This window comes from Rhinoderma darwinii, chromosome 1 (assembly GCF_050947455.1).
Source record: "Rhinoderma darwinii isolate aRhiDar2 chromosome 1, aRhiDar2.hap1, whole genome shotgun sequence".
Taxonomy (NCBI): domain Eukaryota; kingdom Metazoa; phylum Chordata; class Amphibia; order Anura; family Rhinodermatidae; genus Rhinoderma; species Rhinoderma darwinii.
The window spans coordinates 307580050-307699602 of record NC_134687.1 but is presented as its reverse complement, the minus strand read 5'-3'; the positions used below and the strand labels follow the sequence as shown (position 1 = coordinate 307699602).

The window sequence follows — 119553 nt, the reverse complement described above, 5'->3', positions numbered from 1 at the left end:
GAGACAGTAACGCAGCATGCTGCAATATTGTTTCCGTTAAAACCAAGGACACCCCAACGAAAAGATTACAGAACCCACTAAATTGAAAGAGTTCCGTCGGCCGCCGGTGGTGTCCGTTGTACAACGTAACCGTTGCTTCCGGTATTCCCTTATTCTGCTCCTCTGACGAAGCAGGACAACAGAATGTAACATTGCAGATGTGAATAGGGCCTTATCTCTAAGAAACTACAGTTTTGATGCAGTTTTTGGGTCCGTTTTTTGAGACAAAGCCGGAAGTGGATCCAAAGTGAAGAAAAAGTATAAAGAAAGACTGATGCATCTTTTTTCTTTTGTGTACACTCGTGTGTTTGGCTCAAAAAAAACTGACCCCAAAACTGCCACAAAAACTGCATCAAAACTGTGTGTGTGATCCTGGTCTTAGGGTATGTTCACACTGGGCGGATTTTTCTGCAACAGATTTCATTGTGAAATATTGACAGCATATTACAGTAGCGGCAATGTGCATAAGATTTGAACAAATCTCAGTATAAAATCCGCTGAGAAAATGTGCATAAATTGACCTGCGGAGTGTTTTTTAATCTGCAGCATGTCAATGTATGTTGTGTAATGATTGTACGTTGGTTACGGTTTTTCCCCATGGTGTTCATTGGGGAGGTAAAAGCCGCAATAAATAGTAAAAGTTGCGATGTTTGCAGCGGAAAAGCTACCATTCCGCCGGAAAACTTGCAAAACTGAAGAGTTTATCGCCCAGATGTGTGTTGCTTTTCACTATTTCAGCATGTCCGTATCTATAAACGAACACAAATTCCTCAAACTGCCACACACTGCGCCCATGAATACAATAGCACCATACACTCTGTCACAATACAATTGTATCAGTGCGAAAAAAATGTAAATATATATATATATGAAATACATATATTAGAGGAAGTCAAGAAGCGCTACTCCATCCGGAGGTGGAAAGAAATTGAGTTAAGTATTTAAGGAGTATTTATTAAGGTAACGCATTTCAACGCCGGACTGGCGCCTTCATCAGACCTAATACCTTATTAGGGTACCTTAATAAATACTTATCTCAATTTCTTTCCACCTCCGGATGGAGTAGCGATTCTTGACTTCGTCTAATATATGTATTTCATATATATATATTTTCATTTTTTTTCGCACTGATCCATTGCCACGCGGTGGAACTTTTTTGGTCCCATTGGCTAGGAAGCAGCAGCAACTTTATCCATTGTATGCCTTTCAACAGCGTTGTGCCTGGACACTGCACAACTTTCCCAGGTGAGGATAATTCTTAAACCTGCATTTCTGTTCAGTATTGTTTTGGGATTCCGCACCATGAGGCGCTTCTTCCTTTGATTTATTTCAAAATACAATTGTGTCATGCATTGTGCCCCTGGAATAAAGCGCTATAGAACAAAATGCCACCTAGAACCAGTGCCACATGCTGTACCCACTGAAAATAAAGCACCACACATACACTGTGCCCCCCTGTAGATTGTAAGAAAGGTACAATGCACACCAAAAAGACGTTATCCAAAGATGGATTTTTAATATACGTAATTATGCCAGTTTAAGTGCGACATTTCGGTCATCTCTGACCTTCATCAGGCACTGTAATATTCTGGGTCCTGCGTAATGGCGCTTAATATATGGCGGCTTGCCGCATGTGGACTTGCATAATTACGAATATAAAAAATCCATCTTTGGATAACGACCTTTTGGTGTGCATTGTACCTTTCTTATACTACACGGGTTGGGCCCATACGCATGCACCCATACGAAACCTAGTGCGGCCTGAACACCTTCAAACCCCTGTAGATTGGGCCACACACAATGCCCCAAGTAAACAGTGCCACATACTGTGCGCATTGTTGATCGTGCCACACGCTGTGCCCCTTGTAGATGGTGACACACACTGTCCCCCTGTAAATAGTGCCACATAAACTGTCCCTGTAGATAGTTACACACACACACTGTGCCCTTGTAGATAGTGCCACACACACTGTGCCCCACATAGATAGTGCCACAAACACTATCCCCCTTGTAGATAGTGACACATAAACTCTGCCCCTGTAGATACTGCTATACACATTGTGCCCTGTGTAGACAGTGACACATACACTGTGCTCCCTGTAGATAGTGCCAAACACACTGCCCTCTGTAGATAGTGCCACACACACTGTGCCCCCTGTAGACCGTGCCACACACACCGAGCCCCCTGTTGTTGTTATTCAATATTACAATTGTTAATCCATGCCCAACTGCCGTCGAACGATAGGTGTTGTGTCAAATGATGCTCTAAAATGTACTCCCATTTTGCAATACAATAAAAGAAGGAGCCTGAGGGAATGTCCTTAAAGACTCCACATGAGACCAACAACTGTGTGTCTGTGTCTTGCTCTACGATTGCTGTCGTCCATTACAATTAGGAACACAGGGTGAACTGATTTGATAGCATTTGTCTATCACCTAACCTTTGGATTATGCTAACATTTTGGTGCCGAAACCCGGGAGACAATCCTTTAGAGTGCAGACAGCCAGTGGCCAGGGGGAGACAGCTGAGTAATAAAAAACGTGGTAAGTAAGAACCTTAGTTTCTTAGACTTTTACTCCGCCTGTGCTCGGCTCTGTTTAGTGTTGTCTGCGCTGGGGATCTGTCTCCTATAAAGTAGGTTCACCCTTGCTGGACCAGAGACCCGAGACCCGTGACTTCCAGTGGTTCCTCCGGACATTTCGCACAGTGTTTGAGGAGCCTGGACGAGTCTCCTCTGCAGCGGTTTCCTTGCTGAACCTACACCAAGGAGACATCTCTGTGGGCGAGTACGCCATCCACTTCCGCACCCTGGCGGGAGAACTGTTGTGGAACAATGAGGCCCTGGTGGCTACATTCTGGCATGGACTGTCTCCTAAAATTAAGGACGAACTTGCCGCTCGAGACCTGCCATCTACCCTGGTTGACCTCATCCTTCTGGCTGTCTGTATTGATAGACGGCTCCGAAAACGGCTCCAAGAGGTTCGTCGGGAGGGAACTCTTTCTCGTCCAGTCCCTACCTTGCAGCAACCCCTGCTGTCCTCAGATGCCGATCCTCCTAAGGAGTCTGTGAGGATGGACCAATGTAAGCTATCTACCCAGGAGAGACAACGCAGACGCACTTCGGGACTCTGTCTTTATTGCGGCCTCGGAGGCCATCTTGTGCATCTGTGTCCCCAAAAGCCCCAAAGCCTAGGGTTGGTAGGAGAGACAACCTTGGGCAAAGAAGGACTCCCGTCTAAATTGTCCATACCCGTGACCATAGTGTCCGGTAAGAAAACGCATCAGGTCTCTGCATATCTGGACTCTGGATCCGCTGCTAATTATCCACTACTCCTCTGGAGAGACCGTTGATGGTTGCATCAGTAAATGGACTACCTTTGCCAGACCCAGTTATAGCTGTGACCAAGCCGCTGAGGCTCCAAGTAGGGGCTCTCCACTCCGAACTTCTATCATTCTATGTCATGTCCAAGGCCGTTAACTCTGTGCTGCTGGGCCTGCCTTGGCTCCCACTACATGCCCCAGTCCTGGACTGGAAGTCTGGAGAGGTTCTCCAGTGGGGCCCAGGGTGTCATAGCCGATGCCTGGTGCAGATTCGTTTGGCTCAGCCTCCTCTACCTCGGTCATTGGCAGGATTGCCTGGTCATTATGCTGCATTTTCAAGCGTCTTCAGCAAAAGGGAGGCAGAGACACTGCCCCCACACCGGACGTATGACTGTCCAAATGCTGATTTCTGGTGCATCCCTTCCCCGTGGTAGGATCTATCCTTTCTCCTTGCCAGAGACTCTGTCCATGTCCGCCTGGGTTCTTCTTCATCAAAAAGAAGGATGGTTCCCTGCGTCCTTGTATTGACTACCAGGGTCTCAACCAAATCACGGTGAAAAATAAGTATCCGTTGCCACTGATCTCTGAACTGTTTGATCGTATACTTGGTGCCAAGATTTTTTCCAAGCTAGACTTGCGTGGGGCTTACAACCTAATCCGGATTCGCCGGGGTGATGAATGGAAGACTGCATTTAACACCCGTGACGGACACTATGAATATCTAGAAATACCCTTTCGCCTGTGTACTGCTCCCGCGCGCTTCCAGGAGTTCGTTAATGACATTTTCCGTGACCTCCTCTATGTTTGTGTTGTGGTCTATCTTGATGACATCTTGATTTTTTCTCCAGATCCTATGACGCATCAGAGACATGTCCGTCAAGTTTTGCTGTGCTTAAGGGAGAATCGTCTGTACGCCAAGTTGGAGAAGTGCGTGTTTAAAAAGGATGCTCTACCCTTCCTGGGCTGCATTATCTTGCATAGAGGTCTCAAGATGGATCCTGAATAGGTCAAGTCTGTCCTGGAATGGCCACGTCCTCAAGGCTTGAGGGCCATACAGCGCTATCTGGGATTCGCCAATTTTTATAGACCGTTTATTTCAAACTTCTCCTCAATGACATCTCCTATCTCTAACCTCACTAAGAAGGGCATGAACGCCAAGGTGTGGACTCCTGAGGCAGAGTCCGCATTCAATAGCCTTAAGAGCGCCTTCACGTCAGCCTCTATCCTCCATCATCCAGGTGTTTCCCTACAGTTCTCGTTGTAGGTGGACGCATCCTCTGTCGGTGCTGGTGCACTCCTGTTCCAGAGAGATTCCAAGGGCAAGTCCATGGTATGCGGATACTTCTCTAAGCTCTTCTTTTCCGCAGAAAGCAACTACTCGATTGGGGATCGGAAGTTACTGGCCATCAAATTGGCCCTGGCGGAGTGGAGACATCTACTAGAGGGCGCAGCTCATCCCATCCTGATTTTTACGGACCACAAGAACCTCACCTTTCTTCAGACGGCCCAACGGCTGAACCCTCGTCAGGCCAGGTGGTCACTGTTTTTTACTAGTTTCCAGTTTGAGCTCCATTATCGCCCAGCTGACAAGAATGTGAGGGCCAATGCCTTGTCCAGGTCTTTCGAGACAGAAGACACCATGGAGATTCCACAGAACATTATTGATCCATCTTGCATTGTCTCTGTCAATCCCCTGCAAGTTGGGAACATTCCTCCAGGGAGGACTTTTGTGCGCCTGGCTGACAGAGGGAGAATCCTCCACTGGGGACACTCCTATAGACTGGCAGGTCACGCGGGTACTCGTAAGACCCGGGATCTGATTGCCCGTCATTTCTGGTGGCCCGCGCTGCCCAAGGACATTATGGACTTTGTTTCTTCCTGCTCAGTGTGTGCAGCTAACAAGGTCGCTCACTCCAGACCTGTTAGCCTACTCCAGCCATTGCCTGTGCCCGATGCTCCCTGGCAGCATATAGCTATGGACTTTATTACTGACCTGCCTCTCTCTGCTGGATGCAGTGCTGTCTGGGTGGTGGTGGATCGATTTTCAAAAATGGCCCACTTCGTTCCTCTGACCGGTCTTCCTTCTGCTCCTCAACTGGCCAAGCATGGGATATAGGGTACAGGCAGCAGGAACGGGTAACACTGGGAACTGTAAAACACTGGGAGGCCATTTGCAAGACAAACTTTAGGTAGACAACAACGCTCAGGCAAGGATCAAGTGGGCAGAGCAAATTATTGACTAATGACAGCTGGACGCGTACTGGCCCTTTAAGGCCGTGCGCGCGCACTGCGGGAAACAGACCCGGAAGTGAGTGCCGGCATCTCCCTGGAGGGAAATATCGCCAAGAACACAGAAGTCCATGGCCGGGGCCGTCAGAGGGTAAGTCTGAATGACGGCCCTCGGCCATAGACATTACAAAAGGTCAGCGCGCGCACATATAAAGAATTAACTAACTATCACCAGATCACCCTGGACTATGAAAAGGGCCCTGCCCTTTCATTCCTTGACTGAGCGTTGTTTCCTATGTTAGTCTTGCAAATGGTTCCTTAGTCATATCCTGTTCCCAGTGTCCCAGTTCCCTGCTACCTGTATCCTGTATTCCCTGCTGTGTGTCACGATCTGTGGGTATGTGGACCCACTGGGCCATACCGCCATAGCGGGATAGCAGCTAGCCAAACAATGTACCAAGTCAATGTGTATATAGTCGAAGCACACGGGTAACTAGTGATTCAGACAGTAGCAACGGCTAGGCTCAGATGGTACCTTGGCAGCAGACACCAGGCGTGGTGTAACACAGCAGGCGTGACCGGTGGCACAACACGACTCTCAACTTTCTAAGGCACAGGAACAAAGGTAGCACGGGATACAGGCTACAGGTAGCAGGTACGGGAACACTGGGAACAGGATAACACTAAGGGACTATTTGCAAGACTAACACGGGTAAACAGAACGCTCAGGCAATGTAAGGGCAGAGCCCCTTTTATAGTCCAGGGTGATCATGAGCTAATTAGAGATTATTTTCATGTGCGCGCACTGGCCCTTTAAGGCCTGGCATCGAGAGCGCGCGTGCACTCTTCGGGACCAAGTGAAGAAAGACGGAAGTGAGTGCTAGCGTCTCCTAGGAAGGAGATGCCGGCCAGCACTCACAGAGTCATGGCCGCGGACGTCCAGGGGTGAGTAGGAACGACGGTCCGCGGCCATAGCCATTACAGTATGCACTCTTATGCACTTATGCCCCCTCTTCTTAGGACCAGAGCGAGAGAGAAACTTCATAATTAGGGTAGGGGCATTAAGGTGCTCTTCTGGCTCCCAGGACCTCTCCACTGGACCAAACCCCTTTCAAACCACCAAATTAAAAGTTCTTCCTACTTTTTTGATGTCCAGGATCTCCTTAACCTCGAACATGTCAGATGAACCGCTGGGAGCCACTGCGGGACCACGAGTCTTACTTTAGCGGTTCAGTATCACAGGCTTCAGGAGGGACACATGAAAGGAGTTGGGGATTCTGAGGGTAGGATGCAGCCGAAGTTTATAGGAGAAACTAAGCGCCATTACGCAGGTCCCAGGATATTACAGTGCCTGATGAAGGTCAGAGACAAACGTTGCACTTATACTGGCATAATTACTAATATTAAAAATCTATCTTTGGATAACGACTTCTGGTGTGCATTGTACCTTTTCTTATATTGGTTTATTTGTTGTATTATCGCAAGGGGTCTGAGGAACCTGGGAGCAAACTTGTAGGAAGGCACTTTTAGACGGATATTCCTAGAGGCCAGACTTTGGTACCCGGCAGATACTGAGGCGGCGCTCTTCTCCTAGTATCCGCCTCTCGTTTCATGCAATCGACTGCTTTCAGAATAGAGGACCGGGTTTTCTGCCAGACCTGTAGAAAGTCTCCAAAAGCAGAGTCAGCTGCGGGTACTTGGGATGTAGCCGGAACAGGAAGATTGGTGGATGTTGGCCATACACAATGTAGAATGGTGTAGAAGAAGTGGACTCGCTTGTGTGGATGTTGTATGAGACCTCGGCCCATGGAAGAAGCTGTACCCAGTCATCATGCTGCGTGGAGATGAAGTGGCGAAGATAATTCTCCATGATTTGGTTAATCCTCTCAATTTGGCCATTGGACTGGGGATGGTAGGCTGAAGAAAAGTCCAACTTCACGTCTAGAAGTTTACAGAGGGCTCTCCAGAATTTCGAGGTGAATTGAACCCCCGATCAGACATGATGTGAAGAGGCAAGCCATGTAAGTGGAAGATGTGTTGGATGAGGAGGTTAGCCAGTCGAGAAGCAGAAGGTGAGAAGCAGAAGGTAGGCCAATCAGTGGAATAACATGAGCCATCTTAGCGAACCGATCCACCACCATCCAGACCGTATTGCATCCTGCAGAGTAAGGGAGGTCTGTGACAAAGATACATTGATATATGCTGCCAGGGAGCATTGGGCACAGGCAGAGGTTGGAGCAGACCGGCAGGCTTGGAGTAAGCAACTTTGCTGGAAACACACACAGTGCAGGACGAGACAAAGTCCACGATATCTTTGGGCAGCGTGGGCCACCAGAAATGACGGGCAATCAGATCTCGGGTTTTACGAGCAACAGCGTGCCCAGCCAGTTTGGAGCTGTGCTCCCAGCGAAGGATTCTCCTGCTGTCTGCCAACCGCACAAAATTCCTCCCCGCAGGGATGTTTCTAACTTGCAGAGGATTATCAGAAACCATACAGGACAGATCAATGATACATTGCATAGACTTCACGGGGTCCTCTGTTTCGAATAACCTGGACAGGGCATCGGCCCTCACATTTTTGTCAGCAGGACGGTAGCGGAGCATAAACTGGAACCGGGTGAAGAACAGCTACCACCTGGCTTGACGGGGGTTCAGCCGTTGGGCCGACGAGATAAGTGAGGTTATTGTGGTCGGTATATATCAGGATGGGGAGAGGAGGCAGAGCTGATGGCGCTCACTGGTGCGTGTAGACTGGCTAAAGGTAAAATTGTAAATGTGTACACATATTTAAGGTATGTCTTTGGGATAGCCCACGATTATGGGCCTTTCTGACATAGTCCTCGGGCAAACCAATCACGAATGCAGACCAGTCTAAAATTCTATTAGGCTACCTAAACAGGTGGCTATCTTCAAGCTCCAAGCTGACACCAAGCAGTCCACCGCTGAAGCCAAATGTAACAGGAGAGCGAATAAGGCGGCCTAGGCTGCTGCCCTTCTGACTTACCAGGCTGTCTCTGTACAAACTGTGCAGATGCACGAAAAGTAGGTGGATTTGTGTAAAGGATCTGCCAGACACAGCTTCTGTGTCGACGCCCGTGGTTAATCAGTCTGCACCTGCTCCTAAGTCTGATAGAGTGACTCGATCTGCTACCACTCAGGCTGGTAGGCTCAGGAGTGGGAGAACCTATCACAGCCTGGCCAGACGGTTCTAGCTCCCGCCCTCGGTCTTTTTGTACCTTCATTTCCTGCTTGTCTCTGCCTGTGATTCTTTCCTGTTTCCTGGCTCTGCTGCTCCTGCTATTATTATTGACCTTGCTTCATTTTGACCCTGGCTTTACTGACTACGCTCCTGCTCTGCATTTGGTACCTCGTACACTCCTGATTTGACTTGGCTCGTTCACTACGCCTGTTGCTCACGGTGTTGCCGTGGGCAACTGCCCCATTTCCCTTAGCTTCTGTGTACCCTTGTCTGTCGTGCACATATTGAGCGTAGGGACCGTCGCCCAGTTGTACGCCGTCGCCTAGGACGGGCCGTGCAAGTAGGCAGGGACTGAGTGGCGGGTAGATTAGGGCTCACCTGTCTGTCTCCCTAACCCGTCATTACAATTTGTCTATCTTACGTATTTTACAGGAACAATCTCCCCAGACTAAAAAGTCAGGATGGAGAGAGACAGAAGCCAATCACAGGTGATGACGGTATATGGAGGAATGGTAAGAGAACCTGCCTGTCAAGAGCCTGGTATCCAATGATGACTCACTTAGCCCATGGACTGACCCTTCAGTCAAAGGAGGTGTAACGTCTATGGCTGCGGACCGTCGTCCTGACTTACCCTCTGACGGCCGCGGCCATGGATGAGTGAGTTCTCGGCGGCATCTCCCTCCTGAGAGACGCCGGCACTCACTTCCTGGTCCGGACACTGTCTCCTACAGGGCGCGCGCATCCGCGCGTGCACGGACTTAAAGGGCCAGTGCGCGCACAGTTGCAGAATATCTGCAATTAGCCCAGAATGCTGCTGGACTATAAAAGGGGCTCTGCTCTCTTGATCATTGCCTGAGCGTTGTTGTGTTACCTAAAGTTTGTCATTGCAAATGGTCTCCTAGTGTTTTCCAGTTCCCAGTGTTACCCGTTCCTGCTGCCTGTACCCTGTATCCCGTGCTACCGTGCCTCTGTGCTGTCAAGAGTTGGAGTCGTGTTGTGTCTACCGCTGCATTTATTGTGTCACACCCCGCCGGGTGTCTGTCTACTGTCGGAGCCTCATCTTAGCCTGAACCCACCGCTACTGTCTACATTGCCACAGGTACCCTTTCTGGACTATAGTACCCTTTCTGGACTTTTTGTACCTGTTTGGCCAGCTGCTATCCCGCTACGCGGTACGGCCCAGTGGGTCCACATCCCGCACCGTGACACGAGGTAATGTGTAATATAGTGTCTTCTAATTGGATTGCCCCAGGATTCAACAATGAACAACAATGTTTGTGCAAGGCTGCATGACATGTGCCTGCCATAACCTAGGTAAAACATCCAGTTGAAAATGTGGATAAGCACGGGTATGTCCTAGTGTTTATTTATCTTTTCTCAGGTTGGCCAGAAGCCTGGCCTGTGACATCAGCCAAAGCTAAACTCCTTAATGAAATGGTGTATAGGTATGTTGTACCTGAAGTTATTGAAAGTGACAAAGGTACACATTTATTTTACAGAATTACTTTTGGAGATCATGACAGCACTGGGAATCTCATAATAGGGGGAGGTAGAAAGGTTCAATGGAATATTGAAGCTAAAAATAAATTCAGAAGCCTTGGACTCAGTGTTTACTGTACTCAGTTAGAACTGCCTCTAAGGGTATGTGCACACGATGAGAAGCTTTTACGTCTGAAAAGACAGACTGTTTTCAGGAGAAAACAGCTGCCTCGTTTCAGCCGTAAAAGCTCCTCCTCGTATTATGCGAAGCGTCTGTGACGCTCGTAAATCTTGAGCTGCTCTTCATTCACTTCAATGAAGAACGGCTCAAATTACGTTGCATAGAAGTGCCCTGCACTTCTTTGCCGAGGCAGTCAATTTACGCGTCGTCGTTTGACAGCTGTCAAACGACGACGCGTAAATTACAGGTCGTCTGCACAGTACGTCGGCAAACCCATTCAAATGAATGGCCAGATGTTTGCCGACGTATTGTAGCCCTATTTTCATACGTAAAACGAGGCATAATACGCCTCGTTTACGTCTGAAAATAGGTCGTGTGAACCCAGCCTAACAGGAAAACAGGCCTCAGTCCTTATGAAGTGCTGTTTGGTACAGCCCCCAAAATAGGCCTATATTTTCTCCAGCAGGTGCAGACGTAACATGGAGATCTTACAGGTTCTGCCAATGCCTTGTAAAAGCAATTTGCTGTGATAAGTAGGTTTTCTCCTCCATACCAGACCCTGGTTCAATAGAGGGAACCCACAGTTTGCAACTAGGGACTGGGTAACTCTGAAAACACATACTAGAAAGTGTGCCCTGGAGCCAAAGTTTGATGGCTCGTACTAAAGGCTACTTCAGTCAAGCTGGAAGGAAAACCCACTTGGGTTCACACAAGCCACTGTAAGAAGGTCCTGAACCCTGACGCTCCACCATGTGAAGTCTCCCAGTCCTGTGTATTGCCGTTACCTGAATCACAACCTTAACCCCTTCCCGCTCCTTGACGTACTATTATGTCATGGCAGCTGTATCGTTTGCGCTCCATGACGTAATAGTACGTCTCGGGAGTAACGGCCGTTTCGGCCGTCCTCCCGACACATACAGGAGCTGTGACGCTGCTCTCTTGTTCAGCAGCTGTCACAGCTCCTACAGCGGGGACCGATCGCTGTGTCCCCGCTGATTAACCCCTTAAAAGCCGCGTTCTATAGAGATCGCTGCTTTTTAGGGGTTAAGCTGCCATCGCCGGCCTGCTACGCGATAGCGGCCGGCGATGGTGACTATGGCAACCGGACACCAAACAATGGCGTCCGGCTATGCCATAGACGGAAGCCTAGTGGGTCCTGACAACGTCAGGACCCACTATGCTTGCTGCCAGTGAGTAGCTGACAGTTCTAATACACTGCACTACGCATGTAGTGCAGTGTATTAGAATAGCGATCAGGGCCTCCTGCCCTCAAGTCCCCTAGTGGGACAAAGTAATAAAATTAAAAAAAGATGTGTAAAAATAAGAAAATAAAAGATTTAAAAGTAATAAAAGTAAAAATCCCCCCTTTTCCCTTATCAGTCCTTTATTATTAATAAAAATATATAAACAAACAAATAAACTATACATAATTGGTATCGCCGCGTCCGTAACGGCCTGAACTACAAAATTATTTATTTATTTATCCCGCACCGTGAACGCCGTAAAATAAAATAATAATAAACCGTTCCACAATCACAATTCTTTGGTCACTTCACCTCCGAAAAAATGGAATAAAAAGAGATCAAAATGTCGCATGTACCTAAAAATGGTACTGATCGAAACTACAGTTCGTTACGCAAAAAATAAGTCCTCGCACGGCTTTATTGATTGAAAAATAAAAACGTTCTGGCTCTTAGAATAAGGTAACACAAAAAGTGAATGATTGTTTACAAAACGTATTTTATTGTGCAAACGCCATAAGACATAAAAAAAAACTATAAACATCTGGTATCGCCGTAATCGTATCGCCACGCAGAATAAAGTGAATATGTATTTTATAGCGCACGGTGAACGCTGTAAAAAAAAAAGAACAAAAAAACAATAGTAGAATTGCTGTTTTTTAGTCACCACACCACCTAAAAATAGAATAAAAACTGATCAAAAAGCCGCATGCACCCCAAGAAAACTACAATGGATTCCTCAAGGGGTCTAGTTTCCAAATTGGGGTCACTTTTGGGGGGTTCCCAATGTTTTGGCACCACAAGACCTCTTCAAACCGGACATGGTGCCTAATAAAAAAGAGGCCTCAAAATCCACTGCGCCTTTGCTTCTGAGGCCGGTGTTTCAGTCCATTACCGCACTAGGGCCACATGTGGGATATTTCTAAAAACTGCAGAATCTGGGCAATACGTATTAATTTGCGTTTCACTGATAAATCCTTTTGTGTTATAAAAAAAATGGTATAAAGAGGATTTTCTGACAAAAAAAATATGTAAATTTCACCTCTACTTTGCGCTAAATTTTTGTGAAACACCTAAAGGGTTCATAAACTTTTTAAATGCTGTTGTGAATACTTTGAGGGGTCTAGTTTCTAAAATGGGGTATTTCATAGGGGTTTCTAATATATGGGTCCCTCAAAGCAACTTCAGAACTGAACTGGAACCTAAAAAAATTAATAAATGAGGCAATACTTCGCTTTTACATTATACTGATAATGAGCCGTGCCACTCCGAGATGACCCCAGTTTTGACCGTTTGTATAAACGGAGACCCCTATTAGACCGTTCCAGTGCCCGGTTTTCCCAAGCATACACCCCCGAGAAGTGTATTTCTATTGATGAGTCCCTGTTACATTTTAAAGGGAGGGTTCAATTCCGCGAGTACCCTCCGGGTAAGAGGGCAAGGTATGGCGTGAAGATATATAAGCTGTGAGAGTGCATCAGGGTATACCTACAGGTTTAGGATATATGAAGGAAAGGCCACCCTCAAACCAGACTGCATCCTGGACTACAATAGGTACATGGGAGGGATGGACTTGTAAGATCAAGCCCTGAAGCCCTACAGCGCCATGCGGTGTGGTATAAGAAGCTGGCCGTGCACATCATACAGATGGCTTTGTACAATGCGTACGTGCTACGTCGATGTGCAGGCCAGACGGGAACTTTCCTGGAATTTCAAGAGGTGATTATCAAGAACCTAATCTTTAGGGACCAAGAAGGGGGGGCACCCAGTACTTCTGGAAGCGAGGCCACACGCATCGTACCAGGGCAACACTTTCCAGGAGAAGTTCCCCAAACTGGCAAGAAGGGAAAAAGTCAAAAGAGGTGCAAAGTCTGCTATAAGAGGGCGATAATGGATGACACAATATATCAATGTGACACGTGTCCCGAATAACCAGAGCTCTGTATGAAAGAGTGTTTTAAAATGTATCATACATCCCTTGGTTTATAATTTACCCCAATTTTACTTACCCTGATGCACTCCACACAGCTTATCCCCCCTCGTCTTTCCCCTCTGAGCCCTGCTGTGTGTCCAGGCAGCTGATAACAGCCACATGTAGGGTATTGCCATACCCGGGAGAACCCACATTACAGTTTATGGGGTGTAGGTCTCCGGTCAAAATGCTCACTACACCTCTAGATGAATGCCTATAGGGTGTAGTTTTTAAAACGGGGTCACTTCTTGCAGGTTTCAACTGTACTGGTACCTCAGGGGCTTCTGCATACATGACTTCACACTAGAAAATCCCCAGTAGGCCAAATGGTGGTCCTTTCCTTCTGAGCCCTCCCATGGGCCCAAACGGCAGTTTATCACAACAAATGGGGTATTGCGGCACTCAGAACAAATTGCGCAACAGAATGGGGTATTTTGTTTCTTGTGAAAATAAGAAATTTTCAGCCAAAACTACATATTATTTGAAAAAAATAATTTTGTTTTCATTCCCAGCCCAATTCAAATAAGTTCTGTGAAAAAACTATGGGGTCAAAATGGTCACAACACCCATAAATGAATTCCTTGAGGGGTGTAGTTTCCAAAATGGGGTCATTTGTGGTTGGTTTCTATTGCTTTGATACCTCTGGGGCTCTGCAAATGCGACATGGCACCCGAAAACCAATCCAGCAAAATCTGGACTCCAAAGAACACACAGCGCTCCTTTCCTTCTGAGCCCTCCCATGGGCCAAATTGGCAGTTTATCACCACAAATGGGGTATTGCCGCACTCAGGACAAATTGGGCAACAAAATGGAGTATTTTATTTCTTGTGAAAATAAGAATTTTTGAGCTAAAATTACATATTATTAGAAAAAATATATTTTTTTTAAATTCCCAGCCCAATTCAAATAAGTTCTGTGAAGAAACTATGGAGTCTAAATGGTCACATTACCCATAAATTAATTCCTTGAGGGGTGTAGTTTCCAAAATGGGGTCACTTCTGGTGGGTTTCCATTGCTTTGATACCTCTGAGGCTCTGCAAATGCGACATGGCACCCGAAAACCAAACCAGCAAAATCTGTACTCCAAAGAACACACAGCACTCCTTCCCTTCTGAGGCCTCCCATGGGCCCAAACGGCAGTTTATTGCCACAAATGGGGTATTGATGCACTCAGGAGAAATTGGGCAACAAAATTGAGTATTTTGTTCCCTGTGAAAATAAGACATTTTGGTAAAAAATTACATCTTATTGGCATTTTTTTAATGTCACAGCCCAATTGAAATAGGTGCTGTGAAAAAACTGTGTGGTCAAAATGCTAACAACAACCATAAATGAATTCCTTGAGGGGTGTAGTTTCCAAAATGGGGTCACTTTTGGTGGGTTTCCATTGCTTTGATACCTCTGAGGCTCTGCAAATGCGACATGGCACCCGAAAACCAATCCAACAAAATCTGGACTCCAACAAACATATAGCGCTCCTTTCTTTCTGAGCCCTCCCATGGGCCCAAACGGCAGTTTATCACCACAAATGGGGTATTGCCACACTAAGGACAAATTGGGCAACAAAATGGGGTATTTTGTTCCCTGTGAAAATAAGAAATTTTGATCACAAATGACATTTTATTGGAAAAAATGACATTTTTTTCATTTCACAGCCCAATTCAAATACGTGCTGTGAAAAAACTGTGCGGTCAAAATGGTAACAACAACCCTAAATGAATTCCTTGAGGGGTGTAGTTTCCAAAATGGGGTCACTATTGGGGGATTCCTACAGTTTTGGCACCTCAACACCTCTTCAAACCTGGCATGCTGCCTAAAATATATTCTAATAAAAAAGAGGACTCAAAATGCACTAGGTGCTTCTTTGCTTCTAGGGCTTGTGTTTTAGTCCACGAGCGCAGTAGGGCCACATGTGGGACATTTCTAAAAACTGCAGAATCTGGAGAATACATATTTAGTAGTGTTTCTCTGGTAAAAACTTCTGTGTTACAGAAAAAAAAATTAATACAATTGAAATTCTGCAAGAAAAATTAAATTTGCAAATTTCACCTCCACTTTGCTTTAATTCTTGTGAAATGTCTGAAGGGTTAAAAAACTTTCTAAATGCTGTTTTGAATACTTTGAGGGGTCTAGTTTTTAAAATGGGGTGTTTTATCAGGGTTTCTAATACATAGGCCCCACAAAGCCACTTCAGAACTCAAGAGGTACCTTAAAAAAAAGGCTTTTGAAATTTTCTTAAAAATATGAGAAATTGCTGTTTATGTTCTAAGCCTTGTAACGTCCAAGAAAAATAAAAGAATGTTCAAAAAACGATGCCAATCTAAAGTAGACATATGGGAAATGTGAACTAGTAACTATTTTGGGTGGTATAACCGTCTGTTTTACAAGCAGATGCATTTCAATTCTGAAAAATGCAATTTTTTCAAAATTTTCTCTAAATTTTGCAATTTTTCATCAATAAACACTGAATATATCGACCAAATTTTACCACGAACATGAAGCCCAATGTGTCACGAGAAAACAATCTCAGAATCGCTTGGGTAGGTTTAAGCATTCCGACGTTATTACCACATAAAGTGAAATATGTCAGATTTGAAAAATGGGCTCTGAGCCTTAAGGCCAAAACTAGGCTGCGTCCTTAAGGGGTTAAAGAGACTCTGTCAACACATTATAAGTGCCCTATCTCCTACATAAGGAGATGGGTGCTGTAATGTAGGTGACAGAAGTGCTTTTTATTTCGAAAAACTATTACAGCGTAATCTCGCTGTAACCTGTCATTTACAGCGTGATCTCGCGAGATTACGCTTGCTCTGCTGTAAGTACCACAGAAACGTTAGCGAAGTGCCGGGATTCTGACTAGACATCCCGTCCTGGCTGGAAGGAATGTCTATTCACTGTCTAAACGCTTCAGTAACGTAAATGTGTTAGTATAAGACAGCAGATACTGATCTAGCAGGATCCCTATGTGCTGACCAAATGAATGGAGAGAAGTGTATGACGCTGATTGGTCACTGATTCCATATATGGACAGTGACGTCAAGGGCTTCCCCCGGCTCAGTGCTTAAAGTAGCGCTGTTCCCTGGGAGGCCTTTTGGCCAGCATCAGTTTTAACGGCCGTCACAAGGATTGATTCCTGAAAAATGGCCTTAAAAACTGATCCAGATCTATGGGGCCGTCGGGCCGTGAAAACGGCCAACAATAGGACATGTCCTATTTTTTGACAGCCAGTATTCACGGGCTGTTAAAAAAAATGGCCTTGTGAATATTGCCACAGAACAACATTGTTCTGAAAACGGCCATGTGACGGCCGTTAAAAAAAACAAAAAAAACAGCCATCATGCGGCCATTTTTCCCTGTCGTGTAAATGGAGCATAAAGTCTGTAGCGGCAGATTTTGTAGCAGAGATTTTTTGCAACTGAAAATCAATTCTATTCATCTAATCCATGTGCTTGCTGCAGAAATAACCCCATGCGGATGAATGGAACTGATTTTCAGTCGCAGAAAATTCCGGCAACAAAATCTGTCGCGTGTGACACCGATCTTGTTTTCTCAGTGCATATTTTCTGCAGATTTTGCATGTATTTTTAAAGCCAAAACCAGGCCAGGAATCAAAATCTGCAGCGAATCTGCACTGTGTGACCAAGGCGTAACAGTCATTTGACTATACGTCTGGTAAATAGCATTTGCAACTTTGCACAGACAAAAAATGTGAGATGCAAAAGGTAGAAAGGAGAAAATAAGAAAACAACATTTTTATAATGCTTGATAAGTAGGTAACCGGCCAATCATATCTCAAGAAAGATGACAATTCTGACATTATGCAGATTGGCCATTTGCACATAAGAAAGTAGCTATAAAACTATAATGTTATTTTTCCCGCACAATGAACACTGCAAAAAAATAAAAATAAAAAACAATGCCAGAATCACTATTATTTAGTCACCACCCCTCACAAAATATAGAATCCTATCCATAGTTTATAGGGTCGTAGTGCTATAGATATGCTATGCTGTCTCCTATACACACATTTTTTTTTGGGCGGACACATATGTATTGGGGCTATTTCCCTGACATTTTAAGCCCTGAGCGTATGTTCACACAGCAGCGTCTGTTACGGCTGAAATTACGGTGCTGTTTTCAAGAGAAAACAGCACCGTAATTTCAGCCGTAATGGCATGTGCAGGCGTCTTTCGCTGCGTCCATTACGGACGTAATTGGAGCTGTTTTTCCATGGAGTCAATGAATAACGGCTCCAATTACGCCCCAAGAAGTGACAGGTCACTTCTTTGATGTGGGCGTCTATTTACGCGCCGTCATTTGACAGCGGCGCGTAAATATACGCCTCGTGTGAACAGACAAACGTCCGCCCATTGCTTTCAATGGGCAGATGTTTGTCAACGCTTTCATGCCGCATTTTTCGGACGTAATTCGGGGCAAAAACGCCCGAATTACGTCCGTAATTAGTGTGTGTGAACATACCCTAACGCAGCTCAAAAACTGAAGTGTAGAAGTATATTTGCTTGTCCATACGTAATGGAATTGCTGTAGATATTTTCGTGAAAGTAATTTGTGAAAAGCTCATGTCTTGTTTGGTAACTGCACATTATTAACTTACTTCATTTTTAAATATTTTTTTACACTACAGCAAAACAGTGACAAATATGGTGTTCTGCTGTTTTAAAGAATAACAACAAGTTCTAATGTAATAGCGCAAGCACGGTTTTCTACAGAAGCAGTTCAAGGAATTTATATGTTCTTTTTTAATTTACTTAATTTCGGAAAACCACAGCGCTGGAAGTTAGGTAAAAAGTGGTAAGGGTTATCCATGGCAACCAATCAGCTTACTTCTTTCATTTTATAACCTGCACTGTAAAAATAAAAAGCCACAATCTGATTCGTTGCTATGAGCAACTTCTATAACTTTTGACTACCATAGTCTTTAATAGAAGGCCCTCAATGGTTTAATAAAAAACAGTACTATGTTCCTGTGAAATACATTCGCTAAATATATATATATATATATATATATATATATATATATAAAGCACAACAACAACAACAACAAAACCAAAACTTTAATTTCTTTTTCGAGCAACCAATTATGCACAAAACCAATATTTTAACAAATAAATAAATCTTCCCGCAAAGACTACAATTCCCGGCGTACCCTGCTCCGGAAAGAGTTCTGCTTGTTGAAAGGTTATGTGCTATTGTGGGAGGAGCCGGCATTGGCAAGAGAGAGCGAGCAAGATGGAGAGCAGGAAGTCTGCAGGTATGCTGAGCTTGGAAAGGCATATATAAACGTAATACGAGGGCGACGCACTTGTGTCTGCGGCTCTTGCTCATGATGAGTGGCTGTGTAACGTCTCAGGGCCGCTGGTTCCCGCGTTTACAATTCGCCACATACACCATAGGGGCGTTATTGTAGGGTCTGCTGAGGTGACTTTGTGTATGTGGCTATTCCCTATAGATAGTATGTATATACTATCACGTTACACGCTTGTATTCCTGCTGAGTGTTGGTAGTAATTATCCCTCTAACATTCATAGCCTCTTGCAAGCGTTGGCTTTGATTATTGTCCATGAAAGGGCTTAAAGGGGGTGACCAGTGTAGACCCCTCCTTTCACACTGTAGCTGATCCAGAGAGGAGCTGCTGCTGGGACCCCTGTTACTGCTTGGCACCATTAGGTGAACTCTTCTTATGGTTGACAGTTGCTCCTCAGCATCCAACTTCTATGAAAGGATGGTGGCTCATGTGAGTGGCTGCTAAAGCCACCAGCAATGAGCTATTATAGTTGGTCAGGTGATGTTGCAGAAACCATATAATAGTCCGCCTCGCGGCTTCCAATTATAATATAGCCATGACTGCTATGCCAGATCCGTTTTTTTTTCGAACTGATACTGACAGACCCATTTAGGCCTTGTTGACATCGCGTTTGTGATGTTTAGCGTGTACGCCAGAAAGGCTCCCGATGTATGTCCATAGGGTTCCATTAGCCCAACAGAGGCCAGAAGTGTGGCCTTTCAGCTTGTTTCGGGAAAGGTATAATCAACATACATTTTTTTTTTTGCAGTATGGAATAGCGTAGTAGGCAACTAGATCTCTGAATTTTTTTATTCTGTGTTTTTTTTTTTTTTTCAACATGGGAGCCTATGGGTTCGCTTTTCTTGACGTATACACTAAGACCCCGCTCCGATCCGCTGTTCCGGCTGCCTGTGAGCCTATGCAAGGGTTGGTGCTGGAAGCAGAAGGCTCCGGTCACTGTATAGCGGCTGAATTGGGTTACCTCAGCCCTGCTCTTATTCACTTGAATAGGAACAGAGCTCCAGCATGGCTTCTATACAGTGACCGGAGCCTTCTGCTTCCGGCACCGACTCCTGCAAAGCTCCTGGCTGCCTGTGAGTGCCAGAGCAGCAGATCGGTGCGGGGTCCAGGTGTTGGATCCCCACCAAGTATATACTGATGACCTATCCTGTGGAGAAGTCATCAGTATTAAAAACCGCCCGGAACCTGGACATCCCCCTTTTAATAGAGGTATGTCCTGATCAAGAGACCCCCCCCCCCCCCCTCTATGATGTCTATATGCTCTGATAGGGCTTGTGGACAGGGAATAACCCTTTTAACCACACATGCTGAGAAAATGACCGTAATGTCTTCTATGCATGTAAAGGCTTTATACACACACACACACACACACACACACACACACACACACACACACCCACACCCACCACAATCAGTGTGTTTAGTGCAACTTCCTAAATACTTTTTATTAAAAATTATTTTTGCTTTTTGAGGTACAGCTGCTTTGTGCCCTGAATACAGAGCAGTTGTATCTTCTGCTAAGAACTGAATCATTCAGGTCAGCGGGTCCTGTGTGTCTGACACGTACAATCCACCTGTTATCGTTAAGATCTAAGTACACACGACGGATTTAGGTCTCAGCGCTAGATACAGCTTCTCTGTATACAGGACACAAAGCAGCTGTATCTGCTTTGTAAAAATAATTTTTGATAAGTATTTAGAAATTTGCAGCAAACACACTGATGAACGTTTTTGTTGAAAAAACAAACTATTTCTACGGTGTACATAGCCTTTAACCGCTTAATGACCGGGCCTGAAAAGGCCTTATGACCAGCTAAATATTTCCGTTTTTGCCCCCCCTGCATTTCAGCAGCCATATAGTTTTTGTTTTTTTTCATTGACGTGGCTGTCTGAGGCCTTGTTTTATGAGGGAGAAATAGCATGATTTTTCCCACAGTTTGGGGGTAGAAAAAAGTAATCTTTATGGAGTGAATATAGGAAAAAGCGACTCAGCATGGTTTTTCTTGTTTATTTTTTATCCTGTTCACATTTCACACTAAACCGGTTACGTTAATTCTTCAGGTTATTACGGTCGTGTAGATACCTAATATGTGTAGGTTTTTTGTTTTTATGTAATGTAGGGGCAATAAAATATATTTTATGGCAAATGACGACACTTTTTTTTGGGGACATTTTTTGTTAAATGTATTTCTTTTTGTAACTTAGTTTTTTATTAATCCCATTAAAGGGGTGTCCACCTTCTGACAACCGATGACCTATCCACCGGATATGTCATTGGTGCGGGTCCGACACCAGGACCCCGCACCGATAAGCCGCTCTCTTGCCCTTCGGGCACCGGATGTTGTAGCACATAATGCTATGTACGGAGCCCGGAAGCAGTTAGCATAGCGGCCGTACTGCAGGACTGCTCCCATTCACTTGAATAGGAGCAGAGCTGCAGTACTGCAGCTTGGCCACTATTCCGTGGCCGGAGCCAACTGCTTCCGAAATGTACGTCCGTTGCACGGAGGCGTCGGACCCCCACATATCATGTACTAATGACCTATTCGGTGGATAGGTAATCGGTTGTCTGAAGCTGGAAAACCCTTTTAAGGGATAACTTTCCGTACAACTTTATTTTTTACTTATGTATTAGCATACTCCTGTATGCTAATACATTACACTGTGTCACTATGACACAGGCTTCTGTTAGGGCAGCACATAGTGTGCCCTAACAGCAGGCAAACTGAACAGACAGCCCTGGGGTCCTTTCTAGGTCCACAGGGATTCCCTGGTCTTTGATCACGTCACCGGGATACCGATGACCAGAGCAAAGGGGAGATCCCTTTGATTATGCAGGCTTCTCTAAGATCAGGAGCTGTAAGTTACAGCTCCTGCTGAGAGGATGAGCGCTCACAGGAGTGCTCATCCTCCTTTTGGCATCGCTGTAGACGAAGCACCTGCACCGCCTACTGTCATACGACGGTGGGTGGTTTTTAAAGAGTTAAATGTTCGTAATGGGGTTGGATTCCATAAGAGTGAGCCAAAATAAACCAATGGTTAACATTTTCTTTCTTTCCCTTGAGGGTATGTACAGACATAGTGGTCATGTTGCTTTTTATTGCAGAAATCAAGGCAAAACAACTGCATTTTGCTGTGATTTATTGGTGTAGATGGCAAAAAAAAATAGCGGCAACTGAATGTATTCTGACAAGATCAATCATATTTTTGGTGCTAAATATTCAAAATAGCCCTTCTCCAGGTAGCTACCTTGTAGGTTAATGTCTGACCCTTCAGGTTTAGGGTATGTTCACAAGGCAAAGTAAAAACGGCCGTAAAATCTGGAGCTGTATTCAAGCGAAAACAGCCTCTGACTTTCAGCCGTGTTTTATGGACGTTTTTGCAGCTGTTTTTCTATTGAGGCAATCAAAAACGACTCAAGAAGTGACATGCACTTCTTTTTTTACAGGGCGTTTTTTTTTTACCTGCGGTTTTTACAAACTATTGCATAAAAAAACGCCCCGTGGGAACGGAATGCCGTTTTTCCCATTTGAAATCAATGGGCAGATGTTTAGAGGCGTTCAGCCTCCATATTTTTAGCAGTTTTTTGGGGCGTTTACGGCCCGAAAAACTGCTGAAAATGGGCTGTGTGTACATACCCCAAGTTCACACGTAGCAGACTTTTTAGGAAGCAGAACGCCTCCAAACATCTGCCTATTGATTTAAATTGGAAAAAACGACGGGGCTTTTTGTTTACGCGGCCGTTTAAAAAAAAACGGTTGCGTAAAAAAACACCCGCAAGAAAGAAGTGCATGTCACTTCTTGAGCCGTTTTTCATTGACTCTATAGAAAAACAGCTCCAAAAACGGACGTAGAAAAATGCTGTGAAAAACGCGAGTTTGATTAAAATAGTCTGAAAATCAGGAGCTGTTTTCCCTTGAAAAGGGTATTTTCAGACATTTTTGAGTTTGCGTGTGCACATAGCCTTACAGTGGAGGATTTGCCACAGATTTCATCTTGTGTCGCAAAGGGTGAAATCTGCAGTGAGAATCTACAGCATTTCTGTAAGGCCTCATGCACACGACCGTAGTGGTGTGCACGAGCCGTGATTTGCGGCTCGGACCGCCGTGGAGTGTCACCCGTGGCCGCCCGGAAATCACGGGCCGTGCACATTGCCGTGTGCATTAATTTCAACGAGCCTGGACTGCAAAATGCGGCCGTAATAAGACATGGCCTATCATTTTGCGGTCCAGGCTCCTGGGCAATGCACGAACCGTGGAAATTGCGTCTGCAAAAATAAGTTTGAGTGCATGGACCTAAGGCTCTTTGAAATAAATGTGCAGCCGCGGGTAACACTCCGCGGCTGTCCGAGCCGCGAGTCACGGCCCGTGCACGCCACTACGGTCGTGTGCATGAGGCCTCGACCATGCTGTATTTCTGTGCAGGTTTTTTCTCTACTTTGTGCGGTTTTGAAAATCCCATCCACATGTATTGTTCATGTCTGAACATGAAGAAGTTTTCCCCTCTGACATTTATGGCATATTCATGGGCGTTCAGGGAACCCCTGTTCTGCCAGACGAGGTAGCTTGTTTGACTATTTCTGTAACTGCCATAGACTAGACTTCGTCTGAAGGCTGCCTGTCTGAATTGCTATTGGGGGAACTCCTGCCTATCAGATACTTCTAGCATATCCTGTAGCTAGCCCATAAATGTCTATGGCTGGGTTCACACGACCATGTTACGTCCGTAATGTACGCAACGTATTTCGGCCGGAAGACCCGGACCGAACACACTGCAGTGGGCCGGGCTCCTAGCATTATAGTGATGTACGACGCTAGGAGTCCCTGCCTCGCTGCAGGACAACTGTCCCGTACTGTAATCATGATTACAGTACGGGACAGTAGTTCCACGCAGAGGCAGGGACTCCTAGCGTCGTACATCACTATGATGCTAGGAGCCCGGCCCCCTGCAGTGTGTTCGGTCAGGGTCTTCCGGCCGAAATACGTTCCGTACTTTACGGACGTAACATGGTCGTGTGAACCCAGCCTTAGGATTCTCCTGGTCCGCAGAACATGGCCGTAATTAGACTAGCTCATTAGTGCAGCGCCGGCCGCATCACCTCATGCGGACCACGCAAGCACTTGTCAGGAGCGGGGCAATGGCTGTATTACACAGCTGCATCCCCACTCTAACGGTGGAGATCATAGAAATCTCTCATCTCCGCCACTATTCCCCTGAATGCTGCGATCAATGCTGACTGCATTATTTAGGGGAAAATGAGAAGGGGGGATGCCCCTTGGATCGCGTCACAGGAAATACCTGTGACGTGATTGAGGGACATACCATATATGGGCAGACAGCCCAGGGTCCATTGATGTCCATTATGGCTGAGAAACATGATGGGGTTAATTACTATTAATGTGAGGCACATTCAAAATTCATCACACCATGCGCCTCACACCAGAATATGGAAGAACTTTATTTTTTTTTTTTTTTATTACTGTTGGTAAAGTATCGTTTTGGTATCGAAAATCGTAATACTACACAAAGTATCGGTATCGAAGTCCAAATTCTGGTATCGTGACAACCCTACCCTTTACTATGACACTTGAAATTTAGCTCTGGGGGCCTCTCATTTCTCTAGATCATCTTTGAAATGTTTCTACACCTTGATTGCAGTCCACGTGCGGTAAATTCATTTGATTGGACATGATTTGGAAAGACACACCCCTGTCTATATAAGGTCTCACAGGTAACAACGCATATCAGAGCAAAAACCAAGCTATGAGGAGGAAAGAACTGCCTGTAGAGCTCAGAGACAGGATTGTGTGGAGGCACAAATCTGGAGAAGGGTACAAAAAAAATTCTGCTGCTCCGAATGTTCCTAGAGCTGGCTGCCCCAACAAACTAAAGGCCCTGTGTGATTATCTGGCAAACAAGCGTTCATAGAACGCTCGTTCCTGATAATTGCCCTGTGTAAACAGGGCAACGATCAGCAGAAGAACGAGCAAACGCTGGATCATCTGCTGATCGTATAGTTTTAAAAAAGTGAAATGTTATCGTTGTCGGCAGCACATCTCCCTGTCTAAACAGAGACACGCTGCCGACATGATGATGATAATAATAATGTATGGTGACGAGCAATCTGAGTAACGACTGCTCGTCCCCATACATAGCTCCGTGTGACAGGAGCAAATGAGCACCGATCAACGATGTCTTGTTGATCGGCGCTCGCTGTACCAGCCGGAAAAGGCCCTTAAAGGTACTGTGTTGCTAGGAAAAAAATTTTTTTTTAAAATTAAACAGTTAGTGTATAGGTGATTAAACATTGTTCTAATTTTTTTAATTTTTTCACGAGTCAGGAAATATTATAAATTAGATTCTAATTTATAACATTTCTCAGCGCTGGTCACTAGATGGAGCAATTCCCAAAATTGCAGCATTGGCATGTGGTAAAGCAACCACATTGCTTTATGCTGCAAAATTTGAGAAAACTCCCTCGCTCTAGTGAGCTCTCAGAATCCCCCCTCCTTTATCCTGGCTAGTGCCGGGAGAAAGGAGGGGATTGAACGGTCAAAACTCCTACACTGTGTGTCGCCATTTTTTGAGCTAACACAGTGTAGTAGGTTTACATACACTAGTAAACACACAGTAAAACAGGTACATACACAGACCTAACTTACCTGCTCCTGCCGCCGCCGCTCCCTCCGATCCATCCGCTTCATCTGCTACCTCCGCTCCAAGTGCACAAGTCCGGAAGCCGCGACCGGAAGTAGTAATCTTACTGTCCGGCCGCGACTTCCGGTCCACAAGAAAATGGCGCCGGACGTCGCACAGGTCAATTTGGACTGTGTGGGAGCGGCGCATGCGCACAGACGGCGTACAGCATAGTGGATGGAACGGGCCCCGTTCGCATTCACTATGGGACTGTATGTGCCGTATTCCATGTCTGTATGTGTCGTTAATCGACACATACAGAGATGGAAAAAAAAATGGCAGCCCCCATGGACAAGAAAAAGTGAAAAAATAAAAAATTGTAAAACACAAACACACAAATAAATACATTTTTTAAAATAAAACACTAAAAGCAAATTGATATAAAAAATGTATGGCTGAGCTCCAAAGATCCTGTGTGCAGATGGGAGAAACTTCAAGAAGGACAACCATCACTGCAGCACTCCACCAATCTGGACTTTATTGCAGAGTGGCCAGAAAGAAGCCTCTCCTCTCCTTTTTTCTTTTTTTTTGCAAAAAAGCACCTAAAGGACTCTCAGATGATGAGAAACAAGGTTCTGTGGTCTGATGAAGCCAAGATTGAACTATTTGGCCTCAATTCTAAGCATCGTGTCTGGAGGAAACCAGGCACTGCTCATCACCTGCCCAATACCATCCCTACAGTGAAGCATGGTGGTGGCAGCATCATGCTGTGGGGGTGTTTTTCAGCGGCTGGGACATGGAGACTGGTCAGGGTTGAGGGAAAGATGAATGGAGCAAAGTACAGAGATATTCTTAATGAAAACCTGATCCAGAGTGCTCTGGACCTCAGACTGGACCAAAGGTTCACCTTCCAACGAGACAATGACCCTGAGCACACAGCCAAGACAACACAGGAGTGGTTTAGGAGCAACTTTGTGAATGTCCTTGAGTGGCCCAGCCAGAGCCCTGACTTGAACCCAATCAAACATAAGTGGAGAGACCTGAAAAATGGCTGTCCATCGACGGTCCCCATCCAACCTGACGGAGCTTGAGATGTTCTGCAGAGAAGAATTGCCTAAAATCCCCAGTTCCAGGTGTGCAAACGTGGCCTCATACCCAAGAAGACTGGAGGCTGTTATCACCGCCAAAGGAGCTTCAACTAAGTACTGAGTAAAGGGTCTGAATACTTATGTCAATGCAATATTTTAGTTTTTCATTTTCTATAAATTAGCAAAGATTACTAACATTCTGTTTTCACTTTGTCATTATGGGGTATTGAGTGCAGAATGATGGGGAAAACTTTTTGTAGCACAAGCCCTCAACATAACAAAATGTGAAAAAATGTAAAGGGTCTGAAGACTTTCCAAATGCAACGTATTACAGTTAAAAACAAAAGATCAAAAAGTAAGGCTGGGTTCACACGACCTATTTTCAGGCGTAAACGAGGCGTATTATGCCTCGATTTACGCCTGAAAATAGGGCTACAATACGTCGGCAAACATCTGCCCATTCATTTGAATGGGTTTGACGACGTACTGTGCCGACGACCTGTCATTTACGCGTCGTCGTTTGACAGCTGTCAAACGACGACGTGTAAATTGACTGCCTCGGCAAAGAAGTGCAGGGCACTTCTTTGCAACGTAATTTGAGCCGTTCTTCATTGAACTCAATGAAGAGCAGCTCAAGATTTACGAGCGTCACAGACGCCTCGCATAATGCGAGGAGGAGCTTTTACGTCTGAAACGAGGCAGCTGTTTTCTCCTGAAAACAGTCTGTCTTTTCAGACGTAAAAGCCTCTCATCGTGTGCACATACCCTAATGCCTCATGCACACGACCGTTGTGCCACTCGGGCCGTTTTTGACGGCATCCGAGTATCTTCACAGACTCATTCATTTTAGTGGGTGAATCTGGTCCGTGAAAAATGGTCCGCATTTCCGATCCGAGGAAAGATGGGACATGTTCTATCTTTCCTGGGATCACTGACGGGACTCGGACGGCACACACGGTCGTGCGCATGAGGCGTTAAAGTTCCCTAGTGGGACTAAAAATGTTTTTTCAAATAAACATCACTGTAAAGGATCTGCCAGGCACAGCTTCTGTGTCTACACTACGCCCATAGGTAATCAGTCTGCACCTGCTTCTATGTCTGTGAGACTGACTACATCTTCCACCACTCAGGATGGCAGGCTTAGGAGTGGGAGAGCCGATCGCAGCCTGGCCAGACGGAGCTAGCTCCTGCCCTTTGTCTATTTATACCTGCCTTTCCTGTTCCTCCTTGCTTGTGATTCTTCTCGTTTGGTTTCCTGGCCCTGCTGCAGCTTCTTGAACTATTTGACCCTGCTTCATATAGACCCCGGCTTGCTGACTACTCTCCTGCTCTGCGTTTGGTACTTCATACACTCCTGGTTTGACTCGGCTTGTTCACTACTCTCCTGCTCTGCGTTTGGTACCTCGTACACTCCTGGTTTAACTCTGCTCGTTCACCACTCTTGTTGCTCACGGTGTTGCCGTGGGCAACTGCCCCATTTCCCTCAGCTTCTGTGTACCCTTGTCTGTTTGTCTGTCGTGCACTTATTGAGCGTAGGGACCGTTGCCCAGTTGTACCCCGTCGCCTAGGGCGGGTCGTTGCAAGTAGGCAGGGACTGAGTGGCGGGTAGATTAGGGCTCACTTGTCTGTTTCCCTACCCCCGTCATTACAATAACGTAAATAAAAAATAGAATAAGCACATTTGTTTTTATTAAACAAATTTCACAAAAACAATAAAATATGTATATATTTGGTTTCCCTGTAAGGGTATGTTCACGCGCAGTGCTTTCAGGCGTATTTCGGGGCGTTTACGCCTCGAAAAACATCTCGAAAAACGGAAGCTGAACGCCTACAAACATATGCCCATTGAAATCAATGGGAAAAACAGCATTTAGTTCATATGGGGGTGTCTTTTTACGCCGCTGTTTTAAAAAAACGGAGCGTAAAAAGACGCTCCGTAAAAAGACGTGCATGTCACTTCTTGAGGTGTTTTTTGGAGCTGATTTTTCATTGAAAACTATGAAAAACGCCTGAAAAGAAGCCTCAAAAGAAGCTCCAAATTAAAAGAAGCTCCAAATTAAGGCTATGTTCATGCAGAGTTTTTTGACGCGGAAACCGCGCCGCAGAACTCGTCAAAAACGGCCCGAAAATGCCTCCCATTGATTTTAATGGGAGGCGGAGGTGTCTTTTTCCCACGAGCGGTAAAACCGCCTCGCGGGAGAAAGAAGGGACATGCCCTATCTTCGAGCGTTTACACCTCTGACCTCCCATTGATATCAATGGGAGGTAGAGAAAGTGTATTTCGCTGCGTTTTATGCCCGTGGCACTCAATGGCCGCGGGCGAAAAACGCTGCGAAAATCGGCCTCAGACTTCCAAACAGAATTTTGAGGCAGAATTTCCGCCTGCAAAAAACTCTTTTAGTATTTAATTGTGAAAAATATCACAATTTTGCAACAAAAAATTCAAAAATTAGCACTTTTATAAATTTAAATGTATCTGCTTGTGAGACAGGCAGTTATACCACACATAATAGTTACTAATTAACATTTCCCATATGTCTACTTTATGTGGGCATTCCTTTTTGTACATCCTTTTACATTTTCTAGAACATTACAAGGCTTATTTCTCACATTTTCAAGAACATTTCAAGAGCCTATTTTTTTAGGGACCATTTCAGTTCTGAAGTGGTTTTGAGGGGCCCATACATTAGAACTCCCCCATAAATCACCCCATTTTAAAAACGCCACCCCTCAAAGTATTAAAAACAGCAATTAGAAAGTTTCTTAACCCTTTAGGCTTTTTACAGGAAATATAGCAAAGTGGAGGTTAAATTTACACGTTTCATTTATTTTTGCAGAAATTGCATTTTAATCTATTTTTTTTTCTGTAACACAGAAGGTTTTACCAGAGCAACACAACTCAATATTTATATATATTTTTTTTTTTATTCTTTTTTTATCGGATAATATTTTAGGCACCATGTTAGGTTTAAAGAGGTCTTGTGGTGCAAAACAAAGGAAACATACCAAAAAATACCCCATTTTGGAAACTACTTTAACCCCTTCCCGACATTTGCCGTACATGTACGTCATGGAAAGCATTGACTTCCCGCATCTTGCCGTACATGTACGCCGAATGTTTGGGACCGGCTCAGAAGCTGAGCCGGTGCCATCATCACCGGATCTCAGCTGTATCTTACAGATGACATCCGGCTGTAACGGCGGGGACCAAAATTAGCTTCGATCCCCGCCATTAACCCCCTTAAGTGCAGCGCTCAAACGCGATCGCTGCACTTAAGGTGTTTGCAGCTCATCGGAACCCCAGTAATGAAATTGCCAGCGTTCCGGTGGCTGCAATGGCAACCGGAGGCCTAATACTGGCCTCCCGGTCTGCCTAGCACCGAAGCCGGTCAAGATCCGCCCGGCGGCGGAGCCTGATCGGCTTCCGTAGCTGCCGGCAAGATGGCGCCGGGTCAGGAGCTGATCCGGCGTCATCAGCGGTGGAAGTTAGCTGTACTGTACAGCTGACATCCACCTGTAACGGCAGGAACCGGAGCTAGCTCGAAAGCGATTGCTGCATCGTAGCGGTTACTAGCAGATCGCCAGCCCTGACAGGCAATCAGGACTGGCGACTGCTGTTATGGCAACAGGAGACACAATGGTCTCCTGCTCTGCCATTACGGAAGCCGATTTAGGCCCCGCCGGGAGGCGAAGCCTAATCGGCTTGCTGTCAGTGAATGACTGACAGATCTAATACATTGCACTACATAGGTAGTGCAATGTATTAGGAAAAAAAAAATCTGACCGTTGGACCTTCAAGTCCCCTAGTGGGACTTGAGAAAAAGTGTGAAAAAAGTGTAAAAAAAAGTGCAAATAATAAAAGTTTGAAAACAATAAAAGTTTCAAGTAATGAAATAAAACACAATCCCCATTTTACTCTTATCAAGTCCTTTATTATTGAAAAATAATAATAAACCATATGTATTTGGTATCGCCGCGACCGTAACGACCTGAGGTATCAAAATATTATATTATTTATTGCACGCGGTGAACAGCGTAAAAAAAACGTAAAAAACGTTACCAGAGTTTCTGTTTTTTAGTCACTTTGCCCTACAAATGTTAGAATAAAAAGTGATCAAAAAGTCGCACGTATCCAAAAATGGTACCTATAAAAACTATAGCTCGTCCCGCAAAAAACAAGCCCTCATACACCTCCGTCGACAAAAAAATTAAAAAGTTATGGTTCTCACAACTTGGCGACAGAAAAAATACATTCTTTTTACAAAAGTAATTTTATTGTGCAAAAAGTCGTAAAACATAAAAAAGTGCTATAAATTTGGTATCGCCGGAATCGTACTGACCCGCAGAATAAAGTTAACATGTAGTTTATAATGTGTGGTGAACGCTGTATAAAAAAAAACGAAAAAAACTGTGCCAGAATTGCGTTTTTTTGTTTACCTGGCATCCCAAAAAATAGGATAAAAGCTGATCAAAAAGTTGCATGTACCCCAAAATGGTACCAATAATAACTACAGCTCGTCCCGCAACAAACCAGCCCTCATACCGCTACGTCTATGAAAAATAAAATTAGTTATGGCTCCAATAAGTCAGGAAATAAAAAAATATATATCTGTTTGAAGAGGCGATTTATGAAGGACCTAAAATTAGGGAACCAGGAAAAGGGAGGGCCCAAACATATCCGCTGGAAGCGACGGTGCCCGTATTATACCAGGACAACACTTCCTAGCAAAATTCCCCAAACTACAAAGGCGCGGAGTGTGGATCAAAAGGGGGATAATAAAGGACGCCATATATCAGTGCGACACCGGCCTGTGCAGTAAGGATTGCTTCACAGCGTAACACACATCTATGGATTATTTTATTGTTTTTTTTTACCCCATTATTATACCACCTGACTATGCCCCTTATATACTCCGCCCGGCTTACATATGCCCTACTTTATAAACGGAAACACCAGTAAGATTCCAAACAAAACTACTACCAAGCAAAATCCACGCTCCAAAAGCCAAATGGCATTTCCTCCCATCTGAACCCTACAGCGTGCCCAAACAGCAGTTTCCTTCCACATATATGGCACCGTCATACCCGGGAGAACCCTTTTAGCAATTTTTGGGGTGTGTGTCTCCAGTGGCATAAGCTGGGCACGACATATTTGCCACTGAATGGCATATCTAGGGAAAAATATAAATTTTTAATTTGCACCATCCACAGCGCATTCATTTATGGAAAAGACCTGTGGGGTGAAAATGCTCACTACACCCCTTAATAAATGCCTTGAGGGGTGCAGTTTCCATAATGGGGTCACTTCCCAGGGGTTTATTTTTATTATTTCACATCTGAGCCTCTGCAGTTGTGAACCAATACTTTGTAAATCGCCAAATTAGGCCTCAATTTTACATGGTACGCGTTTACTCCTGAGCCTGGTCGACTGTCCAGGCAAGAGATTAGGGCCACATGTAGGGTGTTTCTAAAACCAGGAAACCCAGCATAATAATTAGAGAGCTGTCTTGTTATGGTGGCACAAGCCGGGCACCACATATTGTCCACATATCTGTGGAAAAAATCCCATTTTCACTCTGCAACATCGAGTTCACACTAATTTCTACAAAACACCTGCAGGGTTAACATGCTCACTACACCCCTAGGTAAATGCATTGAGGGGTGTAGCTTCCAAAATTGGGTCACTTCTGGGGGGTTTCCACTGTTTTGGGCCCACAGGCGCCCAGAAACCAATCCAGCAACATCTGCACTCCAAATGGCGGTCCTTCCCTTCTGAGCCCTGCCGTGTGCCCAAACAGCAGTTTATGACCACATATGGGGTGTTGCCGTACTCGGTAGAAATTGCTTTACAAATGTTGGGGTTCTTTTTTTTCCTTTATTTGTTGCGAAAATGAAAAAATTTGCGCTAAAGCTACGTCTTATTGAAGAAAAAGGATTGTTTTTATTTTCACTGCCCAATTCTAATAAATTCTATGAAACATCTGTGGCGTCAAAATGCTCACTACGCCGCTAGATGAATTCCTCAAGAGGTGTAGTTTCCTAAATGGTGTCACTTTTTGGGAGTTTTCATTGTTTTTTCCCCTCAGGGGCTTTGCAAATGTGACATGGCCTCCGCAAACCATTCCTGCTTAATGTGATCTCCAAAAGCCAAATGGCGCTCTTTCCCATCTAAGCCACGCCGTGTCTTCAAACAGCCGTTTATTGCCACATGTGGGGCATTGTTTTACTCGGGAGAAATTGCTTTACAAATTTTGTGGTGCTTTTTCTCCTTCAGTCCTTGTGGAAATGAGAAAAAAATTAGCTAAACCTACATTTTCTTTGAAAAAATTTAGATTGTCATTTTCAGGGCCTATTTCCAATAATTTATGCAAAAAATCTGTTTGGTCAAAACGCTCACTATACCCCTAGATAATTTCCTCAATCGGTGTAGTTTCCAAAATGGGGTCACTTGTGGGGGCTTTCCACTGTTTTGTCCCCTCAGGGGCTTTGTAAATGTGACATGGCCTCTGCAAACCATTCCTGCTAAACTTGAGCTCCAAAAGCCAAATAGCGCTCTTTCCCTTCTCAGCCCTGCCGTGTCTCCAAACAACCGTTTATTACCACATGTGGGGTATTGTTTTACTCGGGAGAAATTGCTTTACAAATTTTACGGTGCTTTTTCTCCTTTAGTCCTTGTGGAAATGAGAAAAAAAATCGCTAAACCTACATTTTCTTTGAAGAAATGTTGATTTTAATTTTCACGGCCTACTTCCAATAATTTCTGTAAAAAACCTGTGCGGTGAAAATGCTCACTGTACCCCTAGATAATTTCCTTGAGGTGTTTTGTTTCCCAGATGGGGTCACTTTTGAGGGATTTTGACTGTTTTGGCACCGCAAGAGCCCTTCAAACCTGACATGGTGCCTAAAATTTATTCTAACAAAAATAAGGCCCCAAAATCCACTAGGTGTTCCTTTGCTTCTGAGGCCGGTGCTTCAGTCCAGTAGCACGCTACGGCCACATGTGGGATATTTCCTAAAACTGCAGAAACTGGGCAACAAATATTGAGTTGCATTTCTCTGGTAAAACCTTCTGTGTTATAAAAAAAATTGTACAAAAAATTTATTTCTGCAAAAATATATGAAATTTGTAAATTTCACCTCTACTTTGCTTTAATTCCTGTGACATGTGTAAAGGGTTAAGACATTTTCTAAATGCTGTTTTGAATACTTTGAGGGGTGAAGTTTTTAAAATGGGGTGACTTTTTTGGGGTTTCTAATATATAAGGCCCTCAAAGCCACTTCACAACTTAACTGGCCCCTGTAAAAATGGCCTTTTGAAATTTTCTTGAAAATGTGAGAAATTGCTGCTAAAGTTCTAAGCCTTGTAACGTCATAGAAAAATAAAAGGCTCTTCAAAAAACGATGCCAATCTAAAGTAGACATATGGGGGATGTTAATTAGCAACAATTTTGTGTGGTAAAACTGCCTGTCTTACAAGCAGATACATTGAAATTGAGAAAAATGCTAACTTTTGCAATTTTTCGCTAAATTTTGGTGTTTTTCACAATTAAATACTGAACATATCGAGCAAATTTTGCCAGTAACTTAAAGTCCAATGTGTCACGAGAAAACAATCTCAGAATCGCTTGGATAGGTGAAAGCATTCCGGAGTTATTACCACATAAAGTGACACATGTCAGATTTGAAAAATGAGGCTTGGTCAGGAAGGTCAAAAGTGGCTAAAGAGGGAAGGGGTTAACAAGGAATTCATCTAGGGGTGTAGGGATCATTTTGACCCCACATGTTTCATAGAATATATTAGAAGTGGGCGTGAAAATGAATAGTTGCTAGTAGGGATGCACGGTGCATCGAAACTTCGATACCGTTTCGATACTGTGCATCTCTAAACGGTTCGATACCGCTATTTCCTGTATTTCGATACTGAGCTGCGCAGCCGCACAGCTCAGTATAGTAACACATGAATGTATGAGAGCGCGGCTGCGGCTGTGTAATTCAGCCACAGCCCCGCTCCTGAGTCATGATAAGTTCGCGGGGTCAGGATGATGCGATGCGGCCAGCGCTGCACTAATGAGCGGCGGCACTGAAGACAGAACATGGCGGGCGCGCTACAAAACACCCCCATGTTCTGTCCTCAGTGCCTGAACTGCCGCTCATTAGTGCAGCGCCGGCCGCATCACCTCATGCTGACCGCGCGTGCATTTCCTGTCAGGAGCGGGGCAATGGCTGTATTACACAGCCGCAGCCCCGCTCTATAACGGCGGAGATCAGAGAAACCTCTCATCTCCGCCGTTATTCCCCTGAATGCTGCGATCACAGCGGACTGCAGAATTCAGGAGAAAATGAGCAGGGGGGATGCCCCTGGATTGCGTCACAGGGAACGCGATCGAGGGCCATACCATATATGGGCAGACAGCCCAGGGTCTATTGACGGACCCCAGTTCTGTCTTCCCATATTTCCTGTTGTTAGGACATACCCAAGTATGTCCTAACAACTGCCTGTGTATTATACGTCCACAGGTTAATGTACTGGCACATATCTGATATATGTCAGTACATTAAAGTTTAAAAATAAAGTAAAAACAAAGTATTGTTAAATTTTAAAAAAAATACACATACACCTTTTTTACAATAAACATTAAAATAAGTCTCGATACATAAAATATTCACATATTCGGTATTGGCGCGGCCGTAATAACCCGCACAACAATTTTTTTGCATCATTTATGATATGTACACTGTAAAAAAATGAAATAAACACTGCTTTCTATCACTTATTGATGTGAGGTGCGATGAATTTAACCTCCATGTTCCTCACATTAATAGTAATTAACCCCATCATGTACCTCACACATTAACCCATTATGACTGAGAAACAGGATGGGATTAATTACTATTAATGTGTGGCGCGTTCAAAATTCATCACACGTCGCGCCTCACATCAGAAAACTGAAGATTTTTTTTTATTATTACTGTTGGCAAAAGTATCGAAATTGGTATCGAAATCGCAATACTAAACGAAGTATCGGTATCGAAGTCCAAATTCTGGTATCGTGACATCCCTAGTTGCTAGTTAACATTTCCCATATGTATACTTTAGATTGGCATTATTTCTAGGACGTTACAAGGCTTAGAACTTTAGCAGAAATTTTTCACGTTTTCAAGAAAATGTCAAAAGCCTATTTTTACAGGGGCCAGTTCAGATGTGAAGTGACTTTGAGAGGCCCATACAATGCAAACCCCCATAAATCACCCCATTTTAAAAGCGACATCCCTCCAAAGTATTTAAAACAGCATTTAGAACGTTTCTTAACCCTTTAGACTTTTAAACTTTTCACCATATTTAAAGAAAAGTAGAGGTGAAATTTACAAATTTCATTTTTTTTGTTGCAGAAATTCATTTTTAATCCATTTTTTCTGTACCACAGAAGGTTTTAGCAGAGAAACGCAACTCAATATTTATTGCCCAGATTCTGCAGTTTTTAGAAATATCCCACATGTGGCCCTAGTGTGCTAATGGACTGAAGCATCGGCCCCCCAAGCAAAGGAGCACCTAGTGGATTTTGGGGCCTTCTTTTTATTAGATTATATTTTAGGCACCTTGTCAGGGTTTAAGAGGTCTTGTAATGACAAAATCAGTGGAAACACCCAAAAAAATGCTCGATTGGTTTCTGTGCAGTATATGGCATTTGCAAAGCCCCTGTGGGACCAAAACAGTGGAAACCCCCGAGAAATTACTATTTTGGAAACTACACCCCTCAAGGTATTCACCTAGGGGTGTAGTGAGCATGTTAACCCTGCAGTTGTTTTCTAGAAATTAATGTACACTCAATGTTGCAGAGCGAAAATGTTTTAGAAACACCCTACATGTGGCCCTAATCTTTTGCCTGGACATTCAACAGGGCTCAGGAGTGAAAGAGCACCATGCGTAATTTGGCAACTTACAAAGTATTGGTTCACAATTGCAGGACTGAGCTGAAATAATAAAGGAAGTGGCCCGATTTTGGAAACACCCTACAAGGTGTTTTTTAAGGGGTTTAGTGACCCCACAGGTCTTTTCTATAAATGATTGCGCTGCGGATTCTACAAAGTAAACATTTTAAAGAGGCTCTGTCACCAGATTTTGCAACTCCTATCTCCTATTGCAGCAGATCGGCGCTGCAATGTAGATAAGAGTAACGTTTTTTTTTTTTTTTAAACGAGCATTTTTGGCCAAGTTATGACCATTTTTATATTTATGCAAATGAGGCTTTCTAAAGTACAACTGGGCGTGTATTGTGTATGTACATCTGGACGTTTTTACTTCTTTTACTAGCTGGGCGTTGTGACTAGGAGTGTATGATGCTGACGAATCAGCATCATCCACTTCTCTTCACAACGCCCAGCTTCTGGCAGTGCACAGACACACAGCGTGTTCTCGAGAGATCACGCTGTGACGTCACTTCCTGCCCCAGGTCCTGCATCGTGTCGGACGAGCGAGGACACATCGGCACCAGAGGCTACATTTGATTCTACAGCAGCATCAGCGTTTGCAGGTAAGTAGCTACATCGACTTACCTGCAAACGCCGATGCTGCTGTAGAATCAAATGTAGCCTCTGGTGCCGATGTGTCCTCGCTCGTCCGACACGATGCAGGACCTGGGGCAGGAAGTGACGTCACAGCGTGATCTCTCGAGAACACGCTGTGTGTCTGTGCACTGCCAGAAGCTGGGTTGTAACGAAGAGAAGTGGATGATGCTGATTCGTCAGCATCATACACTTCTATTCACAACGCCCAGCTAGTAAAAGAAGTAAAAACGCCCAGATGTACATACACAATACACGCCCAGTTGTACTTTAACTTTAAACACGCCCAGTTGTACTTTAGAAAGCCTCATTTGCATAAATATAAAAATGGTCATAACTTGGCCAAAAATGCTTGTTTAAAAAAAAAAATAAAAATAATGTTACTCTTATCTACATTGCAGCGCCGATCTGCTTTAATAGGAGATAGCGGTTGCAAAATCTGGTGACAGAGCCTCTTTAATTTTTCCCCAGATGTGCCATTTCATTGGCAAATATGTTGTGCCACTGGAGACACCCCCCCCCCCCCAAAGTTTGTAAAAAGGGCTCTCCCGGGTATGGCGATGCCATACATGTGGAAGTAAACTGCTGTTTGGGCACATTGTAGGGCTCAGAAGGGAGGCAACGCCATTTGGCTTTTGGAGCGTGGGTTTTACTTGGTAGTAGTTTTGTTTGGAGTTTTACTGGTATTTCAGTTTTATAATGTGGGCACATATGTAAGCTGTACAGAGTACATCAGGGGCATAGTAAGGCCTCATGCACACGACCATATTTTTTTTTCCCACCCGTAAATACGGGTCGGTGTCACACGTATTCGACCCGTTTTGCACCAGTATTTACGGACCCGTGCCCGTAAATATGGGTCCGGTGTCACCCGTATTCCACCCGTATTTACGGGCACGTTTTTGGCGGCAAAATAGCACTGCACTAATCGGCAGCCCCTTCTTTCTATCAGTGCAGGATAGAGAGAAGGGACAGCCCTTTCTGTAATAAAAGTTAAAGAAATTCATACTTACCCGGCAGTTGTCTTGGTGACGCGTCCCTCTCTTCACATCCAGCCCGACATCCCTGGATGACGCGGCAGTCCATGTGACCGCTGCAGCCTGTGATTGGCTGCAGCGGTCACATGGGCTGAAACGTCATCCAGGGACGGCCAGGACGTCGGGCCGGATGTCGAGAGGGACGCGTCACCAAGGCAACGGCCGGGAGACCGGACTGGAGGAAGCAGGAAGTTCTCGGTAAGTATGAACGTCTTTTATTTTTATTTTTTACAGGTTGCTCTTTATTCTGATCGGTAGTCACTGTCCAGGGTGCTGAAAGAGTTACTGCCGATCAGTTAACTCTTTCAGCTCCCTGTACAGTGACTATTTACTGACGTCGCTTAGCAACGCTGCCGTAATGACGGGTGCACACATGTAGCCACCCGTCATTACGGGAGCTCCATAGACTTCTATGGACTGTCCGTGCCGTTATTACGGCCTGAAATAGGACATGTTCTATCTTTTTTAACGGCACGGGCACCTTCCCGTAAGAAAACGGGAAGGTACCCGTGGCCAATAGAAGTCTATGAGCCCGTTATTACGGGTCGTAATTACGACCCGTAATAACGGGAGTTTTTACGGTCGTGTGCATGAGGCCTAAGGTGGTATAATAATGTGGTAAATAAACAATATAATAAAATAATCCATAGATGTGTGTTACGCTGTGAAGCAATCCTTTCTGCACAGGCTAGTGTCGCACTGATAAATGATGTCCTTTCTAATTCCCCTTTTGGTACACACACCGCACATTTGCAGTTTGGGAAATTTTGCTGGGTAAGGGTTGTCCTGGTATAATACGGGCACACTCGCTTCCAGTAGATAAGTTTGAGTCCTTCTTTTCCTGGTTCCCTAGTATTAGGGCCTTGATAAATCGCCTCTTGAAACAGAAGAAATGTTCCCCTCGGGCCTGCACAACTGCATATTTGTTCGTTGCCGACTTATGGGTCTTAACTTACTTTCTTTTTTAAGAGTCGTAGTGGTATGAGGGCTGTTTTTTTTTACGGGACGAGCTGTAGTTTTTATTGGTACCATTTTGGTGTACTTACGACTTTTTAATCACTTTTTATTCTATTTAAATACAGCTCCAGAACTGAGCTCAGTACATAAATACAGCTCCAGAACCAAGCTCAGTACATACATTACTAGAACCAAGCTCTCTACATATATACAGCACTATAACCAAGCTCAGTACATAAATACAGTACTAGAACCAAGCGCGGTACGCAAATACAGCACCAGCACAAATACAGCTCAATTTAGAGCAACCCCTGCCTTAAAGGTTTATACGGCGTAAAACTACAGCTCCCAGCATGGCCTGAACAATTGTAAGGATATGCTGGGAGTTGCGGTTTCACAAAAAAAATCATAGCACCCATCATCTCACTGCAGATCATACAGTGACTACAGTGCTGATCAGAGCCAGAATAAACATTTACATTAAATGGCTCACAGGTGACGTCTTCTCAGATTCTAGTTGTTCTTTTTCTCTTTTCTTAATCCGGTCCAGACCTCTATGATGATTTCTTCCGGCCACAGCCCATTTTTGCAGTTTGCCGCTCAGCTACTAACTTTTCAAAAATTTCTGCACCTATAAATGATGACCAACTCATGGTGCCACACACTATGCCCCTAAATATAATAGCCCCATACACTGTGTCCCTGGTTATAATCGCACCATACACTGTGTCCCCTGTAGATAGAGCCTCCCTGTAGATAGAGCCTCCCTGTAGATAGAGCCTCCCTGTAGATAGAGCCTCCCTGTAGATAGAGCCTCCCTGTAGATAGAGCCCCACGTGTAGATAGTGCCCCCTGTAGTTAAGAGCCCCTGTAGATAATGCCACTCACACACTTTTCAGAAAAAAAACAGCAACTTTACATACTCACCTGATCCCGTTCCTGCTCCTCTCATCTGAGCAGGTATGCTGGGGCTGAATGGTGCAAGCGGTGTGATTTTTGTTGAAAGGCGCTGATTGACAGGGCAAGTCATTCAGGGCATCACAGCACTTGTGCATGTAATTGTATCTACGTCCTATAGATGCTGGTACAATTATAGTGCAGGAGGGGGGTGGCAGCAGCTGGATTCAGTGGCGCCGCCACCCCCCTCAGAGAGGCAGCAGGCCGCTGCCTAAGGCAAGAAGCTCATCTCCCCTCATGGACGGTGTGGCCCTGGGTTTGAGGGCATGTTGTGCATTTTACCATTGCAATGCATATATGTATGCCAGATTAATGCCAGATTTAGTATATATACACATGTCTTTTAACTTCAGGTATAGGTGGCAGGAGGTTTGCATCTACCCCTCCAAAACCTGCAAAAACAAGTACATATATTCAGTACCAAGAGGAACTTATTGAGAAGAAGAAAAGAGAGATTGAGGCCAAAGCACAGCAACAAGCCAAGCAGTCTCAACAGAACATCCCAGTTCAAAGGACAGAGTAAGTTGTATTCGACGCTCAAAATGTTTTTCTTTGCTAGCAATTTAGTTTTAGAATATTGACACTTGCTAATCTAAATTTTATTTTGTTATTTAGTAAGTTAATGTCTTCTTATTATTTTCATATGATTAACCCCTTCCCGCTCCTTGACGTACTATTACGTCATGGCAGCTGTATCGTTCGCGCTCCATGCCGTAATAGTACGTCACGGGAGTAACGGCCGTTTCGGCCGTCCTCCCGTCACATACAGGAGCTGTGACGCTGCTGTCTTGTTCAGCAGCTGTCACAGCTCCTACAGCGGGGACCGATCGCTGTGTCCCCGCTGATTAACCCCTTAAAAGCCGCGTTCTATAGAGATCGCGGCTTTTTAGGGGTTAAGCTGCCATCGCCGGCCTGCTACGCGATAGCGGCCGGCGATGGTGACTATGGCAACCGGACACCAAACAATGGCGTCCGGCTATGCCATAGACGGAAGCCTAGTGGGTCCTGACAACGTCAGGACCCACTATGCTTGCTGTCAGTGAGTAGCTGACAGTTCTAATACACTGCACTACGCATGTAGTGCAGGGTATTAGAATAGCGATCAGGGCCTCCTGCCCTCAAGTCCCCTAGTGGGACAAAGTAATAAAGTAAAAAAAAAGTTAAAAAAAGATGTGTAAAAATAAGAAAATAAAAGTTTTAAAAGTAATAAAAGTAAAAGTCCCACTTTTTCCCTTATCAGTCCTTTATTATTAATAAAAATATATAAACAAACAAATAAACTATACATAATTGGTATCGCCGCGTCCGTAACGGCCTGAACTACAAAATTATTTTGTTATTTATCCCGCACGGTGAACGCCGTAAAAAAAAATATTAATAAACCGTACCACAATCACAATTGTTTGGTCACTTCACCTCCCAAAAAATGGAATAAAAAGAGATCAAAAAGTCGCATGTACCTAAAAATGGTACTGATGGAAAATACAGTTCGTTACGCAAAAAATAAGTCCTCGCACGGCTTTATTGATTGAAAAATAAAAACGTTCTGGCTCTTAGAATAAGGTAACACAAAAAGTGAATGATTGTTTACAAAACGTATTTTATTGTGCAAACGCCATAAGACATAAAAAAAACCTATAAACATCTGGTATCGCCGTGATCGTATCGCCCCGCAGAATAAAGTTAATATATCATTTATAGCGCACGGTGAACGCTGTAAAAAAAAAAGTATACAAAAACAATAGTAGAATTGCTGTTTATTAGTCACCACGCCACCTAAAAATGGAATAAAAACTGATCAAAAAGCCGCATGCACCCCAAGAAAACTACAATGGATTCCTCAAGGGGTCTAGTTTCCAAATTGGGGTCACTTTTGGGGGGTTTCCAATGTTTTGGCACCACAAGACCTCTTCAAACCGGACATGGTGCCTAATAAAAAAGAGGGCTCAAAATCCACTAGGTGCTCCTTTGCTTCGGAGGCCGGTGCTTCAGTCCATTACCGCCTGAGGGCAACATGTGGGATATTTCTCTAAACTGCAGAATCTGGGCAATAAGTATTAATTTGTGTTTCTCTGATAAATCCTTTTGTGTTATAAAAAAAATGGTATAAAAAGAGTAAATTTCACCTCTACTTTGCTCTAAATTTCTGTGAAACACCTAAAGGGTTCATAAACTTTCTAAATGCTGTTGTGAATACTTTGAGGGGTCTAGTTTCTAAAATGGGGTGTTTGATAGGGGTTTCTAATATATGGGCCCCTCAAAGCAAATTCAGAAATGAACTGGAACCTAAAAAAATAAATAAATGAGGCAATACTTCGCTTCTTACATTATACTGATAATGAGCCGTGCCCACTCCGAGATGACCCCAGTTTTGACCGTTTGTATAAACGGAGACCCCTATTAGACCGTTCCAGTGCCCGGTTTTCCCAAGCATACACCCCCGAGAAGTGTTTTTCTATTGATGAGTCCCTGGTACATTTTAAAGGGAGGGTTCAATTCCGAGAGTACCTGCCGGGTAAGAGGGCAAGGTATGGCGTGAAGATGTATAAGCTGTGCGAGAGTGCATCAGGGTATACCTACATGTTTAGGATATATGAAGGAAAGGCCACCCCCAAACCAGACTGCATCCTGGACTACAATAGGTACATGGGAGGGATGGACTTGTCAAATCAAGTCCTGAAGCCCTACAGCGCCATGCGGTGTGGCATAAGAAGCTGGCCGGGCACATCATACAGATGGCTTTGTACAATGCGTATGTGCTACGTCGATGTGCAGGCCAGAGGGGAACTTTCCTGGAATTTCAAGATCTAATCTTTAGGGACCAGGAAGGGGGGGCACCCAGTACTTCTGGAAGCGAGGCCACACGCATCGTACCAGGGCAACACTTTCCAGGAGAAGGTCCCCAAACCGGTGGAAAGGGAAAGAGTCAAAAGAGGTGCAGAGTCTGCTATAAGAGGGGGATAAGGAAGAACACAATATACCAATGTGACACGTGTCCCGAAAAACCAGGGCTCTGTATAAAAGATTGTTTTAAAATGTATCATACATCCCTTGATTTTTAATTTACCCTGATGCACTCCGCACAGCTTACCCCCCTCATCTTTCCCTTCTGAGCCCTGCCGTATGCCCAGGCAGCTGATAACAGCCACATGTAGGGTATTGTCGTACCCAGGAGAACCAACATTACAATTTAAGGGGTGTATATCTCCGGTGGAGCATGCTGGGCACACTATATTGGACACTGAAATGGCATATACATATATAAAATTGCAAATCTCACACTGCACCATCTGCTGCGCATTATCTTTTACACAATACCTGTGGGGTCAAAATGCTCACTACACCTCTAGATGAATGTCTTAAGGGGTGTAGTTTTTAAAATGGGGTCACTTCTCGGGGGTTTCAACTGTACTGGTACCTCAGGGGCTTCTGCACACATGACTTAGCACCAGAAAAGCTCCAGTAGGCCAAATGGTGGTCCTTTCCGTCTGAGCCCTCCCATGGGCCCAAACGGCAGTTTATCACCACAAATGGGGTATTGCCGCACTAAGGACAAATTGGGCAACAAAATGGGGTATGTTGTTCCCTGTGAAAATAAGAAATTTTGATCAAAAATGACATCTTATTGGAAAAAATATAATTTTTTTCATTTCACAGCCCAATTCAAATAGGTGCTGTGAAAAACCTGTGCGGTCAAAATGATAACAAAAACCATAAATGAATTCCTTGAGGGGTGTAGTTTCCAAAATGGGGTCACTTCTGGTGGGTTTCCATTGCTTTGATACCTCTGGGGCTCTGCAAATGCGACATGGCACCCGAAAACCAATCCAGCAAAATCTGGACTCCAACAAACACATAGCGCTCCTTTCCGTCTGAGCCCTCCCATGGGCCCAAACGGCAGTTTATCACCACAAATGGGGTATTGCCGCACTAAGGACAAATTGGGCAACAAAATGGGGTATGTTGTTCCCTGTGAAAATAAGAAATTTTGATCAAAAATGACATCTTATTGGAAAAAATATAATTTTTTTCATTTCACAGCCCAATTCAAATAGGTGCTGTGAAAAACCTGTGCGGTCAAAATGATAACAAAAACCATAAATGAATTCCTTGAGGGGTGTAGTTTCCAAAATGGGGTCACTTCTGGTGGGTTTCCATTGCTTTGATACCTCTGGGGCTCTGCAAATGCGACATGGCACCCGAAAACCAATCCAGCAAAATCTGGACTCCAACAAACACATAGCGCTCCTTTCCGTCTGAGCCCTCCCATGGGCCCAAACGGCAGTTTATCACCACAAATGGGGTATTGCCGCACTAAGGACAAATTGGGCAACAAAATGGGGTATGTTGTTCCCTGTGAAAATAAGAAAATTTGATCAAAAATGACATTTTATTGGAAAAAATATCATTTTTTTCATTTCACAGCCCAATTCAAATAGGTGCTGTGAAAAAACTGTGCGGTCAAAATGATAACAAAAACCATAAATGAATTCCTTGAGGGGTGTAATTTCCAAAATGGGGTCACTTCTGGTGGGTTTCCATTGTTTTGATACCTCAACGCCTCTTCAAACCTGGCATGCTGCCTAAAATATATTCTAATAAAAAAGAGGCCTCAAAATGCACTAGGTGCTTCTTTGCTTCTAGGGCTTGTGTTTTAGTCCACGAGCGCAGTAGGGCCACATGTGGGACATTTCTAAAAACTGCAGAATCTGGACAATACATATTTAGTAGTGTTTCTCTGGTAAAACCTTCTCTGTTACTAAAAAAAAATTGAATAAAATTGAAATTCAGCAGAAAAAATGAAATTTTCAAATTTCATTTCCACTTTGCTTTAATTCCTGTGAAATGCCTGAAGGGTTAAAAAACTTTCTATATGCTGTTTTGAATACTTTGAGGGGTCTAGTTTTTAAAATGGGGTGTTTTATGGGGGTTTCTAATACATAGGCCCCTCAAATCCACTTCAGAACTGAACTGGCACCTTCAAAAAAAGGCTTTTGAAATTTTCTTAAGAATATGAGAAATTGCTGTTTATGTTCTAAACCTTGTAACGTCCAAGAAAAATAAAAGAATGTTCAAAAAACGATGCCAATCTAAAGTAGACATATGGGAAATGTGAACTAGTAACTATTTTGGGTGGTATAACCGTCTGTTTTGCAAGCAGATGCATTTAAATTCTGAAAAATGCTATTTTTTGTAAATTTTCTCTAAATTTTGCAATTTTTCACAAATAAAGACTGAATATATCGACCAAATTTTACCACGAACATGAAGCCCAAAGTGTCACGAGAAAACAATCTCAGAATCGCTTGGATAGGTTTAAGCATTCCGACGTTATTACCACATAAAGTGAAATATGTCAGATTTGAAAAATGGGCTCTGAGCCTTAAAGGCATGGTGTCGCCCCAAAAACATGTTTTTTTTTTTAAATTTAAACATTTAGTGTGTGGGTGATTAAACATTGTTCAAATTTTTTTTATTTTTTTCGCGAGTCAGGAAATATTATAAATTTTTTCAAATTTTTCAAAATTTATAATACTACCCATTTTTGGTCACTAGATGGAGCTGTTTGGAGCTAGTTCCCAAAATTGCAGCATTGCAACATTGGGTTAAAAGCTATCGCTCTAGTGAGCGCTCAGCATCCCCCCCTCCTTTATCCTGGCTAGTGCCGGGATAAACGAGGGGTTTGAAAGGTTTAACCTGCTACACTGTGTGTCGCCATTTTTTGAGGTAACTCACAGTGTAGTAGGTTTACATGCAGTAGTAAACACACACAAACACTAACATACATTGAAATCGCTTACCTGCTCCTGCCGCCGCGGCCCGTCCGCTCCCTTTGCTGCCGCTGTCCCATGTGCACTTGTCCGGAAGCCGCGACCGGAAGTAGTAATATCACTGTCCGGCCGCGACTTCCGGTCCACAGGAAAATGGCGCCGGACGGCGCCAATTTCGAATAGGACTGTGTGGGAGCGGCGCATGCGCAGTTCCCACACAGACGCCGTACACGGCAGTCAATGGGACGGGAGCCGTTCGCAGTCCCTATGGGACTGTGGCTGCCGTGTTCCATGTCTGTGTGTGTCGTTAATCGACACACACAGAAATGGAACAAAAAATGGCAGCCCCCATAGGGAAAAAAAAGTGTGAAAAAAAGAAACAGTAAAACACAAACACACAAATGAAAATAAACGTTTATATTAAGGCACTAACATCTTTAACATATAAATAAAATATTTGTGATGACACTGTTCCTTTAAGGCCCAAACTAGGCTGCGTCCTTAAGGGGTTAAACTAGCTCTCTGATCTGTATGTAAACCAGAAAATATCCTGTTGTAAACCACTAAGAAATACCATCCAAAACGTAAAGGCTAGGTTCACACACAGCATAAGAAATATGCCATGGAACCAGCCTACAAAAATCCACACCAAAATCTGCAATGATATTTTTATGTGTTTCATTCGAATTTCGTTGCGGATTTCACACTTTGCATGGTAAGGAATGAAATCTTTGCAGAATAATCGGAGTAATTTCCGTAACAGATAGGGGATGCTGTGGATTTTATAATATCCATCATGCCTAGAACTAACTGCTGATTTTTAAAAAAAAAAATTTTATGCTGTGAGCAAATGGGGGTTTGTAAAAACGTATTCACTTACATTGTACTGTAATTTTTTCGCGGAATTTTGGGGGAAAAATATTTCTATACAGCCATATTTGTAACATGGGTAAAAAAAAATGTGTGGCTCCGCCCAGTGGGCTATACACTCTGCTGAGTACTCCGCTCTGCCGTTTTAGCCTAGTGTCCATAGGAGGCAGATATGTCCTGCACCGCAGGCAATTCTGCTACGTTTTTTATTTTTATTTATTTTTCAGGTGTAGGGTGCGAGTTCCTCGTGTGTTCTACTTGGTGTCTCCCCTGCGGACGCTGGGCAGAAGGAATTGCCACTCTTTCAGTGGATGACTGCCATTTTGGCGGATGCTCTTCCCACCTCAGTGGATGCCCACCTCTCTGGTGGATGTTCCCCCGCCTTGGTCACCCTTTCCCCTATTATTACCACATCGGCTTTTGAGGATGCTGGATAGCCACACTACGTGTGCGTGTTTTCCGAAGGGGTAACAGGCTGCGCCTGAAGACCACTAACAAGTAAGGCCCCCCCCCACCACCATTAGGAGCTGCTGTGGTGGTGGAGCATTTAGAATGCCATTGGCTTTTGCGACATTATATATAGAGGGTTTTTTTTTTAATTCTGAGGTGTTGTGTCCTATTAATGGCTTTTCTAACACTTATGTGCAGGCATACATACTTTAGCATTATGTTCTGTTTATTACTACAAGCTGCGTTGTTCCGCCGGCAACGCTATTAATTTTGCCCTCCTCTTTGGTTCTCTGCTAGGCCGCAAGGAGGCTCTTCTCCTGCCCGCTCTCCTCCACACTGTTATCGCGTTTTAATTGGTCACCAGGTGGGACCTGAGTCACATGCCCGCCCTGTCCAACCAGCGCAGTGCTGTTTTTCTGTTTTGGCTGGAAGGGAAGGGGTTATTCTGTTTTCCTATCACCGGTAGTGAACACCGTAGTGCACTGAGCGGTGCAAAGAAGTCATACAGCGCTGGAAACATTCCTTTTTCACGGGTGACACGGTACCTAGGGGGTCTGGTAGGATAGCCATTGGCTATGTTTTTTTTTTGTAAAAGACTCATAATATGTTTTCAAAGGGAAAAGCTCCTAAGATCCCAACCCCCCTGCTATTGTAACACACTTTGAGTGTACACGGTGCAGTATTAGGTTTCCATGCGGGCAAGCTGATCCAGGCTGTGTTCAATGCCCTCTGCCTAAACCACCACACGATTCTCCAGCTCCCACGGTTAGGCAAGGAGGCCCTTCTCCTGCCCGCTCTCCTCCACACCGTTATCGCGTTTTAATTGGTCACCAGGTGGGACCTGAATCACATGCCCGCCCTGTCCAACCAGCGCAGTGCTGTTTTTTCTTTTTTGGCGGAAAGGGAAGGGGTTATTCTGTTTTCCTATCACCGGTAGTGAACGCCATAGTACACTGAGCGGTGCAAAGAAGTCATACAGAGCTGGAAACATTCCTTTTTCACGGGTGACACGGTACCTAGGGGGTCTGGTAGGATAGCCATTGGCTATGTTTTTTTTTTGTAAAAGGCTCATAATATGTTTTCAAAGGGAAAAGCTCCTAAGATCCCAACCCCCCTGCTATTGTAACACACTTTGAGTGTACACGGTGCAGTATTAGGTTTCCATGCGGGCAGGCTGACCCAGTCTGTGTTCAATGCCCTCTGCCTAAATCACCACACGATTCTCCAGCTCCCACGGTTAGTGAACCTCCCTCACCCAGGCGGTAGATAATCTCTCCTGCTTCTCCGAGGTCATGGCGGATGCCTTACAACGCCGTTCTCGGCAGTTGTCTCTCCCTTTCTCTTCTCTCTTCTCTCTCTCCTCACCCCGAGGTAGATGCTCCCATGGCCCGGGTTTATGAAAATACTACCTTACCGTTTGCAGATACTTTCCGCCTTAAAGGATCCTGTTGACGCCAAAGTGGAGTCCATGGCAAAAGCCACTTTCAGCTCGGCCGCAGCTTCAGACAGACCCTCTTTTGCAGCATATTGGGTTAGCTTGGCTAGTATTGAACTAGCTACTCAACTACAGGACGCAATTGATTCAGGGGACTCTCGGGTGGATACTTCCCTGCTAGCTGCACAGCTTTTGCAGATGTTTAAATATATCTGACATGTCTCCGTCCAAGCTGCCCAAAGGTCGGCTAAGGCTATGGCTAATGCAGTAGCTGTCCGCAGGGCCATTTAGACTAGGAATTGGGATACTAACACTGCCTCAGGGAAGAAGATTTTCGCCCTTTCATTTGCCCAGGATCTCCTTTTTGGACCTGACCTGGTCCAACTAATTTCTGAGGCTAGAGGAGGAAGGAGCACTTTTCTTCCACAATGTCGTCAAAGACGACGCCCAGTTCCCTCAGTCAGAAGACAAAGATGGTTTTGTTCATTTCGGTACTCGACCCCACGTCAGAGGCCGAACTTACATGACTCCTCTCTTCCAAGCGCAGAGACCATCCTTCTGGTCTAGAAACTCCAGGTAGCCCCGCAACAGACCCGCTAAACCTGCTCTGACACAGTGGGCTTCCACAGCCTGAAAATGTGTCCTCAACCGAGCTTTTCCCTCTGGTGACAAGGCTCGAAGACGCCTGTGTGCAGGAGCTTGTGTCGGCAGGCTACAAAATAGTTTTCTTCTCGCCCTACCAGGCGTTTTTTTACTGTCGACGTCCCCTCGGTGCCCCTCCAGGGCCTAAGCTTTTTCTCAAGCCATTCAAAATCTCCATCAAGGTGTAGTTGTCCCAGTACCAACTGATGGATCTCATTAACACATTTTGGATCTAAAATGTCTTAATCGACATCTGAAGATTCAAAGGTTTTGCATGGAGTCTCTGCAATCGGTGGTCGCTTCCTTGGAGGTCGCCGAGTTCCTGTCCTCAATGGACATCAAGGATGCTTATCTTCATGTTCCCATTGCTCAAGTGCATCAGTGTTTCCTGTGCTTTGCCATAGGTTCCAAGCACTTCCAGTTTGTGGCCCATCTCTTCAGGCTGGCCACGACACCAAGGTCATGGCGTGGCACACATGGCTCTCCTCAGATCCAGGGGGATAGTGGTTATCCCATACTTGGACTATCTTCTCGTGAAGGCACCTTCCAAACCGGACAACTTGGACAGCCTTAACATTACACTGGATTTTTTTTCTCGCAGATTCGGATGGCTGATCAACAGCACCAAGTCATCTCTCCTTCTCAGAGAATGGAGTTTCTAGGGATGGTCCAGGATCCAGAAGAAGCCAGAGTATTCTTACCCAGGGACAAAATCTCTGTCAGGGAGTGACCGTACTCCGCAGGAATGCTCCTTGCTCCATCCGCTTCTCCATCCACATCTTGTGGACGATGGTCTCAACCTTTGAGGCAGACCCATTTGCTCAATTTCACTCCTGATCTCTATAGCTGGCAATTCTGTCTCATTGGGACAAGTCTCCGGACTCCTTGGATCTGATGATCCATCTGCCCCCTTCAGTCAAAAAGGAACTGCCATGGTGGATCATCTCTTAGGGAAAACCCTTCACAACTCTCCAATGGCAAGTCCTCACAACAGACGCAAGTTTGTCCGGCTGGAGGGCGGTCTTTGGCTGCCTCACAGTCCAGGGCACCTGGTCTGACATCAGCATCTTGGAGCTGAGGGCCATATTCCTGGCCCTTACTCACTGGACGTCTCGTCTGAAGGGTCGTCCAGTGCGGATACAGACAGACCACTCTACAGCAAGATACTTTGCTCGGCGAAACAAAATGTCCCAGCAATCTCAACACTGCAATCCCAGGAGTAGACAACTGGAGGCGGATTACCTGAGCCGGGAACGCCTGGATATTTCACTGCTCATCTCCATCACAAGTGCCAGGACTACGTCACCAGAACCAGGGATCCAAGGGCCATAGGAGCCGACAATCTCGTTCTCCCCTGGTCAACATTTAACCTCCTTTATCTTTTTCCTCCCCTTCCACTCCTGCCTCGAGTGCTGAAAATGGTCAAGAGCAAAGGATACCGAGCCATTCTGGTGGCCCCAGACTGGCATCGCATTGCTTGGTACGCGAATCTCATTCTCCTGTTAGCAGACGTCCCGTGGCCACTTCCTCTGCGACACAACCTCCTTTCCCAAGGTCCAATGTTCCACTCTTATTTACCTCGGCTACCTTTGATGGCTTGGCTGTTGAAACCGTGGTTTTGAAGTTCAAAGGTTTCTGTGATCTGGTCATTCAGACCATGATTAAGGCCCGGAAGACTCGCTCCCAAAGGATTAACCATCGCACTTGGTTGAATTATTTTAGGTGGTGAGAATCCCCATCCGTCCCCCCCTCTGCTTTTCTATCCCGCGAATTCTGGCCTTCCTCTGGGTCGGTTTGGATCAGGGACTCAAATTGGCTACTTTAAAGGGGCAGGTTTTAGCCCTATCCTTTTCCAACATATTTTGGCTTTCTGCGCTCCAATTAAGACTTTTTTGTAGGGAGTCGCTCCTCTGGAACCTTGGGATCTCAATCTGGTCCTTGAACCCTTCGAACCTTTTGTGGGTAGTTTGTCTCAGGATCTTATCCAGGAAGGTAGTTTTTCTTGTGGCGATCACCTCTATCTGTAGAGTTTCTGAGCTGGTAGCCTTTTCCTGCAAACATCCGTTTACGGTTTTTCATAGGGACGAGGTGGTGTTCCGTCCAGTGCCATCCTTCCTAAGGTGGTTTCCTCCTTCCATCTTAATGAGGACATTGTCCTTCCTTCGTTTTGTCCTAAACCACCTCATCCATGTGAACGTGCCTTACATTGCTTGGATGTCGTTAGAGCCCTTCTGGTCTACATAGCAGCTACGAAGTCCCCCTGGAAGTCAGACTCTCTATTTGTTCCTGAGGGACCTCGTAAGGGAGCCCAGCTTCAAAGGCCACCATTCCTAGCTGGATACAGTTGGCCGTTAAAAGGGCCTATTCTACTAAGGGTAGGGAACCTCCCTTCCGGGTCACTGCTCATTCTACCAGGGCAGTTGGGGCCTCCTGGGCGGTGCAGCATCAGGCTTCTGCCCTTCAGGTCTGTAAAGCCGCCACCTAGTCCTCGTTACATACTTTTTTGAGATTTTACCGGATCCATTCTTTGGCCTCTGCCGATGCCAGGTTGAGTCGGACGGTGTTGCAAGTATCTGTGGTTTAGGCTGCTCGCATGGCTGATTCTTTTTTTTTTTTTTTTTTTTTCCACCCTAAGGGACTGTTTTAGGACATCCCATGGTACTGTGTACCCCAGTGAATACTGTAACGAGAGAACAAGATTTTTGTACTTGCCAGTAAAATCCCTTTCTCGTTGAATTCACTGGGGGCCACCGGTCCCACCCTATTTCTTCATTGTTACATTTTTGGACTTCTTGAGGTTGCTTTTCTCATTGGAAACGTAGTGTATTAAACCTCTGCTCTCCTACTACTCTTGGTACAAACTGAGGAGCTGAGTGCTCAGCAGAAGGTATAGCCCACTGGGCGGAGCCACACATTCTTTTTATATTTACCTAGTGTCAGCCTCCTAGTGACAGAGGCCTATGCCCATGGTACTTTGTCCCCCAGTGAATTCAATGAGAGAGGTATTTTACTGGTTTGTACAAAAATCCAGTTTTTTTTTCAGTATACATGTTCCATCAGATACTTTGACAGCTGTATTCTCCCCATAGAAGTCAACAGAATACACACACATTAATGAGGATGCAAAGAAAATTATCTGTAATTTGTGCCAGTGTTAAGCAGAGGTCTGCCTGAGCCATTTTTGGCTGGAAATTCCCCTGAGGAATCAAAAACAGGTCCATATTCAGGATCTGTATTACACAGATCTCAAATATGTAGCCCATAGGCTGGTATAGGTCAATGCCGTACTTCCGTGTGCTGTATCACGGAGCTATTCTAACTTAGAAGCATTGCCTCACCAAACAGTGTCACACTTGAGTCCATGAAACGGTTGTGTAAGCACTCCTTGTATCAATGTACAGGGTCTTTGCACACAACATTGCCATGTGCATGAGAGCGTAATCAGAATTGTAGCAATTAAAATGGCCCATTACTATATACAGAGAGGCAAGCATTTTATTAGAAGCATACAGCCTTTTCCATGCAATGCTGTATAACGCATCGTATTTCCCTGTAGAAGCACTATTCTAGGAGAGCATTGTACAGGATCTATATGGTACAGTACTTGTAGTGTGAATTTTGGCTCACAGTACTCAATACAGAGCCATATTCAGCACAATTCTTATGGGTGGCGGACATATTTTGTCCGTGAAGCGCTTCAAACAGATTTTCTATAGGTGAATACAGTAAGCTACGTATTGAAAAATGTGCATGTGGTGAAACTTTTTTGCAGAATGTCAGAGGTAAAAAAAAGACCTCCAAAGAAAGACATTGGCTCAATATTCGGCAACTACTCCATATTAACAGAATGCGGAGTAAACCTATGCAAGTGTGACTGAGGCCATAATAGATTGCTTTGGGGGCCATACTGTTGCATGTTCCATCACATGATATATTACGGATGTATTCTCTAGAAGAATTCTTTATAGGGGAGAATACAATACCATATATGAAGGCGCCATATGGCGGCACAGAGTGTGTCTACGGCTATACCCCGTTTGCTGCTGTACTGGGTCTTTTGGTGTGTACATAAGCCCTGAGGTTGTGAGTATTTTATGAATCGGCTATCACACACAACCACCCAAGTCATCTTAACACTAAATGTGATCAGTTACCTGAAAACTGTACTATGCATACAATGCTTTACTCTGTGCTTCATTTCAGCTCTGCAGTTGCATCTTCCTCCACATCAAATAAATTTGCAAATGATGGCAGCTTCTTACAACAGTTTCTAAAGTTACAGAAAGAAAAGACAGGCCCAGGTGAGTTAGTTGCTTGTATATTAAATTGTGATATATATTATTACTATTTATTATCATAAAAGGATATTGTAGACTCCTGCTATAAGGATATTAAAGGGAACCTGTCATCTACATTCAGCTAAAGAGGAAGGGTTATCACAGCATCGGAGATATAGAATAAATGCAATGTCTGTAACTACATTAAGCTCCCCTCAGTGAGAGAAGCATAATTTAGATGGCAGGTTCCCTTTAAAAGGAATCTCTCACCAACCAGGCTTATGCTGCTCTATCTGAGGTCAGCATTAAAGGAGCACTCTGGCAATTGTTTTGCACATATCATACTAACTTACCAACAATATTCTAGCAGTGTCATTTTGTTTCTTCCCTCTGTTTCTGCTCTGTTGCATCTATACGTTTTGAAGCCTTTCATTATGGGCAGCTGTGTCATGTGACCTCAGTCTGACCACCAGAATAGACCATGCTCTTATGTGCTGACAGGTGGTCATTTCTCCTGTGTGTAAATGACTAAAAGTCTAAATTACATAATCACCAATCAAATGCCTTCTGGTCCCCCATGCATATAGTGCTGCTGAAGAGATCTTTTCTCCCCTATCTAAGGGAGCAGGAATGCAGTGATATAATAGGTGTGTCCATACAATGATTAACTGCAGAGTTATAACCACCCCTACCCCCTGACTCACCCGAACTGCCTATACTATCTGTGGAGTGCTGTGTGCAGGGAGTCTAGTGTATTTCTATGAGATGCTGCTTCTCACTGCCTCCTCTGTAAAAACTGACATAAGGAGGAGACAGACTAAACTGCATCACATTGGAAACACTGGGACTCTGCAGTGTGAGGACAGTAGTTCTTGGTCACTGATTTATCTCTTGCTGCGGTTAGACTTAAAGCAGAGCAAGTGCAGTGTGATTAGACTCCACCCCCTCTGCCTCTGCAAAGCCAGAAGCTACATGGGAAATGTAGGCTGCATTAAGGCTGGGTTCCCATGGGTTGGATACGCTGTGTAAAGGCTTTCTAAATCTCATCCACTTTGCTGGTACTGGAATTGTTGCGGAATTTTCGCACAGTGTTCCATTGCGGAAATTCCTCAGCGTTTACGCTACGTGGGAACCCGGCCTAAGGGCACCATATCAGAGCTGAAGCAGGAACCAACATGGCAGACAACCCATAAATGGCACATTATCTAAAACATGCATAAACAAGAGCCTCTATGTTATTCTTTAATAATAGCCTATGCTGCACTGTAGAGGTAAATAAAAAATTGCTGGAGTGTTTATTTGAATAGTGACAGAGACCCTGATTCCAGTTGTGTGTCACTTACTTTTTAATATTTCCTTGTTTTTATAAAATTCCTGTTTATCTCCTGCCTCGCAAGCTGTTTGTTTTCAGGAGCTGTGGTTCCCCCCACCCCCACGCTGCTAATTGACAGCTTTCTCCCCATACTGTGGTGCATAGGGAGAAAGCTGTTAATCGGCACTGGATGGGCGAGAAGAGCTGCAGCTCGTGAATATTTAGCGCGATCACATCACTGAGAGAACTCCTTGCTTGGCTTGTGCTGCAGCAGATAAACAGGAATTTTATGAAAACAAGTGAATATTACAAAGTGAGTGACACACCGCTGGAATCAGGGTCTCTAGCACTACGTTATGCTGCTCTTTCATAGGGCAGCATAAACGTGGTGACAGTCTCTTTAAGTCACATAAACATCACAAAAGTTTGAACAGCACATTCCAACAAAATGAAACAAAACGTGTATGCAGGTGCAAGAATGCCTGTGACTGCAAACCTATACAGCAACACAATGGCGACCGCACGCTGCGAACATTAATGCCACCTAAGCCACTAAATATAAATAAATATGCATTACTGCTAAATCTATTTACAATAGGGAGGTTCTTAGCGCACATTTTGATCAAATTGTGTGAGCCCACCTGCCACGAAAAGGCGAGCTCTATGAGGTGGGAACCTACGCTGCACATACACCAAGAACAGATCTCGCGAGATTACGCTGTAGATGACCGGTTACAACGAGATTACGCTTCCTCTGCTGTAACTACCATAGAAACAGTAACGAAGTGCAGAGATTGTGAATAGACATCCCGTGGAATGTGTATTCACTGTCTAAACACTTCAGTATCGTTAATGTGTTAGTATAAGACAGCACATAGCGATCTAAAAGGATCCCTATGCGCTGACTAAATTAATGGAGAGGAGTGCATGAGGCTGATTGGTCAGCGTCATACACTCCTCTACAACGCCCACTTGGTTTAAAGTAAAAACACGCCCACTTGGGCATTAAGCAACTCATTAGCATAAATCTAAAATCGCTAATAACGTGGTGAAAACAGATAGATAGTTTTTTTTAAAAATAAAAAGCACTGCTGTCACCTACATTATAGCGCCCATCTACTTATGTAGGAGATAGGGCACTTATAATGTGGTGACAGAGCCTCTTGAAAGGAAGGGTGTCGCGAAAAAATTTTTTTTTCGATAAATGTGCTTTTAGTGTTTTATTTAAAAAAAGTTTCTTTATTTGTGTGTTTGTGTTTAACTTTTTTTTTTTTTCCAAACTTTTTCTTCTCTATGGGGGCTGCCATTTTTTTTTTCATCTCTGTATGTGTCGATTAACGACACATACAGACATGGAATACGGCACATACAGCCCCATAGACAATGCGAACGGGAGCCGTTCCATTGACTATGCTGTACGCCGTCTGTGTGGGAACGGCGCATGCGCCGCTCCCACACAGTCCAAATGTAAGGTCTTCAGCCGAGCGACATCCGGCGCCTTTTTCTTGTGGACCGGAACCCGCGGCCGGACAGGAAGATGACTACTTCCGGTTGCGGCTTCCGGGCATGTGTTCAGAAGCAAGCGGAGGGAGCAGACGAACCGGAGGGAGAGGCGGCGGCAGGAGCAGGTAAGTCATGTTTATGTATGTTTTGTGTTATAACCACTGTATGTAAGCCTACTACACTGTGTATTCGCTCAAAAAATGGCGGCACACAGTGTAGGAGGCTTGAACATTCAATCCCCCTCTTTTCTCCTAGCACTAGCCAGGATAAGGGAGGGGGGATTCTGTGAGCTCACTACAGCGTGTGTGTTTACACCAAATTTGCAGCATAAAGCAATGTGGTTGCTTTACCACATGCCAATGCTGCAATCTTGGAAATTGCTCCCTCTAGTGATCAGCACAGGGAAATGTTATAAATTAGAATCTAATTTATAATATTTCCTGACTTGTGAAAAAATAAAAAAAAATTATAACAATGTCTAATCATGTATACACTAACTGTTTAACTAAAAAAAATATGTCAACATTTTCTAGCGACACATTCCCTTTAAAGTTGTCTGCTTTTTGCCTTAATTATTGTTTAACCCCTTCACGACTGCCATATGGCTATATACGTTCTAACTGCTGATGCCCAGTACAGTTAGCACGCGTCTAGACATTTGCAGCGTGCATCTGGGGTTTAAAGAGGCTCTGTCACCAGATTTTGCAACCCCTATCTCCTATTGCAGCAGGTCGGCGCTGCAATGGAGATAAGAGTAACGTTTTTTTTTTAAAAAAAACAAGCATTTTTGGCCAAGTTATGACCGTTTTTATATTTATGTAAATGAGGCTTTCTAAAGTACAACTGGGCGTGTTTAAAGTAAAAGTACAACTGGGCGTGTATTGTGTTCGTTACATCGGGGCGTTTTTACTTCTTTTACTAGCTGGGCGTTGTGTATAGAAGTATCATCCACTTCTCTACACAACGCCCAGCTTCTGGCAGTGCAAAGACACAGCGTGTTCTCGAGAGATCACGCTGTGACGTCACTTCCCCAGGTCCTGCATCGTGTCGGACGAGCGAGGACACATCGGCACCAGAGGCTACAGTTGATTCTGCAGCAGCATCGGCGTTTGCAAGTAAGTCGATGTAGTTACTTACCTGCAAACGCTGATGCAGAATCAACTGTAGCCTCTGGTGCCGATGTGTCCTCGCTGATCCGACACGATGCAGGACCTGGGGCAGGAAGTGAGTGACGTCACAGCGTGATCTCTCGAGAATACGCTGTGTGTCTGCACTGCCAGAAGCTGGGCGTTGTGAAGAGAAGTGGATGATACTTCTATACACAACGCCCAGCTAGTAAAAGAAGTAAAAACGCCCCGGTGTAACGAACACAATACACGCCCAGTTGTACTTTTACTTTAAACACGCCCAGTTGTACTTTAGAAAGCCTCATTTACATAAATATAAAAATGGTCATAACTTGGCCAAAAATGCTAGTTTTTTAAAAAAAACAAAAAACTTTACTCTTATCTACATTGCAGCGCCGATCTGCTGCAATAGGAGATGGGGGTTGCAAAATCTGGTGACAGAGCCTCTTTAATGTGTGCAGAAGCTGCTTCAGCGTGAGCAGCTTTGCACTAATCTATGTGTCGGCTCTCCTTACAAGTGCCGAAACCTCTTTGACTTAGTTTTATAAAACAAACGTGTTTTTTTAATGAAACTAAACTTACAAGTGCAGCCGCTGCTCACAATGTAGCAGTCTGCACTTATCTCTCTGTCCAGTGTGTCAACACCTCCCCCCCGTCCTTCTCCCTTCTGCCCAGAGATAACGGAGTGTGCTCGTTATCTGAGCAGATAAGGTACCGAAAGTTTTGTTTTAACTCTTCAGTCTAGGCTATGTTCACACGGAGTATTTTGGGGGAGGAATATCTGCCTCAAAATTCCGTTTAGAACTTTGAGGCAGATATTCCTCTCCCTGCACGCCGATTTTCGCGGCGATTATCGCGCCGTTTTTCGCCCACGGCCATTGAGCGCCGCGGGCATAAAACAGCGAGAAATGCGCTTTCTCCTGCCTCCCATTGAAGTCAATGGGAGGTTAGAGGCGGAAGCGCCCGAAGATAGGGCATGTCGCTTCTTTTTCCCGCGAGGCAGTTTTACTGCTCGCGGGAAAAAGACGCCGACGCCTCCCATTGAAATCAATGGGAGGCGTTCTCGGGCCGTTTTTGCCGAGTTTTGCGACGCGGTTTCCGCGTCAAAAAACTCGGCTAAATACCCCGTGTGAACATAGCCTTATTTAGGCCCCATGCCCACTTCAGTTTTTTCCTTCAGGGTGCTATCCGTTTTTGTCACTGATAGCACCCTGAACCCATTCATTTCAATGAGGCCATGCACACTACAGTTTTTTTGACGGTCCGTTGCTCCGTTCCGATCCAAAGTAGAGCATGTCCTACTTTGGTCCAGGATTCCGTGACCGTGAGGCCCATGCAAGTCAATGGGGCCGTCAAAAAAACTGAAGGCATCCGTGTGCCGTCCGTGTGTGACGGAACCGTTGCCTAGCAACCGCCGGACGGGCAGTAAAACATAAATACAACCGAAATATTACACTAATCGGCAGCCACTTGTCTCTATCAATCACTGATAGAGAAAAGAGGCTGCAGATTAAAAATAAAATAAAAATCAGTTCATACTTACCCGGTCGTTGTCTTGGTGACGAGTCCCTCTTCTTCCTCCAGTCCGACCTTCCAGAATGACGCGGCAGCCTGTGATTGGCTGCAGAGGCCGCTGCAGCCTGTGATTGGCTGCAGAGGCGGTCACGTGGGATGAAGCGTCATCCATGGAGGCCGGCCTTCTGACGTCATCCTGACGTGCGTGACTGCCACTACAGCCGGTGATTGGCTGCAGTGGCAACATGGATGAAACGTCATCGCTGGAGGCTGGACAGGAGGAAAGTAAGTATAAATTATTTTTTTTTACATTAAAATTGTATTTTCCGCGCGCCGAGCATGGTACTGTCAAGGGGGCTGAAAGTTACCGGCGATCAGTGCAGCCCATTAACTCTTTCAGCACCCTGGACAGTACCATGCTCGGCGCACCGAAACGGAGACACGGAGTGCACACGGGATTGCACACGGCCGACAAAACGGACACACGGATCCGTCAAAAACGGCCGTGAAAACCGTGTCGGAAGTGTGCTGGAGGCTTTATTCTCTCTCCTGGATCCCCTGTGAGAGGAGAGTGACGACGGCTAACTGTTACAGAGCTGCAAGTGTGAGTGTGTGTGTGTGTGTGTGTGTGTGTGTGTGTGTGTGTGTGTGTATGTATATATATATATATATATATATATATATACACACACACACACACACACACACACACACTACATAACATTGGTGTGTATATATATAAAAAAAGATTACAAATGTTTTTTTTTTTCTCATAATAAAAATTTACATCATGGAATTAATTCCACTAATCTAGAAAATTAAAGCCTCATAAGTCTTGCAAAAAAACAAAGTAAAAATAGTTAGAATATCCAAAGTGGTTGAAAAGATATTATCGTTTAAAAAAGTGCATATCAGAAACTGAAAATTTGACCTGGAGACAGGGGTATCAATGACCCTTGGTCATGAAAAGGTTAAGTCAGTCAATACGATTTTGCACCTTCAAAGTGGTGGGTATGTTGTCTAAATCAAATTGTATGAAACACAAATAATCCATTCTAATTCAAGATTGTAGTGGAACAAAACAGGAAAAACACCATACTTTTTTTTTAATACTTTTGCATAGCTCTGTACATATGCACAATATCGACTCCTACCATTATTTTACATGCAGCAATTGGCAAAAAGTCATCACCAAGATAGCAATATTAATACAATTGCAGTGCCTTCAAATCAGTGATTCCAGCAATTTGATATAACTGGCCCAGTTATAGTTTAGATTTTAGGTATGTTTTCCAAACTATAGACAACACTTTTAGCTCTTTTACACAGACCAATTTTAGTTAGGTGCCTTTATTATCAGTTAGACCAGTGGTAGGCAACTTTAGTTGGGTGGAGACCTACTGTTGTAACTCGGGAGGGTTTTGAAATCTACTTGGTACCGTGTTGATACAGGACCATAGTGGGTGAATGGTCTCAACATATTTAGGGGCTATTGCTAGGGGTTATTATTGCTAGGGTTTTAAAACACTGTCCCTGGATGGATATGACTTTTTAATTAAATTTTGTGCTACAGAACATACAGGAGAATATAGTACTGATCAGACGCAGTAACAGGTAAAATACACAAATACATACAGTGGCTCACGGGTGATGTCTTTTCTGATTGGAGTCCTTCTTATTTAGAATCTTTCCTCATCCATTCAGCCCCGACTGCTATGAACGCTTTTTCTGTTCATGACTCCTCTCTGTAAGGTTTACTTTCCAGACATCTTCGGTTCCTCCCTTTTCCATCATCCCCACCATCTCAGCATAAACTCCGCAATCCTGGTGTTCTAACAGTGTCATTTGCTGCTACCCCTAATACTGTGCCTGCTGTGCTGCCCAGTGCCCCCAAATGCAGTACTGCAGAGATAAGTGATATTACTTTAGTCACCCCTAAAATAATATTGCCGCACAGATAATGCCCCCAAAATAATAGTGGCTCCTAAAATAATCGTGAACAGAAATTGCCCAACAGTAATTACTGCCACAAATAGCGCCCCAGAAATAATTATGTACAGAGTGACTGTAATTAGTGCCACACACAGTACCCCCACCAATAATTGTGCCAAGCAGATAGTGCCCCGACCGTATTAGTTCCCTTAATTACTATACCAGAATGCCCAGTCATATTGCCTAGAAACGTGCTCCCAACAGTAAGTTCCCACATAGTATCCCTCAAAATAATTGTGCTAACTGGCGTGCCCCAACGGTAATCGTGCCAACAGTGTCCCTCAAAATAACCATGCCAAGCTCAGTTCTCCCAAAGTCCCCTCAACATTAATTGTTGAGGGGACCCCCAAAAATAATTGTGCCAAAGCAGAGGTCTCCTATAGAGCCCCCAACATTAATAGTGCTCCATATGTTTCTCTAAGTGCCCGCTGAAAGTAATAGTGCCTAACCCGGTGTACCAAAAACGACAGTATATAAAATGTCTCGCCTAGCCCCGTTACCACATTGCACACAGCAATGCAGGCTATAGGCCCCTTCTGGCTTTTAATGGAGGTATTTATTGTGTCGACTGCTATGTTTTGGAGTGATAGGAGTTCTAAGTTTCATCTGAGATCCTCAGTTTGTGTATGTGTCATCGCATGCTGCAACAGTATTCCGGCGGGTCAGCTGATTGCTAGTGCAAACTATGTAACAGGAAATCTATTAGAATTTATCATCTGTGGTCTGCAAGAATTTGAATGGAAATGATCCATGTACAATGGTTATAGGTGTCATAGAAGCGTTTTACAGTTCTGAATACTCTCTCTTTTAATTTTTAAAGAAAATTCAACAGCGAGTTCTAGTGGCAGCTCATCAGCTACTCAGAAGAAGCCGCTTCTAATAGGAAAAAGGCATGGGTCCTCTGTGGAGAGCATGCTCAACCAAATGAAGTCCTGTACTCGTACTAAGCAAACACCCAAGCTGAATCGTAGCACTGTTTTTAAATCCCCTGAGGATGATGATGACGACGACGAGGACTATGAGCAGTGGTTAGAAATAAAAAGTAAGTTGCAAAAGGACAGGTGATTTAGTGTGGTGTAGTAATAATAGTGATACAGCAGCAGTAGTAGTAAATAATCATGTTACCTGCAGGAGTTATTGAAATTGAGATTTTTCATGGAGGACTTTCTTGATGTAGGGTGATTATTTTTATACAGTACATTACACAATATATGGTAATTTGCATGAACACTAAATCAATTTTCCTAAAAAGAGCTGGAAAGAGTTAGATTACCATAGCCAGCCAATAAAAGCTTTGAATGAAGTATCTCTAAGGCTGGCTTCACACGACCTATTTTCAGATGTAATTACAGCCTCGGATTACGTCTGAAAAAACGGCTCCAATACGTCCGCAAACATCTGCCCATTACAATGTACTGTGCCGACGACCTGTCATTTTACGCGTCACTGTCAAAAGACGGCTCGTAAAATTACAGCCTCGTCATAAGAAGTACAGGACACTTCTTGGGACGCAATTGGAGCCGTTTTTCATTTACTCCAATGAAGAACAGCTCCAAATTACGTCCGTAAAAGACGCCCCGCAAAACGAGAGTACGAGCAATTACGTCTGAAATTCAGGAGGTTTTCTCCTGAAAACCGCTTAGTAATTTCAGACGTAATTGCAGTTATCGTGTGCACATAACCTAAGAAGTAAGGCAATTCATAGAATAATGAGCATCCATGCAGTCACGTAAAAAGATGCCGCCATGTAAAATGTATGGGAAAAAAAGCTTAAACATCTACACCTCTAGGAAAAAATATATATGTGTGTGTGTATATATATCTGTATCATATTACCTATCCGTCTTTAATGGGATTATAGAATATAGACTCAAAGATCGGACATTATCTTAAAAATATTAATATTATCTGTCCTAGAATTATGTGACACAAACCAATCCTCTGTAGATCTTAAAATAAGCAGTCCTAGTTGAGTATGGTCTACAGTCTGTGTCCTGAACCTAGCAAATGAAATAGCTACTTGTAATTTTCTAAAGAGAGAACAGTGTTTCGGTATTATGTGGCATAACTTAGGTTTACATGTAGACGTGTAGGGAACCTGTCCCCTAGTTCATGCTGCCCTCTCGGAGAGCAGTGACAGGCACGCTGTTTTGAAGAGTGTGTCTAATGTATGAATATGCTCTCGTTTTGACTAAACGTACGTTTTATTAGTTGCAGCGGGCTGTGATTCTGCAGTCTGGCATATTCATGAGCTGCTGTTCGCTGGTGCACTTTTCTAGATGACATTAAATGCATATATACATTGTGATGTAGAAGGTTCAGAAGTTGTTGGTCAGAGAAAATGATGCATAACATACAGTGTGGAGGGATGCTGGCCACGAGGGCTGACCATTAAGCATTTGATGCTCTCTCATTCCTGCCTTGTTCCCTTCCTTTCCTTTGCCTTGGTACTCTTCCTAGCAGTTAAATGCCTGTTGACTGTTTGCTGTGTGAATTGAATCCCAGTACTGACAGCCTGCTTAAAGTTTCACCCCCAGAGGACTCAGAAACACGCAAAGTGGTGGAGCAGTTGGCTCGATTTGTAGCTGAAGGGGGCAGAGAGCTGGAAAAAATGGCAATGGAAGACTACAAGGACAATCCATCTTTTGGGTGAGTTTGAAACGAGTGTTTGCATAATGTAGGTTCAAGACTTTTGACCTACTAATTCTAAAACCATTGTGAGATTGACTAAAATATGGCCATCTGTGTCATCAAATGCTATTTTCTACCACAAACATTGATAGCCTATTGCTGGTATCTGCCATTAATGTCTGCATTGGCTGGGACACCCATCAATCTTTGGCGGGTAGGAGCTGCAGTTGTGGGTAAGGCACAGCGACTCCTTCGGCTTTTCTTGCTGATGCTGCGTGACTCCTAACTAGGCTGCGTAGGAACGGCAACTTCGCACTATTCACCTGAATGGGGCTGTGTTGAATTTCTCACAACTCCGTGTCTGGTCAGGGCTGGCACAGTGTCAGAGAGAAGCCTTCGAGGTTGCGACCCTGTCATTGTATACAACGGCAGTGGAAATCCTCTTGCAGAGCCCAAATATCTATAATCGAGCTGGACCAATTATAATTCTGCAGGCCCGGTTTTGCCTTCCAGCTCCCCTCGCTCCCTACAGTGCCTGCTGACCAGAGTGTGTGCCCCCCCCCCATCGTTCTCTATGCAATGTGTAAGGCACACCACATATCTTGTATGGACTAGATATGCTGGGTCTTAGAAAATCCTGACCGTCTCTGTAATGTAAGAACCAAGGATGTATTTTTTTCTAGAGCTACTATGGCAGCGCCCTTTACAGGGGAATGTAATGTAACATTCCTGCCCTGACGACCCAAAACTATATGTGACGTATCAAAATGAACATATTTTAGTGCAACCATATGCTACTGAAAATGTAAATAGTAAAACAAAATACTTTTATATTCTTGTTTTGTACATTTGAATATATTTGGAAGTTGGAAATATTCATTGTGGACAAGCCAAATAATTACAGTATTAATCAGTAGAATTCAAGCATCCAATAGCGAGGAAATTCCAATATTTTGGCACTTGTTTCATAGACGCTGTTGAATGATATGGAGTTTTAGGTGATACTCAGAGCTGTGATCTGTGACTGCAGCATAGAAGTTTATGTTCAAATGGTATTCCTAATGTACAATTCCTTTTTCTGCAGATTTCTGCATGATCAGAACAGCCCAGAGTTTCTGTATTACCGAAAGAAGATAGCGGAATATAAACTAAAAAGTCAAAGACAGAAAACTGCACCAAGTAAAAGTTTGTGCACTTGTGTTTTTTTTTAAATATGTGTCTTACAAGTTTTTTCCAATTGTCTGCCGTATGTAGATAGACATACAAGTAAGGCTCGCCGATTTATGACCTAAATCAAAATCGCAACTAATTGATCATGTAACTTCGATCACGATTAATGAACGATTATTTAGGCCACACTCCTTTTTACATGCCACCACCCCCCTACTTGCATGCCATGCCATTGAGTTATTCTATATCCCCCTGAGCCTGCAGTATACTACTTTATATAGTATACCCCCTGACATAACCACCACACAGTATAATGCCCCCATAGCTGCCCTTCACACAGTATAATGCCCCCATAGCTGCACTCCACACAGTATAATGTCCCCATAGCTGCCCTCCACACAATATAATGCCCCCATAGCTGCCCTCCACACAGTATAATGTCCCCATAGCTGCACTCCACACAGTATAATGTCCCCATAGCTGCCCTCCACACAGTATAATGTCCCCATAGCTGCCCTTCACACAGTATAATGCCCCCATAGCTGCCCTTCATACAGTATAATGTCCCCATAGCTGCCCTTCACACAGTATAATGTCCCCATAGCTGCCCTTCACACAGTATAATGTCCCCATAGCTGCCCTTCACACAGTATAATGCCCCCATAGCTGCCCTCCACACAGTATAATGCTCCCATAGCTGCCCTCCACACAGTATAATGTCCCCATAGCTGCCCTTCACACAGTATAATGTCCCCATAGCTGCCCTTCACACAGTATAATGTCCCCATAGCTGCCCTTCACACAGTATAATGCCCCCATAGCTGCCCTCCACACAGTATAATGCTCCCATAGCTGCCCTCCACACAGTATAATGCCCCCATAGCTGCACTCCACACAGTATAATGTCCCCATAGCTGCCCTCCACACAGTATAATGTCCCCATAGCTGCACTCCACACAGTATAATGTCCCCCATAGCTGCACTCCACACAGTATAATGTCCCCATAGCTGCACTCCACACAGTATAATGCCCCCATAGCTGCCCTCCACACAGTATAATGTCCCCATAGCTGCACTCCACACAGTATAATGTCCCCATAGCTGCCCTCCACACAGTATAATGTCCCCATAGCTGCCCTTCACACAGTATAATGCCCCCATAGCTGCCCTTCATACAGTATAATGTCCCCATAGCTGCCCTTCACACAGTATAATGTCCCCATAGCTGCCCTTCACACAGTATAATGCCCCCATAGCTGCCCTCCACACAGTATAATGCTCCCATAGCTGCCCTCCACACAGTATAATGTCCCCATAGCTGCCCTTCACACAGTATAATGTCCCCATAGCTGCCCTTCACACAGTATAATGTCCCCATAGCTGCCCTTCACACAGTATAATGCCCCCATAGCTGCCCTCCACACAGTATAATGCTCCCATAGCTGCCCTCCACACAGTATAATGCCCCCATAGCTGCACTCCACACAGTATAATGTCCCCATAGCTGCCCTCCACACAGTATAATGTCCCCATAGCTGCACTCCACACAGTATAATGTCCCCCATAGCTGCACTCCACACAGTATAATGTCCCCATAGCTGCACTCCACACAGTATAATGCCCCCATAGCTGCCCTCCACACAGTATAATGTCCCCATAGCTGCACTCCACACAGTATAATGTCCCCATAGCTGCCCTCCACACAGTATAATGTCCCCATAGCTGCCCTTCACACAGTATAATGCCCCCATAGCTGCCCTTCACACAGTATAATGTCCCCATAGCTGCCCTTCACACAGTATAATGCCCCCATAGCTGCCCTCCACACAGTATAATGCTCCCATAGCTGCCCTCCACACAGTATAATGTCCCCATAGCTGCCCTTCACACAGTATAATGTCCCCATAGCTGCCCTTCACACAGTATAATGTCCCCATAGCTGCCCTTCACACAGTATAATGCCCCCATAGCTGCCCTCCACACAGTATAATGCTCCCATAGCTGCCCTCCACACAGTATAATGTCCCCATAGCTGCCCTTCACACAGTATAATGTCCCCATAGCTGCCCTTCACACAGTATAATGTCCCCATAGCTGCCCTTCACACAGTATAATGCCCCCATAGCTGCCCTCCACACAGTATAATGCTCCCATAGCTGCCCTCCACACAGTATAATGTCCCCATAGCTGCCCTTCACACAGTATAATGTCCCCATAGCTGCCCTTCACACAGTATAATGCCCCCATAGCTGCACTCCACACAGTATAATGCCCCCATAGCTGCACTCCACACAGTATAATGTCCCCATAGCTGCACTCCACACAGCATAATGCCCCCATAGCTGCCCTTCACACAGTATAATGTCCCCATAGCTGCCCTTCACACAGTATAATGCACCCATAGCTGCACTCCACACAGTATAATGTCCCCATAGCTGCCCTTCACACAGTATAATGTCCCCATAGCTGCCCTCCACACAGTATAATGCCCCCATAGCTGCACTCCACACAGTATAATGTCCCATAGCTGCACTCCACACAGTATAATGCCCCCATAGCTGCCCTCCACACAGTATAATGTCCCCATAGCTGCCCTCCACACAGTATAATGCCCCCATAGCTGCCCTTCACACAGTATAATGTCCCCATAGCTGCCCTTCACACAGTATAATGTCCCCATAGCTGCCCTTCACACCGTATAATGCCCCCATAGCTGCACTCGACACAGTATAATGTCCCCATAGCTGCCCTTCACACAGTATAATGTCCCCATAGCTGCACTCCACACAGTATAATGCCCCCATAGATGCCCCCACACAGTATAATGTCCCCCATAGCTGTCCCCACACCGTATAATGCCCCCATAGCTGCACTCCACACCGGATAATGCCCCCATAGCTGCACTCCACACCGTATAATGCCCCCCATAGCTGCACTCCACACCGTATAATGCCCCCCATAGCTGCACTCCACACAGTATAATGTCCCCATAGCTGCACTCCACACAGTGTAATGCCCCCATAGCTGCACTCCACACAGTATAATGCCCCCATAACTGACCCACACAGTATAATGCCCCCATAGCTGCCGCCACACACTATAATGCCCCCATAACTGACCCACACAGTATAATGCCCCCATAACTGCACTCCACACAGTATAATGCCCCCATAGCTGCACTCCACACAGTATAATGTCCCCATAGCTGCACTCCCCACAGTATAATGCCCCCATAGCTGCACTCCACACAGTATAATGCCCCCATAGCTGCACTCCACACAGCATAATGCCCCCATAGCTGCACTCCACACAGTATAATGCCCCCATAGCTGCACTCCACACAGTATAATGCCCCATAGCTGCCCTCCACACAGTATAATGCCCCAATAGCTGCACTCCACACAGTATAATGCCCCCATAGCTGCCCTCCACACAGTATAATGTCCCCATAGCTGCCCTTCACACAGTATAATGCCCCCATAACTGACCCACACAGTATAATGCCCCCATAGCTGCACTCCACACAGTATAATGCCCCCATAGCTGCCCTCCACACAGTATAATGCCCCCATAGCTGCACTCCACACAGTATAATGCCCCCATAGCTGCCCTCCACACAGTATAATGTCCCCATAGCTGCCCTTCACACAGTATAATGCCCCCATAGCTGCCCTTCACACAGTATAATGCCCCCATAGCTGCACTCCACACAGTATAATGTCCCCATAGCTGCCCTCCACACAGTATAATGTCCCCATAGCTGCCCTTCACACAGTATAATGCCCCCATAACTGACCCACACAGTATAATGCCCCCATAGCTGCACTCCACACAGTATAATGCCCCCATAGCTGCACTCCACACAGTATAATGTCCCCATAGCTGCCCTTCACACAGTATAATGCCCCCATAGCTGCCTCCACACAGTATAATGCCCCCATAGCTGCCCTTCACACAGTATAATGCCCCCATAGCTGCCCTTCACACAGTATAATGCCCCCATAGCTGCACTCCACACAGTATAATGTCCCCATAGCTGCACTCCACACAGTATAATGCCCCCACACAGTATAATGTCCCCCATAGCTGCCCCCACACCGTATAATGCCCCCCATAGCTGCACTCCACACAGTATAATGTCCCCATAGCTGCACTCCACACAGTATAATGCCCCCATAGCTGCACTCCATACAGTATAATGCCCCCATAGCTGCACTCCACACAGTATAATGTCCCCATAGCTGCCCTTCACACAGTATAATGCCCCCATAGCTGCACTCCACACAGTATAATGCCCCCATAGCTGCACTCCACACAGTATAATGTCCCCATAGCTGCACTCCACACAGCATAATGCCCCCATAGCTGCACTCCACACAGTATAATGTCCCCATAGCTGCACTCCACACAGTATAATGCCCCCATAGCTGCACTCCACACAGTATAATGCCCCCATAGCTGCACTCCACACATCATAATGCCCCCATAGCTGCACTCCACACAGTATAATGTCCCCATAGCTGCACTCCACACCGTATAATGCCCCCCATAGCTGCCCTCCACACAGTATAAAGTCCCCATAGCTGCCCTTCACACAGTATAATGCCCCCATAACTGACCCACACAGTATAATGCCCCCATAACTGACCCACACAGTATAATGCCCCCATAGCTGCACTCCACACAGTATAATGCCCCCATAGCTGCACTCCACACAGTATAATGCCCCCATAGCTGCACTCCACACAGCATAATGCCCCCATAGCTGCACTCCACACAGTATAATGTCCCCATAGCTGCACTCCACACATCATAATGCCCCCATAGCTGCCCTCCACACAGTATAATGCCCCATAGCTGCCCTCCACACAGTATAATGCCCCCATAGCTGCACTCCACACAGTATAATGCCCCCATAGCTGCCCTCCACACAGTATAATGTCCCCATAGCTGCCCTTCACACAGTATAATGCCCCCATAGCTGCACTCCACACAGTATAATGCCCCCATAGCTGCACTCCACACAGTATAATGCCCCCATAGCTGCCCTTCACACAGTATAATGCCCCCATAGCTGCCCTTCACACGTTTTATTCCCTCACACAGCCGCAATAGTGCCTAACAAAATACATATTCACCTAACCCAGTTCAAAGTGGAGGAGATCCCTCTGCTTACCGGTCTGTGTGGCTTGGCGCAGACAGGCGCAATGACGTCACTGCCTCGCACCTGTCTGTGCCGAGCCGTGAGCGGCTGGGCACAGACAGGCGCAAGGCAGTGACGTCATCGCACCTGTCTGCGCCGAGCTGTGATCAGCTTGGTACAGACAGGCACGAGACAGTGACATCATCGTGCTTGTCAGCGCCTAGCCGTGAGTGGGCCACGGTTTGTTCATGTGACCCGCACCCTAACCACTGGCACTGTTAGGGCTTTTTCCTGTGTATACGTCAAACAAAGTGCAATAATCTTGATGTGAAGGGGGCCTTTCTCCCACAAATTTATCGCTGATTTAACATTAATTACCTATCTACAGGTTTTGAACATGCTGATTTATTAAAGAAACACTAGGGCAAAAATTCCCCCCTCCATTTCCAAACATGATTAGGTAAAATATATTAATGCTAATTCTCTTACCAGACGCTTTATTTTAAAGTTAGCCTCTCCGTTCAGGGCCGCCGTTTGGCCACATGCCTAAATCCTACAGCATCTGACCAGAAGTCACTCTCTCTATGCAAGCCTATGAGATATACATGGAGGCAATCATAGGTTTGCATAGAGAGACTAACCTCTCATCCACACAGCAGACACTGTAAGATTTGGGTCTATTAAAAAGCTCATGATGTATATGTTAAATGTATACCTGTGACATTTGCCATACAGTGGCTTAGGTCAACAATAGGCTCTCATGTTAAAAACCCATCAACCGTAGTATACTTTTTTGTGGGATCCGGTTAGATGGAATAGCTTAGTCTGTTATGCTGTGCCATATCTTAAAAAATAAATAAATAAAGCTAAACTGGCATATAGCAGCTCCACGTAGGCAATAAGGACACTCCGGCTAATGGAGCCCTATGTACAAGTTTAGCGTGTACGCCAGGAGCTTTCCCGACATACACGCTAAATGTAGGGAACGAAAGTGATGTGAAGGGGCCTAAACTGCACACTACTAATACCAGAAATAGCAGTTTACTGCTGTATCTCAAAAAATTGGGGTGGATGCTTAAATAGGAACTACACTTTCAAACTTTTTACATGTCATAGAGACATACCAAAAGTTTTGCTCGGCTGGAGTCCGGGTGCTGAGACCCCCACCACGTTGCTGAAACTAACGTGCAGAAGCGCTTAGCTCCTTTAGCAGTGATCAGTGCCCATCGTCAGACTGAAGACGGCTCTCCTAGAACGTCTGTGAGCCATCTTCAGCCTGACGATGAGCGCTGATCACAGTAGAAGGTTCAGGGCGCTCAGCTGAGCGCATTGCACCATCGTTTCATCTCTAACATCAAAAGTTTGAAGGTCATTAAGATCAAAAGTTTGAAGATTTTATCTGGCAGATCACGCTGATACAATTTTGCTGACCATAGACATTACATTATAGCTGGAGAATCATGCTGGTAATACAATGTTGCTGACCATAGAAATAAGATTATAGCTGGTGGCAGAGGTGTAGCTAAATGCTTATGGGCCCTTTTGGATTAGAAAATTTGTTCCACGTGGATTTTTTCTGTTCCATATACTTGGGGCTTTGAATATATAAACATGGCCTTAAACCATGTTAACTCAGGGATTTTCCAAAGGCATTTTTTAGAAATGCAGTGGCAGAAATGTGCTGCTGAAACTAGGATTTCTGCCGCGGATTGGCCCCATTGTAATTCAATAGAGCTAAACTGTGTTTTTTTTTTTTAGCTTTTGTCCTGGGCCTGGTAAAGAGGGAATAAAATACCCTATTCATATGCATTGTCGGCCGAATCTGTTAAGATTTAGGCACGGAATCCACAGAATTGTTGTTTTTCACGATTTACTAGCGTTTTTTTACTGTGATTTTCCTAATTGTGGCAGGGAGTATTTAGAAGCCTGTAACAATGGTCCGAGCCCTCTGCAGTCTCTAGGGAAAGGGAGAATCACTGGTGCCTGCTGGTGATCGGGATGGAAGGTAGAGAGAAGGGGGATGCAGGCTGCGGTTCCCCTGGAATTCCTGCTTATAAATTAGTCAGCTGGCTCAGTAGAAGGCCCTGACTGGTGGGCGGGTTTTCTCTCCTACTCGGAGGAAGCAACTGATTTCTCTTCTGTTCCGTAGGCCGCCTCACTCCATGCTGCTGCTCACTGTCGTGATACAAATGTCGGGTGGACGGCCCTGGGGCCCCCTGGCTTTAGGTCCCATGTCACAAGTGCTACAGCTGCAACCCCTATAGCTATGCCACTAGCTGGCGGATCAGACTGATAATACAATGTTTGACATGGCTGCAAGCATTCCCCTGTCTCAGATGTCCGAGAAAACAGGTTGAATTTTATTTTAGATTAGGGCCGTGCAATTATGACCTAAATCAAAATCACAATTAATTGAACATGTGACCTCGGTTACGATTATTGAACGATTATTTAGGCTACACCCTTTTTGCATGCCGCCACCACCCCCTTATTTGCATGCCACGCCATTGAATTAATATTTATCCCCTGAGCCTGCTGTATACTACTGTATATAACATACCCCCTGACACTGCTCCCACACGGTATATTGCCCCCCACACAGTATAATGGCCCATAGACACCCCTGCAGTTGCCCCCCACACAGTATAACGCCCCCCATAGCTGCTACCACACAGTATAATGCCCCCATAGCTGCTACCACACAGTATAATGCCCCCATAGCTGCCACCACGCAGTATAATGCCCCCATAACTGCCCCCATAGCTGCACGCCACACAGTATAAAATCCCCCATAGCTGCCCCCACGCTATATAATGCCCCTACAGCTGCCCCCAATTGTGCCTGATAAAAATAATAATATACATACTCCCCTAACCCCGTTCCAATGATGAGTGGAGGAGATCCCTCTGTTCCTCTGGTCTGTGCAGCTTAGCACAGACCAGCGCGATGACGTTCACATCCAGCAATACATAGTCAATGGTCGATAAGGGACCTTACGGTCTCCTGCTCTACCATTGGGTTAAACTGTATCTGCGTTCTGAAGATGCAGATATAGTTTAAACCGGGAGAAAATAATTGCTAAAACCAAGATTTACAAGATGACGTCGATTAATTGCGCTGAATTTAGATTATTTTTCGATTAATTGCCCAGCCCTATCTTAGATCCTAATATTTCCTCTAATATAAGATCCACAATAGAATGGGCATGTTATTGGGGAAGTCAGGGTCGACATCTGCTGGTGAGATGATTGTGGGTGACACTGTTTTAATGTTTATGGTCAGCTGTGATTGGACTGCCAGTGAGCCATCCATAGCGACATTTAAAGAGGGGTCTGTCACAGACATTTGAGATTCTTTGTGATGAAATCATTTAAGCTGTCCAATATGATTAATTACGTTCTTGCCTACTCTTACCTTTCAGTCCCTGAGGATGAAGAAACAAAGATGTTTGCAGAGAAGTTAGCTAGATTTGTGGCAGATGGCGGTCCTGAGGTTGAAGACATTGCTCTCCAAAATAACAGGGAAAATCCTGCCTTCAGGTAATAACCATATAAGGCCCATTTAGCCTGTGTGCCAATTGTCTAGGGCTCTGTTCACATCACGTCACAGCCATCTGTCGCAGGTATACTTTGGGAGTATTTCCTGATGTATACCTCTGACAGAAGGCTCCAACGCATGCCACTGTACAGTATACGTTGCCCATGGGGTCCCAATGTTAATAAAAAAAAGTATACTGTGCAGAGTACTTTTTTTTTTTTTTTTTTTTTTTTTTTACTTGATGCCTCTGTATAGAAAAGCGTAATATAGCTTAGAATAGAAAAGCCGAATATATAGCGTAGAATAGTAACAAAATTAATAAATTATGCCAGCGCATGACACGCTTTTAGTATACAATGGGTCAATGGTGCCCAAAGCATAGGTTCGGCGTATTCATCGGGAGCTTTCACAGTGCATACGCCGAACGTAGTGTTTAAACACGATCTGAACACAGCCTAAGATATTATTAAATTATAATGCAGAGTTTTACTTCTATTAAATACAAAACTCTGCATTCATCTCTCTTTGTTTGTGGAGCAGAATGCCAACTACTGGGTTGATGAACGGGTATTGTCTGGTCTATAGAGCAATTTGGTTCCACTAGAGAAATTTCTAGATTTTTATGCAGAAAATAGTCTTTGTCAAACTTAAACCTGGGGCTGCAGAATATAAGTAAAAAAATGTTTGATTTATAAGTTGTATCAGGCCTCAAATCTGGAATACACAACTGTTACTTTTTTCCTTTTTTTGGATCTGTCACTTAAAGGTTTTTATATGACACAAACGGCAAAGGCTACCAATATTATAAAATGAAGGTGGAAGAATTCAGACGAGCAAAGCAATCCACAAATGACAGTCATGCCTTCCCAGATCTTAAGCGTAAGTTAGCCTCAGAGCCCAGTTATGTAGTACCTCGACACCCGGCTGCCTCATCTACTACTAGTCCACCAACACAGCAGTCCACAGAGCAAGCAGCTGCAAAAAAGAAGAGAAAGAGTCGGTGGGGGCCGGAGGAAGAGAAAGTAGAGCTGCCTCCCGTTCCTGTGATTAATGAGCACCCCAATACCAGCCTTCTAACAGGTGAGATTTCTACCCACTGGCTTTGGAAAGCATAAATGCTTGCTTACCCAGTTACTGGATTCAAAGCCTAGATTTTTCATTCTCTTTCTATTTCTAGCCCAAGATCTGAAAGGCTTAGGATATGAGAATGGAAAACCGGTGGGATTGGTTGGAGTCACTGAATTATCAGACGCCCAAAAGAAACAAATAAAAGAACAGCAGGAGGTAGGATAGAAAGTTCACCACTCTGTACCGTTAAATAAAGAGACGATAATTGTACGCGCAACCATACACATACACCGTTCAGCCATAACGTTAAAACCACGGACGTGGGACGTGAATCACATTGATTATTTTGTTACAGTGGCATCTATCAATGGGTTGGATATACTAGGCAGCAAGTGATCAGTCAGTTCAAGTTGATTTCTTGAAAGCACGAAAAATGAAAAATCTAAGCGACTATGACAAGGGACAAATTGTGAGAGCTAGACGACTGGGTCAAATCATCTCCGAACGGCAGATCTTGTGGGATGTTCATGGTATGAAGTGGTTAGTACCTACCAAAATTTGTCCAAGGAAGGACAACCGATGAACTGGTGACCGCCGGTTAACGGGCGCCCAAGACTCATTGATGCGCATGGTGAGCGAAGGTCGCCTCTCTAGTCCAATGCCACAGGAGAGCTACTGTAGAACAAATTGTAGGAAAAGCTAATGCTGGCTATGATAGAAAGGTGTCAGAACGCAGTGCATCGCAGCTTGCTGTGTAACTCGTGCTGACCCCTGTCCTACAATGGACACGTGAGCATCAGAATTGGACCTATGAGCAATGGAAGAATGTAGCGTGGTCTGATAAATGACATTTTCTTTTACATCATGCGGATAGCCAGGTGTTTGTGCGTCTTTTACATTAGGAAGATACGGCACTAGGGTGCACTATGGGAAGAAGGCAAGCCGGCGGAGGCAGTGTGATGCTCCGGGCAATGTTCTGCAGGGATTCTTTGGGTTCAAGCATTCATGTGGATGTTACTTTGACATGTATCACCTACCTAAGCATTGTTGCAGATCAAGTACACCTTTTCATGGCAACAGTATTTTCTAACGGCAGTGGCCTCTCAGCAGGATAATGTGCCCAGCCACACTGCAAAAATTGTTCAGGAATGGATTGAGGAACATGACAGAGTTCAAAGTGTTGACTTCAAGGTCCCCAGATCTCCATTTGATGGAACATCTGTGGTGGAAAAACAAGTCCGCTCCCTGGAGGCCCATCTCGCAACTAACAGGAATTAACCGGTTAAGGACTAGGCTGTTTTACAGCTAAATGACCAGAGCAAATTTCACAATTTTGCTATGCGCTTCTTTAGATGACTATAACTCAGCAGGTGAATAAAGTTCATCTTTGAATTTTACACTCTTTTTAAAGGACAGATAGGGCTTTGTTTTAGTGGCATTTGTCAGTATATATCATTTTTTTTTTTTTCACTAAAGTGGGCAAAATTGGAAAAAAATGCAAGAATTTAACAATTGCGTCAGTTTAGGCTAGCATTTTTCACACACGGTATGAACCACGGCCAAAATTAATCTCCTTTCACATTCTTCCACTTCTCCCGTGCATGGGGATACCAAATATGTGAGCCTTATTCACTGTGCGGGCATGTGCCAGGGCTTGGCATAAAAGGAGGCTTTTTGGCCTTTTCGGTCCAGGAATTTTGCATTTGATTTTAGAGCCGCATACTGTTTTCTGGGGGGCCTAATGCTGCTGAAACATTAGAAACACCCCATAAATGACTTCATTCACACAAGTAGACCCCACAAGGTTTCCTTCAAGGGGTTTATCATATTTTTAGCAAGTCCAGTTTTCTTCTGAAAGTTTCTTGAATAAGATGGAACAAAATAAAATCAGCACTTTTTTAGCAAATGCGTCAGTTTAGGCTAGTATTTTTCACACACGGTATAGACCACGGACAAAATTCATCTCCTTTCACGTTCTTCCACTTCTCCCGTGCATGGGGATACCAAATATGTGTGCCTTATTCACTGTGCGGGCATGTGCCAGGGCTTGGCATAAAAGGAGGCTTTTTGGCCTTTTCGGTCCAGGAATTTTGCATTTGATTTTAGAGCCGCATACTGTTTTCTGGGGGGCCTAATGCTGCTGAAACATTAGAAACACCCTATAAATGACTTCATTCACACAAGTAGACCCCACAAGGTTTCCTTCAAGGGGTTTATCATATTTTTAGCAAGTCCAGTTTTCTTCTGAAAGTTTCTTGAATAAGATGGAACAAAATAAAATCAGCACTTTTTTAGCAAATGCGTCAGTTTAGGCTAGTATTTTTCACACACGGTATAGACCACGGACAAAATTCATCTCCTTTCACGTTCTTCCACTTCTCCCGTGCATGGGGATACCAAATATGTGTGCCTTATTCACTGTGCGGGCATGTGCCAGGGCTTGGCATAAAAGGAGGCTTTTTGGCCTTTTCGGTCCAGGAATTTTGCATTTGATTTTAGAGCCGCATACTGTTTTCTGGGGGGCCTAATGCTGCTGAAACATTAGAAACACCCCATAAATGACTTCATTCACACAAGTAGACCCCACAAGGTTTCCTTCAAGGGGTTTATCATATTTTTAGCAAGTCCAGTTTTCTTCTGAAAGTTTCTTGAATAAGATGGAACAAAATAAAATCAGCACTTTTTTAGCAAATGCGTCAGTTTAGGCTAGTATTTTTCACACACGGTATAGACCACGGACAAAATTCATCTCCTTTCACGTTCTTCCACTTCTCCCGTGCATGGGGATACCAAATATGTGTGCCTTATTCACTGTGCGGGCATGTGCCAGGGCTTGGCATAAAAGGAGGCTTTTTGGCCTTTTCGGTCCAGGAATTTTGCATTTGATTTTAGAGCCGCATACTGTTTTCTGGGGGGCCTAATGCTGCTGAAACATTAGAAACACCCCATAAATGACTTCATTCACACAAGTAGACCCCACAAGGTTTCCTTCAAGGGGTTTATCATATTTTTAGCAAGTCCAGTTTTCTTCTGAAAGTTTCTTGAATAAGATGGAACAAAATAAAATCAGCACTTTTTTAGCAAATGCGTCAGTTTAGGCTAGTATTTTTCACACACGGTATAGACCACGGACAAAATTCATCTCCTTTCACGTTCTTCCACTTCTCCCGTGCATGGGGATACCAAATATGTGTGCCTTATTCACTGTGCGGGCATGTGCCAGGGCTTGGCATAAAAGGAGGCTTTTTGGCCTTTTCGGTCCAGGAATTTTGCATTTGATTTTAGAGCCGCATACTGTTTTCTGGGGGGCCTAATGCTGCTGAAACATTAGAAACACCCTATAAATGACTTCATTCACACAAGTAGACCCCACAAGGTTTCCTTCAAGGGGTTTATCATATTTTTAGCAAGTCCAGTTTTCTTCTGAAAGTTTCTTGAATAAGATGGAACAAAATAAAATCAGCACTTTTTTAGCAAATGCGTCAGTTTAGGCTAGTATTTTTCACACACGGTATAGACCACGGACAAAATTCATCTCCTTTCACGTTCTTCCACTTCTCCCGTGCATGGGGATACCAAATATGTGTGCCTTATTCACTGTGCGGGCATGTGCCAGGGCTTGGCATAAAAGGAGGCTTTTTGGCCTTTTCGGTCCAGGAATTTTGCATTTGATTTTAGAGCCGCATACTGTTTTCTGGGGGGCCTAATGCTGCTGAAACATTAGAAACACCCCATAAATGACTTCATTCACACAAGTAGACCCCACAAGGTTTCCTTCAAGGGGTTTATCATATTTTTAGCAAGTCCAGTTTTCTTCTGAAAGTTTCTTGAATAAGATGGAACAAAATAAAATCAGCACTTTTTTAGCAAATGCGTCAGTTTAGGCTAGTATTTTTCACACACGGTATAGACCACGGACAAAATTCATCTCCTTTCACGTTCTTCCACTTCTCCCGTGCATGGGGATACCAAATATGTGTGCCTTATTCACTGTGCGGGCATGTGCCAGGGCTTGGCATAAAAGGAGGCTTTTTGGCCTTTTCGGTCCAGGAATTTTGCATTTGATTTTAGAGCCGTATACTGTTTTCTGGGGGGCCTAATGCTGCTGAAACATTAGAAACACCCCATAAATGACTTCATTCACACAAGTAGACCCCACAAGGTTTCCTTCAAGGGGTTTATCATATTTTTAGCAAGTCCAGTTTTCTTCTGAAAGTTTCTTGAATAAGATGGAACAAAATAAAATCAGCACTTTTTTAGCAAATGCGTCAGTTTAGGCTAGTATTTTTCACACACGGTATAGACCACGGACAAAATTCATCTCCTTTCACGTTCTTCCACTTCTCCCGTGCATGGGGATACCAAATATGTGTGCCTTATTCACTGTGCGGGCATGTGCCAGGGCTTGGCATAAAAGGAGGCTTTTTGGCCTTTTCGGTCCAGGAATTTTGCATTTGATTTTAGAGCCGTATACTGTTTTCTGGGGGGCCTAATGCTGCTGAAACATTAGAAACACCCCATAAATGACTTCATTCACACAAGTAGACCCCACAAGGTTTCCTTCAAGGGGTTTATCATATTTTTAGCAAGTCCAGTTTTCTTCTGAAAGTTTCTTGAATAAGATGGAACAAAATAAAATCAGCACTTTTTTAGCAAATGCGTCAGTTTAGGCTAGTATTTTTAACACACGGTATAGACCACGGACAAAATTCATCTCCTTTCACGTTCTTCCACTTCTCCCGTGCATGGGGATACCAAATATGTGTGCCTTATTCACTGTGCGAGCATGTGCCAGGGCTTGGCATAAAAGGAGGCTTTTTGGCCTTTTCGGTCCAGGAATTCTGCATTTGATTTTAGAGCCGCATACTGTTTTCTGGGGGGCCTAATGCTGCTGAAACATTAGAATCACCCCATAAATGACTTAATTCACACAAGTAGACCCCACAAGGTTTCCTTCAAGGGGTTTATCATATTTTTAGACAGTCCAGTTTTCTTCTGAAAGTTTCTTGAATAAGATGGAACAAAATAAAATTACCTTTTTTTTTTAACAAATGCGTCAGTTTATGCTAGCTTTTTCACACACAAAATGGACCACGGACAAAATTCATCGCATTTCACATTCTTCCACTTCTCCCGTGCATGGGGATACCAAATATGTGTGCTTTATTCACGGGCATGTGCCAGGGCTTGGCATAAAGGGAGGCTTTTTGGCCTTTTCGGTCCAGGAATTCTGCACTTGATTTTATAGCAGCATACTGTTTTCTGGGGGGCCTAATGCTGCTGAAACATTAGAAACACCCCATAAATGACTTCATTCACACAAGTAGACCCCACAAGGTTTCCTTCAAGGGGTTTATCATATTTTTAGACAGTCCAGTTTTCTTCTGAAAGTTTCTTGAATAAGATGGATCAAAATAAAATTAGCAATTTTTTAGCAAATGCGTCAGTTTAGGCTAGTATTTTTCACACACGGCTTAGACCACGGTCAAAATTAATCTCCTTTCACATTCTTCCACTTCTCCCGTGCATGGGGATACCAAATATGTGGCCTTATTTATCACATAGAGATGTAGGAGGGCGGAGGATAGAAGAAGATTATTTCACAAATCGCTTTTTTTCAAAGCTGGTTTTACAAAACTCAACAGAGTTTCTATAACACTTCCAAAATATCTGCTCTTGAAGCAGAAATCCCAAAATATTCATCTAGGGGTATAATGGGAATTTATTTTTTGGGGTTTTCTAAAATAAGAAATTTCAGGTTAATGCAAATGGACTCTCCAGCAGATGAACTTTAGAAAACATCAAACATGACATCCACCCCCCACCCATTCCCTCCCTCACCCTTGGAGTAAAATCAGGGGAAAAATAAAAAAGTAATGTAGGGCAAATATATTTTCAACGAATTAACTAAAATCTAATAATTCAGAACAGTGTGGTATTTTTTAAAACATGGCTCAATGCACAGGCCTGGTTGCGAGGGACATGAGGGACAGAAATATCGGGAATCTTTGCGGTGCCCGTCTTTTCTGCAGACGCGGCACTTTTTCTGGGGGTTGCTTCTGGTTGCTGTTGGGGGAATCCGACTGATGAAGTGTCTTTCAGTCAGTCGCGTGACATCCTCAGACTGGGGGCATTCTCGGGTGTCCTGAACATCAAAAATGAGGCCTTCAATAATTTTTTCCTGGAAATCCAGGTATGTGTCTCTGCCTCTGTTTTTTTTATAGAGCACAAATGAATTGTAGATTGCCACCTGTAACAAATAAATGGCCACCTTTTTGTACCAGGTTTTAGTTTTGCGTTTTACTAAATAGGGCTGTAAAACCTGGTCGCTTAAATCCACCCCCCCCCCATGTACTTGTTATATTCGGACACGCTCACTGGTTTGTGCTTGTCCGATGTTGCCCCTCTTTCCCTCACTGCCACTGTTCCTGCGGTATGAATCGTGCTTAGCACATACACATCTTTGCGATCCCTGAACTTGACCGCCAGCAATTCTTCAGATGCATAAGCACAGGAGTCCCCCTTTACCATGCGCTTCCCCACTAATTGCTGTGGAAAACCAATTCTGTTTTTGCGCATGGTACCACATGCCCCAGTCCTTGCAGCATGCAAATGCCTAAACAGGGGCACACTAGAATAAAAATTATCACAGTACAGGTGGTACCCCTTGTGAAGCAGAGGCTGCATTATCTCCCACACAATCTTACTGCTGGTGGAAAGATCAGGGGGGCATCCAGGAACATTTATTGTGCGGTCCCGCCCTTCATAAATCCTGAAGGCGGTGGTATATCCTGACCCGCTTTCACACAATTTGTAGAGCTTAACGCCATATCTTGCTCTTTTGGAAGGTAGATATTGGCGAAAGCTAAGTCTGCCATGAAAGTTGAGGAGGGATTCGTCCACACTTACATTCTGCTCAGGGGTGTAGAGTTGCAGAAATAAATTATTCAGGGAATTTATTAGCGGTCTTATTTTGAACAACCGATCCCGGTTTGCATCGGAACTTGGGGGGGCCTGTGCGTTGTCATTGAAGTGGAGGAACCTCATTATTGTCTCATAACGAGACCTGGGCATTACTGCAGAATATACTGGGGTGGCTTGGGCGGGTCTTGTTGACCAGTAAGACCTAATGGAGGGCTTTTTGACAATACCCATATTTAGGGTGAGCCCCAAAAAAATTTTTAATTCCTGCAAATTGGTGGGCGTCCAATCTCTGGCATGGGTGGATGAAGGTTTCTGCCTTATATATTGCGTGGCATATAAATTTGTTTCGTGGACAATCTGATTTAGGATGTCGTCCGTTATAAATAAATGGAAGTAATCCATTTGGACAAAATTTGTATTGTCCACGGTTATGCCAGGAGTGGCCGTAAATCCGTGGATTCTAGGCCCAAAAGATGGGGCAGGTGCCCATACAAGAGCCTGGACTGGAGGGACCAGGCTGTCCCGTGCTACAGCGCTACTTGGCCCTGCGCTTTCATGTTCTGCAGTTTCGACTGCATCAGGGACAACGTCCCCTGAAGATGAACCTGAAGTGACGCTGTCATCGTCACTACCTAAAACAGGTTCCATCTCGGACGCCATCTCTGATGCGGTCTCCGACTCAGACCACAGCATGGCGTATGCCTCCTCGGCGCTAAACAACTTCCTCGCCATAACGTAACTAACACTAACACTAACTAAACAAATTTTTTTTTTTTTTTTTTTATAAAACACACAAACTAACTGCTATATATATCTACACTACCGCTAACAAAAAAATAAACCGCTATTGCTATATATATTATATATATGTGGATATATATATAATTATATACTCCCTACCTGCCTATTCTAATAGAATAAAAGAAAGAAAGGTAGATAGATAGAAAAAAAGATAGATGGATAGATAGATTGTATAGATAGATAGAAATCTATCTATACAGAGAATGTTTTAGTGTAACTGTATTTTTTTTCACTGTAATCTTCTGGCAGCAATTCTCTCGAGTCTCTTCTTCTCCTCAAACTGAAACAATGTTTGAGGAGAAGAAAAGAGGCAGGAGATTTACTGCCAGAAAAGTCAAAATAAAACAAATGTGGTCGCTGTGATAGGTTTTCACAGCGACCACATGATCAGGGACCATCAGATTGGTCCCTGATACTCTGCCCAGTGCCCAGAGCTGTTGGTAACAGCGAGGGCACAGGGCTGTGTGCACGCGATCGCGTGCACACTGTTTTCTATGCAGAAATGCATGTGATCGCTGTGATTGGTTGTCACAGCGATCACATGTTCAGGGGCCAAAAGATTGACCCCTGACATTCTGCCCAGTGCCCATGGCTGTTAGTAACAGCCAGGGCACAGAGCTGTGTGCACGCGATCGCGCGTGCACAGTCTCTGAAGTGCGGCCGTATATATACTATACGCCGGACTTTAGAGACCCTGACTGCTGGCCGTATATTTACGGCCAGCGGTCGGGAACCTGTTAAAGTAAAGAATTGAATTCTAAAGTCTGTGCCAGATACCACAGGGCCCCTTCAGAGGTCTTATGGAGTCCATGCCTCGACGAGTCCGCCATTTTGGTGGCACAAGACGGAGCTACCCAATAACAGGAAGGTGGTTTTAATGTTATGGCTGAATAGTGTGTGTGTATAATTATGTAAAAATACAGTTCTAGCCGAACTATCAGCCCTGGACAATGGTCTGTTGTATTTATGATTGAATTATATTGGCAAATAATGTTACACACCTAGAAGTGTAAAATAGTAAAGACTTCCTTCTCTGGAGGTTTGATATGCTTACGTGGCTTGTCATTTTCTGTTCAGATGCAGCAAATGTACGACTTAATTATGAAACACAAGAAGGCCATGCAGGATGTGCAGCTGATGTGGGAGAGGGCTGTGAAACAACATCAGCATGACTATGACAGCGATGAAGAAGTTGATAATGACCTAGGGACCTGGGAACACCAGTTGAGACAAATGGAAATGGACAAGACCAGGGGTAAAGTACATAATTAGATGTCATCTTGTAATAATTGTGGCCTATAAATCACAAATACAGTGGAAACCTAATAAAATGTATCCGCACAGATAGGAAACACTGGAATTTCCAGAAATGAACATTATTTTATTATTCATCTGACTGCTGTTGCACGTAGCAAAGGGACATTTAATAATTGCATATCAAACCGCAGCAAGCTTGTGTATGTGATCAAACGTTTGTTTTCTGACAGAATGGGCAGAACAGCTGACTGAAATGGGTCGTGGTAAGCATTTCATTGGGGATTTCTTGCCTCCAGATGAGCTAGACAAATTTATGGAAACATTCAAGGCTCTTAAGGTAACAATGCAAAATGACTTTGAGACATTCCTACAGTTTGATGGTCGAACACTATGATTTGTCAAACATGCAAACTCTTAAGTGATTGAAAAGTCATACAATGGTGGTGCTGTTTTTAGGTGTGTTTTGTGACCTTGGCGGACGAAGGGTCATTGATCTAAAGCTTGGTATAAAAACCAAGGACATTGGTTAATGTATTTTAAAAGATAATAGGACAATTTATTAATGCAATTGATCCAGGTTAAAAACTCCATCTTTTATTAAGCCTCCCGTGCTGTTTTTTACCCGACACTTACAACGGTTTTCAGGTCAGGAAAAGGGGGCGTGGTGCTCCATGCAACTTATTTATCAAAGTTATCCGCCACTATTCTCTTCCGGTACAGTCGAGATTGTTCATCAGCTGCCCCATATTCTTCAACAGACATGTGGCGTATAAGGAATACAGACCACACGTGTCGTTTTCCCGTTGTATTCCTTGAGGAACAAAGCACCGTGGGTGTAGGCTTTTGCCGCTAGATAGCTTACACCTAGGTAGCATGACCTATATATGTGCACAGGAGTGTGGTTATTTAATTATCATTTGCGCTTTTTGATGTCTGATGCTGAACGTTTCTATGGCTTTTTTTTTTTGTACATCTGTTTTTTCCTGTCACTTTTGAAGTTCTATGGAGAAGCCTATGGAAAAAACACCATACCCTAGAGCAGGGGTATCAAACTCGGCCAAGTAAATGGGCCGCACATAGAAAAAATGTGATGTTGATAGGGGCCGCATAATACTACATTACTATAATACTACATTACCATAACAATACTACATTACTATAATACTACATTACCATAACAATACTACATTACTATAATAATACTACATTACATTACTAGAACAATACTACATTACTATAATAATACTACATTACTATAATACTACATTACCATAACAATACTACATTACTATAATACTACATTACTATAATACTACATTACCATAACAATACTACATTACTATAATACTACATTACCATAACAATACTACATTACTATAATAATACTACATTACATTACTAGAACAATACTACATTACTATAATAATACTACATTACTATAATACTACATTACCATAACAATACTACATTACTATAATACTACATTACTATAATAATACTACATTACATTACTAGAACAATACTACATTACTATAATAATACTACATTACTATAATACTACATTACCATAACAATACTACATTACCATAACAATACTACATTACTATAATAATACTACATTACTATAATAATACTACATTACTATAATACTACATTACCATAACAATACCACATTACCATAACAATACCACATTACCATAACAATACTACATTACTATAATACTACATTACTATAATACTACATTACTATAATAATACTACATTACTATAATAATACTACATTACTAGAACAATACTACATTACTAGAACAATACTACATTACTATAATAATACTACATTACTATAATAATAGCGCTAGGTTAATAATAATAATATTTATTTATATAGCGCCAACATATTACGCAGCACTTTACAATTTAGAGGGAACATGAAACAAACAATATCAGACATTACATAGTGACAAAGCTAATTTACAATTCAAACCTGGGGAGTGAGGACCCTGCTCGCAAGAGCTTACAATCTATGAGGACATAAGGGAGACACAAAGTGTAACAGTGTTTGTTCTGTACAATAGTCCAGCCATTTTTATACACATGCGGTGGTAACATAAAGCTGCATGAGCCGGTCACCAGCCAGTATCCGTGTATGACGGACATGAAGAGAAGGAGTGTTACGGAATCTTATTCTGATCACTAATCTAAAAGGAGGGCCATGGAAAGGAGTCCGATTAGGGAATGTTATAGGCCTGTCTAAATAGATGTGTTTTCAGGGCACGTTTAAAACTGTGGATATTGGGAATTAATCTGATTGTCTGGGGTAGCACATTCCAGAGGACGGGTGCAGCACGATAAAAATCTTGAAGACGGGAGTGGGAGGTCCGGATTATGGAGGATTTTAATCTAAGGTCGTTGGCAGAACGTAGAGCACCAGTAGGGTGGTAGACAGAGATGAGGGAGGAGATGTAAGGAGGTGCAGCACTGTGGAGAGCTTTGTGGGTGAGAGTAATAAGTTTGAATTTTATTCTGAAGAGGTTGGGCAACCAGTGCAGTGTCTGGCACAGATTAGAGGCGTTGGTGTAGCGGTTGGTTATAAATATGAGCCTGGCTGCTGCATTGAGGATAGATTGGAGAGGGGAGAGTTTGGTGAGGGGAAGACCGACTAGTAATGAGTTAAAGTAGACAAGATGAGAGTGAATCAGAGCAACAATGAGAGTTTTGGCAGTTTCCTCCGTAAGAAAAGAGCGGATTCTGGAGATATTTTTGAGGTGAAAATGACAGGAGTGTGAAAGTGATTGAATGTGTGAAGTAAAGGAAAGATCTGAGTAAAAAATAACCCAGAGACAGCGAGCGTGCTGCTTAGGAGTTATGATAGTGCCACACACTGAGATGGAGACATCAGGTTTAGGGAGGTTAGTAGATGGTGGGAACACAAGGAGCTCAGTTTTAGAAAGATTCCGTTTCAGATAGAGAGAGGACATGATGTTAGAGACAACGGACAGACAATCACTGGTGTTTTGTATTAGATCAGGGGTGATGTCATGGGAAGAGGTATATAATTAGGTGTCATCAGCGTAGAGATGGTACTGGAAGCCAAATCTGCTGATAGTTTGTCCAATAGGAGCTGTGTAGAGAGAAAAGAGAAGCGGACCTAGGACTGATCCCTGAGGAACCCCGATAGCAAGGGGAATAGGAGAAGTGGAACTAGCAAATTACACACTGAACGAGCGGTCAGAGAGATAGGAGGAAAACCAAGAGACAGCAGCGTCCTTGAGGCCAATAGAGTAGAGCATGTTAAGTAGGAGTTTGTGGCCTACAGTGTCAAAGGCAGCAGAGAGATCCAGAAGAACCAGTAGAGAGTATTTGCCGTTAGATTTAGCCGCCAAGAGATCATTTGAGACTTTAGTAAGGGCAGTTTCTGTGGAGTGTAGAGTGCGGAAACCAGATTGTAAGGGGTCTAGAATGGAGTTAGCAGAGAGATAGCGGATAAGGCGAGAGTAGACCAAGCGTTCCAGGAGTTTGGAGATGAAGGGCAGATTAGAGACTGGTCGGTAGTTGGCAGCGCTGGATGGGTCAAGAGTTGGTTTTTTCAGTAATGGGTTTATAATGGCATGTTTAAAAGAGGAGGGAAAGATTCCAGAGGAAAGAGAGAGGTTAAATATTTTAGTTCGGTGACCAGTGACAGCTGGGGAGAGGGACTGGAGGAGGTGTGAGGGGATAGGATCACTTGGACAGGTAGGTTTAAACTTAATGGATATTTGCGAGTTTATGCCACGTGCTTATTTAACAATCCAGTTTTCCAGTTTAAGTGTTTCTAAATGCAGTCTGGCTGTTCAGTTGGCAGCGTTTGGCAAACACGAGAATGGCAAGATTGGGCAGCCCCTTTTTAGATTGTGCCACGTGCCCTCTGTGGATAATGCCACCGTGCCCTCTGTGGATAATGCCACCGTGCCCTCTGTGGATAATGCCACCGTGCCCTCTGTGGATAATGCCACCGTGCCCTCTGTGGATAATGCCACCGTGCCCTCTGTGGATAATGCCACCGTGCCCTCTGTGGATAATGCCACCGCGCCCTCTGTGGATAATGCCACCGCGCCCTCTGTGGATAATGCCACCGCGCCCTCTGTGGATAATGCCACCGCGCCCTCTGTGGATAATGCCACCGCGCCCTCTGTGGATAATGCCACCGCGCCCTCTGTGGATAATGCCACCGCGCCCTCTGTGGATAATGCCACCGCGCCCTCTGTGGATAATGCCACCGCGCCCTCTGTGGATAATGCCACCGCGCCCTCTGTGGATAATGCCACCGCGCCCTCTGTGGATAATGCCACCGCGCCCTCTGTGGATAATGCCACAGCGCCCTCTGTGGATAATGCCCCAGCGCCCTCTGTGGATAATGCCCCAGCGCCCTCTGTGGATAATGCCCCAGCGCCCTCTGTGGATAATGCCCCAGCGCCCTCTGTGGATAATGCCCCAGTGCCCTCTGTGCCACAGTGCCCTCTGTGGATAATGCCACAGTGCCCTCTGTAGATAATGCAACACCCCCCAGATAATGCCACAGTGCCCTCTGTAGATAATGCCACAGTGCCCTTTGTAAATAATGCCACAGACACGCACACACTCTGCTGGAGGAGCGCCTGATGTCACTGTCCATAGACCGTGACATCAAGGGATCCTCCTGTACTGTAATGTGATGTCAGGGGCATCCCCAGAGCAGAGCACTAGCATAGGCTCTGCTTTGGAACTCTGGGGAAGCCCCTGACAGTGATGTCAGGCCAATCCCAGAGCCGAAGTCCCGTGCAGAGCGCTACTATCACTCTGCCTGGGACTCCATCTCTGCCCCTGACATCACTCTCCATATATTGACAGTATGCATGGGCTTCCTTAGAGCAGCAGTCCTGGAGCAGAGCGCTAGTATAAGCTCTGCTCTGGGACGTCATGAAGAAGCGGCGGCGCACTCCTCCTTCGGCCTGCTCTCTTCTCTCCCGAGACAGCTACGGTGCCCCGCGGGCTGCAGATGTCAGCAGACCCCTGCCCTAGAGCATGCTGAGTTTTGCAAAAAGCGCTACTGACCCCCAAAAAACACTTTAACAAATGGCGAAAAATAAAACCTTTTGAATATTTTACTACGGACTACTCTCCAGCTCCCCCTCATTTCTAAGTTATTGTACCCCTGTTCTTTTGGCGCCCGATATGTAAATTCACTGTAGTTAGCCAACAGCGTGTACCACAGGGAATCTCCCAGGGTGGAGCCATCTTCATAGCCTTTGACTCAATCAGCGCAAGATAGATTATGATAAGCCTTACCCAGCGTGATCTCGCGAGACCGTGCTCGGAAAATACTTCTACCGCTACCTGCCTATGTCCTCCTCTGCGTCAGTACGCCATACAAAAAACAAGCCTTCACACCGGTCCATCGGTGGAAAAATAAAAAAGTTATGGTTTTCAGAATTTTTTCTTTTAACAAATGATATAAACGTAGTATTGGTGTAAACATATTGACCCACAGAATAAAGTTAACATGTTTTTACCGCGAGGTGAACGTCATAAAGAAAAAAAAACAAGAAACAATGAGGAATGACTGTTTCACCCCACAAAGATTTCCCCCTCCCCTTTTTTTCAATAAATGGTTAAAACTACAACTCGTCCCGCAAAAAACATGCCCTTATACGGCACTGTAGACAGAAAAATAAAAAGGTTATGGCTTTTGGAAGACGGAAGAAAAATCGAAAATTAAAAATGGCTGCAGCGGAAAGGGGTTAAGGGTCACACGCGGCATATTTGTTACAGAAATTCCTGCGACTGTCCTGTTTATTAGAATGAGGTTTGCACAAATCCATGCACGTTATGCAGAAACAACCCCATTCACATGTATAGAACAAATTTTGAGCCGCAGAAATTTCTGCAACAAATCTGCCACTTGTGAATATACACCAATTTTCCCATGAGTGCAACTCAGCCCCATTTAGTACCATTCCTGTACCTTAAGGCCTTATTCACACGAGCGTGTTATACGTCCGTGCTACATGCGTGATATTCACACGCGTCGCACGGACCTATGACAGTCTGAACGGCCCCATTCATTAACAATGAATTTCATGCAGCGTATGTGCGCTACGTGAAACTCATGACATGTCCTATATTTGCCCGTGTTTGGCGCAGCACGCACCCATTGAAGTCAATGGGTGCGTGCAAATCGCACACGGAAGCACTTCCGGGTGCCGCGCGTGATTCGCACTACAGTAGTAAAATAAATATATGAATGAAAACAGAAAAGCACCTCGTGCTTTTCTGTTTGTAAACATAAAAACAGAGTGTCATAATGATGCGGGCTGCGCGAAAATCACGCAGCCACGCACCATATGCTGGTGACACACGAACGTTCCGTGTGAATAAGGCCTAAGAGAGCCGGTTAGGAGCACTGTTCCCTCTAAACTGTCCTCTGGAATGATAAGTTAATTCCGAACCCTGCAGATAGGTGTAGCTGCTGTTTGGCTTATTGACCACGTTAGAATGCGGTTTTAACTCCTTCCTGATTACCCACGGTCTTTTGACGGCGGGCGGTGCAGGTGTAGAATATACGGCGACAAAGCTTTATATGTTGCCGTAACAGCAGCCTGTGTCATGGTAACACAGTGTGATGTACTAGCATATAGGAGTATGCTAGTACATAAGTCAAAAATCAAGTTGTAAATAAAATGATCCCTTCTTGGGATTAAACAAAAAAATGTGTATATGCTGTAAATAAAGATTATTATAATTATATTTAAGTGCTGGGTTTGCCTAGGAATTTGGTGTTTTCTTAGTAAATGCATATTGGTTAGGCTTCGTTCACTCCTGTGTTCTTGTTTCCGTTGTTCTGCTATGTCTTAAGAGCAAAACAGCAAAAAAACAGCAGCGCCGGATCCGTTGCATGACTAACACCAACGGCGCCCGATGGATCAAATTGACTTTAATGGGTTTTGTCGGGTTTCTGTCATGGTGTCCATTGTTTTATCGCATAAAATGACCGCAGCACACTGCACTATTTTGTCCGCCATTTTTCACCATAATGTGGTCTTTGTGTTGTAGGAGGGTCGTGAACCTGACTATTCAGAATACAAAGAATTTAAGCTGACAGTGGAGAACATAGGATACCAAATGCTTGTGAAGATGGGGTGGAAAGAAGGAGACGGATTGGGTTCTGATGGTAAAGGAATTAAGAACCCTGTCAACAAGTAAGTCTTTATCATAGATGTGTTTTTAGTGTTTTGTTTTGTTTTTATATATGGTTAGACCGTTCGATTTTGATAACAAATACACATTTTTTTCATGTTAGAATGATACTGTGTGATATGTTGTGGTAATATTCAGGTCCTCCAGAAGAGGGCAATATTGCTGAATGCATGTTCAGTATTTTGTATATCTTTAGTATTGCTGGGACGCAGCAATTACTGTTTCCTTTATGTGAAAATGCTTTTTTCTCTTCTCTTGAGCATTGCACTAGGGACACTGAAAAGAAAAAATACATGAAAAAAATTAGGATAGAGCCCATTAATTGTAGTACAGCACAGTGCCAGAGCATAAACCAATGTGTCAAAGTGAATAACTAAAAGTTAAACGGTCACTTCCCTCCAAAAAAACGTAATCTAATTTAAAGAAGAAAAAAAGGGTAGCTTGTTTTTAGGAAATAGTTTTTCTTTTTGTTGTGTTTTTAAATCTTGCCATGTATTTTACTCTCTGTATTGTCCCTTTTAGAGGTTATGTAAACCTTTTGTAGCCTGTTTTTGATTTAATTTATGTATTTTGTGATTAAAAACATTTTTCTAATTGACTATTATTAAAAATGTTCTTTACTTTTTGCGATGCAGCTTCTATGTATGCACTATACATAGAAGTTGCATAGCACCGCTGTAAGCCGAATCAGTCACTCTGCCGGACCGACGGCTTGGCTGACAGGGGCTGATTGTGTGTCTCCGGCACACAATATAACCCTAAAACTGATCATATCTAAGTTCATGATGTGAACTTAGATCGGTATTAGGGATATCCTGTGTGTTAGAGGCACACAGAGGACGCTGTCAGCCAAGCCGTCGGTCCAGCAGATTGACAGATTTGGCTAACAGTGGCGCTATTCAGCTTCTATGTATAGTGCATACAAAAAAAGCGGCATCGCAAAAAGTAAACATTATTAAGAAAAGTCAAAAAAATGTTTTTAGGCACAAAATACGTGTATTAAATAAAATAAAAGCTACAAAACTTTACATAGCTTTCAACTTGGCACGACAGAGAGGATCACTTAAAGAGACTCTGTCACCACATTATAAGTGGCCTATCTCCTACATAAGGCGATGGGCGCTGTAATGTAGGTGACCGCAGTGCTTTTTATTTAGAAAAACAATCTATTTTTACCACTTTATGAGCCATTTTAAGTTTCTTAATGCCCAAGTGGGCGTGTTTTTACTTTGGTCAGCGTCATACACGCCTCTGTACAACGCCCACTTGGTCTAATCAGCGTCATACACTTCTCTCCATTCATTTACACTGCAGATAACGATATAGCTATATCACTATGTGCAACCACATAAACACACTATAACATTACTGCAGTGTCCTGACAATGAATATACAGGGTGGGCCTTTTATATGGATACACCTAAATAAAATGGGAATGGTTGGTGATATTAACTTCCTGTTTGTGGCACATTAGTATATGGGAGGGGGGTGTTGACCATGGCGGCCATTTTGAAGTCGGCCATTTTGTATCCAACTTTAGTTTTTTTCAATGGGAAGAGGGTCATGTGACACATTAAACTTTTTAAGAATTTCACAAGAAAAACAATGGTGTGCTTGGTTTTAACGTTACTTTATTCTTTTCACGCATTGAGAGTCGGTAGCATGAAAATCACTGCATGTCCTATATTGGTGCGTTTTCACGCACCTACGCACCTATTGAAGTCAATGGGTGCGTGAAAACCACGCACAGCACACAGATGCACATCCGTGTGCGGTGCGTGATTTGTACATCAATGCCTTTGAAAAAAAGTTGACTTGCGAGTGCATGAAAAACACATGCCACTCGCAAAGCACACTGATGCAATAACGCAACACACACGGACAGATTTACACTCCTAAATCTGTCACGCTCGTGTGACTGTAGCCTAGGAATCCCTCAGCACAACTGTAGCATCAGTGCCATTAGAAAGCAGAGGAGCTGCATGTAATGTTTATATTCCGCTCCTATGCTTTGTAATGATGCTGATTGTGCCACTAGTAGAACAACTACAGCAAGCCCTCTCTATATTACACACTGACTGTGCAGCTTGTGCAATCGAATACTGTATGAGATGCAGTGCATTAGATTAGTATAATCCAACATCTGACAGTCTACCTCTGACATGAAGATTCCAGTCTTCCAGTGGCCACCTGCAAAGGAATAATCTGCCTCAAAATTTCTCCTGACGCAGTTCAGTTTAGGCTATGTTCACACAGAGTTTTTAGCAGGCAGAAAACTCTACCTCAAAATTCCGTCTGTATTTTTGAGGCAGATTTTTATCTGCCTGCACGCCTTTTGCCGTGTTTTTTGTGGCGTTTTTCACCAGCGCCCATTGAGCGCCACGGGCAAAAAACGCAGCGAAATACGCTTTTTATGCCTCCCGTTGATGTCAGTGGAAGTTCAGAAACGTAAACGCCCGAAGATGGGGCATGTCGCTTCTTTTTCCCGCGAGACGGTTTTTCCGATCGCAGGAATAAAACGCCTCCGCCTGCAATTGAAGTCAACGGGAAACATTTTCGGCTGTTTTTTGGCGTGTTTTCCGACGCTGTTTACGCGTCCAAAAATGTGTCAAAAGACTGTGTGTGAACTTGGCCCTAAGTTGCATGCTGCCTTATTTATTCTGTGAGCCTCTTGTGGCCTAGTCTGAGGCTTGTTTTAGTCTGCTGGGGACCATCCTCTTTTGCCATAAATGATTGCTTTTGATGAGATCGCGATAAGCGGCACCCAATGTAAAAAGATAAAATCTACAAAAAGTGGTGCATATCTACAATAGGAGATAAACTAGCCAGGACATGCATCAGATAAGAAGGGGGGAGGCAGAAAAATTATTAGGCTTCGTTCACAACTGTGTTGGGAATCCGTTCATGGGTTCCGTCTGAGATTTCATGGGTTCCATCGTTTTGATGAACTGAATAGCGCAGTCGACTACGGTATTGATTCCGTCAAAATGACGGAACCCTTGCACAACGGTGACAAATGGAAACCCTTTGCACTGGATCCGTCACCATTGACATCAATAGTGATGCAAACGGAAACCTATAGTTTCCGTTTGTTTCAGTTTGGATTCCGTTCATGGGTTCCCCTGACGGTAAGGTACGACGGAATCCATGAACGGAGTCCCGACGCAGATGTGAACGAAGCCTTACAGAGACTGCATACGTGCTCGCTAGGTCCAAATAGGTGACTACAATAGATCCTAAATTACAAAAGAAGTGGCTCGGGGGAGTGCAAGACAGAAGTTGACCCTTAGGGTACTTTGGCTGTGGAGGGGTGCAGCCTGTTTGTTTTGGGGTGGCAACGACAAGTTAATCAAATGTCACTTCCATGCTGGGATCTGGTACTCGTGCATAGAGAATGTCAGCAGCGGCAGTCATCTTCCAGGCATAATGTGCGCAACCATCAGGACTTACCAGGAAAAGCCACTTTTTTTTTAATTATATTGCTTTTAATAAAATATAAACAAAAATTGTATTTATTAGTGTTGTCACGTTCTAATTTTTACTGTGTTCAAACTTTTACTTCTCTATGGGGGCTGCCATTATTTTTTTTCATCTCTGTATGTGTCGATTAACAAAACATACAGAGATAGAATACGGCACAAACATCCCCATAGAGACTGCGAACGGGAGCCGTTCCATTCACTATAGTGTACACCGTCTGTGTGGGAGCGAAATCCGGCGCCATTTTCATGTGGACCGGAAGCCGCTGCCGGACAGTCAGATGACGACTTCCAGCCGCGGCTTCTGGCCATATGTTCAGGCGCAAGGAATAGGAGCGTAGACCAGCGGAGGCGGCGGCAGGTAATTTATGTCCGTGTATGTGATGTGTGTATTATGTTCGTGTGATACTGTCTGCTGAGCCCTGTATCTAATCCTCCTACACTGTGCAGTCGCTCAGAAAATGGCGGCACACAGTGTAGGAGGTTTGAAGATTCAAACCCTTCCTTCTCCTGGCACTAGCCAGAAGAAGGGAGGGGGGATTGTGTGAGGACACTAGAGGAGAGTGTGTCCACCCCAAATTTGCAGCATAAAGCAATGAGGTTGCTTTACCACATTGACCATGCTGCAATTTTGGGAAATGCTCCCTCTAGTGACCAGCACATGGAAATGTTATAAATTAGAATCTAATTTATAACATTTCCTGACTTGTGAAAAATTAAAAAAATTAAAACAATGTGTAATCACTCAAATACTAATTGTTTAACTGAAAAAAAATTACATTTCTAGCAACATTCCCTTTAAGGGTGCCTTCCATCACAGAGCTTTTAGGAAAAACGTCTTGCATTTGGTGGCTTTTTTTCCTGGCGTTTTTGTTGGCAAAAAACACTCCAGCCAGATGGTATCTGGAAATTAATAGGGAAATATTGAATGCACTACAAACATTGTTGTTTTTTTTTTAATGGGTTATTTTTTTTCCCTCCTGTACTTTTTTTTTAAATTTCATCAAGGGGTTGGCTTGGGGTCCTTCAGCCAGTTAGTGGTGTTTTTCTCCCATAGAGCTTCATAGGTTTTATTGTTTTTGCCTGATCCAAAAAAAAAGCGAGTGTCAATGTGTGTATTTTTAAGGGCGTGTTTTTTCCGAATAATTGTCGTACAAACTGGAATCTTTGACTTACATAATTTTCAAAGTGAAAGACGCCACAAAAAAGCCTGGAAAAATGCAGCACACTATTTTGAAAAAAACTTGACAAAATACGCCATGAAAAACACATCTACCATTAAAAGAAAAAAAGCTGGTGTTTTTACATGCATTTTTTAAAATCAAAACAAAGAGGGAAAAAAGACGATGTAGAACAAACTGAGTAGGAAGTGTTAGGTTGAGTTCACACTTTGTGGATTTTGTTGCGTATTTGATGCATATCTCAACCATCATATTGCAAAAAGGCAAAATTTGTGACGTGTGAATTACATCTTAGGCTACATTCACACGAACGTGGCCAACCTCATACGTGAAAACCTGCCGGTTTATCACGTCCGTGGTGCACCCGTGTGGGACGCGTTGTCCCGGATCCCCCATAGACTAGAGTCTATGGAGGGATGCGTGAAGCGCAAAAAAATAGGACATGTCCTATTTTTTCACGAACCCTTCACAAGCTCCATTGAAACAACGGTCGAGTGTACGGCCCCATTGAAATACACGAGTGCGTGTGACGACCGTCACATGGACGAGATACATGCTCATCTGAATGAGGGTTGTTTTACATATAGCACTTTGGTTGGTGTTAGTTTAGCTCCATTTACATTGTCATTGTACTGTATGGGGCAGGGCAGACGAGATAGATTGTCCCCATACAGTTTGCATTATTGTTTGCTCATTTTTTGGCTGATCACTGGACCCTTTTACTTGGGGCGATGGTCGGGAACCAGAGTTCAGTTTCTCCGATCTTTGGCCCATGTAAAGTGCCTTTGGACCCTACTTTGCTGATTATATACTTCTCCTTTTATTTTTTTACACTTGTCATTGCCCCTGTCTGTCTAGGCTTTCTTTATCTAGGCTTATCAAGAGAACACTAGAGCTGTCATTCCATCCTCCAACCTACTATTGTAATGAGATTATCTTGCAGCAGGTTGTAAACAGAGAATAGCCTGCTCTATCATTTAGGAGTTTTAACCCTTTGTACTCACTGCTAGAAAAGGACAATATATTGTACTTCCCTCTCTGGCCACTTTTGACCTTCCTGACAGAGCCTCCAAATCTGACATGTTTCACTTTATGTGGTAATAACTTCGGAATGCTTTTACCTATCCAAGCAATTCTGAGATTGTTTTCTCGTGACAAATTGGACTTTATGTTACTGGCAAAATTTGCTTGATACATTCAATTGTGAAAAACTCCAAAATTTTGCAAAAAAAATTGCAAAAATGTTCATCTTTCTAAATTGATATGTATCTGCTTGTAAGACGGGCAGTTATACCACACACAATTGTTCCTAATTAAAGAGGCTCTGTCACCACATTATAAGTGTCCTATCTCCTACATAAGGAGATCGGCGCTATAATGTAGGTGACAGCAGTGCTTTTTATTTAAAAAAACGATCTGTTTTCACCACTTTATTATCGATTTTAGATTTATGCTAATGAGTTGCTTAATGCCCAAGTGGGTGTGTTTTTACTTTAGACCAAGTGGGCGTTGTACAGGGGAAAGTATGACGCTGACCAATCAGCGTCATGCACTTCTCTCCATTCATTTAGTCAGCGCATAGGGATCCTTTTAGATCACTGTGCTGTCTTATACTAACACATTAACAATACTGAAGTTTTTAGACCGTGAATAGACATTCCACGGGATGTCTATTCACAATCCCTGCACTTCGTTACTGTTTCTGTGGTAGTTACAGCAGAGCAAAGCGTAATCTCGTTGTAGCCTGTCCTCTACAGCGTAATCTCGCGAGACTATGCTTCCTCTGCTGTAACTACCTTAGAAACAGTAACGAAGTGCTGAGATTGTGAATAGACATCCCGTGGAATGTCTATTCACTGTCTAAACACTTCAGTATTGTTAATGTGTAAGTATAAGACAGCACATAGCAATCTAACAGGATCCCTATGCGCTGTGTAAATGAATGGAGAGGAGTGCATGATGCTGATTGGTCAGCGTCATACACTCCCCTGTACAACGCCCACTTGGTCTAAAGTGAAAATACGCCCACTTGGGCATTAAGCAACTCATTAGCATAAATCTAAAAACGCTAATAAAATGGTAAAAATATATTGGTTTTTTTAAATAAAAAGCACTGCTGTCACCTACATTATAGCGCCGATCTCCTTATGTAGGAGATAGGGCACTTATAATGTGGTGACAGAGCCTCTTTAACCCCTTCCCCCTGCTTGCATTCTGGGCCCTAATGACCAAGCCATTTTTTAAGTTTTTCCATTGTCACATTCGAAGAGCTATAACTTTTTTATTTTTGCGTCGACATAGCTGTATAAGGTCTTGTTTTTTGCGGGACAAGTTGTATTTTTTAGTAGCACCATTTTGGGGTACATATAATTTATTCATTAACTTTTATTAACTTTTTTTGGGGGGGATAGAAGAAAACCTGAAATTTCACTATTTTTTTGGGCCCTAAATCTACGTCGTTTACCGTGTGGTATGAATAACACAATAACTTTATTCAGCGGGTTGTTACGATTGCAAAGATACCAAATTTGTATAGATTTTGTCTGTTTTACTACTTACACAGTAAAAACACATTTTTTTCAAAATTATTTGTTCTTGCGTCTCCATATTTGAAGAGCCGTAACGTTTTTATTGTTCCGCCGATGCAGTTGTATGAGAGCTTGTTTTTTGCGGGACGACTTGTAGTTTTCATTGGTACCATTTGAGTGTAGATGCGACTTTTTGATCACTTTTTATCACATTTTTTTAGTCAGGATTAACAGAAAACAGCAATTTTTCCACTGTTTTTTATTTTATTTTTTACAGCGTTCACCGTGCGGGTTAAATAATGTAACAGCATTATAGTCGGGGTCGCTTTATTGTGTTTTTTTAATAGTAAAGCATTTTGTAAGGGGAAAAAGTGGGTTTTTCATTTTTTTTTTTCACATTTTTTTTTTCACTTTTTTTTTTATTAGCTTTATTAAACTTTTTTTTTTTACTTGTCCCACTAGGGGACTTCACTATGCGATCATCCGATCGCTTTTATAATACTTTTGTATTGCAGTGTATTACAGCCTGTCCGTTTAAAACGGACAGGCATCTGCTAGGTCATATGACCTAGCAGGCCTTCATTACAGGCAGACCTGGGGGCCTTTATTAGGCCCCCGGCTGCCATCGGAGACACAGACACTCGGCGATCTTATCGCCGGGTGTCAGTGGGATGAGAGGGAGTTCCCTCCCTCTCTCCATAACCACTCAGATGCGGTACTCGCTATTGAGCGCCGCATCTGAGGGGTTAAACGGGTGAGATCGATACTTATATCGATCTCACCTGGTCGAGCAGGGACGCCCCCAGCCCTCAGCAGCCTCTGGCAGCTGAGAGCAGGGAGATTTCACAGCTCCCTGCTCTGTTTACTTTATTCTAATGCAGCGCCGCGGAATATGTAGAATGTAGAATAAAGCCCATTAATGACCGCCGTGAAAAGGCTTATCGGCGGTCATTAAGGGGTTAAAGCAAAGTAGAGGTGAAATGTACAAATTTCATATTTTTTCTTTTTTTGCAGAAGTTGATTTTTTTTAAATCCATTTTTTGTAAAACAAAGTTTTACCGGAGAAAAGCAACTCAATATTTATTGCACAGATTCTACAGTTTTTAGAAATATCCCACATGTGGCCCTAGCATGCTAATGGACTGAAGCACCGGCCTCAGAAGCAAAGGAGCACCTAGTGTATTTTGGGCCTTTTTATTAGAATATATTTTAGGCACCATGTTAGGTTTGAAAAAATTGGAGAACCACGAGTCACAAGGCTACATATAATGTAAAAAAGTACAATTTTATTGCATATAAATACATCAACATATAACATATAACATGTATAATGATAAAAACACAACGAGGTATCTAAAAGACGACAGGTAGTATCTGGATCACGTAGCAAAGGTGGTCAAATCGCAGGAAGGATATACATATTGCACCTTGTCAAAAATGACGGGATATATATTCCACCTATACACGGGGACATGTATGTGGTAGACACTTGTAATGAATGGAAAACCATGCAGTCAATACGTACATTGCACAGGTGTAAGTTACATAAAGTCTACTGACTAGCCTGTTACAGCAATAGCACTAAACATATCACCACATATCATGAGCGTCCCCCTTAGTAACTTATAAAGAGGTATTCCCAAACAAAGGGGGGGGGGGACCCCCTATATCGTATATCACAAGGGGAATATACCGTATATGTATCCAATAGTGAGCAAAAGGGCCCGTCCGGCAAATACCAGAGGGAGCCCATGGATCAAGACTTACCCATATATGCAATGTTGCACCTGCGATCCACGTGATCCACGTAACAAAAAATGATAATAGCACCCCAACGCGCGTTTCGCTGTTCTAGCTTCCTCAGGGGGTATGTAGAAGAAGCCTCAGAAGCAAAGGAGCACCTAGTGGATTTTGGTCCTTTTTATTAGAATATATTTTAGGCACCATGTTAGGTTTGACTGGCTCTTGTGGTGCCAAAACAGAGGAAATCCCCCAAAAGTGACCCCATTTGGGAAACGACACCCCTCAAGGAAATTATCTAGGGGTATAGTGAGCATTTTGACCCCACAGGTTTATTGCAGAAATTATTGGAAGTAGACTGTAAAAAAAAGGACTAAAGGAGAACAAGCACCCCAACATTTGTAAAGCAATGTCTCCCGAGTAAAACAATACCCCACATGTGGTCATATACGGCTGTTTGGACACACGGCAGGGCTTAGAAGGGATGGAGCGCCATTCGGCTTTTGGAGCTTATATTTAGCAGGAATGGTTTGCAAAGCCCCCGAGGGGACAAAACAGTGGAAAGCCCTCACAAGTGACCCCATTTTGGAAACTACACCCACTGAGGAATTCATCTAGGGGTATAGTGAGCATTTTGACCGCACAGGTTTTTTGCAGAAATTATTAGAATTAGGCCATGAAAATAAAAACAATCCTTTTTCTTCAATAAGACGTAGCTTTAGCTCAAAATGTTTTATTTTCTCAACAAATAAAGGATAAAAAGAACCCCAGCAATTGTAGAGCAACTTCTCTGGAGTAAAGACTTACCCCATATGTGGTCATAAACTGCTGTTTGGACACACAGCAGGTGTCAGAAGGGAAGGAGCGCCATTTAGCTTTTGGAGTGCAGATTTTGCTGGATTGGTTTCTGGGCGCTTTGTCGCATTTGCAAAGCCCCTGTGGGACCAAAACAGTGGAAACCCCCCAGAAGTGACCCCATTTTGGAAAGGGTGTAGTGAGCATGTTAACTCCGAAGGTGTTTTGCAGAAATTAGTGTGCACTCGATGTTGCAGAGAATTTTTTTTATTTTTTCCATAGATATGCCAATATGTGGTGCCCAGCTTGTGCCACCATAACAAGACAGCCCTCTAAATATTATGCTGTGTTTCCCGGTTTTAGAAACACCCTACATGTTCCCTAATGTTTTGCCTGGACATTAGACCAGGCTCAGGAGTGAAAGAGTACCATGCGAAGTTGAGGCCTAATTTGGCGATTTACAAAGTATTGGTTAACGATTGCAGAGGCTCTGATGTGAAATAATAAAAGAGACCCCCTGAGAAGTGACCCCATTTTGGAAACTCCACCCCTCAAGGCATTTATTAAGGGGTGTAGTGAGCATTTTCACCCCACAGGCCTTTTCCATAAATGAATGCGCTGCGGATGGTGTAAAGAAAATGTGTAACTTTGTCCCTAGATATGTCATTTGGCTTTTGGAGCGTGGGTTTTTCTTGGTAGTAGTTTTGTTTGGAGTTTTACTGGTATTTCAGTTTTATAATGTGGGCACATATGTAAGCTGTACGGAGTATATCAGGGGCATAGTCAGGTGGTATAATAATGGGGTGAATAAACAATACAATAAAATGATCCATAGATGTGTGTTACGCTGTGAAGCCATCCTTTCTGCACAGGCCGGTGTCGCACTGATAAATGCCCTTCCTTATCCTCCTTTTGGTCCACACTCCGCACCTTTGCAGTTTGGAGAATTTTGCTGGGAAAGTGTTGTCCTGGTATAATATGGGCACCCTCGCTTCCAGCAGATATGTTTAGGTCCTACCCTTCCTGGTTCCCTAATTTTAGGGCCTTGATAAATCGCCTCTTGAAACAAGAAATGTTCCCCTCGGGCCTGCACAACTGCATATTTTTATTTTCTGACTTATTGAAGTCTTAACTAATTTTATTTTTTCATAGACGTAGTGGTATGAGGGCTGTTTTTTTGCGGAATCAGCTGTAGTTATTATTGGTACCATTTTGGGGTACATGTAACTTTTTTTAATCACTTTTTATCCTTTTTTTAGAGAGAAAAAAATAGCAATTCTGGCATAGTTTTGTTGTTCACCACGCATTATAAGCTACATGTTAACTTTATTCTGCGGGTCAGTACGATTCCGGCGATACCTAATTTATGGCACTTTTTTATGTTTTACAACTTTTTGCACAATAAAATTACTTTTGTAAAAATAATGTATTTTTTCTGTCGCCATGTTGTGAGAACCATAACTTTTTAAATTTTTTCGTAGACTGAGCTGTGGGAGGGCTTGTTTTTAGCGAGACGAGCTATAGTTTTTCTAGGTACCATTTTTGGATACATGTGACTTTTTGATCACGTTTTATTTTACTTTTTGTAGGGCAAAGTGACCAAAAAACTGATATTCTGGCATTGTTTTTGTCAAACACCTTAAATGCAGCGATCGCTTTTGACTCATGCATTTAAGGGGTTAATGGCGGTTATCGAAGCTAACTTCGGTACTTGCCATTACAGCAGGGTGTCAGCTGTAAGAAATTTGCGGGAAGCACTGGCTTTCCATGATGTATACTTACGACAAATGTCAGGAAGGGGTTCATTTTTTTTTATTCCCAAAATAAAAACTAATTAAAAAATTACCCCTTTATTGATAAAGTGTCCATTTAACCAAGCAGTATATAGAAGAGATGGAAGACGACACAAATGTTGAATGGTAAAGAGCAAAAAAAAGAAGTGATACATCGGAGTAGAGTGCATCTCTCTTGACCCCATGTGCCAGACACAGAGTGAGGCTATCGTCTCCCAATTGTTTATTCACAATTCCCTGTAATGTGTCAGCAAGTGCAATTTGTTAGCATGTAGAAATGCTGCTTCTTAAAGGAGTTGCCTAGTCTTAAATAAATAAATACATTTTAATTGTTGCACAACTTTCTAATATATATTTGATCTCTGCTTGCTGTCAATGTATGCAAACTCATTGCTTGCATTTGGAGCCTGACGTCCATCCTGACGCATTCCTGCTGCAGTTTGTTACAATGCCTGAGTGTAGGTAATCAGCCTGCAATCCAGGACATCAATGAGATGTGTGGTGTTGTGTTAGGCCATGTTCACACAGGCGGATATGCTGTGTAAAAGCGTATCGCTGGAAAAACTTCACCAAATTGTGGTGTTTTTTTTTTTTTGTCTTTTTGTCCGGAATGTCCACTGCGGACTTACCCTGGTCTCCATTGTCCTAGCGACGCTTTCTCTCGTTCTCGTCCATGCTGTCCTCCAAGGATGACGCTGCAGCCTGTGATTGGCTGTAGCAGTCACATGGGATGAAACGTGATTCCAGGAGGCTCGACTGCACGAAGAACAGAGAAAGCTTTTTCCCCGCAAAAATTGCAACATTTGCTATTTGTTGCGGGTTTTACCTCCCCATTGAATTCAATGGGGAATACCTGCAACAGTAAATAAGCGATTCCAAAGCATAAACTGACATTCTACGGATTAAAAAAACGCACTGCAGGTGAACGTTTTTTTCAACTGAATTTTTCTGCAGCGTGTGCATGAGATTTGTTCAAATCTCATACGCTCTGCTGCTACAGTACTACGTTGCAAAAAATCCGTTATACGTTATACGTGTGAACATATCCTTAGGGTGAGAACACACAGAGCGGCAGCCGAAACCACGCCCACATGTGGTGAAGAATGGGGGAGCGATTTTGCTAGTAATACCATATTTTTACAGGCAAAATCATGTCGTCATTTGCCTGTGGGCGTGGCTTCGTCCGTGTTTGGCTGCCGCTCTGTTCATACCCTAAATCCCAAACAGTATTGCTTAGAATTATACACTGTAACAAACTCATCAGCTGGACTAGTTTTACAGAATATTTCCACTGAAAGCAAGCAGAGAACTTAAAAATGAGGAGGATCCCCCTCTGTCGTCCATATTCCCTAATAATTCATATGAACAGGGGTTGTCTTCCCAAAGTATATACCTTAAAATAGTACCAACAAAAATACAACTCGTTGCGCAAAAAAAGAGCAGATGTAGGGGCTGAGGTCCCTTTACTGCAGTTACAGACACCGTGGCCATCCCCATCCACGCGGCTCGCTCTTGTTTTGTAACTCATTCAAATAAATGGGGCTGAGTAAAACAGTTCCAGACACCACATCATTCACTCTCGTGCATGCAGCGAAGGAACAGCAAACGTCTTAGCCCCATTCTGCTGATCAGTAGATGTCCCAGTGGTCGGACTCCTAACTATTACACATGGGTGCCCTATTCTATACGCTCTAAGATGTACGTGTGTGTGTGTGTGTGTGTGTGTGTGTGTGTGTGTGTGTGTGTGTGTGTGTATATATATATGTATATATATATATATATATAATATATAAAAAATCCCCTAGATGCTGCAGTCAATAGCGATTGCGGCATGCAAGTTGTTTGACAGAGGGAGAGGGCTCCCTCTGCCTGCCCATTGGCGCCTCAAAATGCAATTGCAGTTTGCTGATGGGTTGCCATGGCAGCCGGGGGCCTAACAATGGCCCCCAGGTCTGCCATGGGAGAAAGCCCATTAGGCCTTTTTTACACTGACCGGCAATAATCCTTGGAATACTAAGTTTTTCAAAGCAATATAGAATCGATCAAAAGACTTTCAGCTTCGAGTACCCTAGTGGGACAAAAAAAACTTTACATTTTAATTTAATAAAATAACACCCACCAATCGCCCCATGAATTGAACTTTTTTATTAAAACATTAATTTTTTTTGTAAAAACTAAATAGATATATTGTACTGACCCAATGAAAAAAGATAACACATCATGTAAGAAAAAACGCTAATCAATGGTAGAATTCCTTTTTTTTTTATTTTTTAAGAAATCTCAAACAATAAATTTTATGCACCTCAGAATGGTGCAAAAAAATATAAATAACATAGAACTATAAAACATCCTGCAAAGAAAAAGCCCTCCACAGAAACATAAAAAAGGTTGTGGATCTTGGAATGTGGCGACAGAAAAATAAAAATATAAAAATAACTATACGTATATGATATCGCCATAATCATACTCACCCAAGGAATGTTATTTATACCGCACAGTACATGGCATAAAAGAAAAACGCAAAAATCAATGGCAAAGTTACTGGGTTTCTTTTTTCATTCCCCCCTTAAAAAAAAAAAAAGACTAAAAAAAGTTAACCAATTATATGTACCCCAAAATAGTGCCAATAAAAAACTACAACTCCTAACGCAAAAAACAAGCTCATCATACTGCTTTGTCGACAGAAAAATTATAGTTATAACTCTTTAAAGGCGTAGATAGATGAGAAAAACAAGCAAGTCTGAAAACCCAAAATAGGCTGCGTCCTTAAAGAGAACCTTTCACCTGGCCATACATACCCAGCTGAGTTTAGCATGTAATAGGCACTTTTTTCCTATCTTCCTCCGTTATTTGCATATCGGTGCCATTATATTTGGCGCCTGATATGTAAATAAGCCCCTGAACTGTCAATGGAGCGTTTCGATCTTACTAAATGGCAAGGGGGCGTGATGTCTTCACTCTGACACTGTCCAATCAGCTACGGACAGTGTCAGGACGGCTTGCGCTGTGTTCCCTCCTGCGAGAACACACACAGACCGGTGGTTCTGTAGAGAACGCTCTCTGTGTGTGTTCTCGAGGGAGGGAACACCACGCAAGCCGCCCTGACACTGTCCGTAGCTGATTGGACAGTGTCAGAGCGAAGAGATCACGCCCCCTTGCCATTTAGAAACGCCCAATTGACAGTTCAGGAGCTTATTTACATATGGGGCGACAATTTTAACGCCACCGATATTTAAATAAAGGAGGAAGATAGGAAATAATGTAAAGTGAGACCGTGTTTGAAGCCCTGCCTATTACATGCTGCACATGCATGGGCAGGTAAAAGGTTCTCTTTAAGGGGTTAAAATAGGCCATCACTGTTATTTTCCAGTAAAATCCTTTTCAGATTATTTTTATTTTTTTATATAGATCCTCAAACTGTCACTTATTCTTACATTTCAGAGGCTCAACAACAGTTGATGGGGCAGGTTTTGGCATAGATCGCCCAGCAGATTTATCGAAAAGTGATGATGAATATGAAGCTTTTCGGAAGAGGATGATGCTAGCATATCGCTTCCGGCCAAATCCACTGGTATGTTCACCCGATACCAATAAAGTTTGCGGTTGTGCATTTCTATTTGTAATTAGGCCTATTGCTGTATGACAAACTAATAACCGAACAATTTTTTAAAGTGTAATTAAACTTTAACCCCTTCACGACCAGCCCACGTAGATTAACGGGCTGCCGTGCTGGGCTTTTCTCCTGCAGCCCGTTAATTCACGTGGTGTCAGAACAGAGTGCACAGCGCTCTCCCTGTGCTCTGAATCTCTCAGCACACTCTGCTACTAGCAGCCTAAGTGCTGAGAGAAGACATCAGGACCGGATTGGTGTCGGTCCCGATGACGTGATCACCATGATAAATCTATCATGGTGTTCACAGCAAAGTTTGTTGCAGCAGCAAACTTTCTGTGCTGTTCGTTACAATGTTTCTCCTCCCTCCCTGTCAGATCGTTCTGAGACAGTGAGAGAGAAGAAGCTGTGCCGAGCAGCTGCTGTGTGTCTCCTATAAAGACACACCGACTGTAAAAACACACAAAACCACCTCCACGTAGATAGTTTAGTGTAGGCAGCTAGTTATAGTTCAGGTAGTCTGTTAGGTAGATAGTACTCAGACTAGGACAATTAATTAGTTAGTAATCAATTAGGGCTTATAATGTGTGTGTGTGTGTGTGTATATATATATACACACAAACACATACACACGTTTATATTATATATATATATATATATACACACACACACACACACGTAATATATATTATATATAGACATATATTTGAAATTTGTTAATACTAAAAATTAATAATTAGGGATGTTATATATCTATAACATCATATAGATATATACGTACATGTAATATATACGTATACACACATATACTTATATAAATCTCTTCATATATTTTACACGTCAAAAAATTAAATTGTATGTAAATTCTAAATACATTGATTCATTGTTAGGCTGTGTTCACACTGAGTTTTTTTGCAGGAGGAAAATTCCTCTTGCAAAAACTGCTCCAGACGTTTTTTGCACAGTGGTTTGACAAAAACTCGCCAAAACACTCGTCGAGGTGTATTTTTTACCCTTCTGACTGATTGAAATGGGGTTTTGGAGGCGGAAACCGCCTCAAGATAGGTCATGTCGCTTCTTTTTACCGCGATGCGTTTTTTTTGCTCACGGTAAAAAAGCTCGTCCAACTCCCATTGAAATCAACGGGAGACATTTTTGGGCGGTTTTTGACGAGTTTTGCGGAGCGGTTTCCGCGCCCAAAAACTCGTAAAAAAACTCTGTGTGAACAGGGCCTTAGGGTTGTTCATAAATTTATTGATCAATGGATTAGTGGACTTTTTCTTTGTTACTTTTATTAAAACTGTTACAAAAAATAAGTAAAAAAAAAAATACGTCAAAAATGGCACGCAAGTTATATACCACTGAAGAGGCATTTGCTCTCTTGGATTCTGATAGTGAATGGGGTCACTTTTGGGGGGTTTCCGCTGTTGTGGTCCCTCCAGGGCGTTGCAAATGGGACATGGCACCGAAAACCGTTATAGCAAAATTTTAGCTCCAAAACCCAAATGGCGCTCCTTCCCTTCTGAGGGCTGGAATGTGTTCAGATATAAGTTTATGACCACATATGGGGTATTGCCGTAATCAGGATAAATTTCTTTACAAATGTTGGGGTGCTTTTTTTCCTTTATTCCTTGCAAAAATTAAAAATGTCTGTTTCTTCAGAAGAAATGTAGATTTTCATTTTCACAGACTAACGCCAATAAATTCAGCAAAAAACCTGTGGGGTTAAACTGCTCACTATACAACTAGATAAATTCCTTGAGGGGTGTAGTTTCCAAAATGGGGTCACTTTTTGGGGGTTTCCACTGTTTAGGCACCACAAGACCTCTTCAAACCAGACATGGAGCCTAAAATATATTGTAATAAAAAGGAGGCTTCAAAATCCACTAGGTGCTCCTTTGCTTCTGAGGCCTGTGCTTCAGTCCATTAGGACACAAGGGCCACATGTGGGATATTTCTAAAAACTGCAGAATCTGGGCAATAAGTATTGTGTTGCGTTTCTCTGGTAAAACCTTCTGTGTTACAGAAATTTTTCTATTACAAATGAATTTCTGCAAAAAAAATTACATTTGTAAATCACACCTCTACGTTGCTTTAATTCCTGTGAAATGCCCAAAGGGTTAAGAAACTTTCCTAATGCTATTTTGAATACTTTGAGGTGTGCAGTTTTTAAAATGGGGTGATTTATGGGGAGTTTCTAATATGTAAGGCCCTCAAAGCCACTTCACAACTGAACTGGTCCATGAAAAAATAAGTTTTGGAAATTTTTTGAAAATGTGAGAAATTGCTGCTAAAGTTCTAAGCCTTGTGACATCCTAGAAAAATAAAAGGACGTTCAAAAAACTATTCAAACATAAAGTAGACATATGGGGGATGTTAACTAGTGACTATTGTGTGTGGTATTACTATCGGTTTTACAAGCAGATACATTCAAATTTAAAAAAATGAAATTTTTTGCAAATTTTCTCTAAATTTTGGTGTTTTTTATAAATAAATACTGAATTTATTGACCAAATTTTTTCACAGACGTAAAGGACAATATGTCACGAGAAAACAATCTCAAAATCGCTTGGATAGGTAAAAGCATTCCCAAGCTATTACCACATAAAGTGACACATGTCAGATTTGAAAAAATCGCCTGCGTCCACAAGGCCAAAACAGGCTGTGTCCTGAAGGGGTTAAAAAAACTTTTGACGTGTCATAGTGACATGTCAGAAGTTTTGAACAGTTCAAGCCCGAACACTGAGACCCCCACCGATCGCTAAAACATAGCGGCAGTAGCGCTCAGATGAACGCTGTGCTGCTTAGTTTCTGATTGTTTTCTCTCTGAAAACCGAGCAGGCAGTGAGTGTACAGGCTTAATAGGAAGTCTATGGGTCCGTACACCGCTCGCTCAGCTTTCTGAGACAAGCCGATCAGAAACGAAGTGGCACAGCGTTCACCCGAGCACTTCTGTCGCTACGTTTTAGCAATCGGTGGGGGTCTGTGATCGGACCCCCACCGATCAAAACTTCTGTTGTGTCATTATGACGTCTAGTTTTTTAAAAAAAGTTTAGTTAACCATTTAAAGTATTGTGCACTTTGAGTACTAGATCGATGGTGTGAAATTTAATGGAACAATCCTTAACTGCATAACTTTAGCATTTGTGTTTTTAGGCCCTGATTATTATAAACCATTTGTTTGTACAGTATTCATATGGATGTTTGGGACCATTGGGTGCTGGTTGAAAAGAATTTACAGTATAATTAGTTAAAGGGAATCTGGTAGCAGGTTCATGCTGCCGTAACCATAGTCAGCAAGATCTAGCGGACATGCGTCCGGATTACATAGAATTATATTATACACTAAAGTGCTGCTGCGTTTTAGAGAAAATAGTTTATTTTAGGTTCCCAGGGTTCGAAGAGAAGTGTCTGCTGGGCGGCTCCCCTTCCAATTTCTCACCCGCCTCTGCTTGATTGATAGGTCTCGCCCTACTAATAGAGAGAGAACTGTCGATCAGCTGTGCTGGGCGAAGCTGGAGGGGGAGACGCCCAGCGGACACTTCTCCCCAAGCCCAGCAGTATTAATACTATAAGAATAAGATGTTTTCCCAGCACATCCATATAAAAATATAGCTTTTTATTGGCAACTCATTAAAAAAGAAAGAAAAGTGAACAGAGTGCAGGTAGGCTGCGTGGCAGTTACACGTTTAGAACAGAGTCGTTCTAAATCATCAAACGTGTAAGTGTCACATTCACTTGTTTTCTATTTTAATGAGCTGCCAATAAAAAGTCCTATTTTCATATGAATGTCCTGGAAAAACGTCTTCTTACTCTTACGGACTATCCTTGAAAGCCCTTCTCCGTGCACTCCTAATGTGAAGGACTACAAGCACAGACGAGACAAGTGTGGTGAGCCTGCTTATTGAACTTCTATTTTTACCTTCAGTATTATTAATATGTTTTCTCCAAAATGCTGCAACGCTTTGAGTAAAATATAGTTTGATGTAATCCGGGCACCTGTCCGCTATATCATGCTTCCTGCCGTTAGGGCAGCATGAACTGTTTTCTTTAAGGCGCATGCTTTAGCAGATAAGCTCCCGTTTTAGAATGTAGTGGCCAGGCAGCTGCAGTACCAGCCATGGGAATTTTTAATTCCTGTGGCATGAAAGTTACCTGTTCTGATTGTGCCTCATATTATTAAATAACAGTAATATAACTAAACACCGTTTGCTGACCTTATTCTGTTTTTATTTGTAGAATAACCCAAGACGCCCCTACTACTAGTGAGTTGATGACATACGTTTAATACTGTGAGAATGTCTTGCAAGAACACTTTGCTACATCAGATATGTGATATTTGTTAATCTTGATTCCAGTGTCTGTCTTGTTTCCATCATCCGCTTGTAACTTAAACCCACCCTTTCCTTAGTTTACCTTTCACAGATGATTCTTCAGTGAAAACATAGGTTTAATAAATGTTTTTAACTCCATATTATCTGTGTCTTCTTTTTAAGTCTTCTATAAAGCAGTAGCATGAAGAATGCCATTGTATCAAGAGGTGTGTGATCGGGAAGCCCACAAAGCTACCCTTCGTGGCACCTTATCCTAACAGCATCCAGTCGCAAGGCCTCTTGACTGAGATGAATCCAGTCTTAACCACCATGACCCTACACGTAATAACAAAAAAGCGGTTGATGAGAACCGGTTAGAACTTAATTTGCACTTAGATGCACAACTAGAGAAACAAGTTAGATGGGCAAAGCAGAGATACTGTCCGGCACTTGGCTCACCCGCCAGCTCAACTATGCTACTCATGCTTCTAAACCTATCCACCTAGGTACTCGACGGGCACTATTACAGCAAACCCTCAAAGAACCTCAGAACTTTTTAGTCAACACCTAAATCAATTATATAGCAAACCCCCCATTTCAGATTGAAGCAGTCAATAACCTCATCCTCCCCATCCCTAGGGATGTTTGTCTGATGGAGGCTGATACAACCCTACAAGAGGTTTAAGTTGCGATCAAAACCCTGAAACCTTCCCAGTCTCCAGGCCCTAATGGCGTTTTAGTTCTCCACTATAAATTACCCTCCTTGTTCCTCTCTTGATATCTCAACTGCATTACGGGAATGTAAGACTTCTAGGGTGCAGTCACATGCGGCAGATTTTGTTGCAGAAAATTCTGCGACTGAAAATAAGTTTAATTCATCGGAATGGAACTTGCAGAAATCCATGTAGCCTGCTGCTGAAACAACCCCATTCAGATGAATGGAACAGATTTTCAATCGCAGAAAATTTCTGCCACAAAATCAGCCACATGCGACTACACCATTAGGCCTTGTTCACACTGTGCATACTTGCTGCAGATTTTGCATGCATTTTTTAAGCCAAAACCAGAATTGGATCAGGGAGAGCAAACCTCTACGTCCTTACTTTTATATATCTCTTGTGTTTTATATTCCTTTGCTGGGTTTGCCTTAAAAAAATGACATGTCAAATCTGCACTGTGTGAACAAGGCCATAAATGACAAAAATTAGGTTTTTCAATCAAAATTTTTAAGTTGGATCTATGCCCTCTATACCATCCCACAGCACAAACGCAGTTATGTCATTATCATTCCCAACACAGAGAGGGACAAGGCAGGGCTGCCGCCTATCCCCCATTCGTTTCGCCCTCTCAATAGAGCCCCCCTTGCCACAGCCATCAGGGCCTGCCCAGATTTTAAAGGTAGAGAAGTGCAGGACTAACCCACAAATTAGGGTGGTTGTGGATGACATTCTGTTTCTTCTCATTCAGTACCTCATCCCTAACTTTTTTCTATTTTGACTACCTTTGGTGAGATTTCTGGTCTTACCATTAATAACTCCAAGTCACAGACCCTCAACATTTCAATCCCTGAGAACGTTACTTCTGCCCTTCAGTCCCCCTATTCATTTCATTGGTCATCAAAGCACCGATTATTATTATTATTACTATATTATTTAGGAGCCTGGATTACTCCTCTATACAAAGACCTATTCACAGCTAATTGTCCACCTATGCTTTGCCCTATTACTAGCCTAATGTCCAGCTGGTCTCCATTAACCATTTACTTGCTTGGCAGAATTTACTCTATTAAAATGACTACACTTCCTTTCGTTTTCCGTAACCTATCCTGAGACCCCCATCCCATAGTGGGATGGGGGATTCGGAGTCACGAACCTATTGCACTACTACCAAGTGGCTACATAGGCGCAGTTCACTGTATTACACTCTACAACAGAGACGCCTCCCTGGGTGTTCCTAGAGATCCCTAATGTGTCCCCTTTGCCAATTAACTCCAGTCTATGGGTTTCTCCAGCATCTGAGCCATCATCTCTCAGCCCACTAATGCGCCACTTTCTCCAGGTATAGGATGCAGTTACATTTTCTGACAAACTCATTTCCCCACACATCCCCCTTCCATTATTTTGGGAATAACAGGGCCTTCTCTCTGGGTGTAGATGACAACTTCTCCTTTTCGTGGTGGCAATTGAATGGCCTTGAAAAGGCCTATCAACTGTTTCCTCTTCGGCCTCCTTTCTTTTGAGGCGCTGAAAGATAAATGCTCAATACCTTCCTCAGAGAACTTTAGGTATGAGCCACTGCTTCATTTGGTATAAGTTCCCTTTCAACTTATGACTCTGTATTCTTTTATATATTTTTATAGCATTTCTCAAACGCCCACACTTTTCCGGGGCCTTTTTTTTAAATTTTTTTCTTGTTTATTCCTCACTGAACAGTTTTACCCATTATACTATTCATAGCCATGTTAACAAATGGGATCTGAGCAGTACAGGAGAAAGAGCAGCTTGGGATAAGGCATGGAATGACATTTCTTGCTCTATAAATACCAATACTATGGAATGAGCTTACAAAGTCCTTATGCACTGGTACATGGTGCCTGCATGGAAAGTGCACACCGTTCCCGGCTACCCAGCCAAACGTAATGTGCGTCACGTTTCTGGTTGTGCATATATGGTTTGACCCATGCCATAGTCCTTACTTCTCTTGCTAATGCACACTTGCCATTTGCCAGCCTTTTAATGCAATAAACACCCTACCCATCCTTCCTTGCCCCTTTTACCCCTCTCCCCCCGTTCTTTTTTTATTTATCCTCTTTTATATTTCTTTTTTTCTTACCACTCTTATTCTCCTTTCTTTTATAATAATATCGTTTGATTTTATGATGCAAAATTAGTACGGTATGCTGTATCATTGTACCAGGTTTTTATGTATACCCAAGGTTGTCTACCTCTGTACTTTTGTATGATGAAGCAAATGTTTAGGCTTCACATTTGTTTGCTTTGTTTAAAAAATTCTATAAATTATTTGAAAGTAAAATGAGTGTGTGTGATAATGTCATATGCATATTAGAAAATATGTAATGAAAACAATTTTGTGGTCATTAGAACAGGTCCATTATGTTAATACTGCACGCTGGTCAACCAGTCCTGATTGTACATTGCCACCGCACTGCATCATTAGGGAGTCTCTGGTTTGTTAAGACTGGCTATATGCAGAGGATCACAGGAAGAAGGCGGCAGTATTCATCCTGGTGTAGAAATGTCCAAAAAATATATTTAATCCAGCCTAGCAAAAAAATGCAACGTTTCAACATATGCGTGAGCACTTTTTTAAGCATCATACAATGTGAACAAGCAAACCTCAACCCTCATTAGCCACCCAATAGGTGCATAACATGCCGGTTGGTAATTCACTGAGCATGGGCCGAAGTTTTTGGCTTATCCCTGTGCATTCCTGAGTGAGGACCATTCAGGTGGGTCGTGTTATGGCTACATCACAGCAGCAGTCCGCTAACCCTTGTGGCATTTATCCAGTGCTTGCCATACCATTACTTCTATACAGGAATCCATTTGGGAAGACCCATGTAAATAAACTTCACAGTAATTAAGTTATTTATATGCACATGAGCACTTCTTATTATGTATTCCATATAATGGCACACATACACTATATGGACAAAAGTATTGAGACCCCTACAAAATGCACCGAAAGAAGCTTTTATGACATCCTATTCTAAATCCATAGGCATCAATATGGAGTTGGTCCACCCCCCCCCCCCCCCCCTTGCAGCTAAAACAGCTTCCACTCTTCTGGGAATGTGGACATGGAAAACAAAAGAAAAACAATGGAGCGCTCCTAGTGTATTATTGACAGTAGGCAGATGAACATAAGGGAAGATGAGCAAGATGCATTTAATATCTATGGAATTGCATGCATCTACACTATCTGAATATTTTAATGTTAGACGTGTCCCAAAACGCCCTTAGATCACATTTGAGACATACATTGCTCCAATCCTTTTAAATTAAGTATTCTATTGATATTATGCTGCTTAATATAGAATTTTTGCAAGTGGAGTTGAATCCTATCAAAAATGTGTGAATGAACCTAGAAGTGTCGACATCACAAGAAAAACATAGAAAGAAAAGATAGACGTTAATCTTCGTCATCACAGATCTAATATAGAACAAACCAAGAGGAGTAAGTGGTTTAGAGTTATAGAAAATTAATGCCTTGGAAGAGTTTTAATTGGCGGCCATCAGTGGTTTTGCCACAGGATAATCTGCCGAGAATGGATGGAGATATAAACCTCAACAAGACTGGGAAATAAGAAAACCCTACCATCGTTGAAAAGGAATTGGTGGTAAATATATATTCCACCATACTATCTAATATACAACTTAAGAAATTGTCTAAGGGACTGTCCTTTTGCCCCGTTAACAAAGCAGGTTGGTGTCAGGTGAAATTAGATCTGTATAGTTTCTTTAGAACGGGGGTACGCAACTATTTTTGGTGAAGGTCCATTTACTTGGGTCTGCCGTCAGGTGAAGGTCCGAGGTGGACAGCTAGGCCTCATGCACACGACCGTAATGGTTTTTACTGTACGCAAATACGAATCCGTAGTCATTTGCATATACATGTGCATGGGGCCTAAGGCTATATTCATACAGGTCTGATTTGGCATAGGCAATTTGGACACGTGAATCTGCGGCAGAAATCCGAGGCTTATCTGCCACAATGCACCTTATACAGTGCCACACAGTTTGCTCTGTAGATTTTGCCACACTATGCCCCTTGTGGATATTGTTCCCCATAGATAGTGCCACACACCCTCCTGCAGATGGCCTCTTTAGATAGTGCTCCCAAACAAATAAAAAAAACTCGTACTCACCTAGCCCCGTTCCTGTGACTAAGGCCTGCAGCTTATGAGATGCTGTGACGAGACCCTTGCATAGGAGGGTGCAATGCAGTGACGTCATCGCGCTGACCTGTGCAGGGATACTTTCCCAGCGTCTTATAGGATGCATTACGCTAACATGGCCTGTAGTGTAAGTGAATGGTAGTGCAGGGAGCTCCCTGCTCTGCCATAGCATTCAATTGTATTTGCGTCCTGAGGGCGGAGATACAATTGAATGTGGAAGTTGCGTGGAGATCCGCCCGGCGACGCTGAAGAGGAAAATGAGATTTTAGCCGCCTGTTGTGCTATGTATTACATTCTCAGGTTACATAGGCAATCAGACGCATTTCAAGCTAGGGGTAGACTACTTCTCCAATAAGATTGATTAGTTAGAATTTGGACTGGACAAAGGAGATGTTTCAGTGAGACTGATGTAAACCATATGTTGTTCATGAGAAGACCACTAAAAAATCACGAGCTGTGCATGCACGTATCCAATTGGATAAAGGTATTGATGTTAGCCACCCAATCGGGGTAAGGATTTGATGTACAACTTAATGTGTAGGTATAAAAGTAGAGGGGCCCTACCCCCCTTTGTGAGCATTTCATTGAAACGTGCAAGAAGTGTTAACTGCTCCTGGCTGGTCGTGAATACATTTTCCATTTCCTGAAATAAAGTCTTCGTGAGTGGTACTCTACAACACCATTAGGATGAGGTATGTACAATTGTAACATGGGTACGTGTCTCATAGATATAATATGACTAACACGGTCAGCAGCTGTGTCAGGTCCGTATTTCACACCGAATAACCACCTCTGTAAATTGAAAGCTGAAGGCATGCCTGGAGAGAAGTACACCACACAAATGTCTGAGGTACAGCTTCAATGTCAGCCAGGAGGAACTGAACTTTATTCAGAACAAAGAAACACACACAAAGAAGACACATGCCCCTCCCTATAGATGTGGGACTTGCTTGAATCCCATTGGCTCTTCTGCTGTAAGTCTTCCTATACATTCTTCTGCACACTCCTCTTTGCATTCCAGGGGGCGGTGTCTTCCATAGGTGTGTCCGACATGAACAAAGAACTTGTTATATATATCAGTATATTACACAAAGAACTGAAATGTATATACATATGTGTGAGGATAATATTTTTCAGACAATATACATAGTAATGATCCCTGACAGTCCCCCCTAAAAATATTATTCTATCCCTGAGTCTTGCCTAGCAACCTACCACTGACCACTCGAACCAGGCGGGTAGGGGTTTTGGATTTCTTCACCAGCTTGAGACGAGCTACTCCTGATGAGTAACCCCCCTTTGTACCTGGACTTCCAAGGTGTCGGAGTGGTCATAACTTTCCCTATTCTCCTCTGGATACAGGATGGTTGTCTTGATATAATCTACAAACCACTGCTGGTTATAATATATATATATTAATCCGGTCTACATTTTTATTAACGGTAATAATTGTCGCACTGTCACTTACTGTCCTAATGGGACTTTACCACTGCAGATATGACAGGTCATGGGCAGCACAGTGACCTTCACCTCACACCTTCACATAAAACTCCTCAGATTGTAATTTGCAGCACCGTGGCATATTTACACACATTATAATTATAAACCTCAGACATTATAAACAATAGGGCCTCAGCTAATAACATAATGCTATCACCAATCTCATGCTATCACCCTCAGGTCTCGGGTCCCATCAGTTCATTGCCAGTCCTGTACACCATCGTCGTCTTCTTCTCCTGTCTTCTGCTCTTCACTGACTGTCACCCTCAGGGTAACCCACACAATTGTGGAGTCAGACTACGTTGGTGTCCAGTGGGGGAGTTATTATTACCCCCTCCTGGTCACTTACTTATTAAAACACTTGATCCTGCTGACGGATTCACTCAGGTCTTTGGTCTTTACTTTGCTGATGTCATCAGGACTTGGTTTGGTCCTTCTCATCTGTCCGACACCGTCTCCTTTAGTTTACGTCATCAGGCTGTACATAGCACCTCATGTTGTGAGCCTGGGGTGAGATCCCACGTAGGCGGATTAGTGGAGTTGTATTGTGACTATCAAACCCTCCGCATCTGTACTCTTCCTCTGGCAAGTTACTTGTCTGGGCGGCCGCTTAGAATTGTGACACTGCCGTCAGTTCATGATAAACGCGTTGTAGTGGCTCAGGCTGCGCCTGCCGCATCTCAGTGATGGAGTTCATCGTGTTAAAAGTCTTTTAGTTCATATTTACTGGCACTTGCTGGGGACCCCCAACTCTTGTCAATTGTTAAAATAAATACTAATCTGGTGATAACATCATCCGCATACATTATAAACGTTGTTCTAAGTACATACAATAATGTCAGGCCCTTAAATGACATCAAACACCTTTATATAAGGAAATACTTCTCTGTTACAATGGACAGGGCACCTAGAAGATGTGTAATTTATTGGGTACATTTCATTTGCACTTGGTGATACTCTTTCAGCAGGATTTGTACCTTGATCTCAGCTGATTGCCTGGAACATCTCCACCTCACAGAAAGATACACAGATTCCACATGTTTATCTGACAAGCGTCTTAAACCTATTTTTCTTACTCTTATCTGGTTCGTTCTACCTGGGAAGGCCTCTCAAGGTCGGTTCTCTTCGTGGGAGGCGGGTATGATAAGGTTGGCACCGGTCTGCCAGGACTGTTCTGTAGGCAAATCAAACAGCTCTAACAGAATTTAGCAGCGACAGCTGTAAAACCTGGGACATACCAATTAGATCTTACCACGTCGATCCTTGCAGTCTTGGGGCATATGTGAGGTCATACACCATCAATGCAAGTGCCATCAAGAGTGCCTTGGGTGTTACCGGTTCATCTTCCCTCATCCGTCCACATTCTGTTAGAATCTGGTTCTCACGCCTTCCGCTCCCAGTTGGACTCTTCCTGTGAAGAACAAGCTTTTCATAGCCTAATCAGTAATTGATCTTAATCAGATAATTAACTTGAAGGAGAACATTAACAATGACAGATTTATTTTAAACGTTCACACTGGTCAGTAACTAAAACTTACAAACTGATTCTTCTTCTTTATATACATATCTATACATACACATATACACTGCACAGAATTCTCTGCTCTAAAATTTCCCTTTCACAACAAAAATAAAAATAAACAAATAAAAATGTTTTCGAATGGGAATATTCCGCTTCTGTACCTTTTATCTGACGCATGACTCTAATAGTCCAATGCTAAGGCTGGTCCAGAACTTTACATAAAACTTAACCTCAGTATTTAATATTCCCACAACCCTTCTTAAATACAGTTCTTAAACAAACTAACCTTGGGACAATGTCTAGAGAACTGCTGACATCTTATCATTGTACAAACACCAGTTCAATACTTGGGATAACATTGTCGTCCCCCCCCCCCGTCACTTACACACAAGGTCTGCAGTGGGAAAAATACAGGCCGGGCTTCAGGCCCCCCCTGAGAACAGGTCTACACACATGAGCACTTTGTCATACACTTCTACCTCGGGTAGTTGTATGTTCTGCAGTGGCTGGGATGGGTAATCTGGCCGGGCTGCACTTTTCACAGGTACCTTTGCTGTTTTACCTATGTCATGCCGTGCGCACATCATGCCGGCTGCTACAAACCTAGTGGTGGCATTATTGTATTCAGGGACAAGCCAATTTACTGACACCTGGCTGCACATACCCTTGTTGTCAGTTCTGTCTTCTCTCGCTCTCTCAATTGGCTTACCCGATGATCCAATAAAGTTCCTACTACCAATGGGCCCATAATTGTGGGCGATGCCAAAAGCGTACCTAGAGTCAGTGTAAATGTCGGCCGTCTTACCTTCTGCCGGGTTACAAGCCTCAGCGAGCACCTCCAGCTCCGCTCCTTGAGATGAACAAGAAGGTGAGAGTGGTTTCTGGGTAATTTACCTGGTGCCTCGTATCCCGGCTTGTACATACTGTATAATAAAATCTCTTTATTACAAATTTACATTAAAAACCCATGTCACATATAGATAGAACATCTCAAAGGGGTGGCGTCTTCATCCTCTAAAATAAAACCAAATGTTATACACTTCTCCACACTCATCTGATAATCCAGAATACTTTGAGAATCTCACTTTTATCAGATTCTGCAAATACTTGATTAATACAAAAACAAATAAAAATAAAACATTCCTAAAAACTTTACATCAAATTAACAATGTCCAGACAATTTTTGTTCTGCCTTCTCCCTCATCTAAATCCATAAAGACTCGTGTGAGTGACGTCACCTCTGCCTCCTGTGTAAATTTGCTGGAGGGGGATGGTCTCTTACACAACCATCTACACAGAAAAACCTCAAAA

The 119553-nt window shown here is 43.5% G+C and overlaps 1 protein-coding gene across 2 annotated transcripts; it reads left to right on the top strand.

The window, feature by feature from the left end:
* The first annotated feature begins 18848 nt into the window (after positions 1-18848).
* Positions 18849-110459, top strand: SUGP1 (SURP and G-patch domain containing 1). Of its 2 annotated transcripts, none has more exons than XM_075825494.1 (14): positions 18849-18934; positions 40580-40745; positions 53598-53695; positions 61941-62162; positions 63646-63769; positions 64836-64930; positions 73486-73603; positions 74368-74681; positions 74779-74885; positions 83472-83649; positions 83882-83988; positions 90720-90865; positions 105821-105950; positions 110229-110459. In XM_075825494.1, exons 1-14 carry the CDS (start codon positions 18865-18867, stop codon positions 110253-110255), a joined length of 1902 nt encoding a protein of 633 aa, XP_075681609.1. In that variant the 5' UTR covers positions 18849-18864; the 3' UTR covers positions 110256-110459. The 2 variants fall into 2 exon arrangements, with proteins under 2 accessions (XP_075681609.1, XP_075681608.1); XM_075825493.1 differs by having other exon boundaries at positions 64836-64936.
* Positions 110460-119553: the final 9094 nt, after the last annotated feature.

Excerpts from the sequence above, each read along its gene's own strand:
- SUGP1 (XM_075825493.1), top strand. The coding sequence starts at position 18,865 with ATGTGCTATTGTGGGAGGAGCCGGCATTGGCAAGAGAGAGCGAGCAAG. Across the intron at positions 40,746-53,597 it reads ATCCCAGTTCAAAGGACAGA|CTCTGCAGTTGCATCTTCCT; the intron begins GTAAGTTGTATT and ends GCTTCATTTCAG. Across the intron at positions 62,163-63,645 it reads GCAGTGGTTAGAAATAAAAA|TTTCACCCCCAGAGGACTCA; the intron begins GTAAGTTGCAAA and ends GCCTGCTTAAAG.